At 45.9% G+C, this 144179-nt stretch overlaps 1 protein-coding gene, 1 long non-coding RNA gene and 1 pseudogene across 4 annotated transcripts; 2 read left to right on the forward strand and 1 right to left on the reverse strand.

The window, feature by feature from the left end:
- Nucleotides 1-1843: 1843 nt before the first annotated feature.
- LOC122940575 (gastrula zinc finger protein XlCGF26.1-like) lies at nt 1844-31812 on the reverse strand. Of its 3 annotated transcripts, none has more exons than XM_044297196.1 (8): nt 31757-31795; nt 27589-27728; nt 24179-24335; nt 20056-20244; nt 19867-19972; nt 19675-19751; nt 6329-6443; nt 1844-4250 (listed from the first exon to the last, which is right to left on the reverse strand). In XM_044297196.1, the coding sequence occupies exons 3-8, from the start codon at nt 24254-24256 to the stop codon at nt 2884-2886; spliced, it is 1932 nt and encodes a 643-aa protein (XP_044153131.1). In that variant the 5' UTR covers nt 24257-24335; nt 27589-27728; nt 31757-31795; the 3' UTR covers nt 1844-2883. The 3 variants fall into 3 exon arrangements, with proteins under 3 accessions (XP_044153131.1, XP_044153129.1, XP_044153130.1); XM_044297194.1 differs by having other exon boundaries at nt 1844-4253; XM_044297195.1 differs by lacking the exon at nt 27589-27728 and having other exon boundaries at nt 1844-4253; nt 31757-31812.
- A 7204-nt stretch (nt 31813-39016) lies between these two features.
- LOC122940585 lies at nt 39017-44300 on the forward strand. Its single transcript, XR_006390373.1, has 3 exons — nt 39017-39067; nt 41886-41999; nt 44282-44300. It is a non-coding gene; the product is annotated as an uncharacterized LOC122940585 (long non-coding RNA).
- A 1327-nt stretch (nt 44301-45627) lies between these two features.
- On the forward strand, nt 45628-104300 carry LOC122942114 (annotated as a pseudogene).
- The last annotated feature ends 39879 nt before the right edge of the window (nt 104301-144179 follow it).

Here is a 144179-nt window from a genome sequence, read left to right on the forward strand (position 1 = left end):
AAGATGGTTCCAAAAAATACAAGGAATGGCCGGACCCAGCAGGAATGGCCGGACAAAGACCGTTTTCAAGGCATGAGAGTGAAGCCAAACAACAAGTACAATCATCAGGTTTCCTGCTTTCAGGGAATCTATACGGTTTAGGGGTGCACTTACTTTTAAAGATGTGTTAGTCTTGTATTTTATTAGTTGTTCCTTTAAAAAGAAAATTACAGCTTAAAACCAAAGCTTTCCGATTCCCATCACAATCAGCTGTTTGAATGGGCCACAGATGCAAGTGCTGCATCTTCTTCAATGTTGAGCTGCACACCGTCGACTTTGTAAAGGCAGTACAGTGTAATGACACTGCGTGAAGAGGACATAGTGCTAGCACAACACTGTGGACCCTCCAAACAGCTCGTGGGTGTGGATTCCAGGAGTAAGACCCCGGTCAAACTGTCCTGAGGATGTCATCAATATCTGAAGCCTGGACAAACCCTTTAAGGGTGCAGAACCACATATCAAGCAAGATCAAGCCCATGTACTCTGTGACAACCAGAGAACACATATCAAAACATAAGGAAAAGTTCATGTATCCTGCACCCTCCCTGTAGTCAGAGATGTACATGGGGAGAGAGGACAGTAATAGGCCTGCAGTTTACCACCTCCCTGCTGCAATCCTGTGCTTTCTTAAAGGGGTTGTCTCACTTCATCAAGTGGCATTTATCATGTAGAGAAAGTTAATAAAAGACACTTATAACGTTTTTTTTAATCCATATTGCTTCCTTTGCTGACTGAATTCATTTTTCCATCACATTGGATATTGCACGTTTCCATGGTTACGACCACCCGGCAATCCAACATCGGTTGCAGTGCTTGCACGCTAGGAAAAAGTGCCAGCCTCTCTAATGGCCAGTAGTGCATATAGGTCAGAGCTTTTTTCTATAGTGTGCAAGCACGGCCACCGCAGTTGGATTTCAGGGTGGTCATAACCATGGAAACTGTGATGGAAAAATAAATCCGGCCAGCAAAGGAAGCAATATGGACAATCAAAATACATTAGTAAGTGGCTTATATTAACTTCCTCTACATAATAAATACTAATTTGCTGAAGTGAGACAACCCCTTTAACTTTTCTTCAATTTTACTACAGTTTCTCCACTATGATGAGGAAATTTATTGATATCTTCAAACACAAAATTCATATTATACATATACAGTAAACCATAAACTGACCAATTGCTATCATAGTAGGAAATGCAACAGAACATTGGCTCAATGTCCTAATCCTATAGATGGTGTAATCTTAGACCGGCGGTCTAGACCTGCAGCAGATTTATCGCAGGGGCTCAGGCTGAATGATAAATCTGGTGCGGGGATAAATTTTCTGACTCTATACCATTAGTTGGCTTACTTTCAGACAGACTGTTACCCCAGAACTGTGGCGAAATTTTGGCGCAAAATGGCATATCTTAGGCCCCGTCCTCTTGCCATGCATGTTGGAAAAAGTGTAGAAACCATAGAAGCGCCAAATTGGACAACTTTTTTTTATATATATTTTTGGTAAAGACACATTAGAAAATCTGGGCAATTGTCTTAGTGGAAAAAAATAAAAATAAAAAAAGCACTAAAGTAATCTCTCTTCCCCGTTTCACACGAGCAGATGTCGTGCGTGTCATCCGCTGTAGGAAAGAGTGCCAAACCCTGCACAGGACAGCAGAGGCATGGAGCATTAACATGATTGATAATGCTCCGTGCCTCTCTGTGATCTCTTTACTACAACATCACAGTAAGATAAAGTTGTCACCGTGAATTTGTAGTAAAAAGGTCACAGAGAGGCACAGAGCATATCAATCATGTTAATGCTGCGTGTCTCTGCTGTCTTGTGCGGGGCCTGGCACTCTTTAACACAGCGGATGACACACACGGAATCCGCTCGTATGAAACAGCCGTAAGGGGTTGTCCAACCTTGCAGCTGACAATCACAGGGGTCCTCCCCTGTTCCTATAGAACATAAAACCAAACTCACTCCATGGTCTTGCCACTGCTCTGTTACTGGCCATTTCCAGTCCCTGCTGGACCAGTAATTGGCTTTGTACTGTGACCACTGCGACTAGATGGCTTGAACGGCTGTGATGTCACATTCACTCTGCTGTAACCGCTGAGGCCTGTGACTGGCTGCAGAAGTCACAGGACCCAACCACCTCCTGGTCCTGCAGGAACAGAAAGCAGTTGGCAGGACCACAGAAAAATCTGTGAGGGTTTCTTTATGTTCAGGGGGAGAGCGAGCCCCCTAGGGGTTGTGAGCGCCAAGGCCAGAAACCGCTTTAACATGTTAAATACACAGCTGCAGAAAATGTTAAATTAACCTGTGTATTTAACATGTTACATTAGCTACATCTGTGTATGTATGTATGTATGTATATATATATATATATATATATATATATATATATACACACACACAAAAATATATCGTTTTCTATTAGTTTACAGTTTATATATTTGAATATCATACATACAAAAAAAAAAAAAAAAAGCATGACGCTAGATGGGTGAACTGCATGGACACCACAATTGTAACTAATCTAATCCTGTTTGGATTAATGAGAAATATAACAGTTTTATCTATGTTATAGAGAAACTGTTCAACTGAAATCTTAGAAATGGTGATGCTATACTCAACACTCCACACCCAAAACAGTCATTTGTAGGTGCACGAGGAAGGCTAAGGCAAGTTGTACCATCTTGTTGGCCTTATTAATATAGTGAAGGAGAATGGGATATCAGTAGTTAAATGGCTTATAAAACCTTGAAGCTCCATCCCACCCCCACTCATTTGATCTCAGCGACTCTGTGCTGGTAAAAACTGAACATTTGGACGATTCTTAAAATACAAACAAAGAATCAATTGTCTTGATCATTTTGATCCTCTGGCAAATCATTATCCATGGTCTGAACATTACATAAACCTTCTTCCTTAACGGAATCATCTGCTGGTAAACCATAGCCAATGTCTGGATAATACATTTCACTTTCTGAGTATGAAAATGATTCTGGTCCCGCGTGAGTCACCTGATGTTTAACAAGAGAAGATTTCTGGGTAAAACATCTCCCACATTGTGAACATGAAAATGGCTTCTCCCCTGTGTGAATTTTCAGATGTTCAGCAAGAGAAGATTTCTGGGTAAAACATTTCCCGCAGTCATTACATGTATATGGTTTCTCTCCCGTGTGAACTCTGTGATGAACAACAAGATCGGATTTCTGAGCAAAACATTTCCCACAATTTAAACACGGGAACGGCCTCTCCCCTGTGTGAGTTTTCTGGTGATCAGCCAGAACTGATTTTCGAGTAAAACATTTCCCACATTCTGAGCATGAAAATGGCTTCTCGCCGGTGTGACATTTTTGATGCCCAACAAGAGATGATTTCTGGGTAAAACACTTCCCACAAATCAGACATGAAAATGGTCTCTCTCCTGTGTGAGTCCTTTGATGTTTAAGAAGATCTGATTTCTGAGTGAAACATTTGCCGCATTCCATACATGGATTTTCTCCTGTGTGAAGTCGTTGATGTTGAACGAGGCCGGATTTACGGGTGAAACATTTCCCACAATCGAAACATGAAAATGGCTTCTCCCCTGTGTGAGTTTTCTGATGGTCAGCGAGATTGGATTTCTGAGTGAAACACTTGCCACACTGTGCACATGTATATGGTCTCTCTCCAGTATGTGTTTTTTGATGTTCAAAAAGAACAGATTTCCAAGTGAAACATTTCCCACACTCTGAACATGAAAATGGCTTCTCTCCCGAGTGACCTCTCTGATGTTCAACAAGAATCGATTTCTGTGTAAAACATTTCCCACACTCTGAACATGAAAATGGCCTTTCGTCTGTATGAATTCTCTGATGTTTAATGAGACCTGATTTCTGGGTAAAACCTTTCCCACACTGCGAACATGAATATGGTCTCTTATCTAAATGAATTAGCCGATGTTTAATTAGACTTGACTTACTTTTAAAATATTTCCCGCATTGGGAACATGGAAACAATTTGTCCCCTTTTGGATCTGCATTTTTTTTAGCTTTGTGAGATCGATCAGATGAAGTTCCTTCATAAGTGCAGGGATCAGGTAACAGATTGCTGCTGTGAGTGGCAGAGGATACATTTGGGTTGGTCAAGCAGTCTTTTGAATTGTTCTGTGAGGTAGTTTTGACTTCTGTTTTAGAATCTGGTGAAAGGTTTCCTTCCGAATTCTTAGTGAATTCATCTGCTGGAAATAAAAGAATTTTAATATTCCTGCTTTTTCCATACAACCATACATCATTTTTTAAAATTATTCTAATATGAAGATTTGTTTACACATGTATAACGGCATTGTACAAACTATTGTGCCCAAAAACATTCTGCTTGTAAGAACAAATCATGGCTGCCGGAAGTATGATGCAGCCCTCTTGACAGAGCTACATGACTTACAGGATTTAAAGGAGTTTTCTGAGACTTTTATACTCTGGATAGGTCATCAGTTTCTCAACTATTTGAGAATGCACCAGCACTCGCAGTAGAAACGAGCCCTTCTCGCAGCTTTCCCTAGACCATGTGATGTCACGTTCATCAGTCACCAGGCCTTGGCACAGCTCAGCCCCATTGAAGTGAAAGGGGCTGAGCTGTGATACCAAGAACAGCCACTATACAATGTACAGCTCTGTGCTTGGCGAGAAGAGAAGGCTGTGACGCTACTGCACGCACAGATGCCTTCTCAAACAGCTGATCAGTGGGGGTCCTGGGTGTCAGACTCCCACCAATCAGATACTGATGACCTATCCAGAGGATACGTCATCAGTATAAAAGTTTCCAAAAACTCCTTTAAAGTGGTTATGCAATTTCTAAAACTTATCCCCTACTGACAGGATAGGAGAGACCATCTTGATATGTGGGGGTCTGACTGTTGGGGCCACCACCGATTGGGAGAACAAGGGTCTCGTTCCTCGATGCTAATTGAGCGGGAGGTTCTGCTCTTTCACTCTCCTTACTCCTAAACTGACACACTCTGAGGTGGAGACCGACAGCTCACTCTTCCTCCCACCTCCCCTCTCCATAGACTTCTATGGGCAACGTGTAATCTAATTCTTTAGTGAGCAGAAAGCTGTCTCAGCGAATGTTAGTTTCAGAGAGGGAAGAAAAACAGCCATTATATTGACACAGCCAGAGAGAAGATGAGCTGTTCTTGTGAGATTTAGGAGAACAGGCTATGTACGCGAGTATAGTAGATTTGGTAATCTCACCAGAACAGATCACCTTCACCCTGCGATTGGATAGCATCACAGCCAGGGAGAAGCAGACGCCATCGAGGAAACAATATGTCTGCTCCTTCCTGTACCAATACTCTGAATTAGCATATCAGGTGCCAAAAAGAGTGGGGGGGGGCACAGTGGCAATAGATGAGTATTTTTTAAAAGAAAAAAAGCCTTTGCACCATTTTGTAAGCATACCCGTTTGTAATACATAATCCCATGAAAGGTCACCTAAATTGCTGCAAAAGGTTAGTGGCCTTGTAATAGGAGAATACTTGTAAGAAGTAGACTGTGATAATCTATATACAAATCTCCAGGTCAGCTTTCTGTAGACTGGACTGGTCATTTAGTGTTTTTATTCACAACACCCAAATTTACCTCTCTAATTCTGATACTCTCTCGTGTTCCTGATCGACCATATGCTGCATACTCCTCATTTCTTGAAGCCTATAGGGCGACCATGTAATAAATGGTCAAGCTGAGTGCACATGAGCAGAAAATGTTTGTTTTGTTATAAGGACAAGGATTGTCCCAGTTACCCTGCTTAAAGTGTACTGGCTGTGGTGTACGGATTCTGCATGTGCTGCAGTGAACAGCGCTCGAGATAGGCCCGAACTTCAGGGGCCTGTTTTGATAGGAAAAAATAAAAATCAATCAATATAGTATATTACAACATCTATTTGTGACAGTTTTAAAGAAACTTTTGTGTGAACACCCCAAATTTTCCAAGTTCAGCTCTTGGGTGTGTAATTTAGAATGTTTTATTACATGCAAATGAGCCTCTAGGAGCAACTGGGCGTTGCTGTTACACTTAGAGGCTCAGCTCTCTCTGCCACATCACCTGCTCTTTAATTGACAAGGCCAGGCAGCGAAAACATCCAGCCAGGCCCTGTGAAAGAGCAGAGGGTGCAGCAGTTGCAGAGAGAGCAGAGCCACTAGGTGTAACAGCCACTCCCCTTTTGCTTCTAAAGGCTCATTGGCATATATTAAATCATTTTTCTCTGTAATGCGGGCACATATGAACATAGGACCAACACAGATGCCCATTACTTACGTGCACTGATTTCTACAGGTATTTCTTCCTCCTTACATTGCACATCACCCACGGGATACATGTCTTCATCATCATCATCCATAACTTCTACTTTAATATCAATAAGATCTTCAGCCTGATTCAACATCGGATTAGATAAAGTTCTAATCAGACATGCAACCGAAACAGAAAGCTTTAACCCAAAAAGGTCTATACTTATGAGCCAGACTGAGCAGTCATGTTGCTCTTCTGATGCCTATGTATAGCCCTTATTTCTGAACTCCTGACAGCTCAAACATTCATTAAGGGTCCATTCACACTTTCGTGTGTGTTTTGCAGATCCACGGATACGCAAAACACGGACACCAGCAATGTGCGTTCCGCATTTTACAGACTGCACATTGCCGGCACTAATAGAATAAGCCTATTCTTGTCCGCAATTGTGGACAAGAATAGGACATGTTCTATTTTTGGGGGGGGGGGGGAACGGAAATGCGTGTCTGCATTTCCGGAGCCGGGCCGCACATCGTGTGGCCCCATAGAAATGAATGGGTCCGCAATTCTGTTCCGCAAAATGCGGAATGAAATTGCGGACGTGTGAATGGGACCTTAAGCTAAATTATTATTAAACTGCTAAAAATATGGCTTATACGACTGAGCTGCCAGGAGATCAGAAATAAGGGCTATACACAACCTTCACAAGACAAACATGACGGCTCGGTGTGAAACTGAAACTGAGATTCTCTACAGCTGGACTGAAATTTAACCCTGGAGCACAAAAACTCTTGACATTTTTTTTAAAATAAAAAAAAACAATTGAGAAAATTATTTTTAGCCCAAAAGGAGTAATATGCAGTCACAAATAAAAATTGCCAGTGGGTGCTTATAGTCTTTAACCCCTTCTACCCCAGGTCAGTTTTCCCCTTCCTGCCCGAGCCATTATTGACATGGCAAATCTGACATGTGTCACTTTATGTTGTAATAACTTTGGAACGCTTTTACTTATCCAAGGAATTCTGAGGATGTTTTCTTGTGACACACTGTACTTCATGACAGTAGTATATTTGAGTCGATAAACAGTATTTCTCGCCCATTTTCCTTGGGGGACACAGACCTTGGGTATAGCTCAGCTCCCTAGGAGGCGTGACACTAAGTAAAACTGTTAAGCCCCTCCTCCATCAGCTATACCCTCAGCCTGGAGATAGAGGCTACCAGTTTTAGCTTAGTGTCCAAGGAGGCAAGACACTCCCTGCTACTGCAGGGCTGTTTTCTCCTTGTTATTTTTACTTTTCCTTCTAATTTTGTTATTTTATTTTTTCCTAGAGATACCAGAGACGCATTAGACCTCTCTGCTCTCCCGGGGTTGAGCTGCGCCAGTGCCAACTTATCTGCACTGCTGCCTCCCCCACAGAAGCAATAGGAGGATCTGGGCAGCAATGGCTCCCCTACATCCCGCCAGCTAGGGGGTCGCCCGCACGCCAAGCCCCTCTTCCAGCTTCCTGCCACTGCGGTGCCAGTGGCTGAAGGGGCGACCCTGCTGGAAAGGACTGAGGGTGAAGACGTCGGACGGTGAGATGGCTATTCCAGCCCATACCCCGTCCCTATCTGCAGCATCTACCCCTCTGGGTAAGGGGGGCACCAGTGGTCGCTCATTCTGAGCGCTCATCTGCAGGACAATGCAGCACAGCAGCATCCTCAGCACCCCCACGCCGTTCCCCCCCACGCTGCTATCTTTCTCCCCCCCCCCCCTCATTCGGGGCTGACTCAATTTTTCTCTTCTCTCTCTCCCCCTTCCCGCCGCCGCCCGCTCCGAGAACGGGGGGCGGGGCTTAGCGTTCCCGGCAGGGGCGGGGCTTACGAGAACAGGGGGCGTGGCTTACGCGCGCGCGTCATTTTGGGGGCGGAGCTACGTTCTCCTTCACAGGAGACATTTCAAGCGCTGGAGGGGGCGGAGCTTGTTCCCCGCGCTTTCTGCTGAGGTTTCCCGCGCTTCCTCACTCCTGACAGGAAGCTGGGACACGGTGGGGGACTCTAACCTCCTGTGTACATCGCTCGGCTTCTGTGGGCGCTCTCTGCTGCTCACTGCTTCTCTGCTGCTGCTGATCTGGGCCATCTCCTGACGTTCTTCTGAGGCACTGGTAGGACAGTTAACCCTCTCCTAACCCTCCTGGTCATAGCTGCTATAACCCTTTGTGGTCTCTATATTAGAGTACAACCACACTTCAGCATGTCAGATCCCACGGGTGCCCCCAAACCCTGGTACCATGCCTGTACCGCCTGTAAGGAACTTTTTCCGCGTGGGCAATCTGAGCCGCATTGCCTTGCATGTCAGGCCCCGGTGCAGGGCCCGCTTCCCGCTGCGCCCCCCGGTGCCTCTGAACCCCCTGACTGGGCTAGGTCTCTGTCTCAGGCGGTGGAAAGCCTTACACACGTAGTGGGCCGTCTCGTGGATAGACCGCCTCTCCCGCAGGCTGCCACAATCCCTGTCGCACCCGCTGGGACTACCCCAGAGTATGTGGGATTACCTACATACTCAGAAACGTTCAAGGGTTGAGCACACATCTTCTCCAGATGCTTCGCTCTCTCCGCCATGCGTGCGAGCTCAGTCAAGTCTATCCTCTCAAAGGGATACGCTTTCTGAGGGAGAACTGGCGGATTCGGACGTGGACATGGACTCAGAGCTTCCGTCCAAATTGGCGTCCGCGGTGGGGCATCTTGTCACTAGCATCCGTGATACCTTTCAGCTACACGATGACCCCCCCAGCTCTGAACAGGCCGGCGTGTCCTTTCTCCGCCCCAAACAGGCCTCCAAGGTTTTTCCCATACACGCAGATTTTTCTTCTGTGGTATCCAAGGCTTGGACCCGGCCTAACGTCCGCTTTATTACACCCAAAAAGCTGGACATTTGTTATCCCTTTCCAGCGGATTCTGTGACCACGTGGACATCCCCGCCTAAGGTTGATCCTCCCGTGGCTCGCCTGTCCAAAAGCACTACTATTCCTGTACAGGACGGATCTTCCCTCCAGTCTGTTGAGGACCGTCGTACGGAATCCCTCTCCAAGGCCATATTTACTGCCTCTGGTTCGGCCCTTAGACCGGTCTTTGCCTCCGCCTGGGTTGGCAAAGCGGTCTCTGAATGGGGTTTGCAACTGGAACGGGAGTTAGGGTCGGACGTCCCTGTTCAGGACCTCCGTTCCTTAGCCCAACTAATTGTTCAGGCCGGAAAATTCGTCTGTGAGGCCTCCCTTGATGCGGGTGCCCTCATTGCCCGTTCCTCTGCCCTGGCAGTTTCTGTCAGGAGGGAACTCTGGCTGAAGGTTTGGGCGGCGGACGCCGCTTCCAAACGCTCTTTGGCCGGCCTACCATTCACGGGTTCCCGCCTGTTCGGAACCCGTCTGGACGAACTTATATCAGAGGCCACGGGTGGGAAGAGTACTCACCTCCCCCAGTCCAGGCCAATGGGCGCCCCCCGTGGTCGCGCTGGTTCGTCCCGTTTTCGGTCCTTTCGCAAGCCCACCGGGTCTAGACCCGCGGCCAGTTCTTCTTCCTCTGGCCCAGCCCAGGATAGACGCAAGAAGCCGTTTTTTCGGACGCAACCTACCTGGCGCAAGTCCCAGCCTGCACGGGCTCCCACAGGCCAGCAGCCCTCTGCCTGAAGGTGCTCCCCCACCCACCCGGGTGGGGGGCCGCCTTCTCCTATTCAGGAACGTATGACGGGCCCACATCTCAGACGCATGGGCGCTCGAGATTGTATCTTGCGGATACAAAATCGAATTTGCGTCCATTCCGCCAGACCGTTTCTTCCGATCCCGTCCTCCGCGAGATCCCGTACGAGTGGCCGCCTTCTTCGCGGCCATTCACTCTCTAATGGACAAGGGTGTCGTCGCCCCCGTGCCTCCGACGGAAAGGTTCAGGGGGTTCTACTCGAACCTCTTTGTGGTTCCCAAGAAGGAAGGCTCAGTGCGTCCGATCTTGGACCTAAAACGCCTGAACCGTTTTCTCCGACTGCAGAGATTCCGGATGGAGTCTCTCAGGTCCGCAGTGGCCTCCCTGGAAAGAGGGGATTTCATGGCCTCAATCGACATTCAGGATGCATACCTCCACGTTCCGGTTGCTCCATGTCATCACCGCTTCCTGCGCTTCGCGGTGGGGGATGATCACTTCCAATTCGTCGCCCTTCCCTTTGGTCTGGCGACGGCTCCTCGAGTGTTCACCAAGGTCCTGGCCCCTGTCTTGGCCCTTCTACGTTCAAGAAGTGTTTTTCTTCTCCCATACTTGGACGACATCCTGGTCAAGGCACCCTCCTTCTCTCAGACATCCGGCAGTGTGGAACTCACTCTGGAGACCCTGACGAGGTTCGGTTGGATTATCAACCACCCCAAATCTTCCCTTACCCCCTCCAGACGGCTGATCTTCCTGGGGATGCTCCTGGATACAGAGTTGGCGGAGGTCCGCCTTCCGTCGGACAAGCGTCTGGCCCTTCGCGGGTCGGTTCGCAGTCTCCTCCGTCATCACCGCCCTTCCCTCAGATCCAGCATGCGGTTGTTGGGAAAGATGGTTGCCTGTTTCGAAGCGGTGCCGTTCGCACAATTCCGATCCCGCACCTTTCAGAGGGCAATTCTGTCGGCCTGGGACAAATCACCGAGGAGTCTGGACAGGACCTTTCTTCTGCCTCCCCTGGCTCGGGCTTCCCTCGGCTGGTGGTTGCATATCCCTCTAAGGGGGAAGTCCTTCCTTCCACTGAACTGGCTGGTGATTACCACCGATGCCAGCTTACGGGGGTGGGGGGGGGGTTTTCCCTCCCCGGTCCGTCCAGGGCGTTTGGTCTCTATCGGAGTCCAGACTTCCAATCAATATTCTGGAACTGAGGGCGATTCTTCTGTCCCTCAGACACTGGACCCATCTGCTGAGGGGCCACCCTGTTCGGATCCAATCGGACAATGCCACGGCTGTGGCATACATAAACCATCAGGGAGGCACTCGCAGCGCTGCAGCGATGCAAGAGGTGACCCTCATTCTCCTCTGGGCGGAGACGCACGTGCCGGCCTTATCTGCGATTTACATCCCGGGGGTGGACAACTGGGCGGCGGATTTCCTCAGCCGGTCCACCATCGACCCGGGAGAATGGTCCCTGCACCCAGAGGTGTTCGAAGCCCTTTGTCTTCGCTGGGGTCGCCCCGACGTGGACCTCATGGCCTCCAAATTCAACCACAAGGTCCCCCTATACCTGGCCAGGGCACGGGACCCGAAGGCATACGGCGCCGACGCGCTCGTCCTTCCGTGGCGCGAATTCTCCCTTCTGTACGTCTTTCCTCCTTTTCCCCTCCTGCCACGGGTTCTTCGGAGGATCGCGGCAGAGGGCGTCCCCGCGATTCTAATCGCCCCGGATTGGCCCCGCCGGTCTTGGTACGCCGACCTAATGTTGCTGTTGGCAGACGCACCGTGGCCACTGCCCTCCAGGGAAGACCTTCTCTCTCAGGGACCGATCTTCCACGAGCATTTAGGCTCGCTACGTTTGACGGCGTGGCTATTGAGACCGCCGTCTTAACGCGACGGGGTTTTTCTCCGCGGACGTAGTCCGCACCATGATCCGTGCTCGTAAGCCCGTATCCTCTAGGATCTACTATCGGGTTTGGAGGTCCTATCTGGGGTTCTGTGAGTCCCGGAGCATCCCACCTCTCCGGTTTTCTCTTCCCACAATCCTGTCCTTCCTCCAGTCGGGTCTGGACCTGGGGCTGTGCCTCAGTTCTCTGAAGGGTCAGACTTCGGCGCTGTCTATTCTTCTCCAGCGTCCCCTGGCCCCTCTAGGGCCAATTAAGACCTTCTTACAAGGGGTGGCTCACTCTGTTCCGCCGTACCGCCCTCCAGTTCCTTCCTGGGACCTGAATGTGGTGCTCTCGGCGCTCCAATCAGCCCCCTTCGAGCCTTTACGGGAGGTCTCCCTTCGCCTTCTGTCCTGCAAGGTCATCTTTCTTGTGGCCATCACGTCTCTCCGACGGGTGTCGGAGTTAGCGGCTCTTTCTTGCTCCGAACCTTTCCTGATCTTCCACCAGGATAAGGTTGTGCTTCGGCCTGTCCCGACTTCCTGCCAAAGGTGGTCTCCGCCTTTCACATCAATGAGGACATCGTCCTTCCGTCGCTCTGTCCCTCTCCTTCCCACCCCAGAGAACGGGAACTGCACCGTCTGGATGTGGTCAGGGCGTTGAGGATTTACTTGGAGGTCACCGGGTCCTTTCGGCGCACGGACTCCCTGTTTGTGGTTCCGGAGGGTTCGCGCAAAGGGTTGGCGGTCTCCAAGGTGGCTATTGCCCGTTTCATTAAACTGGCGGTGTCTGAGGCTTATCGAGCCAAGGGCAGACCTCCGCCTTTCGGCGTCACTGCTCATTCCACCAGAGCAGTCGGAGCTTCCTGGGCGCAGAGGCATCGGGCCTCGGCTGAACAGTTGTGCAAAGCAGCCACTTGGTCCTCTCTGCACACTTTCACAAAGTTCTATAGGGTGCATACGCATGCATCAGCGGATGCTGCTTTGGGCCGCCTGGTTTTGCAGGCAGCGGTTTCCTGATGCTCTGGTGGTGTTCCTCCTTGGGTTTGTGGTCCCTCCCTTCTTGGACTGCTCTTGAATGTCCCAAGGTCTGTGTCCCCCAAGGAAAATGGGCGAGAAAAGGAGATTTTTGTATAACTTACCAGTTAAATCTCTTTCTCGCTCTTCCTTGGGGGACACAGCACCCACCTTCTGTGTTTGGTTACAGGGTTATGGTCTGGCGCCCCGTTGGGTTGCTGGCTGGTTGTTTCCGTTATTGGTTGTTATCCTTTCACTACTTGGACACGCAACTGGTAGCCTCTATCTCCAGGCTGAGGGTATAGCTGATGGAGGAGGGGCTTAACAGTTTTACTTAGTGTCACGCCTCCTAGGGAGCTGAGCTATACCCAAGGTCTGTGTCCCCCCAAGGAAGAGCGAGAAAGAGATTTAACTGGTAAGTTATACAAAAATCTCCTTTTCACCTTTATAACAAAAAAAAATCCCAAATTTACCAAACTTGAGACATTTGCAACATTTGCAACAATTTTAATCGTTATTACTCAACATCCCCCATCTCTACTTTACATTTAGATAATTTTGTAAATGTCATTTTATTTTTAGGACATTAGAAGGCTTAGAACGTTAGAAGCAATTCTTAAAATGTTTAAGAAAATTTCCAAAAACCCACTTTTTAAAGGGCTTCTGTCACTACACTAAACTTTATTTTTTTTGGTCTCCTTAAAATCCTGATGCTGCGATTTCTCAATATATATGGCTATTACTCTGTTTGGTTCAGTAGTTCTATTAAAAAAATGGACTTTTATATTATGCAAATTACCTCTCTAGCAGCAGGTAGGGCGGCTACCTGCTGCTAGCAGCCGCATCCTCTATTCATAATGACGCCCCCTCCTGTTGATCGACAGGGCCAGCGGACGCGCTCATCCTCTGACTGGCCCTGTCTGCGTTTTAAATCTCATGCCGGTCTTCAGTTGGCGCAGGCACACTCAGAGGAGGACGCTCGCTCAGCCGCTCCATCCTCAGTGCGCCTGCGCCGGGTGTACATGTGACGTCATCGGCGCAGGCGCACTGAGGATGGAGCGGCCTCCACTCAGTGCGCCTGCGCCAACTGAAGACCGGCGCGAGATTTTAAACGCAGACAGGGCCAGTCAGAGGACGAGTGTGTCCGCTGGCCCTGTCAATCAACATGAGGAGGGGGCGTCATTATGAATGGAGGATGCGGCTGCTAGCAGCAGGTAGCCGCCCTACCTGCTGCTAGAGAGGTAATTTGCATAATATAAAAGTCTGTTTTTTTATAGAACTAAAACAGAGTAATAGCCATATATATTGAGAAATCGCAGCATAAGTATTTTAACCACCTCACCCCCCCTAGCTTAAACACCCTTAATGACCAGACCACTTTTTACAATTCTGCACTACACTACTTTCACCGTTTATTGCTCGGTCATGCAGCTTACCACCCAAATGAATTTTACCTCCTTTTCTTCTCACTAATAGAGCTTTCATTTGGTGGTATTTCATTGCTGCTGACATTTTTAGTTATTAATCGAAATTTAACGAAATTTTTGCAAAAAAAAAATATATGAAATTTTTCACTTTCAGTTGTAATTTTTTTTAAAAAAAAACGAACATCTATATATAAAATTTTTCTCTAAATTTATTGTTCTACATGTCTTTGATAAAAAAAATGGTTTGGGTAAAAACCTATGGTACAAAAATGTGAATTTCTGCTTTTTGAAGCAGCTGACTTTCTGAGCACCTGTCATGTTTCCTGAGGTTCTACAATGCCCAGACAGTAGAAAAAACCCACAAATGACCCCATTTCGGAAAGTAAACACCCTAAGGGATTCGCTGATGGGCATAGTGAGTTCATAGAACTTATTTTTTGTCACAAGTTAGCGGAAAATGATGATTTTTTTTTTTTTTACTTACAAAGCCTCATATTCCACTAACTTGTGACAAAAAATAAAAACTTCCATGAACTCCCTATGCCCATCACGAAATACCTTGGGGTGTCTTCTTTCCAAAATGGGGTCACATGTGGGGTAGTTATACTGCCCTGGCATTTTAGGGGCCCTAATGCGTGAGAAGTAGTTTGAAATCGAAATGTGTTAAAAATGCCCAGTGAAATCCTAAAGGTGCTCTTTGGAATGTGGGCCCCTTTGCCCACCTAGGCTGCAAAAAAGTGTCACACATGTGGTATCGCCGTACTCAGGAGAAGTTGGGCAATGTGGTTTGGGGTGTCATTTTACATATACCCATGCTGGGTGAGATAAATATCCTCGGTCAAATGCCAACTTTGTATTAAAAAAAAAAAAAAGGGAAAAGTTGTCTTTTGCCAAGATATTTCTCTCACCCAGCATGGGTATATGTAAAATGACACCCCAAACCACATTGCCCAACTTCTCCTGAGTACGGCGATACCACATGTGTGACACTTTTCTGCAGCCTAGGTGGGCAAAGGGGCCCACATTCCAAAGAGCACCTTTAGGATTTCACTGGGCATTTTTAACACATTTCGATTTCAAACTACTTCTCACGCATTTGGGCCCCTCAAAAGCCAGGGCAGTATAACTACTCCACAAGTGACCCCATTTTGGAAAGAAGACTTTTGTATTTTTTGTAAAAAAATAAATAAAAAAATCATCATTTTCCGCTAACTTGTGACAAAAAAAAAAAAAAATTCTAAGAACTCGCCATGCCCCTCACGGAATAACTTGGGGTGTCTTCTTTCCAAAATGGGGTCACTTGTGGGGTAGTTATACTGCCCTGGCTTTTGAGGGGCCCTAATGCGTGAGAAGTAGTTTGAAATCAAAATGTGTAAAAAATGCCCTGTGAAATCCTAAAGGTGCTCTTTGGAATGTGGGCCCCTTTGCCCACCTTGGCTGCAAAAAATTGTCACACATCTGGTATCGCCGTACTCAGGAGAAGTTGGGCAATGTGGTTTGGGGTGTCATTTTACATATACCCATGCTGGGTGAGAGAAATATCTCGGCAAAAGACAACTTTTCCCATTTTTTTTATACAAAGTTGGCATTTGACCAAGATATTTATCTCACCCAGCATGGGTATATGTAAAAAGACACCACAAAACACATTCCCCAACTTCTCCTGAGTATGTAGATACCACATGTGTGACACTTTTTTGCAGTCTACATGCGCAAAGGGGCCCAAATTCCTTTTAGGAGGGCATTTTTAGACATGTGGATTCCAGACTTCTCACGCTTTTACTGCCAGGGTAGTATAAATACCCCAGCATGTGACCCCATTTTGGAAAGAAGACACCCCAAGGTATTTAATGAGGGGCATGGCCAGTTCATAGAATTATTTTTTTTTTTTAGGCACAAGTTAGCGGAAATTGATTTTTATTTGTTTTTTCTGACAAAGTCTCCCTTTCCGCTAAATTGGGACAAAAAGTTAAATCTTTCATGGACTCAATATGCCCCTCAGCGAATACCTTGGGGTGTCTTCTTTCCGAAATGGGGTCACATGTGGGGTATTTATACTGCCCTGGCATTTTAGGGGCCCTAAAGCGTGAAAAGAAGTCTGGAATATAAATGTCTAAAAAAATTTACGCATTTGGATTCCGTGAGGGGTATGGTGAGTTCATGTGAGATTTTATTTTTTGACACAAGTTAGTGGAATATGAGACTTTGTAAGAAAAAACAAAAAAAAAACAATTTCCGCTAACTTGTGCCAAAAAAATGTCTAAATGGAGCCTTACAGGGGGGTGATCAATGACAGGGGGGTGATCAGGGAGTCTATATGGGGTGATCACCACCCTGTCATTGATCACCCCCCTGTAAGGCTCCATTCAGACGTCCGTATGCGTTTTGCGGATCCGATCCATGGATCCGTAAAACACATACGGACATCTGAATGGAGCCTAACAGGAGGGTGATCAGGGAATCTATATGGGGTTAGTAAGTGACAGGGAGGGGGTGTGTAGTGTAGTGTGGTGCTTGGTGCTACTTATTACTGAGCTGCCTGTGTCCTCTGGTGGTCGATCCAAGCAAAAGGGACCACCAGAGGACCAGGTATATTAGACGCTGTTATCAAAAACAGCGTCTAATATACCTGTTAGGGGTTATAAAAAAAAAAAAAAAATCGCATCTACAGCCTGCCAGCGAACAATCGCTGCTGGCAGGCTGTAGATCCACTCGCTTACCTTCACTGTGCCTGGGACAGCCGCCTCTGGACCGCGATCCTGCGTTAGGCGGTCCGGAGGTGGTTAAGGAGACCAAAAAAATAATAATGAGTTTAGTGGAGTGACAGAAGCCCTTTAAAGGACCAGTTCAGTTATGAAGTTACTTTGTGGGGCTTACATATAAATTTTTTTTAGAGACTACACCTCTCAAGTTATTCAAATTTAATTTTACAAATTTTGTTAACCATTTAGCGAGATTTAAAGGAAAATAGAGATGAAATTTCTAATTTTCACTTTGACAGTATTTCCATTTTAATCAATTTTTTTCTGTAACACAGCAAGGTTAACAGCCAAACAAAACAAAATCTATTAGGCCCCTTTCACACAGGCGGTATGCGAGTTGAACGCATTGCATCCCCACTGAATCCCGACCCATTTATTTCTATGGGGCTGTTCACATGAGCAGCGATTTTCACGCATCACTTGTGCGTTGCGTGAAAAATTGCAGCATGCTCTATATTGTGCGTTTTTCACGTAACGCAGGCCCAGAGAAATGAAGGGGGTTGCGTGAAAATCGCAAGCATCCGCAACCAAGTGCGGATGCGGTACGATTTTCACGCACGGTTGCTAGGAGACAATCGGGATGGAGACCCGATCATTATTATTTTCCCTTATAACATGGTTATAAGGGAAAATAATAGCATTCTTATTACAGGGGCTGGAGGGGTAAAAAAATAAATAAAATAATAATAATTTAACTCACTTTAATCCACTTGATCGCGCAGCCGGCATCTCCTTCTGTCTTCATCTTAGCTGTGTGCAGTAACAGGACCTGTGGTGACGTCACTCCGGTCATCACATGATCCATCACCATGGTAAAAAAAAAAAATCCACGTGATGGACCATATGATGACCAGAGTGACGTCACCACAGGTCCTGTTACTGCACACAGCTAAGATGAAGACAGAAGGAGATGCCGGCTGCGCGATCAAGTGGATTAAGGAGAGTTAAATTATTATTATTTTTTTTTAACCCCCCCAGTGCTATTTTACTATCACGCATGATCCCGCAACGCACCCACACCTTTTCCCGCAATGCCCGTGTGAAACCAGCCTTACTCTTATTACAGAAACACCCCGTATGTGGTCGTAAACTGCTGTATGGGCACACAGCAGGCACAGAAGGCAAGGAGCACCGAATGGTTTTTAGAGGGCAGATTTTGCGGTTTTTAAGCACCAACTAGACTTTTTTTTATGCACCAAAAAGTGTTGCTAGTAGTTTGGAAACTACAGGAGTTTTGTTGGTACTATTTTGGGGTAAATATGATTTTTTATTACTCTATGTTACGCTATTTGTGAGGCAAGGTAACAAAAAAAATGTGTGTTCTGGCACAGTTTTTATTTTTGTTTTTTTACAATGTTCACCTGACAGGTTAGATCATGGAATTTATATGGCAAGTTGTTATGGACGCAACCTAAATATGTCCATTTTCTTTGTTTTAGTTTTACATAATAAAGCATTTAAAAAAAAATAAAAAATCATGTTTTTGTGTCTGCATATTCTAAAAGCAATTTTTTCTTTTTTTTTTCTGCCCATCGTCTTGCGTAGGGGGTGACATTTCATTGGTACCATTTTTCGGTACATATGATTTTTTTTTGATCCACAACATTACACTACATGGGGCAAGGTGACCAAAAAATTGGTTATTTTGGCACAGTTTTTATTAAATTTTTTACGGCATTCACTTAAGGGATTAGATTGTGTGATATTTTTATGACCGTGGTATAGAGGGGTTAATCTGCCAGCATAGGCTTTTACAACAATGTCGGTGGATACAGCAGAGGCCCAGCAGTCACTGACCGCTATGACTTAATATTACGTCATATGTTGGGAAGGGGTTTACACCTCCCCTAAGGCTCTTTCACACAAACATATTGGTTCCAGGCATTTGCGGTCCCCAATGGGTCCACATTTGTGATGCGGAATGCACACGGCCGGTGCCCAGTGTATTGTGGAACCTCCGTATGCGGCCCGCAACACGGCCACGGGAGCACTACAGACGTGTGCAAGAGGCCTAAGCCTTATTAAGTGCAGTATTCCATGAATAGTACTGCTACCCCTGACTCTGGATCACTAGGTTAGATGTCCATACACACCCCAATTCCCCCACTGTGTGCCTGCTAGAATACACTGCGAGGACTCATTAGCCTACTCACATAATGGAAAGCTCCAGGAGGAGTCCTCTCAATGTATTCCAGCACCTGTATGACAATACACAGTGTGGGTACAGGGATGAGCATGGACAAATAACTTAGCAAGCTGGACTCAGGGGCAGCAGTACTATTCGTGCAGTACTACATTTAGTATAGTTCAGAGGAGGTGACAGATTCCCTTTAAGTTTACATTGTGGTTATAGTGTAGAAGTATTTTTTTTTACTACAACCGTTTCTCATCCGTCCTCTCCCTTTGCATGTTTGCGCATTGTGTAGACAGCCCATTCATTTTAGTAGATACTATGTAATGATTCAACACTACCTTACTACCAGCTGCTATTGCACATTACAGTTGTGTACTTGGCAGTGAAACAACCTGTTCGCACCTGTTGTCTAAAGTGGATGAGAGGCTCAGAAGGCTCCTCTACAGATCATACAGAACATTTAGTGAAACCCCAACTCCATCTACCTGTTGATCTTCAACACAATCCTGGGAATATAGTGGACTGGAACTTCTGTCTGGTGTACTTCTACTACTGGATCCATCTGTAGAGGAAACACACAGTCGGTGATTGAGACCATTGTTTACACGTTATGAGCAGACGATGGAGTCATGTTTATGACACTCAAAATTGCTCTCCTTTACAATCAATCCTCTTACCAGGTGAAGCGAGAGGCCGGTGCGCCTCACTCATGTAATCCTTGTATAGATCAGTATGTCCTTCTGCATACTTCCCCTTCTCTGGGGAAAAATGATCTGCAACATCCTGGCACAAAATGATAGTCATTAACCAGACACATCATTCCTTGTGTTAGTGTGCAATGCCCCAGCATTCCCAGCAGCGCTCACCTCTTCAGTCAGCAGCTTAATGATCTTGTTGGTCAGTTCTAGGATCTTCTGCTTACTTTTCCTATCACGGACCACGGACTGAATTTGAGACCCTGTGACGCGGCTCTGGGTCTTGCTCCATCCTGTTGATGCATGGCGACGGTCGAATAGAGTGACATTTTCACCAGATTTCTTTACTACTATGCATTCCTGTGTATGGTAAGAGGAGAGCTCGGATTACGCTACATTTTTACGTGAACCCGTGAAAGTACCTGGAGAGAGAGACCAGCTCGTCCCCCCTCCACACCTTAGTCATAAAACTCAACACGTCGTATATACAGGTAAAATATTCTGTACTACAACTTATTATAAAACAAAAATGAAAGAAATGTGTAACTGACAGCACAGCTGAGCTAATGACCCGTCACTAGGAGTCCAGGACACACAGGAGACCTAGTTATTGGTTCGGTGGTGGCAGCATATATAGAAAATCCAAAGAATACGCCGCTCACCATAAAAACTTCTCTTTATTTCACCATTTAAAATACAAGTGGTGTAATATGCGAAACCAGCCTCTTGGCCTGTATCGCATTCTACACCTCTTGTATTTTAAATGGAGCGTGCCTCATTCTTTGAATCGTTATTTGTGGCGTGAATTTTTAAAATTATATACAGTATTTACAAAGGCAGGGTATAAGGTTGGTGCTGTCACGGGTTCATGAAAAAATGATTACCGTTAAGGGCCAATGCACACAAACTTATTTTCTTTCCATGTTCTTTCAGCTTTTTTTGTGGACAATACGCAGAACCATTTATTTCAAAGGGTCCGCAAAAAAATGGAAGTTAATCTGTGTGCATTCCATTTCGGTATGTCCGTTCCGCAAAGTAATAGAACATGTTCTTAGGGTTGTTGCGGGTATCGAAATTTCGATACCCAATCGATACTTTTGTCCCGGTATCGATACGATACCGGGATTTCCGTTTTTTCGATACTGGGCTGCGCTTCTGCGCAGTCTAGTATCTCTGAACATGAGCGCGCTGCTATCGGCGCGCTCATGTTCTCTCTCAGCAGCACGGGGAGAAGGAAGCTGTCCTCCCTCCCCCTGTGCTGCTGCCGCTGCCACCAATAAGAAGCGAGGGGCGGCAATGAGAAGAGAGGGGCGGAGGAGGGGCGGGCGCACTGCGCCACCAATGATAGGATTATTTCCACACAGAGCGGCGCCCAGCGATGCCCCAGCACTCACCATTAGTCCTGGGCGCCGCTCCGTTCGCCTGCAGTGCTCCATTACTGTCTCCTCTCCTGCTCCACATGCTGCTGATTACTATCGGAGCGATGGGAGGAGACATCAGCTTCACTAGTGGGCGTTCCTTCTCCCTGCGCTGCGATTGGACAGCGCTACAGCCAGGGAGAAGGAACGCCCACTAGTGAATCTGATGTCTCCTCCCATCGCTCCGATAGTAATCAGCAGCATGTGGAGCAGGAGAGGAGACAGTAATGGAGCACTGCAGGCGAACGGAGCGGCGCCCAGGACTAATGGTGAGTGCTGGGACATCGCTGGGCGCCGCTCTGTGTGGAAATAATCCTATCATTGGTGGCGCAGTGCGCCCGCCCCTCCTCCGCCCCTCTCTTCTCATTGCCGCCCCTCCTCCGCCCCTCTCTTCTCATTTCCGCCCCTCTCCCCCTGCTGTGAATTTCACACTTTGCAGCGCAAATGGTAAAATCAGCGGTGGGTTTTGCTGCCGGTTTCCATGGGTTTCGCTGCAGAAATGCAGTAAGATTCACAGCAGACTTACCCTTGAGTGCGCCCAAAGCAGCGGAAATTGAGCAGATTTGCTTTTGGGTTTCGGCTCCAGCTCCTGGTGAACATGAAGCAGTATACCCCTCCTCTGTCACTACCTGACATACTGTACCAGGTCCTGTGCCAGTCTTTGTATAACCAGGCTGTCTGCAATGTCCTCTCAGGAAATCAGGTTGTACAGAGACTGGCATGGGATGAAGGGAGGGCAGTATAGCTATTTTTATTTATTTAGGACTTTTGCTGTGGCTGCATGGGTAATTCAGCAAAATGTGAAACATTTTAGGATTGCTGAGGATATGCCACCTACTTCTAAAACGGGGCTCACAAAATGAACGAAAGCGAAGCGGACAGGTGCAGCCACCCTCGATTCACTTCTGTGGAAGTTCCGAAAATATTTCCGGCAGTCCTATAGAGGTGAACGGAGGAGATGGGCATGCTTGGAGCACTCTGCTGTTCTTGGATCTCCCACAGAAGAGAGCAGGAGAGCACGCCGCGCAGTGCGCTCTAGTTCTCTTTGGGGGTCCCGTTCCAGAGGACATTGGTTGTATATCCTAGTGACGTGCCACCCCTTCTAATGGAGAAAAATCTGCAACAATCCTGTCAGAAATGGACAGGCTGTGGATTTAAAAATGTATGCAGATGGCTTTGCATAAATCTTACTCACTTTCTCCTACTATAATCAGCTGCATATTTTTGTATGCAAATCCAAATGGAAAATCCGCAGCGCTTCAGTAAAAGGGGGTCCACAGCATATCCACCAGATCCTCAGCCATGTTTGTGGTTTTTAGCCATTGGTGGTGCAGTGGCAGCTTCTGATCGGAGCCCCAGCTGTGTAAGCCTGGGGCTCCGATCGGTTACCATGGCAGCCAGGACGCTACAGAAGCCCTGGTTGCCATGGTAACATCCCTGATGCTGTGTGCACAAGGCACAGAGCAGCAGGGACAGTGTGAAGTCCTATTCACCCTGATAGAGATCTATCAGGCTGAATAGGAAAAGGGATGAAAGATCCCAGGTTCTAGCCCCTAAGGGGGAAATAGTTATTAAATAAAAAGTGTAAAAAAAACAAACAAAAAACACTAAAATATGAAGTATAAATCACCCCCTTTTCCCAATGTCACATATAAAATATATAAATAATAAACATATTACATCGCCACGTCAGAAAAGTCCAAACTATTAAAATATATTAAAAAAATCTAGGTGGTGAATGCCGGAACAGAAAAAATAAAATAAAAACTGTGCGATTCGCCATTTTTAAAAATGAGGAATGCACGTGGCTTTTTTTGTTTATTTTTTTCGCGTGGTATCGAATGGTATCGAGTATCGCAATACTTTTTCATGGTATCGAAACCGAATCAAAAAATTGGTATCGCAACAACTCTACATGTTCTATTACTGTCCGCATTACAGACAATAGGACTGTTTTATTAGGGGCCAGCTGTTCTGTTCCGCAAAAAAACGGAATGCACACGGACGTAATCCGTATTTATTGCAGACTGCAAAATACGGTACATACGGTCGTGTGCATGAGCCCTAAGTGTAATCCTAGATTTCCCTTACACCCATGATAGCATCCTGAGAGAATAGCAAGATGAAAACTGCTTAATCCGATTGATGCAGTTCATCAGACTGAAGTGTGCGGAGGACCAGTAACTACAGCATACAGTAGATCTGTCAGGATGCTCCAGCACACTAAGAAGGTAAGCTCCCCAGAACAGCCCCAGTGTTCACACCATAAAAACTTTCAGGGGGGATAAAGAGGGGAACAGTATATCACAGACTCCAAGGGGGCTCCTATTTGGAGATCTATACCCAATAGGTGGCCCTCTAACTTCATAGGAATTGGTCTAAGGAGACTGTAAATCTACAGGTATCCTGACAGATAGAGGAACCAAGGTGTGAAGAGGGCTTTCTCCTTGAAACTATTCCAGAGGTCCCCCATTTCCTGTCCAGCGGCAGAGGAGAAATAATACTACAAAGCAGAGCTGAACTAATCCTTGAGACAATTGTAAGGTGAATGTCAAACATCCTTGGCTTCCCGACAGTTAATCAACTGCTTCTCAACCAGGTTCTGTTACTGGCTCATCACTTTTAGAGCCGACTCCTTGACTAACCTAAGATTTGTCCGGAATTTAAATAAAAAGTTCTGTAAATTCTCCAAAGGAATCCTGCTATATTTATCAAGCTCCCATAGATGTTTTAAAATAAAGACTTCTGATGTCCTACAACTGTCCTGGCTACAGGAGCTCCTGATGTCCCAGTTGAGATGAGTTGAGTAAACAAATGTCTGATATGAGCACATGCAACCACACGTCTGGTACAACCTAATTCCTAGAAACCCTTACCTCTCCAGTCAGCAGGTAAACAATCTCCAAGGTGAGATTTAATATTGCCTCACCCATCCTTTTTCTATGTCTGCTCATCCCCAGAGGTTCAGCAAGGGTGAAGAGCAATGTCTAATGGAAGATACTATGAGGAGACTTTCGTAAGGAAGATCCTAAACTGTAGAAACACAAATAAAAAAAATCTGCATTGACAATGATATATTTAAGTATATTTTTCAAAATGTTTTTACAGCCTTAAAGGGGTTGGACATACCCACATTTTCACCCAGGCAGCCTCTGATGTGAGCATCGGAGCAGCTTTCCCTTGTCCTGCCCTGGATCACGCAGGACAAGTTTTTTGTTTGTTTATAACACACTGCTGGGCGGAAGCTCTGATGGGTGGGCCTTTAGCGCTGCTCTAGCCGTTTTACATGCAAGGGCAGCCTTAAAGCCCACCCATAAGTGTCGGTGACAGTCACCTGGCTCGCTGCTGGGCGGAAGCCTCCGCCTAGCAGTCCTTATGGAGGGCCCGGTACGTCACCAAGAAAATGCCTTTGCCCTGCTCAATTCAGCACAGGGCAAAGGAGAGCATGTTAACATCAGGGGTTGTCTGGGTGAAATTGAGGGTATGTCCTGGTTCAGAGCCGTTTAACCTCTTTAAGGGGGTTGTCTCACTTCAGCAAATGGCATCCATCATGGTGGCCGGGACCATGGGAGTGCATGTAGGCACGCATGTGCAGCAGCTCCCGCCTGGCCACCGTGTATTTGCCCTGGACTGGAGGCCATAACTCCTGGATGCAAGCAGTGTATAATGTCAATTGCTGAAGTGAGACAACCTCTTTAAAAAAAAAAAAATCACTGAAAGAGAAGAACATGCTTGGTACAAAGTTCCAGCGGTCGGCTGGTCCCTCTGAAATCTGTGTATGTCCACTTTAATGTACAGGAAAATGTGGATAATACAAGAGATCAGTTTACCCTTGTTGATCTAGAATAGCAGTGCTCAGCCTTTTCCCGCCCAAGAGCTTCTAAGTCAGAATGTACCACCTCCTAGGGCCAAAATAACGTTATTTCCATGGTAGACAATAATGGCATATCAACATTAAAGGGGTTGGGGACATATCACCTTTTTCACCCAGGCAGCACCTCTCATATGAGCATTTCATGAATCGCACAGGGCAAGGGCTTTTTCATTAGATGCGGTGACACACTGGGTCTCTGCCAGGTGGAGGCTTCCACTTAGCAGTGAGCCCAGTGACTTCACCCGCACTGATGGGCGGGTTTTAGCGCTGCCCTAGCCTGTAAAACGGCTAGGGCAGTGCTAAAGCCCACCCATCAGTACCGCTGCTGTCACCGGGAACATGGCTAGGTGTAAGCCTCCTCCTATCAGTGTAAAAGTAGAAACCAACAGCCTATAACCTGCGCGATACAGCACAGGGCAATGGAGAGCATGAAATGCTCTGATGCTCATATCAGAGGGCCTTCTTGGTTGAAAAAGGGATATGTCCATGTTTCGCTGTGTACCTGGACAACCCTTTAACCTCCTAATAGTCACAATAAGGCTACGTTCACATGACAGTAGAGTTTTGCAGATCCACAAAACACAGATACAGGCCCGTGTGCGTTCCGCAATTTGCAGACTGCACATGCCGTCGCTATCATAGAAAATGCCTATTCTAGTCCGCCATTCATTGCAGACAAGAATAGAATTTGTTTTTTTGCAGGGCCGCGGAACAGAACTATGGATGCGGACAGCACACAGTGTGCTGTCCGTATCTTTTGCGGCCCCACTGAAATTAACGGATCCGCACCCATTCTGCAAAATTGCAGAACGGATGCAGACTTATTATACGGTCGTGTGAATGAAGCCTAAAATTGTATAAACCCTCCCAAAAATGTCACTTTTTTATTGTAGTCCCTTAGTGACATAATTTTAGCATTAAGGACCAATAATATTCCCCCCTTTGTGTTCCAGCAGTCATAACTTTTTAACTTTTTCTTCTAATATTTTATTTTGCAGGATCAGTTGTAGGTTTTTAGGAAGCATTTTGGGATAGATATATATATATTATATATAGTGTAGTAGATAACTTTTATTTTATTTTTAGGAGGAAACATTTAACATTTTGTGGAACTTATTTATGTGGTTCACCGTGTGGTATAAATAACATTTTATTTTATGTGGGTCAGTACAATGATGATAATGACAAATTTCTATATATTTTTTATTATTTTTCATTTCCTCCTGCAGCTCTCAGCTCCCCGACTGCCCTCTTCCTCCAGACTAAGGGGTGGGAGGGGGCTGTTTATATCTCTGGTTTGTATAGGTTGAAAGCTGACATTCCAAGCATTCATACAATACCAAAATGACAACAATATCTTAGAAATCAGGATGCAGTGAATGCAGCTTTAAGTGAAAGTAAAAGCAGGTTTTTACTGCATATTATTCATAACCCTTTTGGTCTTGTATGAAAGCCTGAAATGTCAGCTTTCAAACAAGGCCAGGCCCATGCTGCTAGCAATCAGGCGACATCAGCAGCTAAAGCAGCCTCCCCCTCCCACTCCTGCCCAAGTTGGACTCGGGGAGAACAGTTAGGTGGTTAAAGAGGTTGTGCCACTAACAGAAATGTATCCTGCCCAACAGATATGGTGTTAAATCACTTTCCCCAAACGCCACCATTTATCAAAACTGCCTTATTCTAAGGCTACATGCACACGACCGTTCCGTTTTTTGCCGTCCGCCCGAAAGCCGCCTGTGTGCCTTCCGCAATTTGATATATGAAAAACAAAAAAGCAGGATTGAAGCGTTAGGGATAAGAGAAAACTGCAAATGAGGGAAAATAAAAAAACTAATCAAAGAGGAATTAGAACTACAGTAACTGATGAAAATACACTTTAGAGTGAGAAGTATTACCATATATGGCACAACCCCACTATTTAGAGAAGCAGACTTGTTTGTCTATATAGTGCCGGACAGGCCTTTATTAAAGAATCAGATAGAGACTTTTCTGTTTGTCTTGTGAATACCTGTTTTATTTGTGGGTTGTCTGTCATCTTGATTTTTTTCTTCCCCTCAGATATGGTTCTCCTAATAAATCCTACATTTCCCATCATGCTTGGCTTTGCATAGACTGAGGGGGCTGAGTCTCATCACACTGTATTGCTCTGTATCCAGTGTAAGGGCAGCCATGACAGATCAGCGACACATTACTGCTGTCCCCTCACACTGCAGAGTCTCCATGTACTCCTATGGAACACAGTTTGAGCCTGTCTGCCCTCTTTCCACTGTCAGCTCTGACACGCAGGAGAAGCAGGGTGAAGCTGCATTTCCTAAACCAACACTGGAAAGTCAGCACACACAGATAGTACAGACAGGCAAGGCGAGTAAGGGGGGGGGGTATATAACTCTGCTGTCACTCACTATATACACTTACCTACTATATATCTGTACTCCTGGTTCACTGTATAAGGTAGACATCATGGGGGCAGATTTATCAAAACTGGTGTAAAGGAAAACTGGCTTAGTTGTCCATAGCAACCAATCAGATTGATCCTTTCATTTTGCAAAGGAGCTCTGAAAAATAAAAAGGTGGAATTTGATTAGTTGCTATAAACAAGTAAGCCAATTTTCACTAGCAAATCTCCCCATATATCTTCAGCAGAATTTTATGTATACTGGGATATACAGAGGAACAAGAAGGGTGGAGTTGGGTGGGGAAGGGAGGGGCCTGAGAGCTGTCAGGAGCAATCTGATAGGTGATGATGTCATCCTGTAGTTGACACAGAGAGACTTAAGGGAGACTGAATTTATTAGATCCCATAATGAAAAAGGGCTGTAGCTGAGCTGGGGTTAGTGCTTCTTTATAGGGTTTGGCTACTTTATAAGAATATATCCTAAATGGCCATGCTGTATCTCAACTGAGCTGCTGGTCTGAAGGCCCCTGACAGCTCATTTAAGGGCTATGCAAACAGCAGTGTCACCCCGTCCATGAACAAAATGGAGGAGGTCACATGGTTTACCCATGTGGTCACGTTGCTAGCCACCCATCGCTGCATCCTCTTCTGTGCAGATGCTGGACCACTTAAGTTACTTCAGGCACCTATGCAGAAGATACAGCCACGAATGGCTAGGAAAGTATCCACATAAAGGCATGTGGTAAGTTTACTTTACCACAGCATGGACATGTAAGAAATAGTGATGAGCGAACTTCTGTTTTAAGTTCGGCGTCTAAAGTTCGGCTTCCGGTTAGCGGAGAATCCCGATATGGTTCCCGATATGGATTCCGACTTCCGTTGTGGTCCGTGGTAGCAGAATCAATAATGGCCGATTATTGATTCCGCTACCACGGACCACAACGGAAGTCGGAATCCATATCCGGATCCAGATCGGGATTCTCCGCTAATCCAAACCCGAACTTTAGACGCCGAACTTAAAACAGAAGTTCGCTCATCTCTAGTAAGAAATATTCTTCTAAAGTGGCCAACTGCTGGAAATGTGTGATGAATAGGAGACCCAGAAATGGAACTCCCACCTATCGGGACAATGGGGGTCCCTGCTGCCTTGTCCAGCACCCCAGAGTAAGGCAGCAGAGGTGGAAGCACACGCACAATTATCTCCAGTGGAGTTCATCAGTAAGGGCTCATGCACACGGCAATACCAGTGTATCACTGTATTGCGGCGGCAGCAGGGAGCGCACGGCGCCATAGCAACCAATGACACCGCGCGCTCCTGCTCTCAGCAGGAATCCAGCCCGTGGTTCCACGGACCGCTCACGGCTGTGTGCATGAGCCCTTACGCATACAGCTAAACTCAAACTACAATAGAAAGACCTGAACCCATGGTTGACCACCTCTCCACCAGAAAACTAGGTCATAGCTGGAGCAGATTTCAGTTAGTGAGCCAAACAGCACAAGAAACATCTAATTTATCAACAGTCTTGTGAATCTGCCCCAAACTGTTGGGTTCTCTAAAAGGTTATAAATCAGCTGATCAAGTATGAGATGACCATCTGGAGGAATAACTTTTGAACATCCATAAATAAGGACTTACTCACACGTCAATGAGTCCCGGACATGTGCTGACTGTTCTCCACGGACTGCACATGGGTTCATTGACTTTAATGTGCTTTTTCATACATCGGTTTTTCACTGACTGTGGTTCAGTAGAAAAACAACGGATACATGCACTACTTCTGTCCTTCATGAAAACCAAACAAGTGCATATAAGGCCTCATGCACACAACGGTCGTGTGCATGAGGCCTAAGGTTAGTGAAGAACCACTGACAGGATACAGATGGCATCCATGTTCTGTCAGTGGTTTTCATTGACCATTGATAGGAGATGCTTTGGAAATCTGTTTTTCAGCCTAGCAGTGCAAGTGGAACATGGATAACACATGGAGAAGAAAAAACAGACACACGAACCAACAACGGAGCCTTAAAGGGAACCTGTCACCCAAAAATCGTCTATCAAGCTGTTTACAGTACCTTATAGTGCTGTGTCCTCGTTTCTCGATGCACTTTTTCTTCGTTTTGCCGCATGTCTGCTCATTCAGAAATCGTAGTTATATTCAGCTGCTGCCCCGTGCTGCAAGTCAGGCTTGAAGTCACGGGGGCAGCGGCCTCGGCGTCTTCCATGGCCCTCTCCCCGCCCCCTGCCTCTGTGACTGACACCCGAACATCCGAATCCGGGACCGCGCTCAACGGCCGCATGCGCAGTAAAGGGCGGCAGGAGCGCGGTCCCGGCTGCCGCGCGTACTACGGGCCGTCTTACTTTCGCCGCACTGCGCATGCGCCCGACATCCTGTATCAAACGCGCCCGCGCCCGGCATCTGGGCGCGGGCGCGTTTGATACAGGATGTCGGGCGCATGCGCAGTGCGGCGAAAGTAAGACGGCGCGTAGTACGCGCGGCAGCCGGGACCGCGCTCCTGCCGCCCTTTACTGCGCATGCGGCCGTTGAGCGCGGTCCCGGATTCGGATGTTCGGGTGTCAGTCACAGAGGCAGGGGGCGGGGAGAGGGCCATGGAAGACGCCGAGGCCGCTGCCCCCGTGACTTCAAGCCTGACTTGCAGCACGGGGCAGCAGCTGAATATAACTACGATTTCTGAATGAGCAGACATGCGGCAAAACGAAGAAAAAGTGCATCGAGAAACGAGGACACAGCACTATAAGGTACTGTAAACAGCTTGATAGACGATTTTTGGGTGACAGGTTCCCTTTAAGGGCGCAACATTTTCTGTAACAATGGTTAATGGTGTTGCAGTGCCACATGCTCGGATTTTTATTTTTTGCAGCTTCCTTGCCGCAGCACGTCGCATTGCGACACCATTGATTACCCTTACAAAAAAAGGTTTTTTTGCCGCACGACACATGTGGATAGGTGCCCAGCAACCTTCTGGTAGTCATGGCAAGAATTACGGTATATTCGTGCATAATAAAGAACAAAACTCCCAATTTCATTACGGAAAACTACCCATCTGGAACTGCTGCAAGGACAACTTTTCTTTATTTAACCGCTCTATAATATTCTCTTTTTCTTGTAGCCATTCATAGAAAGAAAAAAAAAAAAGGGGGGGGAATCAACTAATTACAGAGGTCCACATAAGAAAACTACTGAAGGGGGGGGGGGGGGATTTGTCAAAACTGGCCTAGTTGCCCATAGCAACCAATCAGATTTCACCTTTCATTTTTGACAGCTCCTTGAAAAGAATGATTGGTTGCTATGGGCAACTAGGCCAGTTCTTCTTTACCCCAGTGTTCTGGTCAAGCTGCCAGTTCGGTTGATGTACTGCTCCAAATCAATGTTAAAGTATCGGTATACTGAGACAACACACAGCTGGGGGTCATAACAGGATATCTGGTTTATTGCGGAACAACAGACAATATAGGACAGGAAGGAGTAGGGGGGTGGAAGGTGGCGTGTAGCTTTTCTGTTGGCTATTAACTCAGTATTTTCTGTCACATCTATGTGCAAGAGGAAGTTCCCCCTCCCCTTTCCAGATAGGGGAAGCTGCTTGCTTGAGCTGAACGGAAACAGTCTTGTGACACATGATAAAGCAAAGAGCGGGATTCTGTTCTAGGCGTTGGCTGGGTACCTGGCCGCCATTGTAACTACAGTATAGTTCTCAACAAGCAAGTATCCCTTTTGTATTAATAGTCCATAACACCAGTTTGATAAATTACCCCAATGAGAATACATCAATGGCAAATCATGGGCTAAAAATAATTAATGCCACTCTGCCTGAAAGTGTCCTCAATCATCACGTGAATGGCCCTTTAACTTCTAGAAATGTTTCAAGGCAGCAAATAGCATAGCCTGGGGAGACAAGAAGAGTGATGGGCTGGGAGAAGAAAGCCTACACAAACCTCCCTACTGCCACGGGAGCGCATCCTGTAAGTGGGGGCCGTGGAGCCCTCCTGTATGAGCTACACACAAAATCACACTGCAAGATGCTGCAGCAGCAGGACGTGCCGGGAATAAAGCGCTCAGCGCCTTCTAGACCTCCCCCAGTGGATACGGTGTAATGCAGGGAGGGACAGGCAGGTATGCAGGAGTCAGGACAATAACACAGGTGACACATACTGAGCCGCCGCCGACTTACCCCGGAAGGACGAGCTCTTTTCCAACGCCACTCCCGTGACTTCCCGGGTACTTCCGGTCCGGACCCAGCACGTGACTAGCTCGAGCATCTGCTAGAGATCAGCGCCTTTGTGTTGTAACGTGCTCGCGCACACGCCATTGTGTTGTAGCCTGACTGCGGCCATGTTGTATTGGTCCATATTTCACGTCTAAGCATAACTGTTTTGGGCGTTTATCACAGCCTGCTGCTTTCATTTTTTTTTTTTTGGGGGGGGGGGGTTTAGTGGCTGAAGACAAGTGTATGATCCCATATTTTCCACAAGACATAACATAATTCGCGGAGGGGGGATTTGAGCATCTTTCAATAGTATTGATAAATATTCCTTGGTGAATCAAATTTCCCCATGCAAGCTGTAGGCATGGTACTGTCTAAACTCCATGCAGGTCATCATGGCCATGCAAATCTCTTGGAGGGCTTTGTAGCGGGTGCGCCCACCTTCCGACCAAACGCGTTTCGGGTTACTGCACTATCCCTTTCTCAGCTTGTTGCCTCTCTGTGCCCGCGTGGACAATGTACCAAGCTGACCTTACCTGCTCCTCTGGAGGACGTAACGTCACGTTTTTGGTAACCCGTGACCATAGCGCATCTCGTGAGCTCGACGTAGGCGACGTCAATCGGGTACGAGGTGTGGTATTCGTCACAGTGTTCTATTCTTGTACATTTTGTGGCCAAGTATAGGACATTTCTACGTGGAATGCACGCGTCCGGTATCCGTGTTTTGCGGACCACAAAACACATACGATCGTGTGCATGTGGCCTAATGAAGACAATCTGAAAATTTCACTTCCATTGAACGAAGCGTATAGTACGGTAAACGTTAGGCTGCAAAGCGTTCCCCCAAGAGAAAATCTGGGGAATCAGTACTTTATAAACTACGGTAATTCATGAAAATCACAGTACTATGGTGATCTGCCAGTACAAGACTGTAGTTCCGTGGAGCAGAAGTCCCACCCATATACAGCTGCTTACGTTGTAAACAATAGGGGCAACAAAGCAGTAGCCAATACACAAGAACGTTTTTTTTTTTTTCAGATGCCCTTCCTTAAACATGGCATGTACAAAATGTGATAAGAGCCGGCCGTGTCTGTATTGTGGTCCGCAATATACGGGCATTGTATCACAGATGCAGACCCATTCACTTGAATGGGTCTGCAATTCGGAGGATACAGAGTGTAGGCACGGAAGCACTACGGAGCACTTTCGGGACATTTGGGTCCCTGCCTCCGCTCTGCAAAAAGATAGAACATGCCCTATTTTTTTGTGGTGTGGATAGATTGCGGACCCATTCAAGTTGACGCAGGTCACACGGACCGTGTCTGTGCACTGATGCGGTCCCCAATGTGCGGCAAGCGTTCGTATGCATGAGCCCTAAATGAGACATTCGGCTGTGTTAAAGGGGTCATCCAGGAAAAGATAGTTATGACTTATCCTCAGCATAGGTCATCAGTATCAGATCTGCTGCAGGGGTGCGACACCCGGGATCCCTGTCAGGCGCCCCAGCCTCTTCCTAGGCGAATGATATCACTGTGCATCGGTCACATGGCCTAGTTGAAGCTCAGCCCCATTCAAGTTAATAGGGCTGAGCTGCAATACCAAGCACTGCTACTACACAATGGACGGCGCTGTGCTTGGAAAGCTGTTGGGAGCCGGAATCTCTCGGCAGAGCTCGGTTGAGCGCGGCAGCTCCCTGAAACAGATGATCGTGGGGACCACCGCCAATGTGATAATAATGACCGATCCGGTGTATAGGTCATCATTATCATTTCCCGGATAACCCTTTAACCCCTTCGCTACCAACGGCGTACATGTATGGTGCTGGAGAGATGTGTAAACATGGCACCCGCTCGCACGTGCAGCGGGCTCCATGGCCGGCAGATCTCTCCTGTTTCAGCTGTTGCTGTAGATGACGTGACCAAGTGAGATCACGGCATCTAAATGCGCAAAAAAAAAAACGGAAGCTTGCGCTTCTGGGCTTCCTACCGATGCCCCTTGTAGCCAATTGGGGCATGGGTAGTTGCGCCCAACACTTTCAGACTCACTGACGAGACTGAAAGTGTTCATGCTGCAATTCTTATTTTGGCCACCAGATGACAGGCCAGGATAAGAAATTAGCAATATTGAGTTTCAATGACATGTTAAAAATCCCTGATAGAACAAAATAAAAAATTTAAAAACATTATTTATAGGCTCATATATGAGCCACAAAATCATCACAAAAAATTGGTAATAAAGATATCAAAAAATAAAAAAATATATAAAAGTTTAAATCACCCCCCGTTTCTGTATAATTAAAAAATTAATGCCTAAATAATAAATATAAACATCATGGGTATCACTGCGATCGAAAACACCCATACTATTAAAATAGAAGAAAAAAAATACAATACGGCGAATGGCGTAGCTGAAAAAAGGGTCAAAATGGCCAATTTGCCATTTTTTCATTGCTTCTATTACCCAAACAAATGTAATAAAATGTGATAAAAAAGTCACACACACACTCTAAAATGGTATCAATAAAAACTACAGATTGTTCCGCAAAAATGAGCCCCTAAACAGCTCAGAAGACATAAATATAAAAAAGTTATGGGGGTCAGAATCAGAATACGGTGATGTAAAAAAGAAAAAAAATTTTATCAAAGTTTAAATTAATTTTTACACTATTAAGACATAAGGAAGCTATACATATGGGGTATCGTTGTAATCGTACTGACCCAGAGAATGAAGGGCATGGGTCAGTTTTGCCATAAACAAAATGCCGTGGGAACAAAACCCGTAAAATGGTGGAGGAATTGCATTTTTTTTTCTAATTGCATCCCATTTGGAATTTCTTTTTCCGCTTCCCACCACATTTTATGTCTCAATAAATGGTGGCATTAGACAGTACAACCTGTCCCGCAAAAAATAAGCCCCCATACAGCTATGTGACTGGAAAAAAGTTATGGCTCAAGGAAAATAGGGAAGAAAATGAAAACGCAAAAATGAAAAAAAATGTATCCTAAGGGTTAACCCATGCAGATGCTTGAAGATTCTTTAAAGGCTTATCTGCAGGATAGATGACATTAGGCATGTCTAATCAAGGCGTTTCGGGTAAATACAGCCCTTTGGTAAGAGAGAACAGGCATCTATTCTTTGGCCGTGTTGTGGTCATCAGAAGGTCATGAGATCATTGGTGAACGTCAACTGATGGTCAGGAGCTGTGGACGCCAATAAAAGCACATTGTTTTCCCAAAATGTTGATAGAACTGTATGTTTTACAGGAAGGGCGAGCATTAGTAAAAACACATAGAGTCCTCCATATTTTTAAATCATCAAAATATAAAATTAAAGGGGCTGACCTTACAGATTCCTTATTGGAAAAGGTCAAATTACCGTGCCTCACCACGGAACAACTACATTATCTTAATGGAGAGGTTAGTCTGGAAGAACTACAGTCTGTTATTAAAAAGTTAGGGAATGCAAAAGCGCCTGGCCCGGACGGGTATACAGGGGAATATTATAAGGCACTGCTAGATCAGGTATCCCCGGTTCTGGTGAAATGGTATAATGAAGTATTAAGTGGCACAGCGTCCCCAGATAAAGATAATATCTCTTATATTAAACTGCTTCCCAAGCCCGGTAAAGACCCCTTACTGCCAGGGTCTTATAGGCCAATCTCACTTATCAATGTGGATACTAAAATACTTTCAAAGATTATTGCAGATCGTTTGGCTACTATATTACCATCAATCATTGGCACAGAGCAGGTGGGATTTGTGCAGGGCAGGTCAGCAGTTACCAATATACGCACGGTATTAACGGTTCTGGATAGGGTCTGTCACCAGCCAAGACACGGGGAGACTCCAGTCATGCTCACGCTGGACACGGAGAAAGCATTCGATAATGTAAGGTGGGCATGGCTGGAGGCAGTTCTGGATAGGATGGGTTTCACTGGGACTTTCAGGGTTTTCCTTTCAAAGTTGTACAGACTCCCCAGAGCACGGGTATATACTCCGGGATTTTTATCCAATGCATTTCACCTCCAAAAGGGGACACGCCAGGGTTGCCCTCTATCACCCCTCTTGTTTAATTTGTCAATAGAGCCATTGGCTAGATTCTTATGTCATTCAGATCTATATGATGGAGTAGGGATAGGCGCTAGGCAAATAAAGGCGGCGTTGTTCGCAGACGATATATTACTATTTGTAGCTAACCCGAAAAAGCACGTGGAACGGATTTTCCTAGCATTAAACCACTTCGGATCCTATTCAGGGTACAGATTAAATGCCTCAAAATGTGAGTTGTTAGCCCTATCCCAGAAAGATTCAGGGGAATGTCAGTTGCCTAAACATTTAAACATAACAAGAGCGAAAAGGAGCATCAGGTATTTAGGCATAAACATTGGCAGAGAACCACATTCATTATATTCACTAAACTATCCCCCCCTCATTGCCAAGATTGTGCAAGAGCTAGATAGATGGCAGGGTTTGCCTTTAAATCTGGTGGGGAGATGCCATCTCATTAAAATGATGAGCATGTCCAAGCTCCTTTACCCACTCCAGACTATTCCACTTCTACTTCGTCATGCGGATATCCAGCTACTGGAAAGTAGGTTCACTCGATTCATATGGCAGGGTAAGAGGCCCAGGATATCGCTGGATAAACTTAAATTCAGAAAGGAGGAGGGGGGCCTGAATTTTACTGATCTTAGAGGTTATAACCTGACGTGTATAAGTAGGCATATTTTAGATTGGGTTAATGGGACGAATCACTACTCAAACCTGACATTAGAAAGGGAGTTGGTACGGCCATGGGAACTGGTGGCTTTGCTACATCCTAGAAGGCCCACTTTACCGGCACACATCAAATCCTCTCTTGTAGTGAGGGACACGGCGGTTGTATGGAAAAAAATTAGAACCCACTTCCACCTTCCTTACCAGATTTCCAAACACCTCCCCCTGAGGGGAAACCCTTCCTTTAAACCAGGCATTGATAATATGTTTTTCAAAGACTGGATCCTTAAGGGGATAAATAAAATAGGAGACCTGTTCCACGAATCTGAAGGGAGATGGGCGACTTTATGTGAACTAGAGGGCAAATTTGCATTAGGAAGATCCTCGTTTATGCAATACGCTCAAATAAGAAATCACTGTAGGGACTTATCTAGGGATCTGTCAAAAGAATGGAAGCAGAATGACTTTGACTGATTCCTTAGGACCTCGGCAAAGAGATCACTTTCAATGTTGCATCAGGTGCTGAGAGACAGGTGGAGAACTTTAGACCCTAAAGGAATATTTAAGAAATGGGCCCGAGAATTGGGGGTGGCAGAGATTCACGAGACAGTATGGTCGGGAATTGTAGCTTTGCGCAAGGCCATAATTAATGAAACTTGGAGGGAAACACATGTGAAGATTTTACATCATGCCGTTTACGGATTTGACATACCTACTACTCCAACCAATCTAGAGAGAATAACAGCATGCCCCAAATGCGACACTCCCAGGACTGACTTATATCATGGTCTATGGGCCTGTCAGAAACTAAACAGGTATTGGAATGAGATCAGCCAGATATTAAGCAAGATTAGTAGAGTGCGCACTGCAATTACACCATCGCTGGCAATACTACACTGTGATGTGGGTAACCAAGTTGCCAATCAGAGTTCAGAGGAGAAAGGAGATGACTTATCCAAGGTATCATTGGTGGGTCATAAACTGATAATGGTCGCTAAAAGATGCTTACTGAAACTGTGGTTGTCAACTGAGGTCCCCACTAGGGATATGGTAGTGGCACAAATGCGTAATCTATTTCATTTGGAATGGCTGGAAGCGTTAAACTGCAAGGAGGCACTAGGTCGGCGTTTTTTTCAAACTTGGAAACTGTTTACATTATCGTATGTGCCAAGTTCAGAATACACAAAAATAATTAGCCCATTTAGGTTGACGGAGTGGTATCTTAAGGAGGACCTGAAGGGAGATTTGGGGCCTTTTAAAGTATCCGGGTGAGGCCCAGTAGGTATCATTAGAAGTCGGAAGTACTGATAGGAGATAACACTTTGTTCTTTTCTCTTGCCTAGGGGATGGCACCTCTATTGGACATATGTTCCTCTGGAAATTTATGGGGCAATAAACAACATAAGTTGGGGGGGGGGGGAGAAGGGGGGATATATCAGTTTTCGGGAAAGGGTAATTGAAGGGGGGGGGTGAAAATAGAAAATGAGATTCCAACTGTAATATGTGATTTGCTTTATCATTGCTTTATTTGATTTATTGCAATACTGAATGGAAGAAAATGTAACACTTCCTATTTGCCTATTGTCATGCTGTTGTTTTGACATTGTATGGAATCTCACGAAACTTAATAAAAAGATATTTAAAAAAAAAAATTAAAGGGGATCTCCAAGGATTGGATGGGTTTCATTCGCAGAGGGGAAGGGGGCATCATTCTTTTCTTTCTTGGTTTTGTTCTTTCTTACATATCACTTACCCTGTGATGGATGTTTTGCATCATACTTTTTAGGCTACTTTCACACTTGCGGTAGCGGGGTCCGGTGGGGGAACAGCCTGCCGGATTCATGCTAACGCTAGCCCACCGTGCCGCCGGAAGTCCGCTCCGGCCCCATTCACTATAATTGGGGCAGGTCGGAGGTCCGGCCACAGCACGGAAAACATGCCAGACAAAAACTACAGCATGCTGCGTTTTTTGTCCGGCCGCCTCTCGGCTTGTTTGCTGTGCTGCGACCGGACTTCTGGCCTGCCCCATTATATCTCCGGCGGCACGGTAGGCTAGTGTTAGCATGGATCCGGCGGGGTAAATCTTCTGCCACCAGGGTGAAAATAGCCTTAAAAAACAAATAAAAATTATGTTTAAAAAAATTATTACTGCCATTAGGTTGCAGGGAACTTGATATCTGCCCTGCTATATTGTCAGATTGCTCATAGTCATAATCGAGAAGTATTTTGGGGAATTGCTCATTATGCAATTGTCTAATATAGAAGTTTAATTCCGGGATCTTATTTGGATCCCACTAATGTCTCCTTTATTTCCAGCACTGGTCAAGCATCCTGAGAGATGATTTATTATGTTTTTTTAGTTTGGTCTTGTGCTGTTTATATCCTGATGACGGAATCAGAAGGGGAGGGACAGACACAATGAGATCTATAAGAGGACCTGCTCCTCGCATCCCTGGATCTGAGAGAGAGAGAAGGTCTGCAGATCAGATCATTATGTGGATTCCATGGTTTCCTGTGATCTGGACGGTGGTCGCCTTCTCTGCTGCTGACAATTCATGTCCAGGTGAGGCTTTCCTACATTTACACTGGTTTTCTGCTTTAGCCAGTAATAAAAGTACTGGTGTTGAATCCATGAACTGGAATAGCGCATTTCTGTATGTGCGCTCAGGCAATAGTATTACTGAAGGTTTTTTCCGGAATACAGACTATACAGTGGACAGAACTGGAAGCACAAGCATCCATTGTAAAGTTTCTGGTGCCATCCCCAAAACAACTGCTCGGTGGTGGTGCCATGTGCCAGACCCCCACCAACCTGATATTAAAGGGGTTGATCCCATCTAGGGGTGCACCACCAATGAGGCCAGGTGAGGCGATCTCCTCAGGCAGCATCAGTTAGGGGCAAGAGAGGGGCAGCCAAAGGGCCATGGGCTAAAAGGAAGGGCATTAGGGAGGGAGGGGCAACATTTCAGTTTTCGCCTCAGGCAGCAGAAAGGCTAGGTGCACCCCTGGTCCCATCTCGTACATATTGCTAGGATATGCCACCAATGTCTAGAACGCTGGCTCGGCTATTTCTGTCAGCCCCATAGAAGTGGATGGAACGGCTGCCGCTCTTGCGTGGTGCGCTTCCCATCCATTTCTATGGGGCTTCTGCTTTCTTTTCTATGGGACTGCTGGCTATTTTCGGCAGTCCCATAGAAATGAAAGGAGGGTGGCTGCGCAAGAGCAGCCACCACTCTATGGGGCTGGCGGAAATAACCGAGCCAGCGCCCCATCTTTCAGACATAGGTGGCATATCCTAGCAATATGCCACCAATGTATGAGAAGGGACCAACCCCTTTAATGAACTATCCCAATGCCAAGCCATCAATATTGAAGTACTGGAGACCCCCGTTGAAATATCATGTTATTTATCAGTGGCGTAACTATAACTGACTGGGCCCCACACCAAATTATTGAATGAGCAACTTCTTCACAACCCCCCCTCCCCCTATGCAAGCCCCAGTCCTGCAGCTAGTCAAAATCACTCACTCAGACCAGGCCCTGCTGCGACTTTGTCCGTTTCCCGCACATATACTGCATATCATGTCACTGTAATTAATACTATTGTGGGGGCCCTTTTACAATTTAGTCCTCATCTCAGGTGCGCCCCTTTTGAGTTCAGGCCCCGCAGTAGCTGCGTCCCCTGCTTCCACTATAGGTACGCTCCTGCCTTTCACAATATTACAGCTATACACACGATACAATGCCAATAAAAGGTTTGTTACCATAATTACAAGAAAAATGCAAAAAAAAAGTACTCAAAACAAATATAATTAGGGAGAGTTTACATTTCCGTTTTATTTTCCATTCTTCTAATGTGTCAGAAGAACAAAGAAAAAAAAATGGAAGCTCCAGGGAGATTTTTTAAGGTAGCAGCATAAGCTGCTGCTGACAAGAGCTGCTGTTATCTTCAGTGCGGCCCTCCACTATACGCTGCCTGTGAGGCCAGAAGTTTACATCATAGTACATGCAACCCTGCCCTGCTCACACCCCTGCTACTGCTCCCGGGCCCCTTCTAAGCTCGGGGACCCCAAGCAGCTGCTTCCCCTGCTTCCCTGATAGTTACGCCCCTGTTATTTATCATGTGTGGTGAACAATATAAAGGCCAAAAAAATCTCCAACGCCAGAATTGTTTTTTTTAATCACCTTTTTTATTGCCTTCACCCAAAAAATTATCAAAAAGTTGTATGCACGCAAAAATGGTATCAATAAAAACTACTCCTTGCCGCCCCAAAAAACAAGTCCTCACACACCTTCATTGGCGAAAACTAAAAAAAGCTATCTATTATATTTTATTTTTTAGAGGATTTTTTATTTTTGCTAAAATATTAAAAACATAATAAAGATTATGTATGTTTGGAATCGTTGTAATCGCACTGACCCATGAAATAAATGCTTTATGTCATTTTTACTGCACCATTAACTCTGTAAAAACGAAAATCCCAAAAATAAGGCATACAGTTTTTTTCATTTCCACCCCACAGATTTTTTTTTCCAGTTTTTCAGTACATTATATGAAACATTAGTCCTCATGCACAAGGCCGTAAGAGTTTTGCGGTCCGCAAATCACGGATCCACAAAGGACAGATCCCAGTTGTGAGCATGCCTTCTTTCCTTCCTCGTTCCCCTCTCCCCTATCTAGAGAAAAGTCTTATTCTTGTCTGCAAAACGGACAAGAATTGAAAATGTTCTATTTTTTTGCGGGGTCGCGAAGATGAATGGATCCGCAAAAAAATGTGGATTGGATGCAGACTGAAACTAGAGCCATGTTCATGAGGCCTTAAGCCTTTTCCACATCTGTCAGCAGTTTTGTACCTATGAAGCCGGCTGACCTGTTACATGTGCGCTTGGCCGCTGAAGACATCTGTGTTGGTCCCATGTTCATATGTTCCCGCATTGCTGAGAAAAATGAAGTTGTAATATATGCAAATGAGCCTCTAAGAGCAACGGGGGCATTACCATTACACCTAGAGGCTCTGCTCTCGCTGCAACTGCCACACCCTCTGCACTTTGATTGACAGGATCAGGTGTGATGACGTTTACACTGCCTGGCCCTGTCAATCAAAGTGGAGAGGGCGCAGCAGTTGCAGAGAGAGCTCAGCCTTTTGGTGTAACGACAGCGCCCCTGTTGCTCCTAGAGGCTCATTTGCATATATTAAAACATAATTTTTCTCAGCAATGCAGGCACATGTGAACGTGGGACCAACACAGATGTCTTCAGCTGCCAAGCGCACATATATCTATATGACTCTTTGAATCCAGGGGAGGTAAAAACAAAAGCATTGTCTCAAAAATTTGCTTGGTCTAGGGTTAATGTTGACCATCTCTATGTCTGGTCACAGAAGTGAAGATTTTAGGAATTGGAGACTCCGACAAACTGACCATACTCAGAGGGTGCCCAGGCTTTCCTGGATCTCCTGGCCAAAAAGGAGAAGTTGGGTCACCTGGAGTAAAAGGTAAGTGGCATCCCGACCTGGATAGTCTATACAGATTATAGACTGGTGGTATGTATTGTACCCAGGATTTATACATATCACCTACCCACTGCTAAGACCCCCATCTGATCCTAAGAATGAAGGTCTTGTGTCCTCCACCTGTATAAATGAGGTGGAGTTCATGTAGGCACACTCGGTTTCTTTTCAGTAGTTCCATCGAGATGAATGGAGCAGCAGCAGTATGCACGCTCAACTGTTTCTCCATTCACATGGGGGGGGCGGGGGGCAAAGGATCCTTGTTTTAATGATTAGTGGGTGTCCCAGCAAGCATACTTTTGTGACCTACCCTGGGGATTAATTTAAATCTTAGGAGAACCCCTATGATTTATGATTGCATTTAACTCATTTTGGGCTGAAAAATATATTTTTCAGTTGGTCTTTATTAAAAATGTTCAGGCATTTCTGAGTTACAGGGTTAAAAATCAGTCTGTTTGCAGTTTATTTAATACCCCCATCATTTGATGGCTCATATGTAGCTCTTATCTCTGATGTCTTGACCTCATAAACACCTATTTAATCCATATTCTTATCAAAGCTATTTGGAGTGTTTATGAAGTCAGGAGATCAGAGACAAGAGCTAAACATGACCCATCAGGGATTCAAAGAAAAGAGAAACTGACAGACTAATTTGTAACCCTGTATCTCAGAAACGACTGGGGTTGTCCCGCGGAAAATATTCTACAGTTTTCAAATCAGCGCCTGGATCTGAATACTTTTATAATTGCATGTAATTAAAAATTTGGCATAGCCACTGAGATATTCTGTAAAATGTATCTGTATAGCGCCACCTGCTGTTTCTTATTTCTTTGACCCGCTCACAGAGAGGGCCACACATGCTCAGTTTCAACCTTCAACTGCTTCCTGAGCTGTGATAGGGAGAGCATGGACACGCCCCCTTAGAAAAGACACTCCCCTTGATATAAATCTAGCAAAGCAATGACTGTGGAGATCTCTGGATCCATGTGAGGTACAGGGTTGGTTCTAGCTTTGTTAGAAAGAGATTGCCATGTACTATATGATATCTGATTTCCTGAAACACACTGCAAATACTGTGATTGTGTTTCATGTAACTTGTGCTTGTATATCAGTTTCAATGAAGTTGCATAGGGAGAGGGAGGTACCAACAAGCCTCCCAGGGCTGACTCCGCCCTACACACAGCACAGAGAAGGAGAAGAAGGTCAGTGTGTGTGATGTCTGACCTCAGCAGCCATTTGGGAGAGTTATTCAAACTCCATAGTTAGTTCTATGAACCAGCTCATAGAAGGAAAAGATTGCAGAGGAACCAGGCAACTCAGAGTGGGAGTGAGAATATTGGCAAAGGAAGGTAACTGTCGTTTATCAGACTCTAGTCTCCTTTGCATTAGGAGAGATTCTAAGCTACAAGCAGCCCACCATAACCAAGGACAGAAAGGCCATCAGTCAGAATATAGTATTCCTAGAGAGGATACAGAAGTATATGATTATACAGTACAGCAGAGATAGTCCATCCCTCCAGCCCGGAGAAACAAGGGAGAAAGATCGACTGTCATAGAAAACTGCCCCTTATGCAACTTCTGGGAACTAATCTGAATCACTGTAAAAGCTGCCTTGCTGTAAATTACTTTTGCATACATTGATGACCATTGGATCAGCTTCAGTAAAGTCTCCTTATTCTATATCATCTCAACATTTGCACCTTACGGTGCTGGCATCACAAACAACGACACAGGGGCCCAGCCGCAAAAGCACCATAAACACCTATACCATCAAGGGCAACTCAACTTCCATCTGGCCGGTGTTCCCTGCAATAGAGAGTGCCCCGGAGGATTTAGTGCTGTCTTCCTCTTCACTGCACGCCGGCCCAGGGAGGCTCTGCTAACCATGAGCACAAACTACTACTACTCCCATCGGCCCACCGTAGCCTCACATGTTGCCCCTGCGGACCCGGTTGCTGCAAATAATCAAGGCATAAAGACCTACCAAATAAAAACAAAAAATGATTTTAGCCCAAAATGAGTAAAATGCAGTCATAATTTTTTTTTTTAAAGATGTCCATAGTTTTTAATGCTTCATCTACACAACCATAATACAGGCATCTGTATCTCAACCGCAACATCTGGACCGGACCTCCCCCGGTTCCGCTGAGCCATAGGGTTCCATAGTTTGCGTTTCCACACATTGTCCCCTGAAAATTTGACTAGTATTTTTGTGTGAATTTTACCGACTTGACGCCCATTTTATTGTATGTTCTGTCAATGTTCAGGAGACAATGGACTTCAGGGACCGGGAGGGGGCTTGCAGGAGAGCTGCCGAGGGAAGCAGGGAGCTTGCATGAGCTTATTGGGGAAGCCGCTGTCGTACAACAGCAGCCAGAGCTGCCGGAGGAACGTGAAGTACCGGAGGCTGCATAACTACCTGTGCAACGTGCTGGAGAGACCCCGGGGCTGGGCATTCATCTACCACGTCTTTGTGTGAGTACCGGACACCGTGCTACTGTGTATAATGCACCGACACTCGCCACATGTGGGCATGGCTCTGGCATCCAATACATATCAGGAAAAGCTATACTGTGCATTTATAATGTGTGCAGGGTGCCAGGGGGGTCCAGCAGTGTCTGTCACTTGGAGATGTCAGGGGCAGAGCTCCTGGAGACACGACGTATCCTCATCCACACACTCTTCTGTGCGATTCATCTGCTCTGTCACATGAAGCCACATATTCTTCTCCAAAGTACAAGCCCTCCTCAGTCAATCTGATTCCCTGCCCTCTGTGGAGGCACCATGCCCAGCAGGTCCTTTGTACAGCACAGTGACACCAGGTTACATACCAAGATGTTCTCCACTCCCAGCCCCTGACAACCTATGTGACAACCTTTCACAAAGTGCTACCTCCAGCCAGAGCCCTGCTGTCAACTGCCCCAATCTCCTTGCTGTGATGCATAAAGAAGCATGTGAGGGTTACAGAGTGCCCATGGAGCCCACATCCTAGAAGCGGATCTGCCCAGCTGATGCCACTCCTGGAGAGTCCTGTAAACTGGAGACTGTATGTAAACTAATAGTATACACTACATAACCCTGACAGCCTGCACAGTCACATGTGGGCACAGCCCTGGCATCTAATACATGTCACAGAGAGCTCTCTGTGATATGTATTGGATGCCAGGGCTGTGCCCACATGTGACTGCGCAGGCTGTCAGGGTTATGTAGTGTATATTAGTGTACATACAGTCTTATAAATTATAAGACTGTATGTAAATAATATACACTACATAACCCTGACAGCCTGCCCAGTCACATGTGGGCACAGCCTGGCCCCTTATTACCCCCAGTATTTGCGGTTCCTCAAGTCCTCTCAGGGCTGTTTACATCGGCTCGGGCTCTGCTTCCGGTCTGCGGCCTGGGCCCAACATATTGAATCTGGAGGTGAGGCAGCGGGAGCCTGAGGCCACTTGCAGGAAGAGAGGGGCGGCCACACACAGGACAGCCAGCCAGGCCGGGCCAGGAGGATCACGGGCTGCCGCTCACAGCGACACCAGGTGGTCGGAGGGAGCAGTGCCGCTCCAACGGAGGCCGGCCGGCCTGCTCAGCTCCACCCACCGGCCACCACTACATGAGAGCTTTCGGATTTGGGGCACCGGCCGCCGAAAAAGTGCAGGCATATCTTAAAGCGGCCCCAGGGCCGGCGGCCTACCGGGAAATCTCCCGGTATCCCGGTAGGCCAGTCCGGCCCTGGGTGTCAGTCAGCCCACCGATCTGATACTGATGATCTTTAAGGAAACACACTATTGACAAGGGGAATGACAACGCCCAGTGGTCAATTTATTCATACATTTCCAGGAGGACTAACATAGGAACAAAACAAGGCATTGTTTTTTTTTTTCATGGGACAACCCCTTTCATTTTCGGATGGTCATCTGTTCTCTTAACGTATATATTTTTTGCTTTGGGATAGGTGTTGACGGCTCCAAAGGCGAAAAGGGGCAAAAAGGTAAGTCGTGGAGTAGTTCCAATATTTTTTAGACATTTTTGATAAATTCCCCTCCCCAATTCTTGTGTGAACGCTCCAGTGGAGAATAGAGCTTTGGCTGTCACTTTTCATTTTGAATATAAATTATAAAACGGATTCATCTGATTGGTTGCTACGGAGAGTTGCGGCAGATTTATGAAACGGTCTCAAAGAAATTCTGGCTTTGTCGCCCATAGCAACCAGAGCACAGCTTTCACTTCTAATAGTACTTCTGAAAATGAAAGATGCGCTGTAATTGGTTGCTATGGCCAATAAAAGCCAAAAGCCCTTTAACCTCTTCATGTACCGCACTAAAGATGGCGCCCAGTTATGAGCTGTTTTAAACAACAGAACCTGGTACTAATGTAGGCGCGCTTGACCACAGCATCTGAGAACGAAAAAACCCAGGAGCACGCGCTCCCGGGCCTGCAACAGCTTCCCCTAGCGAGGATCGGGGGAACTAGATGGTGAGTATGGTAACCTCGGTCCTCCTGAATGATACGAGGCTGCTGTACATTAGTTCCTCTGGAGCCCCTACCTGTGGCAGGGCTTCATAGGAACACAGGGGGTCATTTATCAAACTGGTGTAAAGTAGAACTGGCTTAGTTGCCCATAGCAACAAATCAGATTTCACCTTTCATTTTTGACAGCTCCTTTGGAAAATGAAAGGAGGAATCTGATTGGTTGCTCTGGGCAACTAAGCCAGTTCTACTTTACACCAGTTTGATAAATGACCCCAATAGTGTCATTCTCATAGATGATTGCTTGCCCTAGGGCAGTGGTGGCGAACCTATGGCACGGGTGCCAGAGGCGGCACTCAGAGTCCTCTCTATGGGCACCCACACCCAGGAAAAAGTCTGTGGTGTACCAATATGCCTTAGACATTTTCTGCCATTCGTCAGCGCAGGGCGCACTATGAACAGCACAGGCAGTGCATTAAAGGCAGGCAGCCTGTTATAGCTAAGGGTAGGTTCACGTCATCGTTATGGATTCCGTTATGGCTTTCTGTTATAACATGGTTATAACGGAAAATAACAGAATCCATAAGACGGAAGTCAAAACTCAAGACTTTAAGAGGCATTCCATTTTGATCCGTCACCATAGAAGTCTATCTGAATCATAACGGATCTGTCTGGTTCCCGTTATGCAAGATGGAAAATAAAGTCCTGTCGAAAGTCCTATGGGCAGCATAAAGGATCCGTCCTGGTTTTTGACTTCAGTCTTATGGATTCCGTTATTTTCCGTTATAACCATAACGGAATCCATAATGCTGATGTGAACCCACCCTAAATGATAAAGTACATGGAAGATATACTATACTGGTATTCAGGGTAAATTGCCGTGTTGGCACTTTGCGATAAATCAGTGGGTTTTGGGTTGCAGTTTGGGCACTCGGTCTCTAAAAGGTTCACCATCACTGCCCTAGGGGAACTATTAAAAAGTGTAAAAAATAAATAAATGATGCTGCTCGTGGCATTTTTAAATGGGTGTGGCTTCACAAAATAGGCATGGTTTAATGCAATGGGCGGGGCCTCTATGGCCTGACATATTCACCATAATTATGCTGGCGGAAATTATATCGGGAATATACACGACCCATAAATGGCATAAATTTCAGTTCCTGGTGCCCGGACAGTACAGTATTTATTAACAGGCCTGTTCCTTTAAATAAATTTGGCACATCTTTCTCCTTTTATAAACATTGATGTATGTGCATCGGGCCATGTAGTACATCGGGCCATGTAGTGAAAGGAGGACACACCCTGGCTCTGGGGCTCCTTGCTGATGTTAGCTAGGGTGCCCTTGATGTTACGTGTATGTACGGGTTGCAGGGCAGGGTGTGTAGAGTGCAATGGCCAGCGTATATTGCGTAGGAGTCAGAAAACCAGGCCAGATGTAGCAGAATAAACGTCTCTCATCACTAAAGTGCAAAATAGGAGTTGTAGTACATCCAAAGATAGCAAAACACAATTCCACAGTGAAATCCTTCACAGATAACGATGTATGGATTTAGGCAAGGATGTTATGGCTCTTTCCTCTCTATCTGTCTCAAGGCTGTTCCTGCAGAATCTATGGCATGCAATGGTTCTCTTTCAATGGTGGCTGTAGTGTCCACTGAGTGATGGAGGAGTTTTATAGATACGACTGGCCTGATTGTGTCCAAGTGTGAAGGGTGTCTTAACAGTGACCCTCACAGCAGTAAAGTCTAACTTGGCTATGCAGACTGTATGTTCTCTAGTTCTCTCCTTTATCTTACTCCTTCTGCAGATCATGCAGAGATCTGTTAGCCTCTGAAGCTATTTGGGCCTAAGAAGAGGAAGCACCAGTCACAGCTTCTTCTGCCTTCTAATGCCTGACTAATTCAGCTGGAGACAGATCCTGGATCCCCCATCCAACCACCTGCAAGTGCTGAGCTAGGATTTTTAACCTCGACTGTGCCATCCATACACGGTTATGCTGGGTGCAATACATAGCATGACATAACATTAAATAACATAATAGGGTACTGCTCTGGGGTACTGCATATAAAACAACCGTTTTTAGCAAACATGCCATTACGACTGACATTAGGACATTTATCCCCCACTGGCATCAGATGCGCCACAATTATTGAAAAGGCACATGACTCCTAAAGGGGTTATGCCATCACTAATGTAAAAAATAGAAATCAGACATCATATAGTACAGTATAGTGTATATAGTGCCCCTATTAGAGCCCCCCAGTAATATTAGTGCCCCCAGTAATAGCAATGTCCTCATTAGTGCCCCCCAGTAATAGTAATGCCCCTATCAGTGCCCTCCAGTATTAATAATGCCCCCATTAGCACCCCCAGAATTAATAATGCTCCCGTTAATGCCCCCAGTAATAGTAATGCCTCTATTAGTGCCCGTCATTAATAATAATGCCTCCATTAGTGCCCCCAAAATTAATAGTGCCCCTTTTAGAGACCCCCAGTAATAATGCTCCGATTTGTGCCCCTAATATTTATGCCCCTAATAATATTTATGCCCCAATTAGTGCCCAACAGAATTAATAATTCCCCTATTAGAGCCCCCCAGTAATATTAATTCCCCCAGTAATAGCAGTGCCCCCCAGAATTAATAGTGCCCCCATTGGTGCCCCCAGTAATAGTAATGTCGTCATTAGTGCCCCCCAGTAATAGTGATGCCCCCATTAGTGCCCTCCAGAATTAATAATACCCTCATTAGCTCCCCCCAGAATTAATAGTGCCCCCATTAGTGCCCCCAGTAATAGTAATGTGCTCATTAGTGCCCCCCAGGAATAGTAATAGTTATTGTAAAATACTGGCAATTAAAAATGAGAAAAAATTTACCACCGCCGGCAGAGTCAATAAATTATTGGCTTGGCCGGTGCATTACCGGCTGGGTGGCAACCCTAATGGCATAGTGCCACTGAGCTGGTGGATATAAACATCATTTGTGCACTACATTTTCTTTATCTGTCTATTCTTTTCAGCTGCAAAAAACTGCAAATAATTACTGGAGCGGGGTGAAGTGCTAAGTGAGTGGTGGCCAACACGGACCACATTTGGATGACGTAGGACGTCACGCTCTCGCCCTCCCTCCCGCTGCTCGGCTGCCTCCCTGATTGTTGACCACTGTTTGTGGCATCTTCGTTGCCTTCATGACTGGATCGCGTTCGGATCGCGAACTGAATTTGATCACCGGCATCTCCGCTCCTTCCTCCTGTCTCCTCGCTTGGACTGGGATTGCTTGTTAGCTAGCTGCCTATTCCTCCGCTCCCTCCTCCTGCCTTCTGTCTCTCCGCTTGGATTGCGGATTGACTGTTTGAAGTCGTCGATTGCTGGTGCTTACGCTCCTTCCTCCTGCCGACGGATCGGGATCACTCGCTAGCTACCTGGCTGTCACCTCCTGCCTTCTCGCCTCTCTCCCGGGGCGTCTCCTGGGTCCTTCTGCTTGCTGGCATTTTGGGGTATTAATTTCTCCCCTCTGGACGGATCCTGTTGCTGTGTGCTGTATGCTCCACGGGGACATTGGAGCCAGGGCGACTGTCTTCCTCTCTCCAGCCTTTCAACTGGTCCTCCGGTTTGCTTGCAGTGTGGTGATCCTCCTGATTGCGCTCCTCGTTCCTTCAAGTTGGATCTGCTGACAGCCTGAAAGTGAAGATCGGTGAGACTGTTTCCTTACTGCTTCCCCTCTAACTAATCTAGTTAATCAACTAACTATTTAACCAACTAATTAAGGGTTACTAATGTATTTCTAACCTATATCGTAGTTTGGACAACGCACGCACAGGAACTGACATACTCTGTGATAAAATTGGTCAAGGGGGGAGAGAGTGGAAAGCGGACGGGTGGAGGAGGAAAAAAGAGAATAGGAATAAAAAATAAAAATATAATAAAATAAAAGGAAAAGAAGAAGTAGGGGAGAGAGGGAAAAGGGGGAAGAAAGGGAAGGAAAGGGGAAAAGAAAAAGAAGAAAAAAAAAAGGAAAAGGAATGGCACCAAAGGCTAGTAGGCGTTCTGTGGACCTCTCTGGTCAGAAGCCGGTCGTTAAATCCTTTGAAGGAGCAAAGACAGACCATTTTTGAGGTCCTCAAGGGTGAATACGAGAGGTGGGCAAAAGGATACCAGTATCAAAAGAACTGATCATTTTGAAGCAATGGAATCCGAATGAAAAAAGCTTCTGGGTATCCCCAAGGGGAGGAGGGAATAGAGGGAGAAGATGGGACTAATGCTAATCCCTCCCCGCTAAAATAAATACTATTGGCAGTAAAGCAGAATGGGGATCTAATACAGGTCATCACAACCCAGCTATGGGCAATTCAAGCCGATGTGGGATTGATTAGGGATAATCTGTCTAAAATTCGAGAGAGTTAGTAAAGTGGAGAACTCTATGGTTACTATACAGAATGAATCTAAAAAAATAAATACTGAGATGTCCACCTTGAAGACAGACCTTAAAGGGACACTGACAGGCCCAATAAGCATATTTAGCTATATATATGACTGCACAGGTCTTCTAATGTGTATTAAAATCATTTAAGTATCTCCCCTGTCCACCTTATAAATACAGTAAACTGATGTTTTATAACCTGATAGAATCGTCTTCTTTCTGCCCAAAGGGCGACGTTTCAGCTTCACTTGCGCCCAGCCAGCCTCGCACCAACTGCAGTTTTGAAGCGCCGCCCAGCTCTGCTGTCCCCGACGTTTCCGAGATCCCATAGCTTTCTACTGGGCATGCGCGGGATCTCGGAACGTCGGGGACAGCAGAAGCCGCCCAGCGAAGTGAATGGAATGGTGGTGGATCTGGAAGATAGAACACAAAGATATCATGTGAGAATTTTGGGGATCCCAGGGGGCGCGGACGATAAGAACCCTGCCCAATCTATACAGACGATGATCCTGGAAAATTTTGGGAGGGAATATTTCCCGCCCTTGTTTCTAGTAGAAAGAGCTCACTGTGTCCCAGGTGGAAAATCTATTCCTGGGAGACAACCACAGACACTTCTTGGTAAAATGCTGGTTTCAAGGGACAGAGATATGGTACTAAGAAGGGCGAGTCTATGGAAATAGACTGGCCTTTTTCCCAGACTTCTCAAAAGATGTTCAAGAAAAGAGACGCTCGTTTATCACTGTAAAAAAGAGGCTGAGAGAAAGAGATATTAAGTATTCACTTGTTTTCCCAGATATACTCCGGATTATTTTTAAGGATACAACTATTTTCTTTGATACGCCGGATAAGGCCGCAGACTGGCTTGAACGAAATGATATATGACCTAAATGTTTTGGGCCTTGATGGGAATAACAGTTGGCAGTTGGTGATATATATTTTTCTCTTTCCTTGTTTAATTTAGCTGGGAGGTGCCGAGTGGGGGGGGGGGGGGGGGGGGATGGTCATAGAGGAGAAATATGCTGCAATATGTGGTGGATTATTTGGATTGGAGGGTTGGGAATGGGCCGCGATGTGTCCGATTGTGTTCATAATGTCAATCAGAATTCTTACCTGGAACGTTAGGGGCCTGGGGGATAGAAGAAAGAGACAAGCGGTTTTTGATTTGATGCGTACACATCTCCCAGCAATTGTATGTTTGTTAGAGACACATCTTACCGGGGAGACCTCCAGGATGGTCACCAGGGGATGGGCTGCGCACATGTACCACTCTACCTTCTCTAGCTACTCTAGGGGAGTGACAGTTTCTATTCATAGAATGATCGATTTCATGTGCGAGGCATCCTCTGTGGACCATCAGGGGAGATTTGTCTTCCTATATTGCAAGTTGGTGGGGAAGATGTGCATTCTGGCCTTCGTCTATATTCCACCCCCATTCTCTTTCTCAGTACTCAATTTTCTGCTAACATTTATGGACAAATAGCCAGAATGCTCTACATTGATCATTGGAGACTTTAACTGTGTTATTAACCCTGCGGTAGATAGGGTCTCTATGGGTGTCGAGTGAAACGCCTCTGGTGAGGGGTCCCCCCTGGCACATTTTTGTTCTGAGGCCAGATTGGAGGATATTTGGGGAACTCTGGGACAGGGGAGAAGGGTTTTCTCATGCATCAGTAAATCAGGTAGTTCTATGTCCAGAATAGACCATGCTCTGATTAATAAAAAATATTTGGGATATGTAAAACGAAGGAAGTAGGAGACCAGGTCATTCTCGAACCACCTACCCTTATCCCTCGAACTTTCTCTGACTCATGATCAACATATAGGGAGGCCCCCATTTAGACTAAACCCCTATTGGCTATCAGTAATAAAAAATCATGATATATTTGGGGATATTAACTATAGCTCAACTAAAATCCAAGTAGTATGGGATACCTTTAAGGCCTATATGAGGGGAATAATGGTCAGCAACATCGCAAACCTGAGAAAGGAGTACGGGAAAAATGAGAAAACTTTTAAAGAATTAGCGCTCTTAGCTAAACAATCTTTTTATATAAATAAGACAGAGGAAAATAGGGAAAACATACAGAAGACTACACAAGCATACTCCAACTTTCTCTTGGAAAAGGCCCAACAGAGTCTATTTTTTAAGGGTCAAAAATATTTTACAGAGTCAGGGCGGCCGGGGAAACTTTTATCTAGAGTGATCTCGAGCCAGGAATCCCCAAAATATATAGACATTATCCGATTGGCTAATGGTAGGATGGTAAGTGGACAAAAATCCATAGAGAAGGTTTTCCATGATTACTTCTCAGATCTTCACAGTGCTGACTGTGGGCTTACGGATAAAATGATGGATTCCTATCTCGATGGTATTGTTTTTCCTACTATTTCCTTGGCTCAAAAGAGGGCACTTGAGGTCAACTTCTCTATTCAGGAGCTTGAAGGGGCAATCAAACTATGCTTGGGTAACTCCACCCCCGGATCGGAGGGACTCCCATATGAATTCTATAGTAAATACAAGGAGGTCATTTTCCCTAGATTATATATATAAATTGTATGAGACGCACAGGAGTGAATGTGACCACGGGCGGAGGTGCTCACAGTAAAGAGGATTCGCCCCTCCTCTGACAAATTGAGATACTGAGATAGACAATACTCGGGCACTCTCTCTATAAGTAGAACCATGCGAAAAACAGGTATATATGGTGATAAATTGTTTATTATCATATACAATTTATATAAAGATTACATTCAATTTATTACTTAAAAATATGGATGTATAAAATATTAGCTTAAAATACCCAATTAATACATATAAGACACATAAGATAGTGGAACTACCTAAAACCATAAATAGGCATCAGTGCAACAATATATTACATCCAGATATACGAATAAATAGTAAAGCGTCAATGCAACATAAGGTGTTCTCCACTCTGCAACTTATAGCAGTTAGGTCCCAATAATGGCTAGACTAGTGGAAAAATAGGAGTATTCTTGGGGTCTAATTGTGTCCTCTGTATTCACTTCCCAAGTGTATCCCAATCTCTTAGTAAGAGAAAAGTTCCTGGATCTTTATGTAGATGAATCACAGTGAGTTTTTAGAACGGCATCCCGCTATTACTCACTGCTTGATGTCTGCTGGTGAAGCTCCGGTCCACTGTAAGTATAGAGATTCTCTCACAGGTTGCTGCTGTCGCCGGTCTAGGCTTCTCTGGGCACCGCTCCGTTACGCTGAAGAGCCGGTGTCCTCCGAGAACCTAGTCGCCTGCTACCGCTCTGGATTTGGACTGCAGTTGCGGTCTGTGATGTCCTTTTGCTGTGGTCTTAGTTATCCAGCGTGCCAGGTCTCCGTTGTTTGCAGGATATTCCGGTATTTATCACAGTCAACCTAGGGTTATTACAGCTTAGAATCGGCAGAAGTTCATATATTTTCCCTAGATTGTTGGGGTTCTTTGCTGAATCGGTGGAGGAGGGGAACCTACCGGATTCAATAATTGAAGCGGTAATAATAATAATTCCAAAAAAGATAAGGACCCCACAAATTTGGTATCCTACAGACCGATTTCACTATTGAATGCGGATGTAAAGCTCCTGGCAAGGATTCTGGCCACAAGACTCTTCGGGGTCATCTCCTCCATTGTCCATCTAGACCAGAATGGCTTCATTCCAAATAAGGGTACTCATCATAATTTTCATCGACTCTTAGATAACATACAGGCTCCTGGAGGGTCTGCCCGCTCCATCCTGTCATTAGATGCCTCTAAGGCCTTTGATAGGGTGGAGTGGCGATTTCTGTGGCGAGTTCTGGTCAGGATGGGCTTTGGGGAGAGATTCATAAATATGATTAAACTATTGTATAGATCCCCCACGGCTAAGTTGAGTCTTAACGGGAGCCTTACTACTAATTTTGATTTAAATAGGGGTACTCGCCAGGGCTGTCCATTGTCCCCACTCTTATTTGATATTTACATTGAGTCTCTAGCTCTGACTATTAGACAGGACGATCAAATTAAAGGATTTGGAACACTAGGAGTGGGAGATCGCATCTCTCTATATGCGGACGATGTTCTTTTTTTTATTGAGATATACAGAAATAACTCTCCCTAGAATTATCTGAAGGGTTAAACTATTTGGTGAGGTATCTGGTTTAGATATAAACTGGTCAAAGACCATCTTGATGCCGATAGACCTGTTATCCCAAAAGGAGTCTTTGATAGCTCAGTTGGATGTTGTTGATACTTTTCAATACTTGGGTATGACGATATCGCCCAAGGTTGAAAATTTTGTACAACTGAATCTGATTCCATTGATAATGAAAGTTAGGGAAAAAATAGGAATTTGGTTGAGACTCCCTTTATCTAGAGCTGACCAAGTCAAGATGGTGATTCTACCTCAATTCCTCTATGTTCTTAGGAATGCACCTACTTGGATAGAGGATAAATATTTTAAACCTATGGAAAGAATAATTAATGACCTAGTTTGGGGAAGAAAACGAGTGAGACTCAAATTGGAATACCTATACAAACCATTGGAGTATGGGGGTTTAAATCTCCCCTACTTCAAAGGCTATTTCATTGCTGCTCAGTTATGGATGTGTTATGAATGGCAAAATAGTACACTTTTAAGCAGCTTAGTAAGAAGTTCCTCACATAATAATATATTTACGCTCCTAGAATCCGGCCTATTGACTAACAGAGACCAAGACTACAGAGAGATCACAAAATTACTTTAACCACCTCAGCTCCCCTAGCTTAACCTCCCTTAATGACCAGACCACTTTTTACAATTCTGCACTACACTACTTTCACGGTTTATTGCTCGGTCATACAACTCACCACCCAAATGAATTTTACCTTCTTTTCTTCTCACTAATAGAGCTTTTATTTGGTGGTATTTTATTGCTGCTGACATTTTAACTTTTTTTGTTATTAATCGAAATTGACCTACATTTTTGCAAAAAAAGACATTTTTCACTTTCAGTTGTAAATTTTTTCAAATAAAACTACATTTCTATATAAATTTTTCTCAAAATTTATTGTTCTACATGTCTTAGATAAAAAAAAATGTAATAAGTGTATATTTATTGGTTTGCGCAAAAGTTATTGCGTTTACAAACTATGGTACAAAAATTTGAATTTCCGCACTTTGAAGCAGCCCTGACTTTCTGAGCACCTGTCATGTTTCCTGAGGTTCTACAATGCCCAGACAGTAGAAACACCCCACAAATAACCGCATTTCGGAAAGTAGACACCCTAAGGTATTCGCTGATGGGCATAGTGAGTTCATGGAAGTTTTTATTTTTTGTCACAAGTTAGCGGAAAATGATTTTAAGAAAAAAAATAAAATAAAGTCTCATATTCCACTAACTTGTGACAAAAATTTAAAATTTTACATCAACTAACCATACCCTTCACGAAATGGGGTCACTTATGAGGTATTTATACTGCCCTGGCATTTTAGGGGTCCTAAAGCATGAGAAGTAGTTTGGAATACAAATGCGTAAAAATGCCCTGTGAAATCCTGGAAGTACTCATTGGAATTTGGGCCCCTTTGCGCATCTTGGCTGCAAAAAAGTGTCACACATGTGGTATCCCCATACTCAGGAAAAGTAGGGCAATGTGTTTTGGGGTGTCTTTTTACATATACCCATGTTGGATGAGAGAAATATCTCTCTAAAAGACAACTTTTCCCATTTTTTTATACAAAGTTGTCATTTGACAGAGATATTTCTCTCACCCAGCATGGGTATATGTAAAAATACACCCCAAAACACATTGCCCTACTTCTCCTGAGTACGGCGATACCACATGTGTGACACTTTTTGGCAGCCTAGGTGCACAAAGGGGCCCAAATTCCAATGAGTATCTTGAGGATTTCACAGGGCATTTTTTACGCATTTGGATTCCAAATTACTTCTCAAGCTTTAGGTCCCCTGAAATGCCAGGGCAGTATAAATACCCCACATGTGACCCCATTTTGGAAAGAAGACACCCCAAGGTATTCTGTGAGGGGCATGGCGAGTTCCTAGAATTGATTTATTTTTGGCACAAGTTAGCGGAAAATTATTATTTTTATTTTTTCTTGCAAAGTCTCATATTCCACTAACTTGTGACAAAAAATAAAATTTTACATGAACTCGCCATGCCCCTCACGAAATACCTTGGGGTGTCTATTTTCCAAAATGGGGTCACTTGTGGGGTATTTATACTGCCCTGGCATTTTAGGGGACCTAAAGCGTGAGAAGTACAGTAGTTTGAAATCCAAATGCGTAAAAAATGCCCTGTAAAATCCTAAAGGTGCTCTTTAGAATTTGGGCCCCTTTACGCACCTAGGCTGCAAAAAAGTGTCACACATGTGGTATCGCTGTACTCAGAAGAAGTAGAGTAATGTGTTTTGGGGTGTATTTTTACATATACCCATACTGGGTGAGAGAAATATCTCTGTAAAAGTCAACTTTTCCCATTTTTTTATACAAAGTTGTCATCTTACAGAGATATTTCTCTCACCCAGCATGGGTATATGTAAAAAGACACACCAAAACACATTGCCCTTCTTCTCCTGAGTACGGCGATACCACATGTGTGACACTTTTTTGCAGCCTAGGTGCGCAAAGGAGCCCAAATTCCAATGAGTACCTTTTAGGAGGGCATTTTTAGACATTTGCATTCCAGACTTCTTCTCACGCTTTAGGGCCCCTAAAATGCCAGGGCAGTATAAATACCCCACATGTGACCCCATTTTGGAAAGAAGACACCCCAAGGTATTCCGTGGGGGGCATGGTGAGTTCATAGAAGTTTTTAGTTTTTTGCACAAGTTAGCGGAAATTGATTTTTTTTAGTTTTTTCTCACAGAGTCTCCCTTTCCGCTAAGTTGGGACAAAAAGTTCAATCTTTCATGGACTCAAAATGTCCCTCAGCGAATACCTTGGGGTGTCTTCTTTCCAAAATGGGGTCATTTGTAGGGGTATTTATACTGCCCTGGCATTTGAGGGTTTCCGCAATCATTACATGTATGGCCAGCATTAGGAGTTTCTGTTCAGCCTCTGGGCTGAAAGAAAAAATGAACGGCACAGATTTCTTCATTCGCATCGATCAATGTGGATGGAAAAATCTCTGCAAAAAAATGTGGAAAAAAAAAAAGGAGGGGAAAGGCGTCTGCCAGGACATAGGAGCTCCGCCCAACATCCAAACCCACTCAACTCGTATGCCCTGGCAAACCTGATTTCTCCATTCACATCAATCGATGTGGATGAATAAATCATTGCCGGAATTTTTTATTTTTTTTATAAAAAACTGCTTGCCAAAGCATATGAACACCGCCCCTCAGCTCATAAGCCTCGGCAAACGTATCTTTTTTACTGCAGAGGAGAAATCTCATCTTGCAGCGCCGCATACACCGACTTTTGTGTAATCTGACAGCAGCACAATACTTCTGTCAGAATGCACATCAGTGCTGCAGCTGGTCGATCGGTTGGTCCACCTAGAAGGTAAAAAAACTAAACAAAAAAAAAACAGGCCACAACGCAATAAATTTATTAACATTAACTTTATATAACATTTGAAACAGAACATTAACTTTTATAAACTTTATTGAACTTTTGGAACATTAACTTTTTTGCTTACCTGTGACTTTTTTTGTTTTGTTTTTTTTTTACCTTATTTTTTTATAGGACAAACCTCCTATAGGACAAACCTCTCCTTTCCCATGGGAAAATGTGCAAAGCGCAAAGCGCCCAGAGATGTGGCGAAGTACATTATGCACTTTGTCCCAGGTGAAAGGAGAGGTTTACAGCAGCTATGAGTGAAAGGGCACTAAGAGCCCTGTGTGCCTGTCCTGTGTCACGCAATCCCTATACTAATAGTGTACTTGTGTGTGGTACTTCCGGAAACACTCCCCTAAGCATAGGGCAGGGCAGTCAGGACAGAAATAGCGGGTGTCACGCCTTATTATACTCCAGCTACAGACATGACATTTTTTTCGGGGTGGCGCTTGGTTTGAGGTACCAGCAACGACATTGGGGAAATGTCGCTCATGTAGACGGCTCACTACACTGGTGGTTGGGGCCACGGAACCTCCTGGATACAGGAGGTTCTCAATGATCTCTTCCTGAAATTTGAGGAAGGATCCTGTTCTCCCAGCCTTACTGTAGAGAACAAAACTATTATACATCGCCAATTGAATTAGGTATACAGACACCTTCTTATACGAGCGTCTGGTCCTGCGGGAAAGTAAATAAGGAGCCAACATCTGGTCATTGAAGTCCACCCCTCCCATGAGCGAATTATAGTTGTGGACACAGAGGGGCTTTTCAATGACTCCAGTTGCTCGTTCAATTTCGATTGTCGTGTCTGCGTGAATGGAGGAGAGCATGTAAACGTCACGCTTGTCTCTCCATTTCACCGCTAGCAGTTCTTCGTTACACAAGGCAGCCCTCTCCCCCCTTGCAAGACAGGTGGTAATGAGCCGTTGGGGGAAGCCCCGGCGACTAGGTCGCGCTGTGCCACAGCAGCCAATCTGTTCTAGAAACAAATGCCTGAAGAGGGGCACACTTGTGTAGAAATTGTCCACATAAAGATGGTACCCCTTGCCAAATAAGGGTGACACCAAGTCCCAGACTGTCTTCCCACTGCTCCCCAGGTAGTCAGGGCAACCGACCGGCTCCAGGGTCTGATCTTTACCCTCATAGACACGAAATTTGTGCGTATAGCCTGTGGCCCTTTCACAGAGCTTATACAATTTGACCCCATACCGGGCGCGCTTGCTTGGGATTTATTGTTTGGAGCAAAGGCGCCCGGTAAAATGTATCAGGGACTCGTCTATGCAGATGTTTTGCTCAGGGGTATACAAAGCTGCAAATTTTGTGTTAAAGTGGTCTATGAGGGGCCGAATTTTGTGGAGCCGGTCAAAAGCTGGGTGGCCTCTGGGATGAGAGGTGCTGTTGTCACTAAAGTGCAGGAAACGCAGGATGGTCTCAAATCGTGTCCTGGACATGGCAGCAGAGAACATGGGCATGTGATGAATTGGGTTCATGGACCAATATGACCGCAATTCATGCTTTTTTGTCAGGCCCATGTTGAGGAGAAGGCCCAGAAAAGTTTTAAATTCGGAAACTGGGACGGGTTTCCACCGGAAAGACTGGGCATAAAAGCTTCCCGGGTTGGCGGCTATAAATTGAGCGGCATACCGGTTTGTTTCTGCCACGACTAAGTCCAAGAGCTCCGCAGTCAAGAACAGCTAAAAAAACCCCAGTACTGATCCGATCTGAGCTGTCTCAACCCGAACTCCAGACTGGGCGGTGAAAGAGGGAACTACTGGTGCGGCTGAAGTTGGGGGCTGCCAATCAGGGTTTGCCAGCACCTCAGCGACTCTAGGGGCCTGTCTGTGCGGTGGCTGTGATGGGGGAACTAATGCACGTGCCACCGTACCAGCTTCAACTGCCCTTCTGGTGCTCGCCACTTCTCCATGTTCTACGGCAGTGCTGGTACTAGGTCCAGAATGGGCTGCGCTGCTGGTGTATGCCTCACCACGTAATCCGACAGCGCCAACCCCACTCTGCTGCCCTTGAAGCGGATCCTGCGCAACCTGTGGTCTAGCAACACGGGGCCCGGTACACCTGGTGGTATCAGGGACCTCAACCTCATCGTCCGAACTTTGGGTCAGACTGCCACTGCTTTCTACAGGTTCGTATTCTGACCCGCTGGATTCGTCAGATGAGGGTTCCCATTCCTCATCCGACTGGGTCAGAAGCCTGAAGGCCTCTTTAGAAGAATACCCCTTACTTGCCATTTGGTCAACTAAATTTAGGGGTTATTCCCTGAGACTACCCAAGAAAAAAAGCAAGCCTGTCTTACAAATGGGAGGCTAGCGAAGTACAGGAAGCCGCTGCGATTGATAAAAAATATCAAAACTGATTTTTTTTATCGCCGCAGCGCTTGTGAAGTGATTGTGCAGTGATAAAAAAATAAAAGAAAATTTTGTCACTGCGGCAGGGCGGGCAAACACTGCGTTTTGGGTGAAGGGCGAGCTAAGGTGACACTAATACTATTATAGATCTGACTGTGATCAGTTCTGATCACTTACAGATACTATAAAAGTACCAACGCTAATCAGTGAATCAGTGACTGCGGTGCGGTGGGCTGGGTGCTAACCAACGCTAACTACCTAACAAAGGGGCCTAAACTATCCTAAAACCTAACAGTCAATACTGGTGAATTTTTTTTTTTTACAGTTTACACTGATCACTTTTTTCCCTTTCACTAGTGATTGACATGGGTGATCAAGGGGTTAATTGGGGTGATGGGGGGGTGATCTGGGGCTAAGTGTGTAGTGTTTGATATACTCACAGTTATCTGTGCTCCTCTGCTGGGACCAACCAAAGAAAGGGACCCAACAGAGAGCACAGCAGCCATTTAATACCTTATATTTATAAATATAGTGTTAAATGGCTTTTGATTTGATTTTTCAAAAGTCACCAGCCTGCCAGCGATGATCATTGGCTGGCAGGCTGGTGACGAACTTCTCCTGCGCCGATTTCCGGCACGCACTGCACATGTGCGGGTCGGCTATGCTCGAAATCTCGCGTCTCGCGAGAGGACGAATCGGCGCATCCAGGAGGAATAACCGGGCCGCCGGCAGGACGCAATCCTGCGTTTAGTGGTCCGGAGGTGGTTAAAAAATGTAGGGTACTACTAGAACATGGCTGGGGGTAAAGGGATCAGTTATATTCACACCTTTTTGGCATAATACTCACCTACAGACCTTAGATGGTATAGTAATGGATCAATTTTGGAAAAAGAGTGGGATTCTTTATATTACACAGGTTGTTAAGAATAGTGAGATTAAGTCGTTTTTGGACTTATCACATAATGTAGAGAACTTTTCTTGGTTTAGATACTTTCAGCTTCGGTCGGCACTTTCTAGTTTGGATGATAAATCACTGTTAGAAATAGATAATTCCTCTCTGTTAAATAAGTGGATAGGGAAGATATCACTAAGAATGAAGATTTCAAATATATATAAATTATTACTTAAGTCACGATTCTCTGAGACACAATCGCCCGGACAAAGGGTTTGGGAGTTGGATTGTCCAAATATACAATTGGTAGGGTGGAGGAGTATCTTTACTAATTTAGGTGTACTATCTCACAATTTTAATCATGTTCTAATACAGTTTAATATCTATCACAGGTTATATGTTACCCCCATCTGGTTAAACAAATCTGGATTAAGAAACACCTTTAAATGCCCTCGCACTGTAGGTGCGGATTATCTGCACATGATCTGGGTATGTCCAGAACTTAGAGAATATTGGAATGGTATTAATGATTTCCTTATTCATAAATTAAAAATACAGATTCCTCTTGATCCACAAGTGTTTCTACTGAATGATCTTTCCACAATAAGTAGTTATAAACATCCCAAAATTTTATTGGGTAGAATACTATTGCTGGCCAGACTCTTGATCAGCCGGAGCTGGTTTGCACGCCATACTCCAGAGGTAAATAATTGGATAAATCTGGTTAAGGCCTCATGCACACAACCGTTTTTTTTTAAGGTCCGCAAAAAACGGGGTCCGTAGGTCCGTGATCCGTGACCGTTTTTTCGTCCGTGGGTCTTCCTTGATTTTTGGAGGATCCACGGACATGGGAAAAAAGTCGTTTTGGTGTCCGCCTGGCCGTGCGGAGCCAAACAGATCCGTCCTGAATTACAATGCAAGTCAATGGGGATGGATCCGTTTGACGTTGACACAATATGGTGCAATTTCAAACAGATCCGTCTACCATTGACTTTCAATGTAAAGTCAGGAGTCCCTTTTATACCATCGGATCTGAGTTTTCTCCAATCTGATGGTATATTTTAACTTGAAGCGTCCCCATCACTATGGGAACACCTCTATGTTAGAATATACCATCGGATTTGAGTTAGATCGTGAAACTCAGATCCGACAGTATATTCTACTGGTGATGAGGACGCTTCAGGTTAGAATATACTCAAAGAACTGTGTACATGACTGCCCCCTGCTGCCTGGCAGCACCCGATCTCTTACAGGGGGCTGTGATCCGCACAATTAACCCCTCAGGTGCCCCCTCAATTAACCCCTCAATTAACCCCTCAGGTGCCACACCTGAAGGGGTTAATTGTGCGTATCATATCCCCCCTGTAAGAGATCAGAGGCTGCCAGGCAGCAGGGGGCAGACTTCCCTCCCTCCCCAGTTTGAATATCATTGGTGGCCAGTGTGTCTCCCCCCCCCGGCCCCCCTCCCTCTATTGTATTATCATTGGTGGCCAGTGTGCGGCCCCCCCTCCCTCCCTCTATTGTATTTATATCATTGGTGGCACAGTGTGCGGCCCCCCCGGCCCCCTCTCTGTCACGAGGGTATCGAGAACCACGCCTGACTCCGTTATACCCGGGGTCAGGAAGTCGCAGCGGTTGGCTGCACGCTCTATTTAAGATAGGGCTGTTTTCCTTATGGTAGCTTTCTGGGTTTGCTTTGCAAACCCTTTTGGCTCACTCAGGGATCCGTAGCTCCTTCTCCTCAGCTGTTCCTTGTCCAGCACTCCCAAACCTCCTTATATTCCTCTCTCACACTTCTCTGGTTGCCAGAGATAGAGCTTCCTGCCTGGACATCTATCCTGACCCACTGGAGCTGTGTTGCTGCGTTCTCTGACTGTTGATTCAGAACGCTACCCTCCGGATCCCTGTTGGACCTTTGTGGACAGTTGTTGTCGTCCACCTGGGTGTTTGTGTTTGTCTGTCCTCTCCCTGGTGTTTCCCTCTTAGTGCAGTGGTGAGGACTAGCGATCCCACCGGCCTGTTCACTATCTAGGGCTCATTTCAGGGAAAGCCAGGGTTTAGGCACGTGATCGCCGCACGGGTGAGGAACCCGTCTAGGGACGTCAGGGCAGTCAGGTGCCAGCCGCAAGGTGAGTTAGGGGTCACCACCTTTCCCTCTCCCTTAGGCAGGGCTTTCCCTGTTTTCCTCCCTGTGCGTGACACCGGTCATTACATTATCTCTGGCCCTTATTTTGTGTAGGTAAAAAAATAATAATAAAAAAAATAATAATATATATATATATTTTTTTTTTTACCTACTTAGAATCCAGTATGGATCAAATTGCTGCTCTGTCCAAACAATTTCATGGCCTGTCTTTGGAGGTGGTAGGATTGAAGGCGTCGGTCCTCCAGCAACAGCAGCAATTACAACTGACCGCAAGCCCAGCGGTTGCTACTGGTAACCAGGTTGTTGCGGAACCCAAGGTCCCTCTCCCTGACAGATTTTCTGGGGGAAGGGACAAGTTTTTGACATTCCGTGAGGCCTGTAAGTTATATTTTAAACTGCGCCCTCACTCCTCTGGTAATGAAGATCAGCGGGTGGGGGTTGTTATTTCCCTGCTGCAGGGGGACCCGCAGTCCTGGGTGTTCTCTTTACCTACTGATTCCCAGGCTCTTCGGTCAGTGGATGAGTTTTTCGGGGCCTTGGGTCTCATATATGACGACCCTGACCGAGTAGCACTGACTGAATCAAGATTACGGAGACTCTTACAAGGAGAACGGCCGGTAGAGGAGTATTGCTCTGAATTCCGTAGGTGGGCTACGGATACCCAATGGAACGACCCGGCTCTCAGGAGTCAGTTCTGCTCTGGGTTATCTGAAAGGGTTAAGGATGTGCTTGCATTATATGAGACCCCCTTTTCCCTTGATGCGGTTATGTCCCTTTCTATCCGTATAGAGAGACGCCTTAGGGACAGGTTGAAAGAACCGGAGAAATTGGTAACTCCTCTCAAGCAGCAGTTAGTCTGTACGGACTTAGACGAGCCTATGCAGCTAGGAGGAACTACTCGTCAGGTCCGTCCTCCTGAGGCTCGCCGTAGGCGTGGGGTTTGTTTTTTTTGTGGGGAGAGGGGTCATTTCATTAATGTCTGTCCTTCTTTCCTCAGAAACAAAAGATCGTCGGAAAAACTACTAACCCCAGGCTGTGTGGAGGATGTCAGCCGGGGGGTATACGTCTCCTCCATACGTACATCGCAATTTGTGTTGCCAGCGGTTATTATTTTTGGTGATAAGACGGAGACTATTTCTTTCTTTTTAGACAGTGGAGCAGGGGTAAATTTGATAGATGCCCATTTTGCCCGTACTTTGGGTTTGTCTCTCTGTACGTTACAGAGACCCATTCCCATATTTGCTATTGATTCTGCTCCCCTGTCTCAGAGAAACCTCACCCACATTGTTCATAATTTACACCTTCGGGTAGGGGACCACCATAACGAGATGCTTTCAGGTTATGTTCTGGAGGGGCTTCCCACTCCGGTGGTGCTGGGTCTTCCCTGGTTGGTAGCGCACAATCCAGTAGTGGATTGGCAGGCCAGGGAGATATTGGAGTGGAGTGAGCAGTGCAGAGAAAATTGCTTAAATAGCAATTGCTTAGTCGCCTCCATAGCTACCCTACCTACATTTATTTCGGATTTTGAGGATGTTTTTTCTGAAAAGGGTTGTCAGAAGTTACCACCTCATCGTCCTTATGATTGCCCGGTTAACCTTATTCCCGGCTCAAAATTACCCAAGACCAGGTTATATAATCTTTCGGGTCCAGAGAGACAAGCCATGAAAGATTATATCTCCGAGAGCTTGGCTAAGGGACACATCAGGCCCTCTTCTTCACCCGTGGCTGCAGGGTTTTTCTTCGTTAAAAAGAAAGATGGGGGCCTGCGTCCTTGCTTAGATTTTCGCGAATTAAATCGGATAACCATCCGAGACCCATACCCTCTTCCTCTCATTCCTGACCTGTTTAATCAGATTGCGGGTGCTAGGTGGTTCTCCAAACTTGATCTTAGGGGGGCCTACAATCTGATTCGTATTAAGGAAGGGGATGAGTGGAAGACAGCGTTTAACACCCCTGAGGGGCATTATGAAAATCTAGTTATGCCTTTCGGTCTGACTAATGCTCCTGCCGTCTTTCAACATTTCGTTAATGACATTTTTAGTCATCTAATCGGCAGGTTTGTGGTAATATACCTAGATGATATTTTAATTTATTCGTCTGATCTGAGAACACATGAGGAGCATGTCAGACAAGTACTGCAGGTCCTACGGACGAATGAATTATATGCTAAAATTGAAAAATGTGTCTTCGCCGTTCAGGAGATACAATTCCTGGGTTATTTTTTATCTGCTTCAGGTTTCCGTATGGATCCTAGGAAGGTCCAGGCAATTTTAGATTGGGATCTTCCTGAGAACCTCAAAGCACTACAACGGTTCTTGGGCTTCGCGAATTTCTATAGGAAATTCATTAAAAATTATTCACTTATTGTAAAACCGCTTACTGACATGACTAGGAAGGGGACTGATTTTTCTAAATGGTCTGACGCCGCTAAAGTTGCTTTTTCCTCTCTAAAAGAGAGGTTTACCTCAGTACCTGTACTAGTCCAACCTGATGTCTCTCAGCCTTTTATTGTTGAAGTCGATGCGTCAGAGGTGGGAGTGGGGGCGGTGCTGTCTCAGGGTCCGTCTCCTGACAAATGGCGTCCTTGTGCTTTCTTTTCGAAAAAACTATCTGCAGCAGAAAAAAACTACGATATTGGCAATAGGGAACTATTAGCTATTAAACTTGCGTTTGAGGAGTGGCGCCACTTCTTAGAGGGGGCAGTCCACCCCGTCACTGTGATTACGGACCACAAAAATCTCCTGTACCTCGAATCAGCTAAGCGTCTCACCCCTAGACAGGCTAGGTGGTCGCTATTTTTTACCAGGTTTAACTTTGTTATTACCTATCGTCCTGGGGCAAAGAACACCAAGGCTGATGCACTCTCTCGTTGTTTCCCTGGAGGGGGTAATGTGAGTGATCCGGTGCCCATTCTACAAAGAGGAGTGGATGTATTCTAGTCTCTGAGCACTTTTGTTTAGAGCTACAATGAAATTCTGGGTTGGAACCTGCTTTTGGATTCCTGGAGCAGGTAGAGCAATTGCAGAGGTGCTAAGTACATTCCATAATACCACAGAACTTTGATTGGATAACAGGTGCATTCTCATTCTGCCAGCTACAAAAATCCATAAAATGTATGGTATTTTATGATAGGTGGTGAGTTGCAGACGATAAATTGTTCTGCACCTACATTGCAGAGGCCAAAAAGCAAAAACCTTAAAAGCATAGCTACGTCGGTGGCCGCTTGTTAACCCAAAGTTGCGACAGAGGGTATAGATCGGTACTCTTGGAGTTTATCTGACCATACCGTCAGAGACAGATAAGAAGGCTTTTGTGTTCTGGGCCTGCTAATAGATGCTGGACAGTATTCCATTTTGCACAGAAGCTCCATTTTTCCTCAAACAAATCTTTCCATTAACTGACACCTTTGTTTGACACACACAAAAACGCACCCTTAAATGTTGATTGGCACCCATACCTGTTGATGTACATGGATCCACACCTGAGTGAAGAATGAAGAAACATGGCTGCTGCCGTTGCAGTTAAACAGAGCTTGCAGTGCAATGGATAAGTAATGCTGTGAAGGGTTAGGATTGCAGCCACAGTAGTCAGCATGGACGAATTCTAGTCTCTGGAAACAATTGCTTATAGCTACGATGAAATTCTGGGTTGGAACCTGCTATTGGATTCCTGGAGCAGGTAGAGCAATTGCAGAGGTGCTAAGTACATTCCATAATAGCACAGAACTTTGATTGGATAACAGGCACATTCTCATTCTGCCAGCTACAAAAATCCATAAAAGGTATGGTATCTCATGATAGGTGGTGAGTTGCAGATGATAAACTGATCTGCACCTACATTGCAGTGGCCAAAAAGTAAAAACTAGAAAAGGCATAGCTCCGTCGGTGGCCGCTTCTTAACCCAAAGTTGCGACAGAGGGTATAGATCGGTACTCTTGGAGTTTATATGACCAAACCGTCAGAAACAGATAAGAAGGCTTTTGTGTTCTGGGCCTGCTAATAGATGCTGGACAGTATTCCATTTTGCACAGAAGCTCAATTTTTTCCTCAAACAAATCTTTCCATTAACTGACACCTTTGTTTGACACACACAAAAACGCACCCTTACCTGTTGATTGGCACCCATACCTGTTGATGTGCATGGATCCACACCTGACTGAAGAATGAAGAAACATGGCTGCTGCCAGGAAGGAAAACAGCAAGGGTCCATTGTGATGTCATCATCCATGGATGCTGAAGGGTTCCGATGTGACACGCTCAGTGTTCCATCTATTGAAATTTTCATGGAGGCTGCCATATTGATTTTCTGGAGGCAGCCATTTTGTTTTACAGTTAAACAGTGCTGTCATATCAATGGATAAGAAATGCTGGGAAGGGTTAGGATTGCAGCCACAGTAGTCAGCATGGATGTATTCTAGTCTCTGATCACTTTTGTTTAGAGCTACAATGAAATTCTGGGTGAGATCCTGCTTTTGGATTCCTGGAGCAGGTAGAGCTATTGCAGAGGTGCTAAGTACATTCCATAATACCACAGAACTTTGATTGGATAACAGGTGCATTCTCATTCTGCCAGCTACAAAAATCCATAAAATCTATGGTATTTTATGATAGGTGGTGAGTTGCAGACGATAAATTGATCTACACCTACATTGCAGAGGCCAAAAAGCAAAAACCTTAAAAGGCATAGCTACGTCGGTGGCCGCTTGTTAACCCAAAGTTGCGACAGAGGGTATAGATCGGTACTCTTGGAGTTTATCTGACCATACCGTCAGAGACAGATAAGAAGGCTTTTGTGTTCTGGGCCTGCTAATAGATGCTGGACAGTATTCCATTTTGCACAGAAGCTCAATTTTTTCCTCAAACAAATCTTTCCATTAACTGACACCTTTGTTTGACACACACAAAAACGCACCCTTACCTGTTGATTGGCACCCATACCTGTTGATGTGCATGGATCCACACCTGACTGAAGAATGAAGAAACATGGCTGCTGCCAGAAAGGAAAACAGCAAGGGTCCATTGTGATGTCATCATCCATGGATGCTGAAGGGTTCCGATGTGACACGCTCAGTGTTCCATCTATTGAAATTTTCATGGAGGCTGCCATATTGATTTTCTGGAGGCAGCCATTTTGTTTTGCAGTTAAACCGAGCTTGCAGTACAATGGATAAGAAATGCTGTGAAGGGTTAGGATTGCAGCCACAGTAGTCAGCATGGACGAATTCTAGTCTCTGAAAACAATTGCTTATAGCTACAATAAAATTCTGGGTTGGAACCTGCTTTTGGATTCCTGGAGCAGGTAGAGCAATTGCAGAGGTGCTAAGTACATTCCATAATACCACAGAACTTTGATTGGATAACAGGTGCATTCTCATTCTGCCAGCTACAAAAATCCATAAAATGTATGGTATTTCATGATAGGTGGTGAGTTGCAGACGATAAATTGATCTGCACCTACATTGCAGAGGCCAAAAAGCAAAAACCTTTAATGGCATAGCTCCGTCGGTGGCCGCTTCTTTCCCCCAAGTTGCGACAGAGGGTATAGATCGGTACTCTTGGAGTTTATATGACCATACCATCAGGAACAGATAAGAAGGCTTTTGTGTTCTGGGCCTGCTAATAGACGCTGGACAGTATTCCATTTTGCACACAAGCTCCATTTTATCCTCAAACAAATCTTTCCATTAACTGAAACCTTTGTTTGACACACACAAAAACGCACACTTACCAGCTGATTGGCACCCATACCTGTTGATGTACATGGATCCACACCTGAGTGAAGAATGAAGAAACATGGCTGCTGCCGTTGCAGTTAAACAGAGCTTGCAGTGCAATGGATAAGTAATGCTGTGAAGGGTTAGGATTGCAGCCACAGTAGTCAGCATGGACGAATTCTAGTCTCTGGAAACAATTGCTTATAGCTACGATGAAATTCTGGGTTGGAACCTGCTTTTGGATTCCTGGAGCAGGTAGAGCAATTGCAGAGGTGCTAAGTACATTCCATAATAGCACAGAACTTTGATTGGATAACAGGCACATTCTCATTCTGCCAGCTACAAAAATCCATAAAAGGTATGGTATCTCATGATAGGTGGTGAGTTGCAGATGATAAACTGATCTGCACCTACATTGCAGTGGCGAAAAAGTAAAAACTAGAAAAGGCATAGCTCCGTCGGTGGCCGCTTCTTAACCCAAAGTTGCGACAGAGGGTATAGATCGGTACTCTTGGAGTTTATATGACCAAACCGTTAGAAACAGATAAGAAGGCTTTTGTGTTCTGGGCCTGCTAATAGATGCTGGACAGTATTCCATTTTGCACAGAAGCTCAATTTTTTCCTCAAACAAATCTTTCCATTAACTGACACCTTTGTTTGACACACACAAAAACGCACCCTTACCTGTTGATTGGCACCCATACCTGTTGATGTGCATGGATCCACACCTGACTGAAGAATGAAGAAACATTGCTGCTGCCAGGAAGGAAAACAGCAAGGGTCCATTGTGATGTCATCATCCATGGATGCTGAAGGGTTCCATTGTGACACGCTCAGTGTTCCATCTATTGAAATTTTCCTGGAGGCTGCCATATTGATTTTCTGGAGGCAGCCATTTTGTTTTACAGTTAACCACCTCCCGACCGCTGTACGCACCGATGCGTCCGGGAGGTGGTTGATTAGTTCCTCCTGGACGCATCGGCGCGTCCTCTCGCGAGACGCGAGATTACGTCACAGCCGGCCCTCGCATGCGCATCGCGGGCCGGCATTTCACTGCAGAGTATTTCGTCAGCAGCCTGCCGGCCACGATCATTGGCTGGCAGGGCTGGGTTATATGGCTGCTGTGCTCCTCTGCTCCTTCTTTTGGTCGGTTGGTTCCAGCAGAGGAGCACATCATTACTGTGAGTACCCACCACACCACATTTAGCCCCCAGATCACCCCAATTAACCCTTTGATCACCCCTTTTATCCCCCCCTGTCAATCACTAGTGAAAGGAAAAAAGTGATCAGTGCAAACTGTCACTTTTTTTTTTCACTGGTATTGACCGTTAGGTTTCAGTATAGTTTAGGCCCCTTGGTTAGGTAGTTTAGGGATCGGTTAGCGCCCAGCCCACCGCACCGCAGTCCGTTATTCGCTGATTAGCGTATCGCTAATCAGCATTTGTACTTTTATAGTATCTGGAAGTGATCAAAACTGATCACGGTCAGATCTATAATTGTACTAGTGTCACTTTAGTTCGCCCTCCACCCAAAACGCAGTGTTTGCCCGATCAGGCCTGATCGGTCGCCCACACGTGCGTACACCCACGCCCGCCCCACCGCAGTGACAAAAAAAAATTTTTTTTTTTGATCGCTGCACATTCACTTTACACGCACTGCGGCGATAAAAAAATCAGTTTTGATATTTTTTATCAACCGCAGCAGCCTCCGGTACTTCGCTAGCCTCCCATTTGTAAGACAGGCTTGCTTTTTTTTTCTTGGGTAGTCTCAGGGAATACCCCGAAATTTAGTTGCCCACATGTCTAACAGGGGGTATTCTTCTGAAGAGGCCTACAGGCTTCTGACCCAGTCGGATGAGGAGTGGGAACCCTCATCTGATGAATCCAGCGGGTCAGAATACGAACCTGTAGAAAGCAGTGGCTCTCTGACCCAAAGTTCGGACGAGGAGGCTGAGGTCCCTGATAGCACCAGGCGTACCCGGCCCCGTGTCGCTAGACCGCAGGTTGCGCAGGATCCGCTTCAAGAGCAGCAGAGTGGGGCTGGTGCTGTCGGATTACGTGGTGAGGCATACACCAGCAGCCCAGCCCTTCCTGGACCTAGTACCAGCACTGCCGTACAACCTGGTGAAGTAGCGAGCACCAGAAGGGCAGTTGAAGCTGGTACGGTGGCACGTGCAGTAGTGACCCCGTCGCAGCCACCGCAAAGACGTGCCCGTAGAGCCCCTAGAATCCCAGAGGTGCTGGCAAACCCTGATTGGCAGTCCCCAACTTCAGCCGCACCCGTAGTTTTCCCTTTCACCGCCCAGTCTGGAGTTCGGGTTGAGACAGCTCAGATCGATTCGGCCCTGGGATTTTTTGAGCTGTTCTTGACTGCGGAGCTTTTAGACTTAGTCGTGGCAGAGACAAACAGGTATGCCACACAATTTATCACCGCTAACCCGGAAAGCTTTTATGCCCAGCCTTTCCGGTGGAAACCAGTCCAAGTTTCCGAATTTAAAACTTTTCTGGGCCTCCTCCTCAACATGGGCCTGACAAAAAAGCATGAATTGAGGTCATATTGGTCCACGAACCCGATTCATCACATGCCCATGTTCTCTGCTGCTATGTCCAGGACACGATTTGAGGTCATCCTGCGTTTCCTGCACTTTAGCGACAACACCGCCTCCCGTCCCAGGGGCCACCCTGCTTTTGACCGGCTCCACAAAATTCGGCCCCTCATAGACCATTTCAACCAGAAATTTGCAGATTTGTATACCCCTGAGCAAAACATCTGCATAGACGAGTCCCTGATACATTTTACCGGGCGCCTTGGCTTCAAACAATACATCCCAAGCAAGCGCGCCCGGTATGGGGTCAAATTGTATAAGCTCTGTGAAAGGGCCACAGGCTATACCCACAAATTTCGGGTCTATGAGGGAAAAGATCAGACCCTGGAGCCGGTCGGTTGCCCTGACTACCTGGGGAGCAGTGGGAAGACAGTTTGGGACTTGGTGTCACCCTTATTCGGCAAGGGGTACCATCTTTATGTGGACAATTTCTACACAAGTGTGGCCCTCTTTAGGCATTTGTTTCTAGAACGGATTGGCGCCTGTGGTACCGCGCGAACTAGTCGCGCGGGCTTCCCCCAACGGCTCGTTAGCACCCGTCTTGCAAGGGGGCAGAGGGCCGCACTGTGTAACGAAGAACTGCTCGCGGTGAAATGGAGAGACAAGCGTGACGTTTACATGCTCTCCTCCATTCACGCAGACACGACAATACAAATTGAGCGAGCAACCCGTGTCATTGAAAAGCCCCTCTCAGTCCACGACTATAACCTCCACATGGGAGGGGTCGACTTCAATGACCAGATGTTGGCTCCGTATTTAGTTTCCCGACGCACCAGACGCTGGTATAAGAAGGTGTCTGTATATTTAATTCAATTGGCTCTGTACAATAGTTTTGTTCCTCTACAGTAAGGCTGGGAGAACTGGATCCTTCCTCAAATTTCAGGAAGAGATCATCGCGAACCTCCTGTATCCAGGAGGTTCCGTGGCCCCATCCACCAGTGTAGTTAGCCGTCTACACGAGCGACACTTCCCCAGTGTCGTTGCTGGTACCTCAAACCGACCGCCACCCCGAAAAAAATGTCGTGTCTGTAGCAGGAGTGGAATAAGGCGTGACACCCGCTATTTCTGTCCTGACTGTCCCGACCACCCTGCCCTATGCTTAGGGGAGTGTTTCCGAAAGTACCACACACAGGTACACCTAGCATAGGGATCACATCTCACCAGGATAGGCACACAGGGCTATTAGGGCCCATTCACTCACAGCTGCTGCAAACGTCTCCTTTCACATGGGACAAAGTGCATAACGCACTTCGCCACATCTTTGGGCGATTTGCGCTTTGCACATTGACCCATGGGGAAGGAGAGGTTTGTTCTATAAAGGTAAAAAACAAAAAAAAAACAAAAAAAAAAACAGGTAAGCAAACAGGTTAATGTTTAGTTCCAAAAGTTAAAGTTACATGTTCTGTTCCAAAGTTAATAAAATTATTGCGTTGTGGCCTGGTTTTTTTTTTTTTTTTTTTTTTTTTGTCTTTTTACCTTCCAGGTGGACCAACCGATCTACTAGCTGCAGCACCGATGTGCATTCTGACAGAAGTATTGCGCTGCTGTCAGATTACACGCAAGTCGGTGTATGCGGCGCTGCAAGACGGGATTTTCTCCTCTGCAGTGACAGATATGTTTGCCGAGGCATACGAGCTGAGGAGGAGGCGGCGTTCCTATGCTTTGGCAAGCACTTTGTATATATATATATATATATATATATATATAAAAAAAAATCCCGGCAATGATTTATTCATCCACATCGATTGATGCGAATGGAGAAATCTGGTTTGCCAGGGCATACGAGCTAAGTGGGTATGGATGTAGGGCGGAGCTCCTATGTCCTGACAGACGCCTTTCCCCTCCATTTTTTTTTTTTGGCAGAGATTTTTTCATCCACATTGATCGATGCGAATGAAGAAATCTGTGCCGTTCATTTTTTTCTTTCAGCCCAGAGGCTGAACGGAAAAAAAAATCTCATTACCTGTATGCTCAATATAAGGAGAATAGCAGAAACTCCTAATGCTGGCCATACATGTAATGATTGCGGAGACCCTCAAATGCCAGGGCAGTACAAACACCCCACAACTGACCCCATTTTGGAAAGAAGACACCCCAAGGTATTTGCTGAGGGGCATATTGAGTCCATGAAAGATTGAAATTTTTGTCCTAAGTTAGCGGAAAGTGAGACTTTGTGAGAAAAAACAAAAAAAAATCAATTTCCGCTAACTTATGCGAAAAAAAAAAATTTCTATGAACTTGCCAGGCCCCTCATTGGATACCTTGGGGTGTCTTCTTTCCAAAGTGGGGTCACATGTGGGGTATTTATACTGCCCTGGCTTTTTAGGGGCCCTAAAGCGTGAGAAGAAGTCTGGGATCCAAATGTCTAAAAATGCCCTCCTAAAAGGAATTTGGGCACCTTTGCGCATCTAGGCTGCAAAAAAGTGTGACACATCTGGTATCGCCGTACTCAGAAGAAGTTGGGGAATGTGTTTTGGGGTGTCATTTTACATATACCCATGCTGGGTGAGAGAAATATCTTGGTCAAATGCCAACTTTGTATAAAAAAATGGGAAAAGTTGTCTTTTGCCAACATATTTCTCTCACCCAGCATGGTTATATGTAAAATGGCACCCCAAAACACATTCCCCAACTTCTCCTGAGTACGGCGATACCAGATGTGTGACACTTTTTTGATGCCAAGGTGGGCAAAGGGGCACATATTCCAAAGTGCACCTTTCGGATTTTGCAGGCCATTTTTTACACATTTTGATTGCAAAGTACTTCTCACACATATGGGCCCCTAAATTGCCAGGGCAGTATAACTACCCCACAAGTGACCCCATTTTGGAAATAAGACACCCCAAGGTGTTCTGTGAGGGGCATGGTGAGTTCCTAGAATTTTTTATTTTTTGTCGCAAGTTAGTGGAATATGAGACTTTGTAAGAAAAAAAAAAAAACAACACATCATTTTCCGCTAACTTGTGACAAAAAATAAATAAATTCTAGGAACTCGCAGTGCCCCTCACGGAATACCTTAGGGTGTCTTCTTTCCAAAATGGGGTCACTTGTGGCGTAGTTATACTGCCCTGGCAATTTAGGGGCCCAAATGTGTGAGAAGTACCTTGCAATCAAAATGTGTAAAAAATGCCCTGCAAAATCCGAAAGGTGCACTTTGGAATATGTGCCCCTTTGCCCACCTTGGCAGCAAAAAAGTGTGACACATCTGGTATCGCCGTACTCAGGAGAAGTTGGGGAATGTGTTTTGGGGTGTCATTTTACATATACCCATGCTGGGTGAGAAAAATATCTTGGTCAAATGCCAACTTTGTATAAAAAAATGGGAAAAGTTGTCGTTTGCCAAGATATTTCTCTCACCCAGCATGGGTATATGTAAAATGACACCCCAAAACACATTCCCCAACTTCTCCTGAGTACGGCGATACCAGATGTGTGACACTTTTTTGATGCCAAGGTGGGCAAAGGGGCGCATATTCCAAAGTGCACCTTTCGGATTTCACCGGTCATTTTTTACAGCATTTTGATTGCAAAGTACTTCTCACACATATGGGCCCCTAAATTGCCAGGGCAGTATAACTACGCCACAAGTGACCCCATTTTGGAAAGAAGACACCCCAAGGTATTCCGTGAGGGGCATGGTGAGTTCCTAGAATTTTTTATTTTTTGTCGCAAGTTAGTGGAATATGAGACTTTGTAAGAAAAAAAAAAAAAAAAAAATCATCATCATTTTCCGCTAACTTGTGACAAAAAATAAAAAGTTCTATGAACTCACTATGCCCATCAGCGAATACCTTAGGGTGTCTACTTTCCGAAATGGGGTCATTTGTGGGGGTTTTCTACTGTTTGGGCATTGTAGAACCTCAGGAAACATGACAGGTGCTCAGAAAATCAGAGCCGTTTCAAAAAGCGGAAATTCACATTTTTGTACCATAGTTTGTAAATGCTATAACTTTTACCCAAACCATTTTTTTTTTGCCCAAACATTTTTTTTTATCAAAGACATGTAGAACTATAAATTTAGCGAAAAAGTTATATATGGATGTCGTTTTTTTTGCTAAATTTCACAGCTGAAAGTGAAAAATGTCATTTTTTTGCAAAAAAATCTTTACATTTTGATTAATAACAAAAAAAGTAAAAATGTCAGCAGCAATAAAATACCACCAAATGAAAGCTCCATTAGTGAGAAGAAAAGGAGGTAAAATTCATTTGGGTGGTAAGTTGCATGACCGAGCGATAAACGGTGAAAGGAGTGTAGTGCCGAAGTGTAAAAAGTGGCCTGGTCATGAAGGGGGTTTCACCTAGCGGGGCTGAAGTGGTTAAACAGTGCTGTCATTTCAATGGATAAGAAAGGCTGGGAAGGGTTAGGATTGCAGCCACAGTAGTCAGCATGGATGTATTCTAGTCTCTGAGCACTTTTGTTTAGAGCTACAATGAAATTCTGGGTGAGATCCTGCTTTTGGATTTCTGGAGCAGGTAGAGCTATTGCAGAGGTGCTAAGTACATTCCATAATACCACAGAACTTTGATTGGATAACAGGTGCAGTCTCATTCTGCCAGCTACAAAAATCCATAAAATGTATGGTATTTTATGATAGGTGGTGAGTTGCAGACGATAAATTGATCTACACCTACATTGCAGAGGCCAAAAAGCAAAAACCTTAAAAGGCATAGCTCCGTCGGTGGCCGCTTGTTAACCCAAAGTTGCGACAGAGGGTATAGATCGGTACTCTTGGAGTTTATATGACCAAACCGTCAGAAACAGATAAGAAGGCTTTTGTGTTCTGGGCCTGCTAATAGATGCTGGACAGTATTCCATTTTGCACAGAAGCTCAATTTTTTCCTCAAACAAATCTTTCCATTAACTGACACCTTTGTTTGACACACACAAAAACGCACCCTTACCTGTTGATTGGCACCCATACCTGTTGATGTGCATGGATCCACACCTGACTGAAGAATGAAGAAACATGGCTGCTGCCAGGAAGGAAAACAGCAAGGGTCCATTGTGATGTCATCATCCATGGATGCTGAACGGTTCCGTTGTGACACTCTCAGTGTTCCATCTATTGAAATTTTCATGGAGGCTGCCATATTGATTTTCTGGAGGCAGCCATTTTGTTTTGCAGTTAAACAGTGCTGTCATTTCAATGGATAAGAAATGCTGGGAAGGGTTAGGATTGCAGCCACAGTAGTCAGCATGGACGAATTCTAGTCTCTGAAAACAATTGCTTATAGCTACAATGAAATTCTGGGTTGGAACCTGCTTTTGGATTCCTGGAGCAGGTAGAGCAATTGCAGAGGTGCTAAGTACATTCCATAATACCACAGAACTTTGATTGGATAACAGGTGCATTCTCATTCTGCCAGCTACAAAAATCCATAAAATGTATGGTATTTCATGATAGGTGGTGAGTTGCAGACGATAAATTGATCTGCACCTACATTGCAGAGGCCAAAAAGCAAAAACCTTTAAAGGCATAGCTCCGTCGGTGGCCGCTTCTTTCCCCCAAGTTGCGACAGAGGGTATAGATCGGTACTCTTGGAGTTTATATGACCATACCATCAGGAACAGATAAGAAGGCTTTTGTGTTCTGGGCCTGCTAATAGACGCTGGACAGTATTCCATTTTGCACAAAAGCTCCATTTTTTCCTCAAACAAATCTTTCCATTAACTGACACCTTTGTTTGACACACACAAAAACGCACCCTTACCTGTTGATTGGCACCCATACCTGTTGATGTACATGGATCCACACCTGACTGAAGAATGAAGAAACATGGTTGCTGCCATTGCAGTTAAACAGAGCTTGCAGTACAATGGATAAGAAATGCTGTGAAGGGTTAGGATTGCAGCCACAGTAGTCAGCATGGACGAATTCTAGTCTCTGAAAACAATTGATTATAGCTACAATGAAATTCTGGGTTGGAACCTGCTTTTGGATTCCTGGAGCAGGTAGAGAAATTGCAGAGGTGCTAAGTACATTCCATAATAGCACAGAACTTTGATTGGATAACAGGCACATTCTCATTCTGCCAGCTACAAAAATCCATAAAAGGTATGGTATCTTATGATAGGTGGTGAGTTGCAGATGATAAACGGATCTGCACCTACATTGCAGTGGCCAAAAAGTAAAAACAAGAAAAGGCATAGCTCCGTCGGTGGCCGCTTCTTAACCCAAAGTTGCGACAGAGGGTATAGATCGGTACTCTTGGAGTTTATATGACCATACCGTCAGAAACAGATAAGAAGGCTTTTGTGTTCTGGGCCTGCTAATAGACGCTGGACAGTATTCCATTTTGCACACAAGCTCTATTTTATCCTCAAACAAATCTTTCCATTAACTGACACCTTTGTTTGACACACACAAAAACGCACCCTTACCTGCTGATTGGCACCCATACCTGTTGATGTACATGGATCCACACCTGACTGAAGAATGAAGAAACATGGCTGCTGCCGTTGCAGTTAAACAGAGCTTGCAGTACAATGGATAAGAAATGCTATGAAGGGTTAGAATTGCAGCCACAATAGTCAGCATGGACGAATTCTAGTCTCTGAAAACAATTACTTATAGCTTCAATGAAATTCTGGGTTGGTACCTGCTTTTGGATTCCTGGAGCAGGTAGAGCAATTGCAGAGGTGCTAAGTACATTCCATAATAGCACAGAACTTTGATTGGATAACAGGCACATTCTCATTCTGCCAGCTACAAAAATCCATAAAAGGTATGGTTTCTCATGATAGGTGATGAGTTGCAGATGATAATCTGATCTGCACCTACATTGCAGTGGCTAAAAAGTAAAAACAAGAAAAGGCATAGCTCCGTCGGTGGCCGCTTCTTAACGCAAAGTTGCGACAGAGGGTATAGATCGGTACTCTTGGAGTTTATATGACCATACCATTCAGAAGAAAATAAGAAGGCTTTTGTCTTCTGGGCCTGCTAATAGACGCTGGACAGTATTCCATTTTGCACACAAGCTCCATTTTTTCCTCAAACAAATCTTTCCATTAACTGACACCTTTGTTTGACACACACAAAAACGCACCCTTACCTGTTGATTGGCACCCATACCGGTTGATGTGCATGGATCCACACCTGACTGAAGAATGAAGAAAAATGGCTGCTGCCAGGAAGAAAAACAGCAAGGGTCCATTGTGATGTCATCATCCATGGATGCTGAAGGGTTCCGTTGTGACACGCTCAGTGTTTATTCTATTGAAATTTTCATGGAGGCTGCCATATTGATTTTCTGGAGGCAGCCATTTTGTTTTGCAGTTAAACAGTGCTGTCATTTCAATGGATAAGAAATGCTGGGAAGGGTTAGGATTGCAGCCACAGTAGTCAGCATGGATGTATACTAGTCTCTGAGCACTTTTGTTTAGAGCTACAATGAAATTCTGGGTGAGAACCTGCTTTTGGATTCCTGGAGCAGGTAGAGCAATTGCAGAGGTGCTAAGTACATTCCATAATAGCACAGAACTTTGATTGGATAACAGGCACATTCTCATTCTGCCAGCTACAAAAATCCATAAAAGGTATGGTATCTCATGATAGGTGGTGAGTTGCAGATGATAAACTGATCTGCACCTACATTGCAGTGGCCAAAAAGTAAAAACAAGAAAAGGCATAGCTCCGTCGGTGGCCGCTTCTGTCCCCCAAATTGCGACAGAGGGTATAGATCGGTACTCTTGGAGTTTATATGACCATACCGTCAGAAACAGATAAGAAGGCTTTTGTGTTCTGGGCCTGCTAATAGACGCTGGACAGTATTCCATTTTGCACACAAGTTCTATTTTATCTTCAAACAAATCTTTCCATTAACTGACACCTTTATTTGACACACACAAAAACGCACCCTTACCTGTTGATTGGCTCCCATACCTGTTGATGTACATGGATCCACACCTGACTGAAGAATAAGGAAACATGGCTGCTGCCGTTGCAGTTAAACAGAGCTTGCAGTACAATGGATAAGAAATGCTGTGAAGGGTTAGGATTGCAGCCACAGTAGTCAGCATGGACGAATTCTAGTCTCTGAAAACAATTGCTTATAGCTACAATGAAATTCTGGGTTGGAACCTGCTTTTGTATTCCTGGAGCAGGTAGAGCAATTTCAGAGGTGCTAAGTATATTCCATAATAGCACAGAACTTTGATTGGATACCAGGCACATTCTCATTCTGCCAGCTACAAAAATCCATAAAAGGTATGGTATCTCATGATAGGTGGTGAGTTGCAGATGATAAACTGATCTGCACCTACATTGCAGTGGCCAAAAAGTAAAAACAAGAAAAGGCATAGCTCCGTCAGTGGCCGCTTCTGTCCCCCAAATTGCGACAGAGGGTATAGAACGGTACTCTTGGAGTTTATATGACTATACCGTCAGAAACAGATAAGAAGGCTTTTGTGTTCTGGGCCTGCTAATAGACGCTGGACAGTATTCCATTTTGCACACAAGCTCTATTTTTTTCTCAAACAAATCTTTCCATTACCTGACTTCTTTGTTTGACACTCACAAAAACGCACCCTTACCTGTTGATTGGCACCCATACCTGTTGATGTGCATGGATCCACACCTGACTAAAGAATGAAGAAACATGGCTGCTGCCAGGAAGGAAAACATCAAGGGTCCATTGTGATGTCATCATCCCTGGATGCTGAAGGGTTCCGTTGTGACACGCTCAGTGTTCCATCTATTGAAATTTTCATGGAGGCAGTTATAATGATTTTCTGGAGGCAGCCATTTTGTTTTGCAGTTACAGTGCTGTCATTTCAATGGATAAGAAATGCTGGGAAGGGTTAGGATTGCAGCCACAGTAGTCAGCATGGATGTATTCTTGTCTCTGAGCACTATTGTTTAGAGCTACAATGAAATTCTGGGTGAGAACCTGCTTTTGGATTCCTGGAGCAGGTAGAGCAATTGCAGAGGTGCTGAGTACATTCCATAATAGCACAGAACTTTGATTGGATAACAGGCACATTCTCATTCTGCCAGCTACAAAAATCCATAAAAGGTATGGTATCTCATGATAGGTGGTGAGTTGCAGATGATAAACTGATCTGCATCTACATTGCAGTGGCCAAAAAGTAAAAACATGAAAAGGCATAGCTCCGTCAGTGTCCGCTTCTTAACACAAATTTGCGACAGAGGGTATAGATCGGTACTCTTGCAGTTTATATGACCATACCGTCAGAAACAGATAAGAAAGCTTTTGTATTCTGGGCCTGCTAATAGATGCTGGACAGTATTCCATTTTGCAAACAAGCTCCATTTTTTCCTCAAACAAATCTTTCCATTAACTGACACTTTTGTTTGACACACACAAAAACGCACCCTTACCTGTTGATTGGCACCCATACCTGTTGATGTGCATGGATCCACACCTGACTGAAGAATGAAGAAACATGGCTGCTGCCAGGAAGGAAAACAGCAAGGGTCCATTGTGATGTCATCATCCATGGATGTTGGAGGGTTCCGTTGTGACACGCTCAGTGTTCCATCTATTGAAATTTTCATGGAGGCTGCCATATTGATTTTCTGGAGGCAGCCATTTTTTTTTGCAGTTAAACAGTGTTGTCATTTCAATGGATAAGAAATGCTGGGAAGGGTTAGGATTGCTGCCACAGTAGTCAGCATGGATGTATTCTAGTCTCTGAGCACTATTGTTTAGAGCTACAATGAATTTCTGGATGAGAACCTGCTTTTGGATTCCTGGAGCAGGTAGAGCAATTGCAGAGGTGCTGAGTACATTCCATAATACCACAGAACTTTGATTGGATAACAGGTGCATTCTCATTCTGCCAGCTACAAAAATCAATAAAAGGTATGTTATTTCATGATAGGTGATGAGTTGCAGACGATAAATTGATCTGCACCTACATTGCAGAGGCCAAAAAGCAAAAACCTTAAAAGGCATAGCTACGTCGGTGGCCGCTTCTTTCCCCCAAGTTGCGACAGAGGGTATAGATCGGTACTTTTGGAGTTTATATGACCATACCGTCAGAAACAGATAAGAAGGCTTTTGTGTTCTGGGCCTGCTAATAGACGCTGGACAGTATTCCATTTTGCACAGAAGCTCCATTTTATCCTCAAACAAATCTTTCCATTAACTGACACCTTTGTTTGACACACACAAAAACGCACCCTTACCTGTTGATTGGCACCCATACCTGTTGATGTGCATGGATCCACACCTGACTGAAGAATGAAGAAACATGGCTGCTGCCAGGAAGTAATATAGCAAGGTCTCTTGCCCCTCAGAGAAATTGTTTGTACCGTTGAACCTACGTTTTGAATTATTAAAGGAACATCATAATACGGCACTTGCTGGGCACCCGGGTAGTAAAGCAACCTTGGAGCTATTGTCTCGTCGTTTTTGGTGGCCAAGGTTGCGTCAGAATGTATTGGATTTTGTGTCTTCTTGTTCTACCTGTGCGCGCGCAAAAGTTTCACATACACGTCCTGCAGGGTCTCTATTACCACTCTTCATTCCCAATAGACCGTGGACACATCTGTCAATGGATTTTATCACTGACTTACCTTTGTCTGCGGGTAAAACAGTGATTTTGGTAGTAGTGGACAGGTTTAGCAAAATGGTACACTTCATTGCGTTACCCGCACTACCTAATGCTAAGACTCTTGCTCAGGTATTCGGCAATGAAATCGTGAAGCTTCACGGGGTCCCCTCCGATGTTGTTTCGGATCGGGGTACCCAGTTTATTTCTAAATTTTGGAAAGCTTTTTGTTCCCGTTTGGGGGTACACTTGTCCTTTTCCTCAGCTTTCCATCCTCAGTCGAATGGACAGACTGAGTGAACCAACCAAAACCTTGAGACATATCTAAGATGTTTTGTGTCTGAAAACCAAGAGTTGTGGTCATCATATTTACCGTTAGCTGAGTTTGCCATAAATAATCGTCGTCAGGAATCCACTGGCAAGTCACCATTTCTTGGTGCATATGGTTTTCATCCCCAATTCTGTACTTTCAAAGAGGGGGGGTCTTCTGGGGTTCCCGAAGAGGAACGTTTTTCGTCATCTCTTTCATCGGTATGGCAGAAGGTGCAAGCTAACTTGAAAAATATGGGAGGTAAATACAAATGCATGGCTGATAAGAGACGGTCGCCAGGTCCGGACCTAGGAGTGAATGACTATGTGTGGTTGTCTACTAGGAATATTAAATTGAAGGTTCCCTCTTGGAAACTGGTTCCTAGGTTTATTGGCCCTTACAAAATTGTAGCCATCATCAACCCCGTGGCTTTTCGCCTGGAGTTACCTCAGACTTTTAAAATTCATAATGTCTTTCATAAGTCGTTACTCAAAAAATATGTTCCACCTCTAGAACCATCACCCGCTGCCACCCCCTCCTGTTGTCGTGGATGGTAATCTAGAATTTCAGATATCCAAAATTGTTAATTCTCGTCGGGTCCGCCGCTCTCTTCAATATCTGGTGCATTGGAGAGGTTACGGTCCCGAGGAAAGAATGTGGGTTCCTGCGTCTAAGGTAAACGCAGACAGGTTTGTTCGGGTTTTTCATGCCTCTCATCCTGAGAGACCTGGTCCTGAGTGTCCGGAGGCCCCTCGTAGAGAGGGGGGTACTGTCACGAGGGTATCGAGAACCACGCCTGACTCAGTTATACCCGGGGTCAGGAAGTCGCAGCGGTTGTCTGCACGCTCTATTTAAGATAGGGCTGTTTTCCTTATGGTAGCTTTCTGGGTTTGCTTTGCAAACCCTTTTGGCTCACTCAGGGATCTGTAGCTCCTTCTCCTCAGCTGTTCCTTGTCCAGCACTCCCAAACCTCCTTATATTCCTCTCTCACACTTCTCTGGTGGCCAGAGATAGAGCTTCCTGCCTGGACATCTATCCTGACCCACTGGAGCTGTGTTGCTGCATTCTCTGACTGTTGATTCAGAACGCTACCCTCCGGATCCCTGTTGGACCTTTGTGGACAGTTGTTGTCGTCCACCTGGGTGTTTGTGTTTGTCTGTCCTCTCCCTGGTGTTTCCCTCTTAGTGCAGTGGCGAGGACTAGCGATCCCACCGGCCTGTTCACTATCTAGGGCTCATTTCAGGGAAAGCCAGGGTTTAGGCACGTGATCGCCGCACGTGAGGAACCCGTCTAGGGACGTCAGGGCAGTCAGGTGCCAGCCGCAAGGTGAGTTAGGGGTCACCACCTTTCCCTCTCCCTTAGGCAGGGCTTTCCCTGTTTTCCTCCCTGTGCGTGACACCGGTCATTACACCCTCCCTCTATTGTATTTATATCATTGGTGGCACAGTGTGCGCCCCCCCCCCCCAGCCCCCCCCCTCCCTCTATTGTATTATCATTGGTGGCCAGTATGCGGCCCCCCCTCCCTCCCTCTATTGTATTTATATCATTGGTGGCACAGTGTGCGCCCCCCCGGCCCCCCTCCCTCCCTCTATTGTATTATCATTGGTGGCCAGTGTGCGGCCCCCCCTCCCTCCCTCCCTCTATTGTATTTATATCATTGGTGGCACAGTGTGCGCCCCCCCCCGGCCCCCCTCCCTCCATTGTATTTATATCATTGGTGGCACAGTGTGCGGCCTCCCCTCCCCCCCCCCCATCATTGGTGGCAACGGAGAGTTCCGATCGGAGTCCCAGTTTAACCGCTGGGGCTCCGATCGGTAACCATGGCAACCAGGACGCTACTGCAGTCCTGGTTGCCATGGTTACTTAGCAATATTAGAAGCATCATACTTACCTGCTGGCTGCTGCGCTGTCTGTGACCGGTCGGGAGCTCCTCCTACTGGTAAGTGACAGGTCTGTGCGGCGCATTGCTTAATGATCTGTCACTTACCAGTAGGAGCTCCCGGCCGGTCACAGACAGCGCAGCAGCCAGCAGGTAAGTATGATGCTTCTCATATTGCTAAGTAACCATGGCAACCAGGACTGCAGTAGCGTCCTGGTTGCCATGGTTACCGATCGGAGCCCCAGCGAATAAACTGGGACTCCGATCGGAACTCTCCGCTGCTACCAATGATGGTGGGGGGAGAGGGGAGACTGCACACTGTGCCACCAATGATATAAATACAATAGGGAGAGGGAGGGGGGGCCGGGGGGCGGCCACACACTGTGCCACCAATGATATTAATACAATAGAGGGAGGGAGGGGGGGCCGCACACTGTGCCACCAATGAAATTAAAACTGGAGAGGGAGGGGGGCCTGCTGCCTGGCAGCCCCGGATCTCTTACAGGGGGGTATGATACGCACAGTTAACCCCTTCAGGTGCGGCACATGAGGGTTAATTGTTCGGATCACAGCCCCTGTAAGAGATCGGGTGCTGCCAGGCAGCAGGGGGCAGTCATGTACACAGTTCATAGTATATTCTAACTAGAAGCGTCCCCATCACTATGGGAACGACTCTGTGTTAGAATATACTGTCGGATCTGAGTTTTCACAAAGTGAAAACTCAGCTCTGAAAAAGCTTTTATGCAGACGGATCTTCGGATCCGTCTGTATGAAAGTAACCTACGGCCACGGATCACGGACACGGATGCCAATCTTGTGTGCATCCGTGTTTTTTCACGGACCCATTGACTTGAATGGGTCCGTGAACCGTTGTCCGTCAAAAAAATAGGACAGGTCATATTTTTTGGACGGACAGGATACACGGATCACGGAGGCGGATGACAAACGGTGCATTTTCCGAGTTTTCAACGGACCCATTGAAAGTCAAGGATCCGCAGAAAATCACGGAAAACGGAACAACGGCCACGGGTGCACACAACGGTCGTGTGCATGAGGCCTAATAAGGTTAAAAACTATGAACGGATTCTTTATAGGCAGAGAGATGTATTTGAGAAATGGATTAAGATTTGGGATGGTTGGAAGATCTGATCTGATTGTATTTGGAATTTTAAAAAAAAAAAAAATCTTTTTTTTTCTTTTCTCTTCTCCTTCTCCTTATCTCCTTCTGAGGGATGTTGGTGGGGTGGGGGTGGGAGTAAGGGGTGGACATATCGTGGGGTTGGTGTGGGGGGAGGGGTCAAATGGTACTAATTATATTGAGTTGTACTCTAATGTTTTTTGTATATCTGTTTTATATACCAATAAAGATGTTAAATAAAAAAATTTTTAAAAAGCGCTAAGTGACTGGTGCACAATATACCCAAAGAGCCAGAAGCCGCTAAAGGTTCTGTGTGATATGCATACTGATGGGGGCGGCTGGATTGTAAGTATATTTCATAATTAAAGGGGATGTCCAAGATTAGAAAAGCATGGCTGCTTTATTCCAAAAACAGCACAACCTCTGTTGTCTGGTAGTCCACCTCAGCTCCTTTCAAGCGAATGGGGCTGAGCTGCAATACCACACACAACCTGTGCACCGGTGTTGTGCTGTTTTTGGAAAGAAGTAACCATGCTCTTCTAATCCTGGACATCCCCTTTAAAGAGTTAGTATGCTTTCTGTACAGTTATTATATTTCATTTACTAGAGAATGGTGAAACTAGAAAATTTCTAAATAATTTAATTTAAAAAATATACCTGCACCCACTGAAAAAAAGCTGTAATGTCATGACCACTAGGGGTCTCACTTCCACCTAATTTGCAGTCCAGTGCCTGTTGTCAGGCAAGATCTGTCCCTGGTAACAGAGACTCAGAGGATGCTGAGCTGCTGAGCCTGATAGAAGCACTGTCTCTACACAGCTTTTATAGGAGCCTCCTGTGTGTCTATAATGTGATTTCCTCCTTCTTATCTGTGAGCTCCAGAGCATAGTAGGAAGTAAGAGAAAGGATGTCACAGCAGTACAGTGCTGACAGACCTCACAGAAGGGAAATGCCCCCTGCTTCTGAGTGAAATGCATGTAGCTGTGCAGCTGAAGAGGGGAATAATATGGCTGAAAAAGACTTTAGGGGAGCTAAAAAAAAAAATACCTGTTCCTTCACAGTTATAACTCTACAATGATGCACAGCCATTATGGCAATTTCTTTATTTTATTTTTTTTATCTCAGGCACGCCCTCTCTGTGGTGTTCAGGTTTTCTAGAGGCGCTAGGATGGCTCTGTTGACTTTTTCCGGGACTGGAACTCATACAAGAATGGATTTGGCAGTCGTCTGAATGAGTTTTGGCTTGGAAATTACAACCTTTATATGCTGACATCGTCAGGTAATAACAGATAGTTATCTCAGGCTACCATTAGTTTTACAAAATTAAAGGGGTTCTCTTGCTTGTTTTATTTTTTTTTTTAAATCCCCAAATCTCCAATCTTGTGGACAAAAGATATTTTTTTCAGTACAAAAGTCTGGAGATCCCCTTTAGAGGAGTTATCAGGGACCCCCTTTCATATGGCCAGGCAGGGTGCAGGGGTAAAAAAAAAAAAAAAAGACATACAGGTCCTTCTAAAAAAAATTAGCATATTGTGATAGTTTATTACTTTCTGTAATGTGCTGATAAACATTAGACTTTCATTATTTTAGATTCATTACACACAACTGAAGTAGTTCAAGCCTTTTATTGTTTTAATATTGATGATTTTGGCATACATCTCATGAAAACCCGAATTTCTGTCATGGAACCATGAACCAGACGTACAACAAGAGATAAGTGGAAATAAGAAGGCTTTATTGAAAAACAAGCTGTAAGGCAAAAGTCCAAACGGATGGCTAAACCGAAGCAGGGTCTTGCGAAGCCAGAGGTCAGGAACCAGAAGGGTAGTCAGACGAAGCCTGGATCAGGAACCAGCAGGGTAGTCAGACGAAGCCAGGATCAGGAACCAGCAGGGTAGTCAGACGAAGCCAGGATCAGGAACCAGCAGGGTAGTCAGACGAAGCCAGGATCAGGAACCAGAAGCAGCAGCAGTCTTAGAAGCATGTGAACACAGGAGGACCAAGCAAGGAACTGAAGCCACAGACCTCCTATATACAGGTCCTTCTAAAAAATTAGCATATTGTGATAAAGTTCATTATTTTCTGTAATGTACTGATAAACATTAGACTTTCATATATTTTAGATTCATTACACACCAACTGAAGTAGTTCAAGCCTTTTATTGTTTTAATATTGATGATTTTGGCATACAGCTCATGAAAACCCCAAATTCCTATCTAAAAAAATTAGCATATCATGAAAAGGTTCTCTAAACGAGCTATTAACCTAATCATCTGAATCAACTAATTAACTCTAAACACCTGCAAAAGATTCCTGAGGCTTTTAAAAACTCCCAGCCTTGTTCATTACTCAAACCGCAATCATGGGTAAGACTGCCGACCTGACTGCTGTCCAGAAGGCCATCATTGACACCCTCAAGCAAGGGGGTAAGACACAAAGAAATTTCTGAACGAATAGGCTGTTCCCAGAGTGCTGTATCAAGGCACCTCAGTGGGAAGTCTGTGGGAAGGAAAAAGTGTGGCAGAAAACGCTGCACAACGAGAAGAGGTGACCGGACCCTGAGGAAGATTGTGGAGAAGGACCGATTCCAGACCTTGGGGGACCTGCGGAAGCAGTGGACTGAGTCTGGAGTAGAAACATCCAGAGCCACCGTGTACAGGCGTGTGCAGGAAATGGGCTACAGGTGCCGCATTCCCCAGGTCAAGCCACTTTTGAACCAGAAACAGCGGCAGAAGCGCCTGACCTGGGCTACAGAGAAGCAGCACTGGACTGTTGCATGTCATTCGGAAATCAAGGTGCCAGAATCTGGAGGAAGACTGGGGAGAGGGAAATGCCAAAATGCCTGAAGTCCAGTGTCAAGTACCCACAGTCAGTGATGGTCTGGGGTGCCATGTCAGCTGCTGGTGTTGGTCCACTGTGTTTTATCAAGGGCAGGGTCAATGCAGCTAGCTATCAGGAGATTTTGGAGCACTTCATGCTTCCATCTGCTGAAAAGCTTTATGGAGATGAAGATTTCATTTTTCAGCACGACCTGGCACCTGCTCACAGTGCCAAAACCACTGGTAAATGGTTTACTGACCATGGTATTACTGTGCTCAATTGGCCTGCCAACTCTCCTGACCTGAACCCCATAGAGAATCTGTGGGATATTGGGAAGAGAAAGTTGAGAGACGCAAGACCCAACACTCTGGATGAGCTTAAGGCCGCTATCGAAGTATCCTGGGCCTCCATAACACCTCAGCAGTGCCACAGGCTGATTGCCTCCATGCCACGCCGCATTGAAGCAGTGATTTCTGCAAAAGGATTCCCGACCAAGTATTGAGTGCATAACTGAACATAATTATTTGAAGGTTGACTTTTTTTGTATTAAAAACACTTTTCTTTTATTGGTCGGATGAAATATGCTAATTTTTTGAAATAGGAAATTTGGGTTTTCATGAGCTGTATGCCAAAATCATCAATATTAAAACAATAAAAGGCTTGAACTACTTCAGTTGTGTGTAATGAATCTAAAATATATGAAAGTCTAATGTTTATCAGTACATTACAGAAAATAATGAACTTTATCACAATATGCTAATTTTTTGAGAAGGACCTGTATATGAGCTAGGCATCCAGCTCCTCCCAGTGGGAAGGAGAAGCCGCAGGGTGGGAGGCTACAAGAAACCCAGAAACCAAGATGGCCGCCAGCACATGTCAAACGAAGGAGAACAGCAAGAAGGTAAGACCATGACAGTACCTCCCCCTCAAGGGCCCCTCCTCCGCGGAGTAAAGAACGGTTTCTGAGGGAAGCGTGCGTGGAAGGCTTGGAGCAAGGCAGGAGCATGGACATCTGCGGAGGGAACCCAGGAACGCTCCTCTGGACCATAACCACGCCAATGGACCAAAAACTGCACCCGACCGCGGACCAGGCGTGAGTCCAGGATATTGCTCACCTCATACTCCTCACGATTGCCCACTTGGACCGGACGAGGCCGAGGAACCGAGGAAGTGAAACGATTACACACCAGTGGCTTCAACAGGGAGACATGAAACACGTTGGAGATCCGCATGCCAGGAGGAAGCGCAAGGGCATAGGCTACCGGGTTTACCCTGCGAAGCACTCGGAAGGGACCAACAAAGCGAGGCGCCAGCTTGGGAGTGGGCACTCGAAGGTTGAGGTTGCGGGTGGACAACCATACGCGGTCTCCGACCTGGTAGGAAGGAGCGGGCGCTCGTCTGCGATCAGCCTGGAGTCTCTGGCGCTGCGCAGAGACCTCAAGGGACCTCTGGATCTGTACCCAAGAAGCACGTAGGACGGAAAGGTGATCCTCCACAGCCGGAATATCCTGGGGAGAGAATACCTCCGGTAACACGGCAGGTTGGAACCCATAATTGGCCATGAAGGGAGACGTCCCAGAGGAAGAGTTCACCGCCGTGTTCCTGGCAAACTCAGCCCAAGGCAGGAGGTCAACCCAATTGTCTTGGTGATCGGAGACATAGCAACGAAGGAATTGCTCCAAGGCCTGATTGGATCGTTCTGCGGCCCCATTGGACTGAGGGTGGTAGGCCGAGGAGAAAGAGAGATGAATCCCCAACTGGGAGCAAAAGGAGCGCCAGAACCTGGACACAAACTGACTCCCCCGATCCGACACAATCTCCTTGGGCAAACCGTGCAACCGGAAGACCTCCCTGGCAAAAATCGTGGCCAACTCTTGTGCAGAGGGTAACTTCTTGAGAGGAACACAGTGGCACATTTTGGAAAACCGATCCACAATCATGAGAATGACCGTATGGCCTCGGGATGCAGGGAGGTCCACAATGAAATCCATCCCCAGGTGTGACCATGGACGCTCCCCGGTGGCTATGGGTTGCAAAAGGCCCAACGGACGGTGCCGAGGGGACTTACTCTGGGCACAAACGGAGCATGCCGCTACATATGCGGCGATGTCGGAACGTAGAGAAGGCCACCAGAACAGACGTGAAACAGCCCAGGACAGCTGATTCTTTCCAGGATGCCCCGCGGCCTTGGAGTTATGGTAGGTTCGCAACAACCGAGTGCGCAACTCCTCAGGCACAAAACATCTGCCGTTGGGTCTCCCAGAGGGAGCACCAGATTGAGCCGCCAAAATCTGCTCACCCAGGGGAGAGGTCAGGCTGGTGCGAATGGCGGCCAGGATCTGATTCGGAGGTATGACCGAAGTCGGAATCGACTCCTCCCCGGACAGCTCGGAGTACTGCCGTGATAAGGCATCCGCTCTGATGTTCTTGGAACCGGGTAGGTAGGAGACCACGTAATTAAAACGTGACAAGAACAGAGCCCATCTGGCCTGACGTGGTGTCAATCTCTTGGCCTCAGAGAGGTAGGTCAGATTCTTGTGGTCCGTCAGGATGAGAACCGGAACCACGAGCCCTCGAGCAAGTGCCTCCATTCTTTAAGGGCCTGCACGATGGCCAATAACTCCCTGTCACCAATCTGATAGTTGCACTCCGCGGAAGACAGTTTCCAGGAGTAAAACCCACAAGGCAGCAGAGGGCCCTCTGGTGTTCTACGCTGAGACAGAAGGGCGCCTACTCCCGTCTCAGACGCGTCCACCTCGAGGACAAAAGGCAACCCAGGGTTGGGATGCGACAGAATCGGAGCCGACACAAAGGCGGACTTTAGAGCCTCAAAAGCTCGGATGGCCTCGAGCGGCCAGACCTGGGGATTACTGCCCTTCCTGGTCAGATCCGTGAGAGGCTTGGCTAGCATGGAAAAGTCCCTGATGAACTTCCGATAATAATTGGCGAAGCCCAAAAAGCGCTGCAGGGCACGAAGACCACTGGGCTGGGGCCACTGTAAGACAGCCGAAACCTTCTCAGGATCCATGGAGAACCCCTCAGCGGAAATGATGTAACCTAAGAAGGTTACCTGGGATCGGTGAAATTCGCATTTCTCAAGCTTACCGAACAGCTTGTTCTCTCGTAACCGTTGCAACACTCGTCTGACATCCAGAATGTGGGCCTCCATGGATTCAGAATATACCAAGATGTCATCCAAATAGACCACCACACACTGCTGCAACAGGTCACGGAAAACATAGTTGATGAATTCCTGGAAGACTGCGGGCGCATTGCACAACCCAAAGGGCATAACCAAGGATTCATAATGACCGGTCCTGGTGTTAAACGCGGTCTTCCACTCATCGCCCGCCTTGATCCTTACCAGGTTATATGCCGCCCTCAGGTCGAGTTTGGTAAAGACCGTGGCCCCTTTGAGGCGATCGAACAGCTAGGAAATCAAGGGTATCGGGTAAGCGTTCTTGATCGTGATGCGATTGAGACCCCTGTAATCGATGCAAGGCCTCAACTCACCGCCCTTCTTTTTCACAAAGAAAAATCCAGCCCCTGCCGGGGACGAGGATTTGCGAATGTGTCCGCGTGAAAGCGCCTCCCTCACGTACTCCTCCATGGCCTCATTCTCCGCTACCGACAGTGGATAGACTTTGCCACGAGGAGGAACGGCACCAGATTGTAACTCTATGGCACAATCGTATGGGCGGTGCGGAGGTAGGGCAACCGCACGCACCTTATCGAATACATCCCGGTACTCCTCGTATTCAGGAGGCAACAGAGAGTCCGAGGAAGTACACAGCAACTTGACAGGCCCATGGATGCAACTAGCCCCACACTGCGGTGACCACGAGAGGATCTCGGCCGATCTCCAATCGAAAGTCGGATTATGCTTCTGGAGCCAGGGGTACCCCAAGACCACCGAGTAGTGTGGAGACTAAATAACCTGGAGACAGACCGACTCTCTGTGAACGGCACCAATGGCCATCCCCACTGGAAGGGTCTCATGAGTCACGTGTGGCGGCAGAAGGGGTCTGCCGTCTATCGCCTCAAGAGCCAGTGGGGAACCTCGAGGCTGCAGAGGAATGGAATTGGCGGCAGCGAACACACTATCAATGAACAAACCACCAGCACCAGAGTCCACCAACGCCTGGGTCGTCACCGAGCCCCCGACCCAGGAGAGGACAACAGTAATCAGTGGTTTGTCAACACGGGAAACCGGGGACGAGGAGACTCCACCCAAGATCTGCCCCCGACAGGATCACAGGTGCGAGCGTTTCCCGGACGGTTCGGGCATGCCAACCGAAAATGCCCACCAAGACCACAGTACATGCATCGGCCCTCGCGTCTCCGGAGTGCCCTCTCCCCCTCGGACAGGCGAGCAAACCCCAGCTGCATGGGTTCACCCCCAGACAAGTCATCCCCAGGAGGCGTGGGAGGAGAGGGAGGCACGGGTGGGACAGCAAACGTAGGCGCCAATCTGTTAGAAGGCCTCCGCAGGCTTTCCTTAAAGGAAGGTCTCTCCCTGAGTCTGGTGTCAATCAAAATCAGGAAAGAAATAAGAGACTCGAGCTCCACTGGTAGGTCCTTAGCTGCAACCTCATCCTTCAAGGCATCCGAGAGACCATGAGAGAAAGCAGCGACCAGAGCCTCATTATTCCAGCCCACCTCTGCTGCCAGGGTACGAAACTCAATGGTGTATTCAGCTACGGATCGTGAACCCTGTCTGATGGACATAAGGAGCTTCGCAGCAGAGGCAGCACGAGCCGGCACATCGAATACCTTCCGAAGAGAAGCAAAACCAGAAAACTCGGCAACCACCGGATTGTTGTTCTCCCATAAAGGGCTGGCCCAGGCCAAGGCCTTGTCCGAGAGCAGCGAGATCAAGAAGCCCACCTTTGATCTCTCAGTAGGAAAGGCATGTGGCAGCAACTCGAAATAAATGCCCACCTGGTTAAGGAAACCTCGGCACTGAGTTGGCTCTCCCCCAAAGCGCTGTGGAAGGGGGGCAGAACCGGTCATACCCCGAAACACCGCAGGCGCAGCAACAGGTGTCGGGGTAGACTCTGGCGCAACAACCGGAGCGGCAGTAGGAGCGGGCCCAGGAGCGACAACCGACCCATCGGCAACGGAAGCTAAATGAGCCATGCGTTCAAGCAGGGTTTGCAACGCCACAGCGAACCGACCCAACAGGTGATCCTGCTGATCAAGTCTGGCAACCAGCGTAGGTAGCGAGGATGGCCCTGTACCGTCAGAATTCATGGCTTGGTCCTAATGTCATGGAACCATGAACCAGACGTACAACAAGAGATAAGTGGAAATAAGAAGGCTTTATTGAAAAACAAGCTGTAAGGCAAAAGTCCAAACGGATGGCTAAACCGAAGCAGGGTCTTGCGAAGCCAGAGGTCAGGAACCAGAAGGGTAGTCAGACGAAGCCTGGATCAGGAACCAGCAGGGTAGTCAGACGAAGCCAGGATCAGGAACCAGCAGGGTAGTCAGACGAAGCCAGGATCAGGAACCAGAAGCAGCAGTAGTCTTAGAAGCATGTGAACACAGGAGGACCAAGCAAGGAACTGAAGCCACAGACCTCCTATATATATATGAGCTAGGCATCCAGCTCCTCCCAGTGGGAAGGAGAAGCCGCAGGGTGGGAGGCTACAAGAAACCCAGAAACCAAGATGGCCGCCAGCACATGTCAAACGAAGGAGAACAGCAAGAAGGTAAGACCATGACAATTTCCTATCTCAAAAAATTAGCATATTTCATCCGACCAATAAAAGAAAAGTGTTTTTAATACAAAAAAAAGTCAACCTTAAAATAATTATGTTCAGTTATGCACTCAATACTTGGTCGGGAATCCTTTTGCAGAAATGACTGCTTCAAAGCGGCGTGGCATGGAGGCAATCAGCCTGTGGCACTGCTGAGGTGTTATGGAGGCCCAGGATGCTTCGATAGCGGCCTTAAGCTCATCCAGAGTGTTGGGTCTTGCGTCTCTCAACTTTCTCTTCCCAATATCCCACAGATTCTCTATGGGGTTCAGGTTAGGAGAGTTGGCAGGCCAATTGAGCACAGTAATACCATGGTCAGTAAACCATTTACCTGTGGTTTTGGCACTGTGAGCAGGTGCCAGGTCGTGCTGAAAAATGAAATCTTCATCTCCATAAAGCTTTTCAGCAGATGGAAGCATAACCCTGCCCTTGATAAAACACAGTGGACCAACACCAGCAGCTGACATGGCACCCCAGACCATCACTGACTGTGGGTACTTGACACTGGACTTCAGGCATTTTGGCATTTCCCTCTCCCCAGTCTTCCTCCAGACTCTGGCACCTTGATTTCCGAATGACATGCAAAATTTGCTTTCATCCGAAAAAAGTACTTTGGACCACTGAGCAACAGTCCAGTGCTACTTCTCTGTAGCCCAGGTCAGGCGCTTCTGCCGCTGTTTCTGGTTCAAAAGTGGCTTGACCTGGGGAATGCGGCACCTGTAGCCCATTTCCTGCACACGCCTGTACACGGTGGCTCTGGATGTTTCTACTCCAGACTCAGTCCACTGCTTCTGCAGGTCCCCCAAGTTCTGGAATCGGTCCTTCTCCACAATCTTCCTCAGGGTCCGGTCACCTCTTCTCGTTCTCGTGCAGCGTTTTCTGCCACACTTTTTCCTTCCCACAGACTTCCCACTGAGGTGCCTTGACACAGCACTCTGGGAACAGCCTATTCGGTCAGAAATTTCTTTCTGTGTCTTACCCTCTTGCTTGAGGGTGTCAATGATGGCCTTCTGGACAGCAGTCAGGTCGGCAGTCTTACCCATGATTGCGGTTTTGAGTAATGAACCAGGCTGGGAGTTTTTAAAAGCCTCAGGAATCTTTTGCAGGTGTTTAGAGTTAATTAGTTGATTCAGATGATTAGGTTAATAGCTCGTTTAGAGAACCTTTTCATGATATGCTAATTTTTGTAGATAGGAATTTTGGGTTTTCATGAGCTGTATGCCAAAATCATCAATATTAAAACAATAAAAGGCTTGAACTACTTCAGTTGGTGTGTAATGAATCTAAAATATATGAAAGTCTAATGTTTATCAGTACATTACAGAAAATAATGAACTTTATCACAATATGCAAATTTTTTTTTAGAAGGACCTGTATTTCACCAGTGCTCTGGTTCCAACTGAGCTCCTTTCTCCTACGCTTTGAGTGTCAACCCCCCCCCCCCCCCCCCCGTCAAAACTGCTTGATGAAATCATATTAAAAGAGTACTTGCAACCGTCTCACCATATATATACAGTATCTATTTTAATTTTTTTATGCTTAACACAAGATTTATTGAGAGCAAAAGAAAATCATAAATTACTGCTTAAACTGCTAAATGCAGGCAGAGTGGTAGAGGAGAACTGCAGTATAAAGGAAGGCAATACCCTTAGAAGAGTAGTCATTTAATACAATCATCAATAATGTGCAAAACCAAAAAACTGTCATGTTAGCATTTAATAGCTAACTAAAACCCAATCACAGCAGGTCTCAACTAGCACACACAAGTAAATGTACAAAAATCAAGTAACATAAAACCTGATTCAAAGCATAGATGACAAGGCGGATTACTGTATACTGTACATAAAATGTATGGAGGTTGCACCATGCCCGACAATATAACCTCTGTGCCATGCTGTACAATAAACAGTATAACCCCTACACAATGTAGAGGTATACTGTATATCAAGCATGTCAAACTCAAAGGCTAACATGGGCCAAAAAAAACAAAATTTAAGTTTATGTGGGCCGCATAAAAATAAATAAATTTTTACAATATAATGCAGACGGATCCGTTCTGAACGCAAGTGTGAAAGTAGCCTTAGGGGCGAGAACCTGGGATCTTTCATCCCTTGTCCTATTCAGCTCTATCAGGGTGAATAGGACTTCACACTGTCCCTGCTGCCCTGTGCCTTGTGCACACAGCATCAGGGATGTTACCAGGGCTTCTGTAGCGTCCTGGCTGCCATGGTAACTGATCGGAGCCCCAGGCTTACACAGCTGGGGCTCCAATCAGAAGCTGCCTCTGCACCACCAATGAGGGGGAGGGGAGAGGTCCCTGTGGCCACTGCCACCAATGATTTTAATACTGGGGGGGTTGAGAGGGGCTGGCGCACTGTGCCACCAATGATTTTAATGGGATGGGGGGTTGAGGGGGGGGGGCACACTGCACCACCAATGATAAATTACCCCTTTATACAGGAGGCTGGTACTGGCAGATCAGCAGTTAACCCCTCAGGTGCGGCACCTAAGGGGTTAACTGCCTCTGATCGCAGCTCCCTGTCAGCGGCAGGGTGCCGGCAATGCGATTCTGCTGACGGCACCTGCCTCCTGTATTGTGTTAAAGACTGACTTTCACTATCAGGCCACACAGAGTGGCGCCCAGCGATGTCTCAGCACTCACCATTAGTCCTGGGCGCCGCTCCGTTCGCCCGCAGTGCTCCATTACTGTCTCCTCTCCTGCTCCACATGCTGCTGATTACTATCGGAGCGATGGGAGGAGACATCAGCTTCACTAGTGGGCGTTCCTTCTTCCTGGCTGTAGCGCTGTCCAATCGCAGCGCAGGGAGAAGGAACGCCCACTAGTGAAGCTGATGTCTCCTCCCATCGCTCCGATAGTAATCAGCAGCATGTGGAGCAGGAGAGGAGACAGTAATGTGGCACTGCGGGCGAATGGAGCGGCGCCCAGGACTAATGGTGAGTGCTGAGACATCGCTGGGCGCCGCTCTGTGTGGGAAATGGGAATAGTCCTATCATTGGTCGCTCAGTGCGCCCGCCCCTCCTCCCCCCCCCCCTCTCTTCTCATTGGTGGCAGCGGCAGCAGCACAGGGGGAGGGAGGACAGCTTCCTTCTCCCTGTGCTGCTGAGAGAACATGAGCGCGCCGATAGCAGAGCGCTCATGTTCAGAGATACTAGACTGCCGGGCCGCAAAGATATTCATGTTTGACACCCATGCTGTATATTGTGTGGCTCAGTGTAGGCTATATGTGTATAACATAAACATACTCCACATGAAAACTTAAAAAAAAAATTGGCTTGGCCCTTGGGGATCTCGGACGCCACTTCAACACTGGCTGGGGGGCTCGGCGGAGCTGATGTTGTGCTTTATCCTAATGAGAAAGATTTCATAATAAGGATTTGGAGAAGGGGCAAAGGGATAGCAGAGCAGGGAGAGGCTGGTGCTGCTACTAGGGGGTAATACCATGGGGAAGTAATAATGCCCCCCCAGTAGAAATAATTCTCCTTATAATGTGCAAAACATACCCCCTTGTAATGCCCCCAGTTGAGCTAATGTTCCCATAATGTGCCAATATAAAATACCCCTTCTCAGTGCCCCCATAGATGACCCCATAGTACTCCTCTCCCCCCTTCCCCATAGTACCCACCATAATGTGTTCCAGTATAAAATGCCCCTATACAGAGCCCCCCATAAAAATATCCCTTTTTTGGCCTCAGTAGATGCCCCTATAGTGCCACTCAATAATGTGCCAGTAATAAGTGCTTCAATAGATGCCCCCCAATCATGTGCCAGTAAGATGTGCCCCCTGTAAGAAGGAACAAGGAGCAGTCTTTGACGGAAGATACGTGTCACCGAGGTTCCTGGCCTCGGTGAGGTAAGAACCGGGTTTTTTCCTGAAGTGTCAGGTCTGTAGTGCAATCTGACACTTCAACTGTTAGAATGGCTGTAAAGCCAATCCGGGCCGGTTCTTATTGGGAGCAGCCAAAGAGCAGGGTGGGTGGCTGTTCCCCACGGTTCCAGGCCGGGTTTTGGCTGGAATATAAAAAACCCAGCCAGCATGTTCAGGTGGTGGATTATCCTCCATGACAGAGGAGCTGAGGAGTCTGTGGTTTGGAGACACTGAGTCATCTGTTTGTGTGAGCCATAGGCTGGAGAAACAGGCCACTAAAGACTGCTGCGGACTCTGGGTGAAAATCATCTGCTGACCAGGTGACGTCTTTTTTGCACTGTGAACTTTGTGTGGTGTGAACAGGCACCAAAACTGAACACTTTCTTTTGGCTTGTTTTCTTGCTATGTGTGAATAAACACTGAACTTTGATTTAAACCTTGTTTTTGCCTCTGTACTGCGTCCGCTTACCCTGCCTACCAAAGCGAATCCCCACACCCCATAGATGACCCCTAATCATGTGCCGCCATAGATGCCCCTAATCATGTTCCCCCATAGATGCCCCCTAATCATGTGCCAGTAGCCAGAGTGCCCCCCTATCATGTGCCAGTAGCCTCCTATCATGTGCCAGTAGCCTCCTATCATGTGCCAGTAGTCCCCCCTTATGTGCCAGTAGTCCCCCCTTATGTGCCAGTAGTCCCCCCTTATGTGCCAGTAGTCCCCCCTTATGTGCCAGTAGTCCCCCCTTATGTGCCAGTAGTCCCCCCTTATGTGCCAGTAGTCCCCCCTTATGTGCCAGTAGTCCCCCCCTTATGTGCCAGTAACCCCCCTTATGTCTCCACCGATGCGATGCAGGCCTCTTCCAGCCTGTGTCCCTCGCTGGCCCAGGCGGCGCAATGACGTCTGCACCAGCCTCTGATAGGCTGCCAGCACTAGGCCGGCAGCCTATCAGATGAACAGGGAGGGGACACACCTCTCCCTCCCCAGCTGAAGCACAGACATTTGTATACAGATGACTATGGAGATGAGTGAGCGCTTCCACAATGGAAGTGCAGCGTTCATCTCCTGCTGTGCCCTGCCAGCGCCCCCCTTCTGACAGCGCCCCGGGCGGCCAACTGGCCCACCCGGTCCAAGAAACGGCCCTGGCTTTGACCACAGCTGAACTGGAAGTGTGACGTTCCAATCAGTGGCCTCAGCAGTCATGTGCCAGGCCTACACGTCTCTGACGGGCAGTGGTGACGTGTGTGTCAATAGCTTGTCACACTTCTAGTCCAGCGGGGACCAGAAGAGGAGGAGAATGGAGCTCAGTGCTGGAACCGGAGCACCAGTGACAGGTGAGTCTATTTTTGCATCCTGCTTAGCCATATGAAAGGGGATTCCCAGTCTCGGAGAATCCCTTTAATGTCATAATGTATCTTGAGAAGGGTCAGAGATTGTTTCCTGTGTTGAGAGAGACCAGGGTCTCATCTTCTTTCATTATTTTAAAAGAAATCTGTGACCTTGATGGCTTGAAGTTGGCTTGCGGTAATGGTCAGAATGCCCCATGCAAAGCATGGCGCCGGTACTTTATTCTGGGCATGGACAGTTTTTCCAGAACTCTACCCGCTTTTCCTGTGTAGGGCTACCTCTTTAGTCACACCCATTTTTGTGACTCTGCACGCCCCATCACAGCATGTATGGGCACTAGGAAAGTGTACAGTTGAAACTAATGGAGGGCAGTCCTCCATTCGCTGCATGAGAAATTTGCCAACTCTTTCGAGGGTCTTTTTTTTTCTGGGAGCTAACCAGAAATTGTGATTAAAGGGCATCTGACAGCAGTTTTGTGCCTTTTGAAACTGACTGACCTGTTACATGTGCGCTTGGCAGCTGAAGGCATCTGTTTTGGTCCCATGTCCATATGTGCCCGCATTGCTGAGAAAAGAGCCTCTAGGAGCAACGAGGGCATTGCCGTTACACCTAGAGGTTTTGCTCTCTCTGCAACTGCTGTTCCCTCTCCATTTTGATTGACAGGACCAGATAGTGTAAATGTCATCAAAACTGGCCCTGGGTTATCCTAAAGTCAAAGTGGAGAGGGCGCGACAGTTGCAGAGAGAGCAGGGCCTCTAGGTGTAATGGCAACGCCCCCGTTGCTCTTAGAGGCTCATTTGCATATATTACCACTTCATTTTTCTCAGCAATGCGGGCACATAGGAACATGGGACCAACACAGATGCCTTCAGCTGCCAAGAGAACATGTAACAGGTCAGCCAGTTTCATAGGAACAAAACTGCTGACAGATGCCATTTAAGCACTATTAGTTGCAGTACTACATGAGTATTACTGCTGACATGGAGTCTGAATTGCTACTTTATGTATCTATACTCCTACACCCCGTTCCACTGCAAAATCCGCTGCACGCACATACATAATAGAGAGAACCTCCTAAGTGGAAGCTCATGGGTCCTCTCAATGTATTATACAACAAAGGTTTGCGGCGGCACAACAGAGGAACAGGGGGAAGGGAGTATTGCTGCCATCAGTGATACTCACGTAAGGGTCCATTCACACATCCGTGCACCTGCAATGTGCGATCAGCAATTTGCGGACCGCACATCACAGACACTATAATAGAAAATGCCTTTTCTGGTCCGCAATTGCGGACAACAATAGGACATGTTCTATTTTTTTCAGGAACGGAATTGCGGATCCCGAAAAAAACTGATCCCGAAAAAACGGATGTGGATCCCAAAAATGCAGATGCGGATTCCGTTCCGTAATAGGGACAAAGCAGTAGCAGAAGGGACACTCTCCCTGAGCTGTGATAGGGAGAGAGCTGCAGCAGATCCTGAGCTGTGATAGGGAGAGAGCTGCAGCAGAAAGGGCACAACCCCCTGAGCTGTGATAGGGATAGAGCTGCAGTAGAAAGGACACATCCCCTGAGCTATGATAGGGACAAAGCAGCAGCAGAAAGGACACACCCCCTGAGGTGTGATAGGGACAAAGCAGCAGCAGAAAGGACACACCCCCTGAGGTGTGATAGGGACAAAGCAGCAGCAGAAAGGACACACCCCCTGAGGTGTGATAGGAAGAGAGTTGGAGCCTAAAGAACATATTCCTTGAGCTATAATAGGGAGTGACCTGCAGCAGAAAAGACACCCACCCTTAGAAAGGACATGCCCCTGCCAGTCTGAAGAGAATCTAGCAGAGCAATTGGAGCAAAAGGATCTCTGGATCTATATGAGGTACAGGGCTGGTTCTAGCTTTGTTAGAAAAAGATTATCATGTACTAGATGATGCTTTATCAATCATGGCAAAACCCTTTTTAAGCCATTTGCCTGCCAGACAACCCCTTTAAAGGGGTGTTCCCATTTCAGGCAATGGGGGCATATCGCTAGGATATGCCCCATTGTCTGATAGATGCGGGTCCCACTTAAAAGAAAGCCAAACACAAGGCCGGCAAAGTGGTGACTGGCAGTGCTGTGTCCGGCCACCACCAAGCCTTCCGATTGGTCCGCCGTAAATAGCAATAGCAAAGATGACGCAACCCCTTTAACTCTAGGTCTATGCAGAGGTTTTGGAGCCATGTATCAGAAAAAGTGCTGCAGGTAGCGCCGATTTACCTCCCCCTTGTGAGTTATGAAATGTATTAACACCAGCTCCACCATGGTTTTACGTCATATTAGTCCATTCACCTGCAACGTCCGGTATATGTTTCCTAGTATTTAGCGCCCTGTAACATCTGCCATTATCTTCTCACAGGCACATGGGAAATGCGGATTGATTTTCAAGATTTTGAAAACACAAAGCATTACGCCAAGTATGCGTCTTTCCAAGTCCTGGGAGAAGATAAAAGTTATAAGTTGTTACTTGGGGACTTCAAAGAAGGCAACGTCGGTAAGAAGCTGTGGAGTAAGGTCGCGTTTCTACGAAACAAATGTCATAGGGACACAGATTTTTTTGGGGCCAACCTTTTTACCCAAGATAACTTTGGTGGCAGGGGCAGTATGAGATTAGCTCCTTAGCCTGTGCCCCCATGCTTTGTGCTCTGGTGGCCCAGTGTTGCCATAGGACAGAGCACAGCGGAGAGTTTTATCTTCGTTCTATATTTAAAGAGCATTCATCAGCAGGATCAACCCACCGGAACCAGATATAGACAGTTGGGGTTGACCCTGCTTAGTAAACAATGCCATATTTATCTCTTTGCGTCCAGAGTTATGTTTTTGTTAGTATTCAGATTAACCTATTGATGCACCAAGGGGCGGCCCGAGCCTTTCAGAGCAGCAGAACTTTATCGCCCTGGACCTATGGCATCCCCCACTTTCTCCTTCATTGACAGGGCCAGGCATCTTGTGCCCAAGCCATAGATTGTTATTTGGTGCATGCGCAGAGCAACACCTTCTGTTTGCCCACAAGCGCCGATGAGTGCTGCGCATGCACCAATACATTAAACTACGCCACAGGCATAAGATTACAGGGTCATGCAGTCCTCCATGTACTTTAAATGTATGTAGTGTTGAGATGCTATGTCATTAGATGCAGCCCTTGCACACGAGTGTGCCTAGAGGGGGTGGGGGCACAGAAGGGGTAGGGTGGTGCACAAAAAGGGTCAGGGACTGTTAAGAGGGCAAGGCAATGGAAAAATATGCCAGTGACACACTTAGCGCGTACCATGACCCCCTGTCTCTTACAGACTACGATCAAGGTTGACTGATGCAATCAAGATGTTATTGTCATTGCCCCTACACTGCAATAACTGGAGCACTGCCATCTAGATTTGTACCGCAACTCAGATCCATGAGCACCACAGACCCTTCTTTCTGCTGAACCCCCAAATTTACACATTGATAGTCTATATATACACAAGGTGGATGGAAATTTGGATGTGTCATTATGACAACACTAAGCCACCTGGTTATAAGACAGGCATTGTTATCAGAGGGGCCCAGACATGGTGTAACAGGCAGTGGGGTCGGAAGTTTGCTGCAGGGAACCAACCAGACTGCTACCTCCTGGAGTAGTCCTGGTGTAGTTGACAGCTGACCCACGGGGATCAGACACCAGTGCGAAGCACCAAGGGATCAGGCAAAAGGTGTAGTCTGAACACAGTACAAGATCAGGGCAGACATTTGAAGTCCAGGTAGCAGTTCCAAGGTCACAAGGAGCAGAATTAATGGACATGCAAGACACGGTACACAGGTAGTTAGACAAAAGATCACACCTTTGCTGGTTACTGGATACCAGAAAACTTCAAAGCTCAGGCAAGGAGGTGAAGCAACAACCTAGCTAAATCGGGAGGCTGATCAGCTCCTTAGTCAGCAGCTGGACAGGGGGATTAACTCTCACAGTGCTGAAAGGAAGTGCAGTGAGTACTAGTCCCAAAGCACACAGGGAAAGTGGCACAACAGCCGTGCCCGCCTGAGACAGGTGGACACGGACCACCAGCCTTATACATGGATGGCAAATTCAGTCTCTTAGACCCCAGTGAAATGTTATATAGCACTCAGAAGAATTAAATTATATTAAATTACAATATACATATAATATAAATATAATTATAATAGAAATCATAATATAAATTACAATCTTAATGAGTCACTACAGTTTTTTTCAGGTAATGCAATGGATGTTCACATAGACCAGCCATTTACCACAAAGGATAAAGATTTAACTGCAGAAAAATGTGCTGCCCTATACAAAGGCGGCTGGTGGCACTACAAGTGCCATCACTCAAACCTAAATGGACTTTATCTGGGCGGACAGCACGCCTCGTATGCCAATGGAATCAACTGGGCCTATGGAATACAATTACTCCTATAAATTCTCGGAAATGAAGATCATACCCGTCCAGTAAGATCACACCAATATAAAGTGGAAAAAAACAAAACAAGGCAAGAACTGAAAGGAGGACCTCCAGCTGAAAACATGTTAGATTGCAATATGTTGATATACAGACCCAGATTTACTAATGTCTCTGCCAAAAATTAGTCCATAAAGTGGCACAATCTAGAGCTTAATCTGGGGCTTTAAAAAAGGGAGGGGCCTAATATTCACTATTTTGCCCCCAAATTGCGTCACAATTCCTGCATAAACATTTGTCTCAGCATAAACAACCAATAGTTGGTACAGAGTCAGAGAAGAGTGTCTATCCCTGCTCCCTGCATTTATCATCTAGCCTTAGCGAATGTGCCACCTTAGCCGCCTATCTAAGCTTACGCCATCATTTAAATTAGTAAATCTGGGCCACAGTGTCTTGTTACTTAAAGGCTAGGTACACCTTTGGGGGCAATTTTTTTATTTGTTCATTATACTCACTATGAGCTAAAATAGTTTTCACAATTGATCTTTATTAAGAATATGGAATCCTTTTTTCTGTACAGAGCTTAGATGCTCTAATAAAGGTATCTGGATTTTCTGTCTTTTCCGTCAGTTGGGGAGCTGACAGGCTCCTTATCTCTGATCTCTCACATTATGAACACTCATTATAGCTCAGTTCTTATCATTCTGATAAAAATGTGGCTTAATTAAGTGTTTATGACCTCTTAGTAAATTAGAGATAAGGGTAATTAGAGGTCAAGCACAAAATGAAAGTGAAAGTAGGATTCACACAACTAGAAAAACAGTTAACCCTTTGTAACAGAACGGCTCAATATTTTTAATACAGACCAATGGAAAAAATGTTTTTTAGCCCCAAATGAGTAAAATGTGATCATAAAAAAAAATTGGCCCCAAAGGTGTACATAGCCTTTAAGGAGTAATTATGCCATGTTGTAATAAAAGATGGGGAAATATGCATCGGAAATATGTTGTTTTTTTTTTATTACTTAATTATTTTTTATTTATTTTTTCATTGGTTTTATACTAGCCAGTATATCCCTATGTACTGCAGTTGTAGCTCGATAGTTAGAAATAATCACTTGCACTACAAAAACTGGGCTGTGATTGTGCAGTCAAACTAGTCCCATATAGTGCACTGCTAATAATGGAAACAAGATGGCGAAAGAGGCCCTGATTCATAGGAGTTGTCACCTTTCCTAACATGTCCATTTCAGTAATTACTTGCATTCTCCCATGTAATAACAATTCTGGAGCATCTATTCCCATTCTTCTATTATTCCTACTAGAGTAGTTTGCAGTGAAGGTCGAGAGGGGTGTTACCAGTTAGAGGTGTGCCCCTGCACAATCTGACACTATCCAATCAGTGCTGCCAGTGTCAGACTGTGCAGGGACACATCCCCAACTAGTAACACCCCGTTGGACCTTTATTGTAGACTGCTAGCTATTCATTCATAACTTCTAGTATGAATAGTAGAGGAATAGTACAGCATAGAGTCATAAGAAGAGATGCTCCACAATTACTAACATAGGGAATCCAAGTAGTTACTAAATCAGAAATGGGGACTGGTCCTCTTTAACTGAACCTTTAAGGGATGTTCACACTACTCTTTGTTTCCAATGGGAGGCTGCGCTGTCATTCATGCGGCTGCAGTTTATAGCAGAAAGGACATGTCCTTTATTGGTTCGGTTGTAAACCACGGCCTTCCTTTGAAAATGACAGGAGGCGGATTTCACGTGGTGGCTGGTAGCTTTTTGGTGTAGCACAGGGCCTGTTCCTGCTAATTTTTCTAGTGATGTGAGTGAGAAAAATACAGAACGCACAGAGTCTAAGCATATTTTGCCCATCTGATTTTTGCAGACTAAAATATAGATACGGTCCTAAGCATGAAGCCTGAGATTCTATTCTGTCTCAGCAGAGGCCAAAACTACTGTCTTGTCAATCCCCATGCTTTACACTACAGCTCTGCTTGTTTGGGTTGTCTTCTGTGTATGGGCACCCCTGCTCTACTCAGTTTCCCAGTATGTGTGCATCAGTCACTCCTAGGCAATGCATAATGCAATGGGCAATGCCCCATATTTCTGATAAATTGATATCTTATTATTTATAATTATAACATTGTAATAAAAAAGTCATTCCACTTTATTGCTGAATTCCATATTCCTTAAAGGGACACTGACAGGGCCAATAAGCATATTGAGGTATATATGTCACTACAGGTCTTATAATGGGTATTACAATCATATAAGTATCCCCCAAGTCCACATTATACAAACAGTAAACTTTAAGTTTTATAACCTGCTCCAACGGTCTGCAATCTGCCCAAGGGGCGGCGTTTCACTTCTCTTGCGCCCAGCCAGCCTCCCCAACTGCCGATTTGAAGCGCCGCCCAGCTCATGAATATTCAGTTTGCTGGGCGGCTTCTGCGGTCCCCGCTCTGAAGCGCTGCGCTGAACAGTGCCCTGCGCATGCGCCGGATCTTGTGAAGTCGGGGACAGTAAGCGCCACCCAGCGAAGTGAATATTGATGAGCTGGGCGGCGCTTACTGTACCAGACTTCACAAGATCCGGCGCATGCGCCGGGCACTGTTAAGCGAAGCGCTTCAGAGTGGGGACCGCAGAAGCCGCCCAGCAAACTGAATATTCATGAGCTGGGCGGCGCTTCAAATCGGCAGTTGGGGAGGCTGGCTGGGCGCAAGAGAAGTGAAACGCCGCCCCTTGGGCAGATTGCAGACCGTTGGAGCAGGTTATAAAACTTAAAGTTTACTGTTTGTATAATGTGGACAGGGGGGATACTTATATCATTGTAATACCCATTATAAGACCTGTAGTGACATATATATACCTCAATATGCTTACTGGCCCTGTCAGTGTCCCTTTAAACCGTTAGAAATACATTTGATAAATCTCTTGCTTCCCTTCTATTACACATCTGGCTGCCTGCAGCCACCACTAGGGAGAGCTCAGTGCATAGGAATGGAAGATGTAATTATCTGTTTGCGCTGATCTCCCCCTAGTGGTCGCATGCATGAAAAGGCAGTGTTTTTACAATAATGAGATAAAGTTCAGTGCCCGCGCCGCCTGGTCTGCCTCCATTGAAGACAGTAACTAGGTAGAATTGGCATTCTGAACCATGTGGGCTGTATACATAGTCATACAGATGTAGATTGATGACTGATCATCAATCACTGATCACGTAAACGGAGGCCCTGTACAACTGCAACCCTCCTGAAATGAACGGAGTGGCCGGTCACACATGTGCACAGACCGCTCCATTCATTTCTATGGAATTTCCCGGGATAGATGTCTAGAGTACTCTGCTATCTCCGGAACTCCCATAGAAATGAATGGAGCTGCTGTGTGCATGTGTGACAGGCTGCTCCGTTCATTTCAGGTGGGCTGCAGGGGGTATAGGACCCCCGTTCTTGTGATTGTGGGGGTTCCAGCGGTAGGACCCCCACCGATCTAATACTTACCCTTTATCCTGTGGATAGGGGATAGTTTAAAACAATCGGGATGCCCCTTTAAAGACATAACCAGGGTGATAGATGTGGTCTACTGCTGAATATGAATTAAGCCCCCTAATGGTGGCTACAGAAACAGTTTTACTTACCTTACATACAATGTAATAAACAAATGAGAATAATGTATGATATGCTGTGGCTTATTCAGCGTCTGTGTAATAATTGCATGGGCACCCCGTTGTCATGATCAGTGGGGTCCCAGCGGTAGGACCCACACCTGTGGATAACGTGAAATAACTGGAATACCCCTTTAAGGACTAGTGCTAACATTGCAGAGCTGTTTCAGGACCCTGGAGAGGGCCCAACAGCCATCGAGCCTACAACAGGAGAAACAGTTGACGGCATGAGGTACTATATGAAGTATTAGGGTAACCACAATGCCTTTCAGCAGCATATACCTTATGTATCTCATGTTTCTGTGAGGCTATAGGGCAGTCCATGGACCTTCTGGCAGTACCCCAGTGTTTACCCACAGACTTTTATAGCAAGGCAGTTTCAGTTCCATGATATCAAATCTATTGAAAATTGCATTCACAGACATGAAACTCAGTGCATTGTTATAGAGGAGAACCATCGTAATACACTTGCTGTATATATCTATAAAGGGGATAAAGGGATTGTCCAGTTTTGAAAAACATGTCTGCTTTTTTTTTTATTTTTTTTTTTTTTTATAGAAACCTGGCCACAGGTTACATCTGGTATTGCAGCTCAGGCGCAGTGACATGAATGGGTATGAGCTGCAATACCACAGACAACCTATTCACAGGGGTGGCACTGTATTTTTTAAATCCTGTACAACCCCTTTAAAAGATATTCCAAATTAAAAATATTTTCTAGGCTTCCGGTTCCGGCGCCGGCATGGTGAGAAGCGCGCACTAAGAGCTCCGCTCCGACAGACGCCGCTTTCCACAAAAATCCCTTGCAAACGGTCTGGGCAGCGGCGCAGATCGGACAAACGAGTGACTGCTTAAATACAGATCCGGTCGATGGACCGTTACGTTGTACAAATGGGGAGTAAATCTAAGAAAACCACGGCGAAGCCTGGAAAGGCGCCAACTGCCACTAATATGGCACAGCCACCAGAGGAGGAAATGCCAGCTATGTCACAAGCGGAGGAGAGAGAAGGTGCAGGCGCTCTAACTACTCACGAGGAAAAACTAGTCATTGACTATAAATTCCTGGCAGTGGAGGTGGCGACACGAATTTTACCTGATCTACAGGAAGCCTTGTCATCCACAGTGGTGGTATCGTTTAACGAGTTAAAGGCAGAGGTCACGCAGCATGACACGCGGCTGGAGACGCTGGAGACAAGGATGGCAGAGATGGAAGGCGAATATGAGGAGGTGCGTAAGCAACTTAAGAGGGCTTTAATGGAGAATGCCAGATTATGGGATAAAGTGGACGATCTTGAAAACCGCTCAAGTAGGAGCAACCTGAGGGTAGTCGGCCTCCCAGAAGCGGTAATGGCAAAGGACATAGAAGCCATATGTGCCGAGAAATACTGGAGGCGCTTGGGCCTAGGAACCAGCTGTAAAGTCGAGAGGGCTCATAGAGTCGGCCCATATAATGCACAGCAGGGGCATGAGAGAAGTGGCAAAGATGCAAGCGCGCCTAAAACCAAAGCCAGGGCACGCCAAGTAATTGTCAAGTACCTGAATTACGCCGATAAGGCGGCCATATTAAGGGCGTTTAAACAAACCGGCAAGGCCATTGATATAAGAGGCCACCGGGTGTTAATTTTTGGAGATTTCTCGGTGGAGGTATCCAAACGCAGGAGCGCCTTTGCTCCAATATGCTCCGCGCTATTCAAAAATCAGACAAGATTTTCCCTGCTGTATCCTGCGACGCTGAGGGGTTTCTTCCCTAACAACAAGATGGAGTCGTACACGGATCCGGAGGAGGCAGAAATCACTTTGCAAGGTGTTCTTACAAAAAGACGAAGAGTACCAGCGATCACCTATAAGGATGCAGAGCATACGTCCCCACCAGAGAACATGGAACATTCCTTGTTTGAATCCGAGACGGTGAGAAGATCGCCTCGGGAGGACACAGTCGCGGACTGATCGATTGATTTCCTCGCATGCCTGAGGGACTGATACGTATACTACGGTTTTCAGCTACAATTGAGTTTCTCGTTGCTAACGTAATAGTTGGACATTGCTGGGTTATGTTACAGTATGTTATAGCAGCTAATGCAGGGGTTCTTAATTCGGACAGTGACACCAGAAAGTGAGAGGTTACCCTGTCATTGGTCAGAAAGGAAGGAGCTGCCGGGCGAGAGAGAGGCATATTACTAGCAATGGTGGTTTGTGTTATCATTGTTCTTCTTTCTTTTTTGGTATTTACTTAATGTACACAGGTGTCTAGGACGGAGGAGATCAGGAAACTGAGTAGTTTCTCTCTATTGCTGGAAAAAAGTGAAGCCAAAACTTAAATGCTTCTCAGAGGTTTAAAGCAATGGCTAGTTAGAGGGTACAGTTCATCCTGGGTTGTTCCATTGCCAAGGCATCTTATGGGTATAGTTTTACATAAGAGAGGGATGGGGGTGGGGGGAGGGCACCAGTTCATCACTAAGGGTCTACAGGAATATTTAATCGATAGTAGATACTCTAATGGATAGCCGTATAAAAATCGCCTCCTGGAATGTCAAGGGGCTGAGGTCTCCTAAAAAACTAAGGTTGATCCTGAAACATCTTAAAAGAATGGGGGCCGATATTGCCCTTTTGCAAGAAACTCATCTCCCGGTCGAGGAATTAGGAAGGATGAAAAAGCTATGGGTAGGGGAGGTATATGGCTCAGGAGCTGCGGGTAAGAGAGCAGGAGTGCTGACAGTGTTAAAGAAAGGTCTGCCATATAAAGTGATAGGTCACACACATGAAAAGCAGGGTAGGGTTTCCAGGCTGCATCTCACAGATGGAGGGAAAGAGATCAGTATTTTTAATGTATATGGGCCTAATGAATGCGACCGACCTTTTTTCAATGCGCTTACCAGAGACATATCCACAGAGCCGACGAAACTGAAAATATTCGCTGGGGACATGAACGCTGTGTTAGATGAGAATGAAGACAGGAGAAGGGGCCCAGGGTGTCACGGAAGGTGTACAGGAAACAAGACAATGCAAAAATGAATATATGACTCACTGGATCCAAAATTAAGGAACAAAGGGGAGACCCCTGCATAAGACCTGGCACTCTCCCTGACTCTGATCAGCCTATGCAAACACCCCAATGGAGGATGATCGCATAGCCTCGAACCTCGACTATATAACACCTGAACACCCTACAATAGTGAGGGGACACAACCACCGGCTCCCTACACTAGACACGGAGGGAGTCAGGGTCACCTGGGATCCAGCAAACATAAAATCACAAATGAATGTGCAACACTTATCTTGTAGAAGACTGGAAAAAGGATCAGCATGCACACACACTCCAGGAAGTTGTATAAACCGCACACTAATGCATTATGGGGAGGAATTTAAAGGGATGCAATCAGTCCAACTACAAGACAGCTGAGAGAGGCTAACGAGATGAGGAACTGAAAACCAAAACAAAGAAGCTCAAGGAGGAGGTTCTGAAAGGCATCTGTCAGAGCTTCTCAGATGTCTGGTTGTGACACAGGGAAAGGTGGGGGGGGGGGGGAAGGATCTGTTGATAATAGACTAGCGCAACTCATAGCTGACGCAGATATGGTTGACTTGTGGAGGACCCGAAACCCAGAAGGAAGGGAATTCACACACTATTCACATGCCCACCAGTCGTGGTCGCGACTCGACTATATACTTTGCGATAAATCAGGTTCGCGATACGTTTCAGATCCACACATAGAAGATGGTGGGAGGCGCACCTATACCGTTATGGCAACAAGGCGGGTAGATTATTGGCAAGGTTAGCGAAGGGGCAAAGATTGATTTCTACAATTCATTCCCTTAAAGGGAAAAACGGGATAGTGACCTCACACCCGGGAGAGATCAATAAAATACTGGGAGATTTTTACGCGGATTTATATGCGGCAAACTCTTCTCAAGGTAGAGAGGGTAGTAACTGTTTAAATGGAATTCAAATGCCTAAACTATCAGCGGAGGACAGAGAGATGTTGAATGCCCCAGTTTCTACTGAAACAGTTGTCACGTATATAAAGAACTTGCCCCTAGAGAAGGCACCGGGGCCAGATGGGTACAGTGGAGAATTTTATAAAATTATAGCTCAGGATATAGCGCCGATTCTCTCACAGATCTACTCAGGGTATATGAAAGGGGATCCAATACCGTCATTGACTAACACGGCTCATATTAAGGTCCTTCCAAAACCCGGGAGAGATCCCACGAATCCAGCCTCATACCGTCCAATTTCCCTCATCAATGTCGATCTCAAAATCATTTCTAAAATCCTAGCCGATAGGCTCTCAAACTTACTGCCTAAATTGATATCATCTGCCCAGGTTGGTTTTATCCAGGGTAGATCGGCAGTGATGAATATCCGAAAAGTACTGTTGGCATTAGATAAGGTAATACTCAGACCCGCCTCCCATTCATCTCCAGCCATAATAACCATTGATGCGGAAAAAGCGTTCGACAATGTGGACTGGGGATGGATGGGAAAGGTGTTGGACAGAATGGGCTTTGAGGGACCATTCAGAAGTTTCTTGAATGGAATATATTCAAATCCTCAAGCTAGAGTAGCCACACCAGGTTTCTTGTCTAGACCCATACACTTAGGCAAGGGGACGAGACAGGGATGTCCGCTTTCCCCGCTTCTTTCCAACCTGGCATTAGAGCTTCTGTCTAAGCAGATTGAGAGAGATCCTAAATTGGAGGGGATCAAAATGGGTAAATCTGGAAAAAGGGCAATAAAACACGCGCTCTTTGCCGATGACTTGTTAGTGTTCTTGGAAAAGCCACATAGAGACATAGGTCACCTGTTGAGGCTGCTGGAAACGTTTGGCTCTTTTTCGGGATTCAAAGTGAATACTGATAAATCGGAATTGATGTTCATAGGACCCCAGACGAAAAAGTCCCAAAAAAGGTTGCTAGGATTTCCCCTACAGATAGCTAATCGCTCGATTAAATACTTGGGTATTCACATAGGAAATACTCCTGAGTCCTTATACTCATTAAATTACCCACCACTAATCAAAAAAATCCTTGCGGATATCGGGAGGTGGTCGTCCCTTCCGCTGTCCCTGGGAGGGAGATGTCAACTCTTAAAAATTATGAGTGTGGCCCAACTCCTATATCCCATTCAAACGATCCCCATCCTACTTAAGCATAAGGACATAGAAGCCTTGGAAAAGGCGTTTAGATCATTTCTTTGGAGGGGGAAAAAATTTAGAATTTCTCTGGCTAAATTGCAACTACCCAAAATTATAGGGGGGCTAAACTTTCCGGACATAGGAGCATACAATTTAGCTAGTCTCCTAAGACACAGTCTAGACTGGATATTTAGAACACACTATTACACTAATACCAATCTGGAGGAGCAATTGGTGGCACCTTGGTCACTGACAGTTCTGCTACACACTAAATATGGGGCCATGCCTTCTGAGGTTAAAGGGAGTCTTTTAATAATACTGGGGTGAGCTGGAAAGCAATCCGTAAACTGTTTTCACTGCCTTTCACTTTATCTAAACACATGAGCATTTCGGGTCACCCAGAATTCCCAGCAGGGAGCGAAGCTAAACACTTTCAAAAATGGAAACAGTTGGGGATTGGTAATATTAGGGACCTGTGGGATACACAGACAGGGAGATACCTCAAATATGAAGAACTCATAGAGAGATTCCCAATGTTACATAACCAACACCCGTTGGCATTCTCACAAGTCAAAGATTTCCTAACTAAGAGGGTCATGAATCTAACCAGGGAAATGGGGATGAAAGACTTTGACCTACTTATGGGTCAGGGACTTAGGAAAAAGTCACTCTCAGAGTTATATGGGTGTTTGAGGGATATGAAGCAGAGGCAGGTAGCTGAAAGCCTCTTCTCACAATGGAGAAAAGAATTCCCATCAATAGACATAAAACAAATCATTCTGAAGGGGTGGGAGACAATTAGGAAAGTGAACCAAATGAGGGATGAAGGGAGACGTACTTTAGAATGATACACAAAGCTATTTATGGCTTTCGTTTTGCCTCTCGGGTGCCTCAAACGGACAAACCATGGTCTGTATCATGGTGTGTGGTCCTGTCCGAAGACGATAAAGTTTTGGAAAGCGGTCATTTTCCAACTTAAAAGCCACCTAAAAGTGGAAATCTCGTTTGTTCCAGAGCTTCTAATATTTCAGGTGGCCCCCGAGGGGCAAAAGGTAACTCCGTTGGTGCATTTATTGCTACTAGCAGCCAAAAGATGTCTCTTCAGGGAATGGCTTCAGCCTACAATGCCTTCAGTGAGTGAGGTTTTTTCACACACTAAGTCGTGTTTCCTACTTGAGAGGGCAGAGGCAGAACATTTCAAGGGGGAAGTGGGTCAATGTTTTTTTTGATAGATGGGAACCATTCATAAGAGTAGCTCTAAGTCAGGCATGTCCAAACTGCGGCCCTCCAGCTGTTCCAAAACGACAACTCCCAGCATTCCTGGGTAGCTTACAGCTATTAGAGCATGCTGGGAGTTGTAGTTTTGCAACAGCTGGAGGGCCGCAGTTTGGACATGCCTGCTCTAAGTAGTGCTGAGGTGGCGGAGACTATGTAACCCTTCATAGGCTCAGAGTGGTATTTGAAAAGGAGATTAATGAACACCCTTGGGGCGTTGCAGGTGGATTGAAAGACGAGGCAAATCCAGTAATTAGGACATTAGGGAAGGTGTTGGAGTATACAAAAGACCTGAAAGTGAAGGGGGGAGGGGGGGGAGGGACAGTTGGGGTCTGTTAAATAGAAATTGTGGGTTGTGTCTACATAAAGAATAAAAATAGATAGAGTCATACAGATAATAAGATATTACAGCGCAAATGTGTATAACATCAAGATATGCAACAAATGTAATGTTAGTGATGTACAATGTATGTAATACTTCATCAATGATGTTGTAACCACTTGTATTGAAATGAATCAATTAGATACGATTTATCTATCTTAATAAAGATGATATTTGAAAAAAAAAAGAAAATATATATTTTCTAGATTCCCCAAGAGGCATTTACTTTATCTCCATCACCAACTAAGTTTAGGCTAAGAGAATAATATGTTTGGGACATGACCAACTAATTAAGTCAAATTTTTATAATAAACTTATTTTTTATAGATTTTGTTGATGATTTTTCATTTTCCACATCATTATATATTTTTACACCCTAATCATTGAGCCTCATCATAGGCTGACACTGACCGTTTTGTAGATATCATCTTTCAGCAGTCATCTCATTATCACCACATCAGATCACAATTACAGGTAACACCAATACAGATAATAAAGGATCCACCGTTTACAATACTCGATGCAAGATCAAGATAGATTCAAATTCAGCACAGAGCTAAGGGGAAGCTGTGAGAGGGAGGGAGGAGTTTTCGCCGGGTGACCAGGTGACAGAAACATTATCACTATGCAAGACAGAATGGTTGACAGGTTCTTCTTTCCACAGTCAAGCTGTGTGATCTTATATTACAGATACCTTTAAATGGAGTCTGCTGGGGAGATCAGTTCTAACATAGCTTTCTCGCCCATTCCATTGGGGGACACAGACCATGGGTATAGCTTAGGCCATTACTAGGAGGAGACACTATGCAAATAAGAAAAACAGCTCCTCCTCCACTGGCTATACCCCCATACTCCAACAGGAGGACCTCAGTTTTAGCTTAGTGTCGGATAAGGAGGTGACACTCCTGCAGGATTGTCCCTGTAGTTTTTTCTACTCCTGTTTGTTTTTTACTCAACAGAGGACGCAGGGTCGCATGGTGCGTCCCTGGTCTCTCAGTGGAGCGAGCGACGAGGTCCAATGGACGTCCCCGGCTACCTCCATTTCCCCCCCAGAAGATAGGTGGAACTGGGCTCGACCTGCAGCTCCGGCGGCCTACCAGATTCCAGGGTCACCTACTCCTACCCTCTATCCAGATCACTGCCACTCCTTGTGCCAGCTGACTGAAGAGGTGAACCCTACTGGTCTGGAGCAGAGGGTGAAGACTGCAGGACACAGATAAGTACATTTGGCTCTCCTGCAACCCCCCCCCCCCCCCCCCCGTGCTCCCTGTGTGACTCGGTTTCTTAGGGCTTGCCGGTAGATCAGGGAGGACGTGCTGGGTTGAGAGGGAGGAGGGATTCCTTCTTGGGGCAGTGGCTATTCCTTTTTACTCCGCAGTGCCAGGCTGCTGCGCCCCTCAGTTCTCCCCCGTTCGGCTCGGAGGGCCCGTTTACCTCTGCACCTCTGGCGGCAGATGCCATTTTCGGAGACGGGGTCTGCCTTTTTCAAACTTTCCGCAAGCGCGTGGGTTCCGCGCGATCTGTGATGCAACCTGGGAGCGGAGCCTATCGCGTCAGCTCCGGCGCTTCCACTTTGCCTCAGCGCTTCTCCATGCGTGGCTGCTCCTCCAGCTCCTCACAGGTCACGGTAGGACAGATTTAGCGTTCTGCAAAACGGTAGGAGACCCTGACTCCGGGATTGTCGCTATCATACCAAAACCTGGGGCCTCCCAAAAATCTAAGGCGGCAACTCGGGCCCCACTGGGACCCTGTAAGGTATGCTGCTCGCCACTATCGGTCACAGGATCCTGTGACTCTTGCCTTGCCTCGGGACAGGATCATCCTCCTCCCCCCTCTCCTCCCCCAAACCAGCTCAGTCCCCCTTCCGCCCCTCCTGGGCCACAGGCCATATCTAGGGCGGCCGGGGACTTAGCCCAAGTCTCGTGTGCCACCATGGCCTTTATGGAACACATGGCGGCCAAGGATCCTGTGGTTAGCACCGCTCCACCTACCGGTGCCCCCCACAGAGGACGCTCAACCGTTAAGAGGCAGCGTTCCAGCTCGGACGAGGACACGGAGCTGGAACCCTCGCCTAAGCTCTCCACCATGGTGGCAGACTTGGTCACGGCGGTCCATGACACTTTTGACATCCAGGGGGAACCTCCTTCCTCTAGTAGCCAGGAATTCCCCCTGTTCAATTCCAGGAAACCAGAGGCAGTCACTTTCCCCATTCATGGCGAGTGACATATTGAAGCTCCGCCTCCTGGGCACTTGCAAGAGCAGAACCTGGCAGAATAAAAGCTCATGTTTTCACCACTCCTGATAACAAAAGCTTCACAAAATGTATGCTTGTACTACACTCCCCAGCTCCTACCTAGTGCTCCTCACCATCAAATACTGGTTTTATAATGAACCAAAATTCATTACAGTGTGTTCTATGACTCTTTTGTTAGTTCACAATAATATAACTGAGGGATGTGCCAGATTATATAAAAATGGATACAGCGCTACTTTGTATCCAGTGTTGTAGCTCGGCCACATATGTAATACCAGGTGTAGCCTGTTGACAAGAGTGGTGCTGTTTCTGGAAAAAAAGCAGGACCTATTTTCTAATTCTGGACACCATCATGATAGGTCCAGGAACTAATGTCTCTAGATGCTTTAGCTAAAAAACATCCCTGCAGCGTACTGATGTTCAGCGTGAACACTGAGGCCTGTAGGGTATTTGTGAATAGAGTCACACTCCATAATACCTGAATCTTCCTACAGAGATAGAACAAGTGCCGTTCCTTGATCAGTCACATCGTGTAATGACCTGTCGGCCTGGCTGTCCTAGTTATTCCTGGAATATGAAGAATATCTCAAGAATCCCCTGAGGAAACAGCAGAGAGCATAAACCTTATTCTCCTAAAAGGGACAGCTTTGCATATAGTGCAACATCAAAGTAAACCGATCCTGGATGTAAAACATCCAAAAATTCCAACCATCCCGGTTCAGGCAGTCACAGTGATGTCATTATTTCATGACCGCTTGTACTGGCTCATAGGCTTCAGGCTTAGTGGCCTATGGCCTATGACAGTGAACATGGTTCTATAGTAATACAGGTCCTTCTAAAAAAATTAGCATATTGTGATAAAGTTCATTATTTTCTGTAATGTACTGATAAACATTTGACTTTCATATATTTTAGATTCATTACACACCAACTGAAGTAGTTCAAGCCTTTTATTGTTTTAATATTGATGATTTTGGCATACAGCTCATGAAAACCCAAATTTCCTATCTAAAAAAATTAGCATATTTCATCCGACCAATAAAAGAAAAGTGTTTTTAATACAAAAAAAGTCAACCTTCAAATAATTATGTTCAGTTATGCACTCAATACTTGGTCGGGAATCCTTTTGCAGAAATCACTGCTTCAATGCGGCGTGGCATGGAGGCAATCAGCCTGTGGCACTGCTGAGGTGTTATGGAGGCCCAGGATGCTTCGATAGCGGCCTTAAGCTCATCCAGAGTGTTGGGTCTTGCGTCTCTCAACTTTCTCTTCCCAATATCCCACAGATTCTCTATGGGGTTTAGGTCAGGAGAGTTGGCAGGCCAATTGAGCACAGTAATACCATGGTCAGTAAACCATTTACCAGTGGTTTTGGCACTGTGAGCAGGTGCCAGGTCGTGCTGAAAAATGAAATCTTCATCTCCATAAAGCTGTTCAGCAGATGGAAGCATGAAGTGCTCCAAAATCTCCTGATAGCTAGCTGCATTGACCCTGCCCTTGATAAAACACAGCGGACCAACACCAGCAACTGACATGGCACCCCAGACCATCACTGACTGTGGGTACTTGACACTGGACTTCAGGCATTTGGCATTTCCCTCTCCCCAGTCTTCCTCCAGACTCTGGCACCTTGATTTCCAAATGACATGCAACAGTCCAGTGCTGCTTCTCTGTAGCCCAGGTCAGGCGCTTCTGCCGCCGTTTCTGGTTCAAAAGTGGCTTGACCTGGGGAATGCGGCACCTGTAGCCCATTTCCTGCACACGCCTGTACACGGTGGCTCTGGATGTTTCTACTCCAGACTCAGTCCACTGCTTCCGCAGGTCCCCCAGGGTCTGGAATCGGTCCTTCTCCACAATCTTCCTCAGGGTCCGGTCACCTCTTCTCGTTGTGCAGTGTTTTCTGCCACACTTTTTCCTTCCCACAGACTTCCCACTGAGGTGCCTTGATACAGCACTCTGGGAACAGCCTATTCGTTCAGAAATTTCTTTCTGTGTCTTACCCTCTTGCTTGAGGGTGTCAATGATGGCCTTCTGGACAGCAGTCAGGTCGGCAGTCTTACCCATGATTGCGGTTTTGAGTAATGAACCAGGCTGGGAGTTTTTAAAAGCCTCAGGAATCTTTTGCAGGTGTTTAGAGTTAATTAGTTGATTCAGATGATTAGGTTAATAGCTCGTTTAGAGAACCTTTTCATGATATGCTAATTTTTTGAGATAGGAATTTGGGGTTTTCATGAGCTGTATGCCAAAATCATCAATATTAAAACAATAAAAGGCTTGAACTACTTCAGTTGGTGTGTAATGAATCTAAAATATATGAAAGTCTAATGTTTATCAGTATATTACAGAAAATAATGAACTTTATCACAATATGCTAATTTTTTTAGAAGGACCTGTATAGTACTCTATAGTACTATGGCCTATAACATGGTTATAACGGAAAATAATAGCATCTTAAAACAGAATGCTAAATAAAATGTCTACTGAGGGGTTAAAAATGAAGAAAAAAAAAACTCACCTCATCCACTTGATCACGCAGCCGGTATCTTCTTTTCTTCAGGACCTGCTTTGACGTCACCACAGGTCCTGCTTAATGAAGATAGAAGGACCTGCGGTGATGTCACCGCGCTCACCATGGGAAAATAATAAATTGAAGTTCGGGTCGCCATTGACTTAAATAAGTTCGGGGTTTAGTGTGAAGTTAGGGCCCTGAACCCGAAATTTGACCTGAAGTTTGGCCAAACCCGGCAAACCAGAACTTCCACGTGTTCGCTCAACCCTAGTCATGTCTATAGAAGACATAATAAACCGGATCCATTCATGATGGATGCATGCAGTTGTATTATTGTAATGGAAGCGTTTTTGCAGATCCGAGACGGATCCTCCAATAATGCTAATGTGAAAGTAGCGCTATTCAGTTTAAAAAAAGATGACTGAGGGGAGATCTAATAACTATGTATAAATATATCAGGGGTCAGTACAGAGATCTCTCCCATCATCTATTTATCCCCAGGACGAGAGAAGGAAAGAAGGTTTATACACAATTATAGAAGAGGATTCTTTACGGTAAGAGCAGTGAGACTATGGAACTATCTGCCTGAGGAGCTGGTGATTGTGGAGTCACTAAAAGATTTCAAGAGGGGCCTGGATGTATTTCTGGAGTGTAATAATATTACAGGCTATAGTTACTAGAGAGGGGTCGTTGATCCAGGGAGTTATTCTGATTGCCTGATTGGAAGGAATTTTCCCCCCTAAAATAAGGAAAATTGGCTTTCACCTTGTAGTTTTTTATTTGTCTTCCTGTGGATCAACTTGAGGGATAACAGGCTGAACTAGATGGACGTATGTAGCACATGGCCGTTGCCAGGCTTGACCCCTTATTGCGGCCCACAAACAGCAGGTCCGCAATATGCGGGCACCGGCCATGTGCTCACCACATCACGGATGCAGACTCATTCACTTGAATGGGTCCGCAATCCAGAAGGTGTGGTGCGGAACGGAGGCACGGAAACCCATGGAAGCATTATGGGTTTTCTGTCCGTGCTTCTGCGCCGCATAAAAATAGAACTTGTTCTATTTTTTTATGTCGTGGACGGATCACGGACCTAATTAAGTTGAATGGGTCTGAATCCATCTCGGGAGTCGCACGGATAGTGCCCATGTCTTGGGGACCTCAAATTGCGGTCCCCAATGCATGGAACGGTCGTGTGCATGAGGCTTTAGAATCTGGGATGAGGGGTGGGATATATGACCCCAGAGGACTTTGGTCACTGTAGCAGCCAAGCACAGTGCAGATTTCATTTCGTATTCTGCTCTTGGAAAATAAAAGCTGCGCTGTGATTAGTCGCTATGGGCAACAAGGACTGTTTTTCTTTTTGACCATTTCACCACATCTCTCCCATCTCCATCTAAATCTCTCAACCTCTCAGGTTTTCACTAATAAAATTGCTTTGGACAAATGAAAGCTGCGCTGTGATTGGTTGCTAGGGATTGTTTTACTGTTAATCTGACCCGATTTGTGAGATGATGGGAGTAATAGATTGTGTGAGATGATAGGAGTAATACATTGTGAGATGATGGGAGTGATATATTGTGTATGAGAAATAGATGACGGGAGTGATACATTGTGAGATGGTGGGAATCAGTGGTGTAGGGATCGCCATAGCAGCCATAGCAATGGCTATGGGGCCCTACGCCACTGGGGGCCCGGGCTGCCGACTGAGGATAAAAAAATAAAAATTAAAGTGGCGGTGCGATCGGTGCGACAGTGTAATGCTGGGGCTCTGATCGGCTACCATGGCAGCCTGGACGCTATAGATTTCCTGGCTGCCATGGCCAGTTACTCTGCAGAATACTTACATGCGCTGTGGCCATCGGGCGCGCCTCCTTCTTGTAACTTGTCATAGGTCTGTGCGGCGCATTGCTATAAGCATGACGAGTTACAAGATGAAGGAGCGCCAGGCGGCCACAGTGCATGTAAGTATGCTGCAGAGTAACTGACCAACTGCGGCTGACACCACTGATGGGGGGGCTGGAGGGCACACTGCCCACCAATGATTTTAATACCGGGGGAGGGCACACTGTCCACCAATGAATGCTTTTAATACAGGGGAGGGGGGGCACACTGCCCACCAATGATTTTAATACCGGGGGGGGGGGGGCACACTGCACACCAAATAATGATTTTAATACAGGGGAAGGGGGGGCACACTGCCCACCAACGAATGATTTTAATACAGGGGAAGGGGGGGCACACTGCCCACCAATGATTTTAATACCGGGGGAGGCACACTGCCCACCAATGATTTTAACACCGGGGGAGGCACACTGCCCACCAATATATTATTTTGATACCGGGAGGGGGGGTTTTGGGAGGGCACACTGCCCACCAATGATTTTAATACCGGGGAGGGCGCACTGGGGGCTGATGGAGAGGCTACTGGGGGCTGATGGAGAGGCTACTGGGGGCTGATGGAGAGGCTACTGGGGGCTGATGGAGAGGCTACTGGGGGCTGATGGAGAGGCTACTGGGGGCTGATGGAGAGGCTACTGGGGGCTGATGGAGAGGCTACTGGGGGCTGATGGAGAGGCTACTGGGGGCTGCTATGAGATATGGGGCTCTTATCTGAGGTCTGATTGGGGGTCATTTATATAGGGGTCTGAGCTGAGGTGTGATCTGAGGTCTTATTGGGGTCTTATTAACATTGGTGATCTTAATGGGGCTGTCAGCTGAGGTCTGATTAACATTGGGGGTCTGACCCGAGGTGTAATTGCATTTTTTTTTTTCTGGAGCAGCTTGGAGAGTAAAAAGCCTCACAGTCTCCCACACTCCTTCTGCCCGGCCAAGCCAGCCAGCACCCCTGAGGCCAGGCCAGCCAGCACCCCTGAGGCCAGGCCAGCCAGCACCCCTGAGGCCAGGCCAGCCAGCACCCCTGAGGCCAGGCCAGCCAGCACCCCTGAGGCCAGGCCAGCCAGCACCCCTGAGGCCAGGCCAGCCAGCACCCCTGAGGCTAGGCCAGCCAGCACCCCTGAGGCCAGGCCAGCCAGCACCCCTGAGGCCAGGCCAGCCAGCACCCCTGAGGCCAGGCCAGCCAGCACCCCTGAGGCCAGGCCAGCCAGCACCCCTGACTCTTCAGAACTGTAAGTAAATTACATATAAGGGGAGCTTATAATATGAAAGAGACTAATTATGTCAGAGCAGCTCTTCACCTACATGTGTATCAGCACTAGATATATACCCCTTACTCTCCCTAATACCCAAACTACACAAGATACATATCTCTACCTTCTGTCTAATACACATACACACCCCACGATATGTTCTTTCACCTTCTTGTGTTACAGACCCCTGTACAATTTAACAATCGTTAATACACAGACATTTAGATTCATACATTTCCTACACTGGCCCAAATGTATTGCCAGTGACCAACTAACCGTCGCAAGTGCATGAGGAGCTGCGGATGTGGTGGCGCGGTCCAAGAGGTATGTGGGGGTGGGGGCATAATTTTTGCTATGGGGCCCAGTCATTTCTAGCTACGCCCCTGGATACTGGTTGTGTTTTTGTTGGTTATAGCTTACAAGTTTGTTAGTATAAGGGGGCACACACACACACATGCCGTTGCTGGTTTGTTGTCTAACAACCCTGCAGCGTTTAAAGTAGCAACATAGTTGATAAGATTTGAACTTATCTCTTCAACCAGCTGTGAAAAATAGTGGCAATATTTCGTTTTTATATTTTCAGCATGTCAATTTATGCTTTGGCTTGCCGTGTTGCGATGCAGACGTTGTGGCAGCTTTGTGGATTAAGGACCCTTACTATATGCAGGGCTGAATATTTGCAGCTGGTATTTCTTTGCAGAAAACCTGTGTGTGTGTGTGCACACCCTAAGGGTAAATTCGCACTTCATGATCACATTGATCCGGATTTACTAATGGTGTCTAATTCTTAAACAATGTGCTATACAGTCTTAAAATACATATTGATAATAAATCTCATTTCGTCTAATTTTTGGATTGTCCAGTCTAAGTATACACCAGCATACATCAGCTAGCTTAGTTATCTAAAATAACCGCTTTTCTATAGACCATAACCCCCTGTCGAATGAGTTGGAAACTGAGTGAAAAAGTGTCTAAGACAAGTATTAAGTGTACTGAAACCCCTGTATACCAAAATGTGTAGCACGAATTTGGGTTCAGCTGTTTTAGTAAATCTGGGCCATCATGTTAGAATTGTTCCCATTTTGTCATAAAGCATCAAATATTTTGTGTATATTTTAAATTAGATTTCAGTTGATACAGAAAAAAGAAAAAAATTATTCAAGAAATTAAAATTTGAGCTTTCAAAGAATGTAGACACGGACTTCCGGTTCCGGCGCTGGGATGCTAGCAGCGGAGTGAAAGAGCTCCGGCACCCGCTCGACTACAGACCGGTTCCCCGCTGTTACCAAAACGCGGGGAGGACAATAACAGAGCGCCTAAGGCCTGCCACTGATCCCTGAGCTCCGTACATGGAGCGATACCTTCTGTGGAGCGGCAGCAATAAATCGACTAAGGGGGTCAGCGCGGGAGAGTCACGCAGCAAGATGGCGGAGACAGATACCCCGGTGCAAGATCCTGTAACTGAATCACAGGCAGCACATGAAGAGGGTGAGTCACCTACAGTTCACCAGGCGGTGCTCTCAACGCAGAGCATTGATTACAAGTCGCTGGCAATTGAGGTGGCTACCTACCTGGCTCCTGATATCAGGGATACGCTGACGAAGACGTTGTCGGCGTCCCTGCAACAGATACATGAGGCAATCCACCAGCATGATGCCAAGCTGGAAGAATTAGAACAGAGGGCTCAGTTGCTGGAAAGTGAGAATGCTAATCAAGCGCGCACCCTGAGCGACCTGTCCAAGCAGAATATGATTTTGTTTGACAGGGTGGAAGACCTAGAAAATAGGTCGCGACGGAGCAATCTCCGCTTGATCGGTTTGCCAGAATCGGTTAAAGCAATAGAGTTGAAGGAACTCTGAGTTAGATCTGCCGAGAGCCCTGGGTCTTGATGGCCGGCATAAAAGTTGAGAGGGCACATAGAATTGGCCCCAGGAGGATTCAAATCTGAAAAGAGCGGGAGGGTCTCACAACCTAACCGCAAAGCCGCGCCAAGCGATCATGAAATATTTGGACTACTGTGATAAGGAGGCCATATTGAGAGCTTTCAGGAATAGGAAAAGTCCTCACAAACTGCGAGGAAAGACTATATTATTGTTTGCGGATTACTCGGCGGCAGTTGCCAAGAAAAGGAAGGAGTTCAGCCATGTTTGCCCTTTGCTGCACCAAAGACATATTAGATTCCAACTAATGTATCCGGCGAAACTGCGAGTCACACATGCTGATGGATCGGTGGTCATATTTCATGAACCGTCAGCGGCGGAGGAAATGGTGGAGACCTTGCAGAACAGAAGACAGGAGAGAGAAATAGAGAGCAGCCAGAGGCCTATATCACCACGTCAGAACAGGAATGAAGAACGGCGAAAGACGGACTCGCAAGATCCTGACCGGGAACGACAGAGAGGGCCGATCAAGGATAACTGCCAATCATTCTTCTAAGAGAGAACGGCAGTCATACCAGAGAAGGTGACATTTTCTTATGATAATAGGCATTGTAACATCAGCGCATGTACTAGCCATATATATGGGACTCAAAAGTTAACAGCGAGAGTTCTCCTTTAATGTCACACTGAGAAGGAGGGATGAAGTGGGGCAGTGTGATGGATGTTATCAGTTTATGTTCAGTAGATAATGTTAATGACTGATCCCTGACATATGCGGCCTTTAGGTTCATAAGCCATTGGTTAGGAAGGTGAGCGGGTGTCGCAACCCAGAAAAAAGGAAGTCTAGACAGAATAACTAAAGTTAGAGGCTGCTCTAACGATTAGGGATAGGGAATTAAGGAGTTGTGAGGAGACTCCTTTTTAAGGAGTTATTGTGTTTTATCTAATTTGCAATTTTTGTATAGTCTGAACATCTATCTTTACCGGCTACAAGGACTAGTATCTAGCAATACAGTGAGATGAAAGTCATTTCTTGGAACATAAAGGATCTGAGGTCACCCCCACAAAAGATGGATGATCCTTAGACACTTAAAAAAAACTCAAGCCTGATGTTGTTCTCCTTCAGGAAACCCACCTGGAGGAGAAGGAATTCGATAGGATGAAAAAATTATGGGTGGGCTCTGTTTTCGGTGCACCAGCTTATAACAGGAAAGCGGGTGTTATAACAATGTTAAACAAACAACTTAACTGTACTGTCGTAAGTCACACTGCAGATACACGAGGTAGGTGGGTACAAGTACTTATTCAGGTTCAGGACACTCAATATAGCATTTATAATGTTTATGGCCCTAACACAAATAATGGAATATTCTTTAAAGAGTTAGAGACCAAGGTGTTGGGAGATGCAAGCCATCACAAGATTGTTGGGGGGGGGGGGGATTTCAATTCTGTGGTCAGAGGTGGTGAGGACAGGAGACGAGAAGGAGACAGGACTGGGATTGACGGACCCCAAGATAACAGGATGCAACCTCTTATGGGAGGGGCTGGTCTGGTAGACCCATGGCGCCAGTTACATCCGGATGATCGGAGTTTTACTTTTTACTCAAACTCACAGTCCTCATGGTCACGGATTGATTATATACTTATTTCCCACTCACTGTCACAGAGGGTGGAGGGGGCTGAGATTGGTGCTATGGTTATATCAGATCACGCCCCTATAACACTAGTACTTGCTGATACATTCCCAAAAGGAGTAGATTATATATGGCGCTTCCCCTCATATTTGTGTACAAGAGAGGAATTTGTGGAAAAGTTGTCCATTTGGTGGGAGGAGTTTAAATCTGATAATGAGGGACATTTGGGAGACCCACAGTTGTTTTGGAACACGGCAAAGGTAGTGATAAGACGAAGGATTATGGGATATGAGAGCAGTTTTAAGAAAAAGGCACATCTTTCCTTTAAGGAAGCGAGCCAGAAGTTAGGGAGGCTTATTCAGAGTTCTTGAGTAGTCCGTCAGAGGAATACCAAACAAAAATGGGTTACTGAGCGTCAAACCTTTGAGAAATGTGTGAAAGACAGGGAGTCCCTGAGACAATCAGAAGTGGAAGCGAAATTGTATAAATTTGGTAATAAATCAGGAAGGTTACTAGCTAACCTAGCCAAAGGGATGAGAAGTCCCCAGTATATAACATGCTTGGCGGACAAAGGAAAATTGAGACATGACCCAGCTACAATTAGTAACATAGTGGGCTCATACTATGAAGCATTATAAAAGGAAGAGGGGACGGGCGACTTGACGGACACTATATTGGACAGGGTAAAACTACCGAAATTGTCTGAGGAACAACTCCTTACTCTAAATTCGGACATAACATTACAAGAGCTGCAGGAAACCATGAAACACTTGGGTAACTCCAAAGCCCCAGGCCCGGATGGATTTACCGGGGAGTTCTACAAAGCTATGTTACCTCAGGATTCTCCGGTTTTACTAGAATTATTTAATGGAGTATTCCAGGGCCGTATGAGACTGGACAATGAAAACATGTCATATATCAAGTTGCTACCCAAACCAGGGAAAGATCCTGTGTCCCCGGGTTCTTACAGACCCATCTCACTAATAAATGTGGACGCGAAATTATTGGCAAAGATTGTAGCAGACCGTTTGGCCACATCCCTTCCCCAGTTAGTAGGGAGGGAACAGGTGGGATTTGTGAAAGGCAGGTCAGCAGTAACAAACATAAGGACTGTCTTGACGGTCCTGGATCGGGTCCAGAATCTTCCTGTTGAGGGGAATCCCCAGCCATGCTCACTTTGGATGCGGAAAAGGCATTTGACAATGTAAGGTGGGCATGGCTGGGAGCAGTATTGGATAGGATGGGGTTCCAAGGGGCTTTCAGGACATATATATCCCAAATGTACCAGAACCCGAGAGCGAGGGTGTATACCCAAGGTTTTCTGTCTAAGCCCTTTCAGCTGCAAAAGGGCACTCGGCAGGGGTGCCCACTGTCCCCACTCCTATTTAATTTAGCGCTAGAGCCACTAGCCAGAGGATTGTGCGATTCTAGTGTCTTTGAAGGTATCAAAGTGGGGGGGGATGTCAGGCAAAAGCGGCCTTGTTCGCTGATGACATAATTCTATTTCTAGCCCGTCCGGAACAACAAATAGGAAGGGTGATGGATTTACTTAGTGAATTTGGGAAATACTCGGGGTACTTCAGTAAATAGGACTAAATGTGAAGTGCTTCCCTTGGCACAAGGAGATGATGGAGAGAATATTGACACTGGGAAATTTGGTATAGCCAAACCATCGACCCAAATTACCTATCTAGGGATCAAAATAGGGAAGTTGCCGCATTCCTTATATAGGTTGAATTATCCCACCCTTGTTTGCCAAAATTAAAAAAGATTTAGATAGGTGGAAGAATTTGCCCTTGTCTTTAATGGGCAGGTGCCAATTGATAAAGATGATGGGAGCATCGAAGCTAATGTATCCTCTGCAAACGATTCCTGTCCTCTTACGTCACGCTGATGTAGGGAATCTGGAGAAGAAATTTACTCAATTCCTGTGGAGAGGTAGGAGGGCAAGAATAGCGCTAAAAAGTTAAAACTCAAGAAGGAACAGGGGGTCCTTAATTTTCCAGATCTGCGAGGCTATAATCTAGCATGCCTCAGTCGACACATACTGGATTGGGTCAACAAGACTGCATTCTACTCAAATATATGAGTGGAGTGCCAGTTAGCATCACCGTGGAATTTGGCAGCACTACTGCATACTAAAAATATCAAAACTGCCAGTTATAGCAAAGAGGTCTCTTATCCTCAGGGACACAATTATCACGTGGAAGAATGTGAGGAAATTGTGGAACTTGCCGTTTTTGTTTTTTGTTTTTGTTTTCCAAACATCTACCTTTACAGGGTAATCCCAATTTCCCTGCAGGTCAGTGAGAAATCTTTTCAAGAATGGGCGTGTAAAGGAGTGACTAAGGCAGGAGATTTGTTCCATGAGAAGGAAATCAGATGGGCATCGCTGGGTGAGCTAACAGAGGTGGAATCTTAAGAAACTGGCACAGTTCCAATATATTCAGGTTCTTAGCTATGTAAAGAGCGTTATCAGTGATTTAGCCAAGGAGGGGCAGAGAAACAAATTTGATTCCCTTTTAGGGCATAAGTGTAGAATGTCCATTTCAGAAATTTATATGATACTAAGGACAACCTGGGAAGATCAGTTAGCAGTCAATTTGTTTAAAAAAATGGGAGAATCAGCTGGGGGTTGAGGAACTGGAATCGATTGCCCGAACAGGTATCCAGGCGCTCTATAAAGCAGTACCAAATGAACAGATGAGAGAAACACACTTCAAGATACTTACATAGGGCTATTATGGATTTAATTTACCGCACTCCCCGGCTAAACCTGATAGAATGACTGCATGCCCAAAGTGCAACACCCAGGGACGGATTTGCTTCATGGGATTTGGTCTTGCCCTAGTCTGAAGAGCTTCTGGTCTCAGGTGCTTACAACTATGAAGAAGCTAGGCAATAAACGCAGGGAATTATCGCCCCTTTTGGTTATATTCCAGGCAGAGGGACAGCAACCTTCTGAAGTGGGAAGAGGCAGTGAGAGGAAGGGCCTGAATACTCTTGAACATAAGATGATGTTAGAGGCAAAGAGGTGCATATTAACAAAGTGGCTATCGACAGACGTCCCTAGTGTGGAAATGTGGTTGAGTAGAGTTAGACGCTTATTTCATCTTGAATGGTGTGAGGCTGTGACCAGGAAAGAACTGCTGGGGAAGAAATTGTACAAGGTATGGAGGGGGTTCATGGTACATTCCCAATTCAGAATATCCCTTATTGATGGGACCCTTCAAACTTACAGCGTGGTATCTGCAGGAGGACCTGAAGGGCCAGTTAGGAGATCTGAAAGTGTGAAAAACTGAAATAAATGGTCTTAAGTAAAAATAGCGAGACGTTCTTGGTAACCGAGATGTTCAGATTAGACAAAAAAAAAATGGGGATTGGGAGGGGAAGGGGAAAGGAGATACAGGGGAGGGGGTAGGGAAGCCGGGGGGAAGGAATAAGACAGTATTAAAGCAAGTTCATGCGCTTTTGATTTGTTGAGACAAAGATTTATTTCCAGCCGGAATGGCTATTTATAGAATTAAAGTGCTAAAGGGTGAATATTGGCTTTTATATATGCAGAATATATTGGCGACTATGGGGGGGGGGGGGGGGGGGGGGGAGAGAAGGAATTAAAGGGGAAAAAATGGGAAGAAAGAGGATATCTGCTTGTCATTAATAGAATGCCAAATGTATGTATGCATGTATCTACTTTTTTTCCCGAAATAAAAGCTTATTTAAAAAAAAAAAAAAAAAGAATGTAGACACTGTAAAAGCTAGTCATGGATATGTAGCCAGATTTCCAGTGGAGTCTGACCATAAATTTCATGCAACTACTGGAGAGGTATGTTTTAGATGTCTGGAATGTAAATTGAATTATGTGGTATTTAAGGGAATGTGTCATCCATATTTTTTTTATAATACCAAATAGTGAAGCGTGTTACTTTCTTTCCATTTTATGATGGTTGATTTTTTTATTTTACATTATGAACATGATCATGGGGCAGCCATCTTAACAGCATTGCAAGATATTCTTTACAGCAGCCTCATGATCATCTACACTAAAAGACTGGAGGGGACCAATTGATGTCTATACCAGAGTGTAATAGACATGTTCAGTGACCTGTGTGGAGGTCATTGTGTAGGATGGGGCAGTGATATCACCTATTGTGAGGTAGTGTTATCTATATAATGTAGTTGTTATCTGTCATTGTCCCTCTGTCTGATATGATAATGAGATGACTGCTGAGAAGTGATCTTTACAAAACAGGACATGGCAGTCTATTATCAGGACTAGTGGCCATAGTGAGATGAAACCTTTTCGTATAGCAAAAATAAACATTATAATCATGATTGACTAGCTTGATTAGCTGCTTTGTAATATATAGAAGGACAGAATGCCATGGGATGAAAGACAAAGGCCTTTCACATAGCATCATCTCTTATGTGCCACTTATATATCTGTGAAATGCATAAGTTTAGTTTACTCTTTTTATTAAACAAAAGTATTCTGAATATAAAAGCTTCATTGCTATTCGTACAACTCCCTCAGTGTGCCTGCGCCGATGACGTCATCGGCGCAGGCGCACTGAGGGAGTTCTGAGGAGGCGAGCCTCCTCATCTCAGAGCGCCTGCGCCGAATGAACACAGGCGCGCGATTTTTGAAATGCTGACAGGGCCGGCCGGAGGAGATCACGGCTGGCCCTGTCAATCAACACGACGAGGGGGGCGTTTTTTTGCGGCGGCTACCAGCAAGAAACTGCTGAAGGAAAGTAAGTAACACCATTATATTTTCATATATATCGCAGTATAAGGAATTTAACTAGCCCCAAAAAAAAATATTACTTTAGGGGGGTGACAGAAGCCCTTTAAACCAATATTTATCAAGCATATATCTTGAGTACATTATAACCTTAGTTATTATGCTTTCTATTGCTGTTTTTAGATAGGCAGAATCTCTATAGTATAGTAAGACAATATTATATAGTATGAGACTATAATACAGTATAAAAAATAGTAATGAGGCTCCTGTGTATGTGTGCAATACATATTTCTCCTGCACTGGAGGAATTTCCTTTAGGATAATATAATGTAGTACAATATAGTGTAATGCAGTATAATATAGTATGGAGGCTTCTGTACCCTCTCTAACACACAAATCTTAAAGGGAACCTGTCATCGACTTTATGCCATCTGTACAAACTGAAAATGATAATTTTTTTTTATATTTTTGATTTTTTTTTTTTTTTTTAAGTATAAAAAAAATAAAAATACAAGCTTGGTATCGGCGTAATCATACCGACCAGTAGCATAAAGTTGGTCAATTTTACTGGAAAAGGTACACAGCAAAAACAAGACCACAAAACGTTTGCACCTTTACCATTTTTATTTTACCAAATAAATAATGTATTTTCTAGCTTTCCAATTGCATATTTGAAACATTAAATGGTACTATTTGAAAGTATGACTCTTCACACAAAAAATATGTAGTCATACTACTGTACGTTAATGGGAAAATAAAAAAATATAGCATTTGTAAGGCTACTTTCAGACTCATGTTTTGGCTTTCCATGTGTGAGATCCGTTCAGGGCTCTCACAAGCGGTCCAAAACGGATCAGTTTAGCCCCAATGCATTCTGAATGGAAAAGGATCCGCTCAGAATGCATCAGTTTGCCTCCGATCAGTCTCCATTCCGCTCTGGAAGCGGACACCAAAATGATGCCTGCAGTGTTTTGCTGTCCGCCTAACGAAGCGGAGCCAAACAGATCTGTCCTGACACACAATGTAAGGGCTCATGCACATGACCATATGCCCTCTGAGACACACGGTCCGTGAGCGGGCCATATGTCCCGGAGCTGCATAGATCGTGTGCACGGGAGCACACAGCATCATAGATTACTATGATGCTGTGCGCATTGGGCGCATTGGGCACCCGTGGGACTTTTGTCCTGCTCTCATATGATCATCATTGTGGCTATTGAAATGTTTCCAGGTACAGATCCACCTGTGGAATATCAACACTTCTATCCCGCTAGGAAAGATATTTGTAATATCTTGGCTAAAGACAAATCAATAACAAAAAATTCTTCAATCGATCAATCTAATCTACTTCAGATTTTAAATGCATGGCAGAAAGAAAGTTCTAATCTTAATATTCATTGTCGACCAAACACAGCCAATGATGAATGCTCTGCCACTGTTTTTCCTATGTGTAAGGGCAAATGTTTGTTATGTAGTAGTAGGCACCTTTGTCACCCAGTATGAAAATTCGGAAAGCATTCTGGAGGCGCTAATAATTTTTAAGTCCTGAAATGAGAATTGTAATCCATCTTGCTTTCTTGTTGATTTCTGCCTAGAAGAGATAAATGCGATCACAAAAGTATTTCCTGGTAAGTAAATAGAATTATGACATTGTATACCAAATCCATAAGAATACAAAAAAGCAGACATTTTCTTGTTTGTTTTTAATTATTCTCACCTTGAGACCGGACACACACCATATTATGTGTCTGTTGGTACCAACTGGTAGGCCAGGATTCCACACAAATATTCAGTGTGCATTTGTGGCTTTAATTTGCGGTGTGAAGCTGGTGAAAGACTGGATTTGCACAGCATATTTGCAGCAAAAAAGCACAGCAGTGAATTTTAGACCCAACCAGACAACAAGCTCTATCTCTACACTTCACCCTGTTCTGCTGGCAGCCATGGCGGCGCTTCACATGTGTGTGAATCCAGCCTAAGGCCACAAACGTATTGGTTCCGTTCCGTGCGGTCCCCGATGCACAAAGAATGTTCACAAGGAGTTTTTACGGCATGTAAGTGCACCAGGTACACACCTGTGATTTAAAAAACCATATGTCTCTATGATAACGCTGGTTCACTCCTGCTGTGCCAGCACTTCACTCCCATATGCACTCCAATAACGCTGTGAAGCCGGTTTAAGACTAAGGGCGCATGCACACAAATGTGGAGGTTTAATGTGCAGATTAAAAAAAAATTTTTACGTGCAAATGTTTTTTTCTTTACCTCCGTTAACTTTCATTGTGGAGAAAATAAAATTCACACGTTACATAATTAACAGGATTTTTTATTATCAACAATGAAAGTCAATGGAGGGGAGGAAAACAGGTGACATACTTTTTCTCACCACAATAAATGTCAACATTCGTGTGCATGAGAACTAAAACAAATGTGATAGTAGTTTCAGGTGTATTGTTAGGGTAGCATTATAATGCTTTATATTTAATACAGTACGTCTTTGAATTAAACTTTTTGATGTAGATTTCAATATATTACTTTGTGATTTCCATCGCGAGAAAGCTTGGACGGAATGGGTTACAAAAAAAAAAGATCTAAGTTCGAGAATTTCGGAAAGGTGTTTTGCAAATGCTTTGTGACATAGCAAATGCCAGAAGTATGGAGGAACATAATGTTGCTCTTCAAACTTTGACCAATTCAACTGTATGGAAAACTTCAAATGGAGGCCTGGATTTGCCTGAATCACAGCAGATGTTACTGCTTTATATACCAGCATTCCACATGATCTAGCTTTGATATCCCTTCGCTGGTTCCTTAACAGATATAGTGATTATTCAGATGGACTCCAAGAATATATGGTTATAGTGGTGGAGTTCCTCCTCCTGCACAATTTTTTCATGTCCATTTCTGTTTTCTATCTACAGATTTGGGGGGTGTCGATGGGGTAGTGGTATGGTTGCTACATCGATGACCTGCTGATTGTATGGTCTGGTGATGTGGCGGCCATACCACTGTTCCTTGACTACATCAATTCATGTCTGGAGTCTATTTCCTTTAGCCGCCAACATCATAGTATACGTATATGTTTTCTAGACTTGTGTTTGGAGGGGGACTGCACTACTTCCTAAGTTATCACCACTACATATAGAAAGGAACTAGCAGGAAACACGATCTTGCATGCCTCCTCGTGTCATCCACCTCACACAAAACGTAACATCCCTAAGGGTGAATTAATTCGAGCCGCCGCAACTGTTCAAATACTTATTTGTTCGCACAAGAGGCGAAAAATATTCAGGTTGACTGGCAGGTCTTATTCTCACAAATGTATTTCCTCCTCTGTCACTGAAGTTTCAGCAATGGATAGGGTTTCTAATTTTTTTCCGGAAGCAAAATCACTGGCCCAGGTGGATGCCACATCCAAACACAAAAGCGGTTTTACCTCCTTTGTGACACAATACAGCTTGGAATATGATCGCATATGTAAAATCATCAAGAAATATCTTCCACTGTTATCATGCGATAATCAGTGGATGGATATTGTCGCGGAGGGAGTGAAATGTGTAGCAAGAAGGGCTCCAACTTTGGGAAATTTTCTGAGTCCTAGTTTGTTCTCTGAAAAAACGGTGCAGAGTTCAACCTGGCTCAATAACAAGGGCAGTTACAAATGTGGCCATGCTAAGTGTATTTGTTGTGAACATACTAGACCCACCAGGAATTTTAGATCTGCTGCTAACGATGCAAACTTTGTTAATAGTATGGCCGGGCTGGAGGGCGTAGCCTTAGGGTAGGCCAGCATGACGAGGTGGGGCGGCGGCGAGTTAGGATAGGGGGGATAGGAGTTTCTTTTAGAAGTAGGGGCGGAGGAAAAAGAGGGGAGGTCTTAAATAGGTGCAGTGTTATCCCCCAACCTGAGCCTACCGTCATGTCTGAGGTCGAGGAGTTGATTAGGCAGCTCAGGTCGAGAGCGGAAGCGCAGGGCCCACAATGGTTGCAGGCGCAGCTTCAAGGCCTGCTAGGAGTGGACAGGTGCGAGGAGTGTGGGGTCGGGCCCTTGCAGCAGGAGACGCGCCAGCCACAGCGTACTCGCCCGCCGGTGCGCCTGAGTCCGGAGTTGACCCCAAGAGTCCGGTGCCGGGTCTGGAGCCCCTCCAGGGACCTTCCACGCCGAGCGGCTGTGCGGAAGCCTCCCATTCTGCCGTCCCGCCGCGGGAGGAATCCTCGTGTACGACGGGACTCCAGCAGAGCGCAGACAGGTGTTAGCGCTCCCCCTGCTGGTGTAAGCACTGGAAATGGAGCAGGTTTGGCAGTTCCTATGGTGCCCCTGTGGGAAGCTGCCCAGCATGTTAGAGGCAATAAGGAGATGGATGTTTCCCCCTGCAGTTGTGGGGGGTGAGCAGGCTAGAGAGCCTTAGCGGGCAGCAGGACACTGGCCCTATCCTCTTCTGTTCCGGTGCTGGCGGGGTATCAGATTCTGGAAACGGGCAGCAGGACGCTGGCCTTGCGGCATCCGGAAGCAGCGACAAAGCATCTACCCCTCCCCCGCTAGGATTGGCATCGTTGGTCAGTCTCTCGACTGATGGCTACCGGATCCATGGTTGGACGAGCTGCGGGATCTGCGACTGGAAGGGACTCGAGTTCCGGCTGGTGGGATCACAGCGCCCAGGCAGCCTGGTGAGTTCAACTGGGGACCATTATCATCTATATTTAGTGCCCTGGGGGGTGAGGCCAGGGGACCCACGGGGGAGTTAGGGCGGGGGCTTCTTACCGTGTTGGGGGCTTGGCATCAATGGCACCGTTTGGGGGGGTGCGCAAGGGGGTTCCCCGCTCCCCACCTGGGGGGGGGGGGGGAGATGGGACCTGGGGCTAACCAGTTACAAAATGGGGGCGGTTCAAACCCAAGTAACAGCTGCGGTTGGGAACGCGGAGTCGTTGGCGGGAACGAGCTTGGTGTCAGTGCAGACAGGCGGGGAGGGGACAGTTAGTGTGGATGACGCAGCTCGGGGGGAGTTGTATGTCTGTTTTGAAGGGGCTCACTTGAAGCAGGACATGAGGGAGTGGATTTGGAAGGGTGAGTATGTGGAAATTTTTTCACTACTCCCTTTAGAACATTTTAATTTGGACAGGGCTAAAAAAGATGATGGTAAGAGGAGGAGGAAAAGCGCCAGTATCGGTTAATCCTGCGCACGTTTGTCAACTGGCTACAAGCCTTCGCCATATTCATGAGTATTATTGGGGAGAAAGAGCCCGAATGCTGTTTGCCGCTTTTCTGTTATCAAGATGCGATCGGGGAGGCGTACCTGGTTTATCTGGCTTTGCTTGAGCTCCTTTCCAATCCTAGTGTCGGTTTTCTTGTGGGGGGAGAGATTTCGCAATAGGAAAGTGCGTTTCCATTGTGACAATCTGAGTGTCAATTCTTTGTCGGCATCGTCGCCACAGGTAGTTCAGTTGTTGCAACGTTTGGTCCTTGAGTTTCTGGCGTTGAACGCTTGGGTGGTGGCAGTTCATGTTCCAGGGGTTCAGAACTGTATAGCTGACGCACTCTCGTTTCCAGTGGGAGCGTTTTCGGATGGCGCCGGAAGCGGAGGAGTACCCCTTGTCCTGTCCAACCTTTCTTTTTGAGCTGCTGGAGGAGCGGTAGCAGGGTTGATCAGATCGTCGTTGGCCCCAAGGACGTGGGATTCGTATGCTAGGGCTTGGGAGGATTGGAAGGGTTGGTGTCAAACGATAAGAGTGGATGTTGTGGTGTGGGGGTTGAGCTAGAAGCCCTTATGTTATTGTATATTGGGCACGGTAGGGATGAGGGTTGGTCGTTGCCAAGATAAATAAAATAGCTGGTTTAGTCTTTGGTTTACGTTTACGGAGATTAAGGGACGTTACAAAATGTTTTCTTGCGAGTCAGGCGTTGAAGGGTTGGAGGCGGAAAAGGGGAGCAGAAGATTGCAGGTGTCCAGTGTCCTTTGCATTACTGTTGGACATGGGTAGACAGGTAGGGGCAGTATGTCGGTCAGTGTTTGAGGGTTATTTGTTTAAGCTTGCGTTTTCATTAGCCTTCTTTGGGGCATTGCATTTAGGGGAATTAGTTAGTGACAACGTACGGAGAGTGGGTGGGTTGCTGCAGGAGGACGTTGATTTGTACCCCGATAGGGTGGAGTTTAGATTACGCCATTCGAATATGGATGTTAACAGGAGGGGGTATTAGATAGTGCTGTACGAGGTTCCAAATTTTGAGATGTGCCCAGTGCGTTGTTTAAGGGATTTTAGGTTAGTGAGAAAGGGGAGTGCTTTGCCGCTTTTGATTCACGAGGATTGTTCTTCGCTGTCCCGCTAACAGTTTCTGGCCTGGATCGGGTGGGTTATACAGGTCATTCTTTTCGCATAGGGTCCGCCACTGAGGCCACCAAGCACGGGGTGGGTGATGAAGTGGTCAAGAGGATTGGTCGGTGGGAGTCTGTGTTTCAGGTCTTATGTACGCATGGCTCGTCTGTAAGGATTATGTCGTTTGGGTTTGCCTGCTGTAGTTTAAAGTTCGTCCCCTAAGGAACTGGCCGGCTAACGGGGATGGTTCTCATTTTTATTTTTTTCTCGTTACAGATTGGTGCCCGGCGTTAGTGTAGATACTGGGCCATTCCTTTGTTTTTTGGGGAGTGTCGCAGGAGGGGCGACAGTGATACGTTGGTTAGGAAAGAGGCATGGTGTGGAGTAGTGTGTTACTGGAGATACACAGGTTTGTGCGGCTAGATAGAGCCCCTAATGTGTTGGTCCTTCATGTGGGGGGGGGGGGGGGGAAGTGATTTGGGGGCACAACCTTTTCGTGAGCTAATTAGGGACATAAAATTTGATTTGCTGAGAATCTGGGCCTTATTCCCAGAAATTGTCACAGTTTGGTCTGATATGGTCCACAGGCATGTGTGGAGGGGTGCTCGGTCAGTGGACCGGGTGAACAAAGTCGGGATAAAGGTGAACCGGGTGATAGGGAGGTTTATAGCTAGGAATTGGGCCGTGGCTGCGAGACATGCTGAGTTGGTACAGGGGATTGGTGCTTTCTGGAGGAGTGATGGTATTCACCTTAACACGATTGGAATCGATATTTGGTGCCTAAGGCTTCAAGGGAGCATAGAGACGGCTTTGGGGGTGTGGAGGGATGCCCCCCAAAAAAACAGATACCATCCGTATGCCATCTGTTTTTTAGCGGATCCATTGTAACAATGCCTATCATTGTCTGCAAAACGGACAAGAATAAGACATGTTCAATTTTTTTCTGCGGGGCTGCGGAACTGGCATACTGATGCTTACAGCATGCGGTGTGGTGTCCACATTTTTTGCTGACCCATTGAAATGAATGGGTCAGCATCCTACCCGCAAACTAAACGGACATAGAAACAAACAACGTTTGTGTGCATGTAGGCTTAGGAGCATGAAATTATCCAGAATTTCTGGTTATTCTGAAGCATTAACATGTACATGACAGTGAAAAATGGACAGGTGATTGATGTTTTTTTTCACCGGCCATCACATGTCCATTTTAAGACCAATGGTAGTCTATGTGGTTATTCTAATGGCAATTCTTTTAATGGTCAGTGACGTCCAAAAAGTAGAATATGTTCTATCTCGTCTGTTTTTCACTGACAAACTGCCCCATACAATTGAATGGATCCGTTTTTAACATCTGTTCCTCAGAACAGTGAAAAAAAGTCTGGAAAAAATGGAAAGTTTATCCCTTTTAATGGACTTTTTTGTACTGTCATGTGCATAAAGCCTAAGAATTCCTTTAACTGTAACTAACTTTCCCTCACCATGATCCAGACTCCACCAGGCTGTACACATGAGACACTGCAGTCAGACAAGTACTGTTTGCAACCGCAAACAGAAGTGTGATTGGTTGCTTTTTTCAATTACCGTATTTTTCGCCGTATAAGACGCACTTTTTTCCCCCCAAAAGTGGGGGGAAAATAGCAGTGCGTCTTATACGGCGAATGTAGCTTATTTTGCCCAGTTTTCAATGATACACCCGCCGCGATGCCGCGCGGCGGGTGTATCAGCTGTGAGGGAGGAGGGGCTGGGGGCGGCATCTGCATTAATAATGACAGCGGGGCCCGTGCAGTGACTATTCTACTACACGGGCCCCGCTCACTGTATAATCATATCTCTAATAGTTAATTGTTCTATGCATGTAATCGCATAATGAGCGCTAATGAGCGCTGTGTATTACCGTACTTAAAACTAGCAGCGCTCGCCGTTCGGAGCAGAGAGGAGGCAGGAGGCAGGCCGGGAGGACGGGCACTTGCAGCGTGAGTCATACGTCACGCGCCTGCACCGCCCACTTATGAATGAAGCAGGCGGCGCAGGCGCGTGACGTATGACTCACGTTGCAAGCGCCCGTCCTCCCGGCCTGCCTCCTCTCTGCTCTGAACGGCGAGCGCTGCTAGTTTTAAGTACGGTAATACACAGCGCTCATTAGCGCTCATTATGCGATTACATGCATAGAACAATTAACTATTAGAGAGATATGATTATACAGTAAGCGGGGCCCGTGTAGTAGAATAGTCACTGCACGGGCCCCACTGTCATTAAAGCAGATGCGACCCCCACCCCCTGTATTGAGGGTCATTCACTACAGGGACACTTATGGAGGGGATCTGTGGATGACAGCATAAGATGCTATATATGTGTCATTCACAGATCCTCATCCTCATAACAGTGCCATCCAGAGAGGATCCCCCATAAGTGTCACCCACAGATCCCCCATAAGTGTCACCCACAGATCCCCCATAAGTGTCACCCACAGATCCCCCATAAGTGTCACCCACAGATCCCCCATAAGTGTCACCCACAGATCCCCCATAAGTGTCACCCACAGATCCCCCATAAGTGTCACCCACAGATCCTCCATAAGTGCCACCCACAGATCCCCCATAACAGTGCCACCCACAGATCCCCCATAACAGTGCCACCCACAGATCCCCCATAACAGTGCGTCACCCACAGACCACAATTAGTTCAAAACCCACCAAAAGTGCACCTTTTTGGTTCAAAATATTTTTTTTCTTATTTTCCTCCTCAAAAACCTAGGTGCGTCTTATAGGCCGGTGCGTCTTATACGGCGAAAAATACGGTACTTCAGTTTTGATAAATCTCCCCAACGTGTTTGGAGTATTGCTGATGTGCTGTGTTTATGGAAACTGTATGTTTCTGTGCCATTTTTGCAGATATGTCCTCATACTTTACTGTTATTACATGGGACTGCATACACTGATAATGATTGTGTATAAATAACATCTACATTTAGTAAATAAATGGTTATGCTTCAATTTGAATTGACTATACAGTTTAAATAATCTGATATACATAACAATGTAATTAAAATCATTATATGTTTATTTTCATTCTTGAACAGAAATGGGCACGTGTTTACCGACATGGTGTATTACAAGTTGGCATACACACAAACAATGGACGTGAGCGACAGCATGAAATCCTGAAATAGTCACCTAGAGGGTTACAAAAACTGTTCTTAGTGAAATGATCACAGTACTTCATTCAAGTTTCTTCCCAAACACATACAAGTAAGATCTTGAGCTGTTTAATCGAATGATGCAATACTCATTTTATTGCACAATGTTTTAATGCTTAAAAGGGTTGTTCCATCTAGGACATTTATGGCATGTTCACAGACCCTTATCGTGTATCGACATCTCAGGTTTTACCTGGAGGGTGAGAGTGAGTGCCCCATTGTGAGCTATGTGATTTATTATCTGAACGCATGTACTTCTAGTTCTACTCACCTTTGTTGATGAGCATGCTTTCTTCTTTGTGATTGCTATGTAATCCTAACCGTCTTCTGATGAACCAGGGGGTAAATCTGTGAGCTATATACGCTGCATTTGTAATATATATGAAAAGCAATGGAGCGGGGCACAGCCGTAGCAAAATGTGGCTTGACTTAGGGGGAAGTAAGTGGCGGATAGGGTTAATTATGTTATGAGGGGAGTGTTCCGGTAGGATAAAGGAAGGGGTGGAGCGGGTTATGGGATGCGAGTTTAGAGAAAATTGGGGTGGGGCTTATTCAGTCAGGGATAGCGTGGGTAGAAGTTGGCACGGCATCATGTCCGTGTCACGGAAGGTGTGCAGGAAACTAGAAAAAACTAAATGAATATACGACTGACTGGATCCAAAACTAAGGAACGAAAAGGGAGAGCCCTGCATCAGACCTGGCTCTCTCCCTTACTGCTCAGCCTATGCGAAAATCCTAATGGTAGATGATCGCATATCCTCGTACCTTGACTGTATAACACCTGAACACCCTATAATAGTGAGGGGACACGACCACCGGCTCCCTACACTAGATACGGAGGGAGTCAGGGTCACCTGGGATCCAGCAAACAGAAAAACACAAAATGAACAAAACTTATCTTGTAGAAGACTCAGAAGTAGGAACAGCATTCACACACTCCAGGAAGGAATATAAACCGCAAAGTGATGCACTATGGGAAAGGATTTAAAGGGATGCAATCAGTGCAACTACATGACAGCTGAGAGAGGCTAACGAGATGAGAAAATGAAAGCAAAACAAAAGGAACCTCAAGGAGGAGGTTCTAGACATCGGTCAGAGCTTCTCAGATGTCTGGTGGTGACAGTCCGCTCTTGAAGTGTTGTTAGAACAGGTTAGGGCAGCCACAGCGGATCAGGGGTCGCAGTGGGTTCAGGAGACGCTGCAGGCGGTTGTTACGAGGGTGTCAAGAGCCACGTCTGACTCCGTTGTACCCGGGGTCAGGAAGTCGCAGCGGGTGGCTGCGCGCTCTATGTCTAAAGATTACGCTGTTTCTTAATGATAGTTTTCTGTGTTTGCCTTACTATCCTTTTTGTCTCACTCAGGGATCCGTAGCTTCTCCTCCTCAGCTGTTTCTTGTCTGTCACTCCCAATCTCCTTATATTCTCCTCTCACTTCTCTGGTTGCCAGATATAGAGCTTCCTGCCTGGACTTCTATACTGACCCACTGGAGCTGTGAATCCTGGTTGTTGCTCCAGAGTGTTACCCCCCGGATCCCTGTTGGGCTTTTTGTTGTCTTCTGTTGTCGCCCACCTGGGATTATATGTTGTCTGTATTGTCTGTCCTCCCCTTGGTGTTTTCCTTTAGAGTTAGTGGTGCGGACTAGTGTTCCCACCGCCCTATTCACTATCTAGGGCTCATCTTAGGGAAAGCCAGTGTGACGGGAGGTGTACAGGAAACAAGACAATGCAAAATGAATATATGACTCACTGAATCCAAAACTAAGGAACAAAAGGGAGACCCCTGCATAAGACCTGGCACTCTGCCTGACTGCTAAGCCTATGCGAACACCCCAATGGTGGATGATCGCATATCCTCGTACCTCGACTGTATACCACCTGAACACCCTACAATAGTGAGGGGACACGACCACCGGCTCCCTACACTAGACACGGAGGGAGTCAGGGTCACCTGGGATCCAGCAAACAGAAAATCACAAATAAATGTACAGCACTTATCTTGCAGAAGACTGGGAAATAGGATCAGCATGCACACACACTCCAGGAAGTTGTATAAGCCGCACACTAATGCATTATGGGGAGGAATTTAAAGGGATGCAATCAGTCCAACTACATGACAGCTGAGAGAGGCTAACGAGATGAGGAACTGAAAACCAAAACAAAGAAAACTCAAGGAGGAGGTTCTGAAAGGCTTCTGTCAGAGCTTCTCAGCTGTCTGGTTGTGACAGTACCCCTCCCTCTACGAGTGGACTCCGGACACTCAGAGCCCACCTTCTCAGGATGGGACCTATGGAAAGCCATGATGAGACGAGTGCCCTAATGTCCGTCACTGGGACCCACATCCTCTCCTCAGGACCATAACCCTCCCAATGAACGAGGTACTGGAGAGAACCGCGGACAAGACGAGAATCCACAATCCTAGAGACCTGAAATTCAAGATTCCCATCAACCATAATCGGAGGAGGAGGCAAAGGCGAGGGTACAATGGGTTGAACATAAGGTTTCAATAAGGACTTATGAAAAAGATTATGGATCTTCCAAGTCTGAGGAAGATCAAGACGGTAGGCAACAGGATTGATGACAGACAGGATTTTGTAAGGCCCAATAAACCTAGGAACCAACTTCCAGGAGGGAACCTTCAATTTGATATTCTTGGTAGACAACCACACCAGATCACCAACATTCAGGTCCAGACCAGGCACACGTCTCTTATCTGCCGCACGCTTATATTTCTCACTCACGCGATTTAGATTATCCTGAATCTTTTGCCAACTAGATGACAAAGACGAGGAGAATCTGTCCTCATCAGGTAAACAAGACCCCTCTCCCGAGAAAGTCCCAAACTGCAGATGAAACCCATATGCACCAAAAAAATGGTGACTTATCAGAGGACTCCTGACGACGGTTATTTAAAGCAAACTCAGCAAGGGACAAAAAAGAACACCAATCCTCCTGATTCTCCGCCACAAAACAGCGCAGATATGTCTCCAGATTCTGATTGACGCGCTCTGTCTGGCCATTCGACTGCGGGTGGAAAGCAGAAGAGAATGACAACCGAACCCCCAAGCGAGAACAGAAAGCCTTCCAGAATCTGGAAACAAACTGCGTGCCCCTATAAGAGACTATGTCTGAAGGAATACCGTGCAATTTGACAATGTGATCAATAAATGCCTGTGCCAGCGTCTTAGCACTGGGCAAACCAGGAAAAGGGATGAAATGCACCATTTTGCTAAAACGGTCCACCACCACCAGAATCAGTCTTCCCCGAGGAACGAGGCAGGTCCATTATGAAGTCCATGGACAGATGTGTCCAAGGACGGGAAGGAATGGGTAAGGGAAGGAGAGAACCTGATGGCCGTGAATGAGGGACTTTGGCACGAGCGCAAGTCTCGCAGGCTGCCACAAAACCCTCAACCGACTTACGAAGCGCAGGCCACCAGAATCTCCGAGCGATGAGAGCCACTGTGGCTCTTGCCCCCGGGTGCCCAGCAAGGACCGTATCGTGGTGTTACTTAAAAATCTTGTGTCTTAAAGCGAGAGGCACAAACAACCTCCCAGGAGGACAAAGATCAGGAGCCTCTGACTGGGCTGCCTGCACCTCTGCCTCCAATTCAGGAAAAAGAGCAGAGACCACCACACCTTCAGCCAAAATGGGACCCGGGTCTTCAAAATTCCCACCTCCCGGAAAACAACGTGACAGGGCATCTGCCTTCACATTCTTAACCCCAGGGCGAAACGTGACAACAAAATTAAACCTTGAAAAGAACAAAGACCATCTGGCCTGTCTCGGGT

Source organism: Bufo gargarizans, chromosome 6 (assembly GCF_014858855.1).
Source record: "Bufo gargarizans isolate SCDJY-AF-19 chromosome 6, ASM1485885v1, whole genome shotgun sequence".
NCBI classification, from domain to species: Eukaryota; Metazoa; Chordata; class Amphibia; order Anura; family Bufonidae; genus Bufo; species Bufo gargarizans.

Bases quoted from the DNA above. Each gene is read 5' to 3' on its own strand.
- LOC122940575 (XM_044297195.1), bottom strand. From the start codon at position 24,256: ATGAGCAGACATAGAAAAAGGATGGGTGAGGCAATATTAAATCTCACC. The intron at 20,245-24,178 runs GTAAGGGTTTCT...TACCATACACAG, and splicing joins TTTACCTGCTGACTGGAGAG to GAATGCATAGTAGTAAAGAA. The intron at 19,752-19,866 runs GTAAGAGGATTG...TTTCCTCTACAG, and splicing joins CCGGCCTCTCGCTTCACCTG to ATGGATCCAGTAGTAGAAGT.